At 42.4% G+C, this 144,179-nt stretch overlaps 3 protein-coding genes across 7 annotated transcripts; 1 reads left to right on the top strand and 2 right to left on the bottom strand.

Moving 5' to 3' along the window:
• Positions 1–191: 191 nt before the first annotated feature.
• On the bottom strand, positions 192–47,943 carry PAK2 (p21 (RAC1) activated kinase 2). The gene is made up of 15 exons (XM_075861226.1): positions 47,798–47,943; positions 26,646–26,857; positions 26,062–26,156; positions 21,780–21,930; positions 21,596–21,630; positions 21,403–21,507; positions 20,821–20,947; positions 14,986–15,049; positions 13,984–14,032; positions 13,591–13,703; positions 7,639–7,756; positions 7,144–7,243; positions 5,437–5,633; positions 4,255–4,392; positions 192–4,000 (listed from the first exon to the last, which is right to left on the bottom strand). Exons 2-15 carry the CDS (start codon positions 26,833–26,835, stop codon positions 3,914–3,916), a joined length of 1,569 nt encoding a protein of 522 aa, XP_075717341.1. The 5' UTR covers positions 26,836–26,857; positions 47,798–47,943; the 3' UTR covers positions 192–3,913.
• A 23,218-nt stretch (positions 47,944–71,161) lies between these two features.
• On the bottom strand, positions 71,162–102,217 carry PIGX (phosphatidylinositol glycan anchor biosynthesis class X). Of its 5 annotated transcripts, none has more exons than XM_075861222.1 (7): positions 102,125–102,217; positions 98,378–98,453; positions 97,673–97,736; positions 92,583–92,724; positions 92,120–92,330; positions 90,287–90,387; positions 71,162–71,369 (listed from the first exon to the last, which is right to left on the bottom strand). In XM_075861222.1, exons 2-7 carry the CDS (start codon positions 98,445–98,447, stop codon positions 71,226–71,228), a joined length of 732 nt encoding a protein of 243 aa, XP_075717337.1. In that variant the 5' UTR covers positions 98,448–98,453; positions 102,125–102,217; the 3' UTR covers positions 71,162–71,225. The 5 variants fall into 5 exon arrangements, with proteins under 5 accessions (XP_075717337.1, XP_075717338.1, XP_075717336.1 ...); XM_075861223.1 differs by having other exon boundaries at positions 102,102–102,125; XM_075861221.1 differs by lacking the exon at positions 102,125–102,217 and adding an exon at positions 101,958–102,095.
• A 77-nt stretch (positions 102,218–102,294) lies between these two features.
• CEP19 (centrosomal protein 19) lies at positions 102,295–119,002 on the top strand. Its single transcript, XM_075861225.1, has 3 exons — positions 102,295–102,417; positions 105,381–105,540; positions 116,206–119,002. Exons 2-3 carry the CDS (start codon positions 105,405–105,407, stop codon positions 116,565–116,567), a joined length of 498 nt encoding a protein of 165 aa, XP_075717340.1. The 5' UTR covers positions 102,295–102,417; positions 105,381–105,404; the 3' UTR covers positions 116,568–119,002.
• Positions 119,003–144,179: the final 25,177 nt, after the last annotated feature.

Here is a 144,179-nt window from a genome sequence, read left to right as displayed (position 1 = left end):
TTCTACAGCAGCGCCGTGGAATAGGGGCGCTGTAGAATAAAGCCCATTAATGACCGCCGTGAAAAGGCTAATCGGCGGTCATTAAGGGGTTAAGTACCAAAATCTGAAAATATGACCCTTAGATCAAAAACCAGTTGTGCACCACTGAATATACAATCTACACAAAAATACAACATTAACAAGACATATACTTCTAAAATAAAACAAAATGTTTATTCCAAGCAAAGTTGACGCACACAAATGATTCAGTAGTTATTGCCGTAAAAATTAATTAAATAATAAGATGGGATAAATTAAACAAGACAGGAAAAGGGAGAGCATGGAACCACAAAAATATTTAACATCTGCATGCAAAAGCTACAGGGAGAAGACGTAAGAAAACAGAGGCAAGTATCTTGGATTCATTCTGAATGGAGACCACACTCTTCTATTCATGAGACAATTGACGAGTCCCATGATGAGGGTTCAAGCAATTTCAACCAGAGAGACCTTCCCAATTTGGTTAAAGGGTTGTACAGAAATTATTTTTTTTAAAACTACACCGCTGCTTTCTTCCAGAAACAGCACCACACCTGTCAATGGGTTGTGTCTGGTATTGCAGTTCAACACCATTGAAGTGAATAGGACTAAGCTGCAATACCACACAAAACCTGAAGCACAGGTGTGTCGCTGGTTTTGAAAGAAAGCAACGATGTTTTTCGAATCATGTACATGCCCTTTAAGGAGAAGTTGCAGGAACGTAGTTCAGAGTGCTATGTATGTTTGCAGTCAGATGCTGGTTCCAGAAGATGAGCAGCTTTCAAATAGTTCTTTTTTTGCATCTGTGTCTTCTAGGACAAATCTTATAATGCTTTATAAAATACCTTCTTTTGAAACCCGGTGTTTGTATATTGTGAAAAGAAGATCTCCTTTCAAGTCTGAAATGTTAATAAGGAACCAAAGTATAGTCAATGCAAAGAACTCATTAGAAATGCCCTATGTTTGTGTTAATGTAATCTGCGACAAAAACTCAAAAAAGGACACAACATTTACTTATTTAACCTCTAGACCTAGCTATGTACACGCATTTCAAAGCATTATTTAAAAGGTTGAAAAAAATTATTACAGCCATCTTCACACATCTCCGATACAGTATGATTCGTCAAATGCGGCAACTTCTATACTAGGCAGTAATCACGGACATCAATGCCAAATAGCTCCCAGTCCAGCGCCCTTCAGAGAATTAAGAACAGTCTACATTTCGATCTACAGTTCACTGATCTTTCTAAAGTGTAAACAAAACGTAATAACCGAGCATGATAACTGAATTGTGAGAACCATAGGCAGAATAGAGCTACATTTAACACCTTCGATAGAAAACCCCGGCAAACTTCTGATATTGTTAGGAATTGAAAGCCTTGATACCCACACTAATCAGCACCATTTGTTCTATATGTCCTTTTATGTTAGAAGTGTACCAGTCCGTTACAAAGGGATTAGTTAAATCAATATTGTATAAACTGCTGCCGGTATCGGAACAATATGTGCCCAAGGCAAAAAAAACACTAACGCGACATCAAGTCAAGCTAAACGAGTTAACACTTTTAGCATTAATGCGGTTTTCCCATCTCAAGGTGATGACATATCGCTAGGATATGCCATCACTTTCTGATCAGTGAGAGGGGTCCTCTGGGATACACCAGTCCTGAAAATAAGGGGCTGCAGTGAATGGTGGTGTGCTGCAATTCCCTGCCTTTAGGATGGCCAGGAACACCGTCCTGCGGAGAAAACAGTGAAGAGGCTGCAGCTCCATCATTCTCAGGATCGGTGGAGGTGCCAGAGGTTGGGACTTAGCCATATGCCATCACTTTAGGAGATGGATATAACCCTATAACGGCATGGTCAATACATGTGAATGATAACTATTATCATGCAAGTCAAATAATCATCTTTATTTGGGCACCTTGAAGGCAATCAAAAATCTCACGTCTCTCTGGACTTGTGGACAGCTTCAATAACACCATGAACCAAATGCATCGAGAACATGGAATTGGTCCAACACAAATGAAAACCATGCTTCCACCACCTACAGGTAACCAATACGAATATCACACTGACGGTGCTCAAGAATATGTGAACTAATGAATCTACATGGTTTTCTGGGACGTAGCAGTTTGTTCATATAAACATGGTCAAAACAGTATTAAAATACACATGACATAGAGCAAAGACAAGGAAAAGCTCTACAAAATAAAAAAGCAGTAAAAGAAGAATTGTGGAAAGCATCACCTGCGAAGAGTAAAAGCTTTGACGGTGCAAACTAACGAAAAGACAGTGCTGGAAATCTTTTAGAATAACAGATCATTCCCTTGATAGCAGCATCACAAGACCAAGCAAATAATCTACAACACTGACCTGGAATAATAAAATACCAGCAGCTGATATGTTTAGAGGGCGTCGAACCGCCACAATGAGTGGGAACTCAGAACTGTAGTTACTAGGCTGTTTGCCAAAGTTAAAGGCACATGTTCTCACAACGTTACTGCTTTTCACTGGTCTTTCTCAGAGTCCTGTTGATGTTACCAAGGTCAGCAATACTTCAATGAAGTCTCCAAGACCTAGGTCCAGCTTCCTGCTTGGAAGGTGGAACAGGAAAACAATGAGAGGACTAGGGCATATAATGCTGCCATATAGCAGGATACTAGAATTCCCTTTTGTCCATATGGGTACAAACACAATGACAGGAGTCAGACACGTGGAGCCTTCTATTTGACACAAGCTCCACCTTAAAGAGAGCTCCATTTACAATGCAAAGTTATAGTAGAAATCAGAGACTACTCATAATATACTACAGAGCCAAAGGGGGGCAGGGGGGGGGAGGGGGCATCAACTTTCTGAACTTTTAGTCAGGGACAGTAGTTCCGTTCCAGGAAATACTTAAATGTTGATTACGCTGCCCAACAGAAACAATACTCATCATAGGCACTTAAATCAGTAAATTCTAACAGTATTTTGAAAAAACCCTAAAAAACATTAAAGTATGCAAAAAAAAACAAAAAACAACAGATATACTGCATAGAAAATTGTTGTAACTTTGGCACAACTTCCCTTAATTTGACATTACAAGGCGTCAGAAGGATGCTAAGAGAATGATCAAATGACTTATTTTCCTTGGGTGTAATGTTAAGAGTACTTTCAGATTACAAAGTGTCCATATTAATTACAAAAAGAAAACCAAAGGCCACTGTTGGAAGAATCAACAAGCTCTTGAAATAGCATGGCAAAGGCAAGGACCGTCCTCGCTCCCTCCCTCAGCCCTTTCCCCACTGCAAAAATCAATAATAATGTAAGTTCTAGTTAAGACGTTTTCAATTAACTTCCCCGCCAACGATATGCCTTGTACATTATAAACCTGAACAGCTCTGACTGGGAGCATCAATTATTCACAGGGGTTGCCTGAATGCAAGCAACATAGGCACATTGCCCCCACCCCAAGACAGTGGTGAATCCAGGCAAAGGGTCAGTAAATGGAATATAAAGTAGCCAGCAAGAGATAAAAGCTCTGGTACTGACATGAGAGTTATTCAAGTATCGAGAAAAGGCCAGAAAACAAGAGCAGGCATCTTCAGAGGACGCAGACATATAAAATTATTCCCGTAATGCAGTCGAAATCCCAAACAGATGGGGATTTGAAAAGGCCACAGAGAGTTTTATCCTTCTTTCAGGATGCACAGCATGGGGGTGCCACCTCCTCTCCGTACTTTCACCGCCACGTCAAGCAGAGAACATACATTTCTGGTCTGTGTCTTCCCAGATTGACGTTGGTTTTGTCGATTATTGTCTCAGCTGTCGAATAGAGGAGGAGTGGCACTTATAAAATGTTAGGAGGGTTAACAGGGCATGGGGCATACTGGAGAAGGGTCTTGACTGGATGTTAACGGTTGCCTTTCATGGCTTCTTTTGCAGCCAGGATAAGAGGAGTCAGGCTGGACAGTGGTTTTGCAAGTTTCAAAAATGGGTGCTGCAAGACAGAAAAAAACAAAATATGTATAACCAATCTTAGACAAAAAACAGAAGTGGTATATTACACGAAGATGGAAGCTGGCACTATGTCTCTGCATACCCTTTTTATCAAATGCATCTAATGTTTAATCCAAAATCCACCAGTCGCCTCCATATCAAGATCAGTTTTCTGCATCAAAGGCTTTTTTTTTTTTTTTAAATATCGAATATAAATAAACTTTCAGAACAACATATAACATTTATTTGACTAACCTGTAGGAGATCTCTTGCGGATCCTCTCTTTTCTACATCCATCTCCAAGGAGCGATTCAGGAAATCTCGGAAAATTGGAGAAAGCTTTTCGGGGTTCTGCAGTTCTGGGGTGCCATTAGTAGCAATCAAATACAGAGCCTGGAGAGCGAGAATGGCAAAAGAGAATATATCAACTTTTTCTGTCTGTATTTGAAATTTCAGAAACTGTTCTGTGTATACAGCGCTAGAGATAGAGGTGGATTTTGTTATTTCTTCTACTCCAGTTATCTGGGGTATAGGAAAATGACAATTCCTCAAAAGTCCCAAATTTGTGTGAAAAAAATATTACTATTGGAGGCATTTGCGCCACTCACGGCACTTTACTAAAACATGGATCGGGCTTATGGGATTTTATGGGCTTTATGGCCTTTTGCGGCCAAAGACGCATGGTCAGAGAAGAGCCTAATTTATTAGGAGGCATGTCTCGTAATTTGGCGCATCTTACTCCAGCGCTCTTTAGAAACCGATTAGTAGATTTGTTGTTTTTTTTAACAATTCAAGGAGTTCTTTACAGACAGTCTTTAGGTGAAAACGCCCATTACATTTTATGGGGTTGTCTCAGGATAAGACATTGGTAACATGCTGCTAGGCTCAGGGTGGGGGGGGGGGGGTGACCACTAACTCTCACCGATCACTAGAACAAAGTGGCAGCAGTGCTAGGAAAGGGTCACACCACCCAGATTCCGGTCAGCTACGCTTTCTCTAGGAGGCAGAGTGGTAAGCCTTAGACTCTAATAGGTCGATCATGCAATCTCCAGAGAAAGCAGTCAGGGTAGGAAATGGCACAGCCCTTTACTAGCTCCACTGTCACTTCATTTTAGTAATGGGTGGAGGTCAAATAGTTTGCTCCACCTATGGATCATTGGTCGCATATCCTGGTGACATGCAACCAATCTCTATCCTGAGACAACATAATGTGGTTATAGAAGCAATCTGCCGACGCCTGCCATCAGTGGAAAGAAAGATCAAGCCGCTGGATTTTAAAAAGCCCGATCCTTTCTTCCCCTAGGAAAGATGACATCTGGCAGCAGCTTTATAGGAGAGTAGGGAGATCGCTCAGTTGTCTCATGTGACTGGCCGGCTTTAAAAACATTAGCACAAGTTGATATGCCTTATTATTGCGGTTTGAAGCAAAGCACTTACCCTTAGAGGGTTCTCATTGAGGTAAGGTGGTTCTCCTTCCACCATTTCAATAGCCATAATTCCAAGTGACCATATGTCTACCTTGGGACCATATGCTTTCCTGGTTACCACCTCAGGTGCCATCCAATATGGCGTCCCCACCATGGTGCTACGCTTGCTTTGCTCAGGGGTGATCTGAGCACAGAAACCAAAGTCAGCTGAAGAAGACAAAACATGAAAAGCTTTTAAAGGAACAGTGTCATCACAAATTATTTTTTTATATGTTAAAGATGTTAGTGCTTTATTAAAAACGTTTATATTTTCATTTGTGTGTTTGTGTTTTACTTTTTCTTATTTTTACACTTTTTCTTCCCTATGGGGGCTGCCATTTTTTGTTCCATTTCTGTGTGTGTCGATTAACGACACATACAGACATGGAATACGGCAGCCACAGTCCCATAGGGACTGCGAACGGCTCCCGTCCCATTGACTGCAGTGTACGGCGTCTGTGTGGGAACTGCGCATGCGCCGCTCCCACACAGTCCTATTCGAAATTGGCGCCGTCCGGCGCCATTTTCCTGTGGACCGGAAGTCGCGGCCGGACAGTAATATTACTACTTCCGGTCGCGGCTTCCGGATTTATGCACTTGCACCAGCGACATCAAACGGAGCGGACGGGCCGGAGGGAGCCGCGGCGGCAGGAGCAGGTAAGCGATTTCAATGTATGTTCTTGTTTTGTGTGTTTACTACTGTATGTAAACCTACTACACTGTGGGTTAGCTCAAAAAATGGCGACACACAGTGTAGGAGGTTCAAACCCCTCGTTTATCCCGGCACTAGCCAGGATAAAGGAGGGGGGGATGCCGAGAGCTCACTAGAGCGAGGGCTTTTAACCCAATGTTGCAATTTTGGGAACAGCTCCATCTAGTGACCAAAAATGGGTAGTATTATAAATTAGAAATAATTTATAATATTTCCTGGCTCGTGCAAAAAAAAAAAAAAAAATTTGAACAATGTTTAATCACCCACACACTAAATGTTTAATTTTTAAAAAAAAAACATGTTTTTCTGGCAACACATTCCCTTTAAGTTGTCTGAACACAAAACATTAAAAAGTGTAATCATCAATGGTGAGACGAACACGATCTTTTCCCTTACAATTTGCAGGGCAACAAAATGATCATTTCCAAAACGCAGCAAGAAACCTCATGTGAGATAAACGGACACGAACTCCAGGCCAAGTAAAAATGATGTCAAACGTTTTACTAAGCACACAAATGTCAATCTCTAACTTTCTAAACTGTAGTACAAACGATCAACACGCCCTCAAGAAAATGTAGACCCTGAAGAAACTAAAAAGTGGTCTTCACAAGGATGCTCTAAAAACAGGGACTGGCAGAGACCCCCAGCAGATGCCCTCTATTCAGAATCATTAAATGAGCTAAATGCATCAGTGGAACAAGCCTCCCTTCAGTAGACACATCGGACTCGCTGCTCAAGAGACTCACAGCCTCCTCAGAAGATAGGACATAGGAAACCACTAAGAGAAAAGAATTAGCATCAACACTTCAAGTAACTGGATCTGACGGATTCTCTCCAAGAGCACGGAGACTGTCCTGTAATTAAAGTGTTCACCTTCCAAGAATTATTAAATGAACAACTGATAACATTAATAGGTAACCTAGGAACAAATCAGCAAATACAGAACACAAATAGAAGTACACTCACTGAGTTTGACAGAGCCGTCCATTCCTAGGAGCACGTTATCACTCTTGATGTCTCGGTGAATGACTTGGTTGGCATGTAGGAACTCCAAAGCTTGCAAACACTAAAACCGGAACACAATAAAAATGTATTAATTTCATGGAAGGGATTTTTTTTTTTTTTAAATCTGGCCTACACAAACATGTAGTGTCCAATACAGTGACAATAATAGATTCCTGTATGATATGCCCAGAAATTTATTCCGCCTCAAACTATGTTCCAGAAATAGGAACAAAATAATGTTAAAAATGGTACACTTCTATGTAACCGCCCAATAACTCTGTATATATAATTTTCTCCACGGTCTTGAACAGATTTCTGCAGATACTAGCTAGATTACGGCTGTGCCTCATTCTGTGTCACATTAGACACGGTCAATAATCATTCAAAGTGGGAGGTCTGGTCTTGTCATGAGGTTTGGCACAATGCTATGGTCGTCTTACACCCATCAGTACATACCTCTCTACACACAGCAGCTATCTGCGCTTCGTCCATGCAGGTTTCTGTTACAACATCGGTGAGAGAGCCACCAGCCAGGTACTCCATCACAACAAAGAGCTCCTCTCCAACCAAGAAGCTGAAAGAAACACACTGTATGAGAACATTGCACAGGGTATATACAGTGCCTTGTGAAAGTATTCAACCCTTTGTGGTTTTCTTGTTTTGTTGCATAACATGGAATTAAAATACATTTTAATTTTATGTAATGGACCTGACAAAATAGGCCAAAACTAATGAAATGTTTTTTTTTAAATGACCAAATACTGAAAATTTGTGAGTGTTTATGTATTCACCCCCTTTAATAGGATCCTTCTGTTTGCAAAGTGTCACGTCAGTATAAATACACCTGTTCAGAGTCTGCAACACCACTAAGCAAGCAACACAAAAGACCAAGGAGCTCTCCACACAAGTCAGACACAATGATATGAAGATGTATAGATCAGGGTTGTGTTCTAAAACAAAACACTATCCCAGACTTAGAATGGATTTAATGGTGCTCCATAGGATGTTCAAACAAAACGGGAAGAATATGGCACAACTGCAAACCGGACAAGAGATCGCCCACCAAAACTCACAGAATGGGCGAGGTCAATAATCAGGGATTCATCAAAGACACCAACTAGAACACTGAAGGAGCTCCAAAGAGCCACAGGGGAGATGGAAGTATCTGTCCATAGGACCACTATAGTCCGTACACTCCACAGAGTTCACCAAACAGTATGTGGCAGACTCCCTAAACACATGGAAGGTTCTCTTGTCAGAGACGACTAAAACTTAACATTTTGTCCATCATGCTAAGGGGGTGCTTTTCCTGTTTCGGTCTTCCATAGATTTGAGACTGGGACGGAGGTTCACCTTCCAGCAGGACAACGACCCTAAATACGGCTAAAGTAACACTGGAGAGGTTTAAGAGGAAACCGGTGAATGTCTTGGAATGGCCTAGTAAAGCCCAGATCTCAATCCAATAGAGAATCTGTGTCATGACTTGAAGACTGCTGTATACCAACACAACCCATCTAACTTAACGGTGACTCAGTGGTTAGCACTATTACATTGCAACTGGGGTTTGTATGTTCTCCCAGTGTTTGCGTGGGGTTCCTCCGGGTACTCCAGTTTCCTCCCACACCCCCCAAAAAAAAAACAAAAAAAACACAACTTACCAATAGGGAATTTAGATTGCGAGCCCCAATGGGGACAGTAAAAAGAGGACCACCCTGTACAGCGCTGCGGAATATGTTGGCGCTATATAAGTAACTGAAATTAATAACTTCACCCCTTCCCGCAAATACGCGTTACTGTACGTCCTTTCTAGCGTTGCGTTCCCGCAAATGGGCGTACAGTAACGCCCTGAGGATGAAGCAGGCACAGGAGCTGTGCACGCTTCATCTTTAGCGGGTGTCGGCTATAATGTACAGCAGACATACCACTGCAATGGCGGCGTTCACAGTTCTCAGTTTGCCGCCCATTAACCCCTTAAAATGCCGCTGTCAATAGTGACCGCAGCATTTAAATGATTGACAGAGGGAGGGGGCGCCCTCCGTACCCCATTGGCCCCCCACGAAAAATCGTGGGGTGCAGATGCTTGCTATGGCAACCAGGAAGCCTAGCAACGACTTCCTGGTTGCCAGGTATGGAAGCCTATTAGGTCCTGCCCAAGGCAGGACGCAATAGGCTTAAATGTCAGTTGTAAAATGACAGTTACAATACACAAGTACATACATTAGTAGTGCAGTGTATTGTACTGGGAATCAAAAGATCGGATCTTAAAGTCCCCTAGTAAGAGTAAAAAAAAAAAGTGAAAAAAAAGTTGAGATAAATAAGATTTACGTAATGAAGACAATAATCGCCCTGTTTCCCCGGATCAAGTACCCAAAATGGTACCGATAAAAACTACAGTTTGTCATGCAAAAAACAAGCCCTCACAGCTCCTTCGACAAAAAAATAAATAAAAGGTTATGGCTCAGGATATGGTGAAACTAAAGCATTATTTTATTTAGAAAAAAAAAAGTGTCTTTATTGTGTAAAAGTAGTAAAACATAAAAACGATATAAACTTGGTATTGTCATAATCGTATTGAACATTATAAACTAAACACTAAACAAAAATACTACCAAGCAAAATCTGCGCTCCAAAAGCCAAATGGCGGCCTTTCTGGGCCTGGCAGTGTGCCCAAACATCAGTTTATGACCACACATCGGGTATTATTGTACTCTGGAGAACCCACTTAATATATGGGGTGTCTCCAGTGGTACAATCTGAGCACAACACATTGGGCACTGAACTACCATATCTGTGGGAAATGGCAATTTGTAATCTGCAACATCCACTGAGTGCTAATTTCTGCAAAAGCTTTGGGGTCAAAATGCTCACTACACTTCAAGGTGAATTCCTTGTAGTTTCCTAAATGGGGTCACTACTCGGGGGTTTTCACTGTACTGGTATCTCAGTGCAATGCAACATGGCGCCCAAAAACTATTTTGTAAAATCTCCACTCCAAAAATGAAACTGCGCTTTTTCCCTTTAGACCCTTGCCATGTGTCAGAATAGCAGTTTATAAACACATATGTGATATTTCTTTACTCAGGAGAAATTGTGTAACACATTTTGGGGTGTCTTTTCTCCTGTATTCCTTGTGCAAACGAAAAATTATGAGCTAAATCTATATGTTATTGGAAAAAAAATTTTTTTTCATTTTCACGCCCAATTATAGTACAATCTATAAAACACCTGAGGGATCAAAACGCTCACTACACCTCTAATTTAATTCTTCGAGGGGTTTAGTCTCCAAAATGGGATCAATTTCTACTGTACTGGTACTTCAGGGGCTCTGCAAATGCGACATGGCCCCCAGAAACCAATTCAGCAAAATAGGAGCTGCAAAATTCAAACAGCGCTACTTTCCTTTTAAGCCCTGCCGTGGGTCCAAACAGCAGTTTAGCACCACATACGGGGTATTGCCGTAAATCAGGAGAAATTGCTTTAAAAATGTTGAGGTGCTTTTTCTCCTTTTAAAAAAAAGTAGATTTTCATCCTCACAAACCAATTAAAATAAACGCCGCAAAAAACCTGTGGGGTAAAAATGCTAATGATACCACTAGAAAAATTCTTTGAGGGGTGTAGTTTAAAAAAAAAAAAAAAAAAAAAGGGGGGTTTTCCACTGTTATGGCACCACAAGACCTCTTCTAACCGGACATGGAGCCTAAAATATATTCTCTTATATTTGCTCCGGAGGCCGGTGTTTCAGTCCATTACCACACTAGGGCCGCATGTGGGGTATTTCTAAAAACTGCAGAATCTGGGCAATAAATATTCAGATGCATTTCTTGGGTAAAACCTTCTGTGTTGCAGAATAAAAAAAAAAATGTATTACAAATGAATTTTGGCCCAAAAAAAAAAATTTAACTTGTAAATTTCACTTCTACTTTGTTTTCACCCTTTAGGCGTTTCACAGGAATTTAAGCACTTTGAATGCAGCTTTGAAAACTTTGAGGGGTGGAGTCTTCAAAATGGGGTGATTTATGGCGGTTTCTAATATATGGGCCCCTCAAAGCCACTTCAGAACAGTACTCGTCCCTAAAAATATAGCCTTTTACAATTCTTAAAAATGTGAGAAATTGCTGCTAAAGTTCTAAGCTTTGTAACTTCCTATAAAAAAAAAAAAAGGACGTTCAAAAAAACGATGCAAACGAAGTAGACATATGGGAAATGTTAATTAGTAACTAGTTTGGGTTGTATTACTATCTGTTTCACAAGCAGATACATTTGAAATTAGAAAAAAATATTTTTCTTTAAATTTTCACTACATTTTAGTGTTTTTCACAAAGAAATTAATTTATCAACCAAATTTTTCCACTAACAAAGTACAATGTGTCACGAGAAAAATCTCAGAATCGCTTGGACAGGTAAAAGCATTCCAAAGTGATCACAAAGTGACATGTCAGATTTGAAAAAGTGGGGCTGGTCCTGATGGCCAAAGTGAGCTTGGTCCTGAAGGGGTTAAAAGGAGTTGAAGCAAATCCCAGTGTCTAGAGGAGCTAATCAAATACCCCAGGAGACTTGCATTTGTCATTGCAGCAGCAAAAGATGTAAAAGTATTGACTTTCAGGGGGTGAATACTTATGCACATTAAAGTATTATGTTTTTATTGTTCGTGTCACAATAAAAACTATTTTGCACCTTCAAAGTGGTAGGCGTGTTGTGCAAATCAAATTATACAAGCCCTCAAAAATCCATTTTGTGCCAAGGTTGCAGTTCAACAAAACAGGAAAAGCATCAAGGCACTAAGATTTAATTGGGAACGGACGGGCAAAGTACACATTCACTGCACCAACACAAATGCCTCATGTGTTATGTGGTATAGGCGGAACTGGGAGCTTGTCGACTAGTGATGAGGTATTGCAAAGATACCGTTGAATCACTACAATGTCAATGCCGTAACAATGTACTTATGTCTGTGAGGCTGGGTTCACACAACCTATTTTCAGACGTAAACTAGGCGTATTATGCCTAGTTTTACGCCTGAAAATACGGCTCCAATACGTCGGCAAACATCTGCCCATTCATTTGAATAGGTTAGCCGACGTACTGTGCAGACGACCTGTAATTTACTCGTCATCGTTTGACAGCTGTCAAACGACGACGCGTAAATTGACTGCCTCGGCAAAGAAGTGCAGGACACTTCTTTGCCACGTAATTTGAGCCGTTCTTCATTGAACTCAATGAAGAGCAGCTCAAGATATACGAGCGTCACAGACGCCTCGTATATTACGAGGAGGAGCATTTACGGCTGAAACGAGGCAGCTGTTTTCTTCTGAAAACAGGCTGTCATTTCCGCCGTAAAAGCCAGCTAGCGTGAGAACATACCCTTAAGGCTCATTCACACTGCAGCACCTGGTGCATACATTAAATCTATACATATATGTCCCCACATTCACACGATGGATGCCAATAGTCCTTCTGGCTTCTGTTGGGCTGGTAGATGTTTTTTGTGCTGTATGGAACCCACACACACCACACACACACCACACACACACACACCACACACACCACACACACACCACACACACCACACACACCACACACACACCACACACACACCACACGGTACTGACTTTCACCAATGCTGCAATACCAGTTATGTTAATAATTTTTTTTTTTACATTGTGCTTGGAGGAAAATGGGAGATGTTTTTTTTCGCTTTTGATATTTTCTTATATTAGAAAAAAACAACACTTTATTTTACAGTATTTAATTTTTTTTTACTAGTACCCCTAGGGGATTTGAACCAGCAATTGCAGGATATATGGATCGCTTGCATGAAATATGATATACTGCAATACTAATGTATTGCAGTATATTGTTATACTGACTGTTTCCCATGAAGCCCTGTTGGAAGCAGGGGGGGCTGTCCACGTTTAACCACTTTGATGTCTCAGTCGCTATTGTAAGTACAGCCTACACCTTCGTTCTGTGGAGCTGGCTCAGCCCGTGAGCCCGCTCGGCCCTCTCCCACCCGATGTGCGCCGTATATATGCGGAGGATGTCGGGAAGGGGTTAAATAAAAGGTTCTTAATTTGTTTGGCAGCATATTTAAATGAGATGTCAATTGGACAAACGTTTCTCATTAGCTGCTCACTGGGGTGAAGGTTTGTGTGACCGCACATTACTACATCTCATCGATTCAAAGTAATGGGCATGACCGCACTATTACACCAAAGACCCTCTTTATAGCAGCTCTCCACTGTGGCCAATAGAGGGAGCCCTAAGCAGAAATTGACCACCACTAGGACGTTTAGGAGCCCATATAGGACATTTACACAGGGGAGTAACACACACTATAGTTTGTGTATAACACTCGCAGCTCGGCTTTAGTGTTTAGAGTATGCATGTGGGACAACTAATATTTTGTACCTGTCCAAGAAGTTCACAATATTTGGGTTCTTCAGCTCTTTCATCACAAGAATTTCATTTATAATCAATTCTTTCTTGGGCTGCTTCTGGAGGTTTATTTGTTTAATTGCAACCTATAAAAAAAAAAAAAATAATTAAATAAAAAAAATAATTTCATAAAATTCTAAGCTATCCTAAATACCTTACCCTTCAACTATACATGAATCCTAAACATTGTCAAATTATAGCCATCTATATGTTCAATTATAAAATATCTAAAACAAAAAGAACCGATATAAAAAAACAAAAAAAATATCAACAACCACCAAAACCAGACTATACTGCCCAGAACGGTAGAATTATTAAGAGGTATAAAGATCAGATTGTATTTCTCAGCTGAGGGTTCAGTCTTACCTCTTGGCCAGTGGCTACATCGATAGCAGTAAAGACCGTTCCAGAGGCACTAAAAAGACAAACAAAATAAAGCTAGAATGAGAGATTCCTCTGTACTTGTCCTATGACAATGTAACGATCTGCTGGAAGATAGAAAACCTCTTCTGCTGGGATATGGTCTTTTAAAGGAAACGTATCCCCAAAGTGATCCCAAATACTAAAGATGTATGAACAGAAGAGGGAGACCGAACATTATGCTAAAAATTAATAAAAACCTCAGAAAGCTCAAGGAAATGGGTATTTGAAAAACACACCTGGCAGGTAAAACTGGAATTGTAACAACGGAGTATATAACCGTGTTTGTGACCTGCAAATTTACAGATTATACTTTCTATTTTACATTAGACCTGCTTAAGTGGTAATTCTATACAGAATATATGAAGAAAACGGCTTGTAGTATGTACCATATTTGAAATGCTGTTAACATGCTTTCCACAATATCTTAATTACAAAAGTTGGCTATTGTTAATTGTAGGTGTATAAAATTGTGCGGTGTAGCTTTAAGGCTGAGTTCACACATCGCAGATCAGACTTTCATTGCGGATTTTACCCATTGCAATGGAAAAGGGTGAAAGCTGCGTCGTGTGAACTCAGCCAGAGGGGTCTGTCTGTGGCATACATTGATGGCCTAGGATAGGCTGTGAATGTGACCTCCACCAATCAGCAGCATGAAAGGGTCACACAATTAAAAGGCGCGGAATTGCAGACCAAGTATACTGCATGCAAAGGTGCGCCACTTTGCCTCAATAAATAATTAATGTAGTGCCACCCCTTTGAGAGGTTTTTTTCTTTTGCTCGATATTCGCAGGATAGGACATAAATGTCTGATAGCTGGGAATCCATCCTTTGAGGCCCCCACCTATCAGCAGAACGGATCACCCCATCAGACATTCATGGCCTATCCTGTGAATATATGTCTGAAATAGGAAAATCCTTTTAAGGAAGGAATAGGTGGATACTCACCCTTGGCCAATCTTTTCATATCGGGTGTATTTCTTCTTAGGGTCGCCTATGCTTACAATAGTTCCTTTAAAAATAAAAAAAATAAAAAAGCAAGGTGGTGAGAAACAGATTTAATTATTTTCTGCATATAGTTTATGTTTAGTACCGCCCCAACATAAAATCACTAAATGCAGAAATAGGGTAGAAGTATATACAGCAAAAGTGAGAGCAGGACAAATTCAAAAATTTATATACACACCAACATTATGGATTAACCCCTTAATGACCAGCCTATTTTAGACCTTAATGACCAGGCCATTTTTTATGTTTTTCCATCGTCGCATTCCAAGAGCTATAACCTTTTTATTTTTGCGTCGACATAGCTGTATAAGGTCTTGTTTTTTGCGGGACAAGTTGTATTTTTTAATAGCACCATTTTGAGGTACATATTATTTATTGATTAACTTTTATTAACTTTTATTTGGGGGGGGGGGGGGGGAATAGAAAAAAAACCTGAAATTTCGCCACCCTTTTTCGCGTCTTAAATCTACACCGTTTACAGTGTGATATAAATAACACAATAACTTTATTCAGCGGGTTGTTATGATTGCAACGATACCAAATTTGTATAATTTTTGTATGTTTTACTACTTTTACACAGTAAAAACGCTTTTTTTTCAAAATTATTTGTTTTTGTGTCTCCATATTTGAAGAGCCGTAACGTTTTTATTTTTTCGCCGATGCGGTTGTATGAGGGCTTTTTTTTTGCGGGAAGACTTGTAGTTTTTATTGGTACCATTTTGGAGTAGATGCGACTTTTTGATCACTTTTTAAATCACATTTTTTTAAAGTCAGTATTCACAGAAAACAGCAATTTTTCCATAGTTCTTTATTACATTTTTTACAGCGTGCACCGTGCGGGTTAAATAATGGAATAGATTTATAGTCGGGGTCGTTACGGACGAGGCGATACCAAATATGTGTAACTTTTTTTAGTTTTTTTAATAGTAAAGCATTTTGTAAGGGGAAAAGCTGGGTTTTTCATTTTTTTTTTAATTAACTTCATTAAACTTTTTTTTCACTTTTTTACTAGTCCCACTAGGGGACTACAATATGTGATTCTGCGATCGCATTTATAATACACTGCAATACTTTTGTATTGCAGTGTATTACTGCCTGGCCGTTTAACACGGACAGGCATCTGCTAGGTCATGCATGCGGCATGATCTAGCAGGCATTCACTCCAGGCAGACCTGGGGGCCTTTATTAGACCCCCGGCTGCCATTGGAGACACAGACACTCGGCGATTGTATCGCCGGGTGTCGGTGGGAGAGAGAAGGAGCTCCCTCCCTCTCTCCAAAACCACTCAGATGCGGTGCACGCTATTGTGCACCGCATCTGAGGGGTTAAACGGGTGAGATCGATACTAATATCGATCTCACCTGGCAGAGGAGGGACGCTCCCAGCTGCCTCTGGCAGCTGAGAGCAGGGAGATTTGACAGCTCCCTGCTATGTTTACTTATTCCGATGCCACGACGTAAAAAGTCTATGGCATCGGAATAAGGCCCGTTAGTGACCGACGTAGAAACACGATGGGCCGGTCACAAAGGTATAGGGATACCACCATTATATTGGAGATAATCCTAGACCACCTGCTGAATTGCAATAATCAGAATACTGGCAATGACTGAAGACCAGAGCACCTCTGCCAGAGTTTTAAATAAAAAACAAAATAACCATTGATGTAGCAATTGGGAGGGGATTTAATATTTGCAAAGCAACATATAAGGCCAGGTTCTTATTTTTGAAAACAATATTTAGATTGGATCCAAGAGGGTGGATGGTGCGAAGGTCCTTTTTTTATACTGCTCTTCCCCTTGGACCCAATTGGAGTTTAAATCAGGAAAGAAAAAAAAAAAAAAAAAACTCAAAAAACGTGTTACAACCGAGCGTTTGCTTGCGGCATTTTTGCTGCGGATTTTTCTGCACCGATAAATTTGCACAAAAAAAAAAAAAAAAAAAAAAAGAAACAGTAAAGTGCATAGGAGATTAAAAAACAAAAAAACAACACAACTCCATTCCTATGCTGCAAACACAATTAATAAAAAAAAATAAGAGTCTGCGGACATAAGGGTATGCTGCAGATTTAGTAATACGCAGCATGCGTTTTTTGTTGGGAATTTCTGCTGCAGATTTCAATGCAAATTTTCCACTTTAAACATGGTCTAAGACTGAATCTTTACTGGCTTATATATTATAGTCACTGGATCCTAGGTAAAGATTTGTTCAGGCCTGCCCTAGAAAGTTAATCTAGAACACCGAAAACAATAATAAAAAAAATAATAAATCACGGATCACTAATAGGACTCCACAGGGTAACACAAACTTACCTTTAAAACAAGACACAAAAATGATGCAGTATCTTTTTTTCTGCCCTGTTGAACAGGATCCAGATGCAAAGGCTCAAAAGTAGCTACTTGAAAAGTCCCCAGGGCCAAGTTGATCCCAAGGCTCAGTGGTATGTCTGAAGGGAGGTGCAGCATGAGCCTCACCCTGCATAAGTCTTCATATGAGAACGAAAAGCCAGCGTTTACAGAAAAAAGGGGAGAGCAAAGACCGGACCCTTAAGAGTAGATAATCCAAGCCCCTGCTCAAGACCTGATTGGAGGAAAGACAGGATCTTATGTGTGGAACATACCATGGGAATGAAACTGCGTTCACACCACTGTAAAAAAAAAACAAAAAAAAAAAACACAAATTTCCACATACGGTGGTACACCTTGGTAGAACAAGTTTACTTGGCCTTTACCATTGTTTGGATTAATTGTTTGAGACCCCGGACTCTCACAACCGCGGTTTTAACAGCAACGCCGTTAAACGCATCTGAGATAAAGTCCGTTGGAGCAGAGGACCTCGGGAAAGGCGGTTGGAACGTAGCGGAAGACGTCAAGTTGCGTCCACAAGCAGGTTGCCTAGGTCGGAGTACTAGGCCCTGTGAGGCCAGTCCTGAGCCACCAGGATTGCGGGAATGCCTTCCACTTTGAAGACTCTGGGTAGTAGTGCTAGCCACACAGGGTGGTACACATTGTGGTTGTGACAAGACGCAAAGAGATCCACGTTGGAAAAGTCCCACCTCTGGCACATCTGAAGGAAGATTTCAAGGTGAAGAGACCATTCACCCATATCTAGCCATAACCAACTGAGGATGTCTGCGGCCCAATTGTCCACTCCGGATATGTGGACAGCGCGGCACATGATTCTCCACTCATGAAATGATCCTAGACGGCTCCCACATTGCCGCCCGGCTCCTGGTGTTGCTTTGATGGTTTACATAGGTGATCACCATGGAGTTGATGGCGCGGTCTCCAGGTTGGAGAATTGGAGTCCAATGGGAGAGGGCCAGAAAGATGGTCCTCAGGCCCAGAAGGTAAGTTTGTAAGGCTGTCTACTCCGGTATAGAGGAAGGTTCTGAGGCAGAAGAGAACTATTACCTCCTGTAGCTTCAGAAATGGTTTCATCCAGATATTTCCGAAGAGGCTGCCCCCAACAAAGAGGCAGTTCAATTAGGGCTTTTTTTGAAGCATGGTCTGCCGCCCTAAGATTTTATCCAAATTAAACATCAGATAGCAATTCAATAAGTAGATTATTTGGCAGCAAAACGGACTTGCTAGCCCAGGAAGAGGCAAATGCTGGGAACAAGACAGAACCTGCTGCCACGAATGCAGAATTGGCCCGGGCGTCCAACCTTTTGTCAAAAGAATCACTAAGTGATGCTGCATCTGATAGTGGGTTGTGGGTTAGTGCTTTTAAACAACTGTGAAATAGGCCGATCCACTGAAGGAGAGACAGCACATTTAGAAACTAAAAACCTCCTGGAAAGGAAACCATGTATTTATATGTTTTAAAACTGCCGAACACCTGTCAATGTTCCATTTCTTGCATAGAAGTTCCTCAAACTTGCTATGATTTGAAAAAAAATTGCCTTTTGCGCCGTTGACTGTATATGGACGCTTATTCCGGAGGAGTGGTTGAGTCATCCTTAACATGTAAGGTGTCTCTGAAAGCTCATATCGATGCCTGCAAGGAACCAGATAACGGAGTGCTGTGCCGAGTCTTAATCAGAGTATCCTCCTCCAGAGCAAAAGTAATGAGCCTGTCCGGAAGCAGCCTCTCCAGTGCTAGTCCTAACGAGGGACCTATGGATAGGAACTTGAGGAGGAGCAAGACCTGTTCCTTAAGCTCTGAGTTTTTTATGTGATCTACCACAGGAAGAAGAATGCATGGTATCTAGGGGAGAGGCGCTAAAGACTCAACCATAGCGTGGGAAAGTACGGAAATGTCTGCAAGGGCCTGATGAGGGGGAAGAATCCTGGGAGGTTCTGGTTTGCAGTCACTGTGGGCAACAAGGGTCAGGCTGACCACAGGCTGAAATCTGACAGTCACCACAAGTATAGAACATATCCTGGCACCATTGGGCTGGCTGTCTGCTGAGGTCCTCCCTAAAGACACGTCACAAAGTAGAGAGACAGACAACTATTAGTGTCTGAGAGAAGGGTGACCACTGGTGGAACACTATCTAGAACAAAATAATTAAGTGACCCCCTCCCCCCCCATGCATCTGGGAAAAATTTGCCTACAGGGGTAGCCTACTGGAACGCAGGTGCCATGTACGGTCAGTCAGAAGCTGTAGAGAATGACCAGGAGCTCTTGAGAATGGGCTGAGGCAGCGGAAACAGAGCTTGAGTGAGCAGGAGCAGCCCAGTGGTGAAGATAATGCTGTGGGGAAAAAGAGACCTCACCCTGGAAGGCCATGCTTTGAAGCTGCCACGCAACGCAACAGGGAGACGTCTCAACCACAGCCTTCCAGGGCATATGACCATGGAAGATGTGGCCTAGGTCACTGAAAAGCTGTGGACTAAATCTAAGAACCCCACGGTGTCGATCGAATGGCAGACGATCCAGCGCTCCAGAGATAGCCTGGAAATAGTCTAAAACAGTGCGTTTCCCAATAAAAATGCCCCTTTCATTCCCTTAGACAAAGATCCCTCAGAGCAGGTCTGGGAAAGGAAGAGGGGGTGGTCTGCGAGAAGAATTGTTCACACTCACCCTCCGAAGTCTTCGTGTGTACGCAGGGTCACCTCTTCAGTAAATTTTCATATATAGTGGGGTTACTGGCACTCCACCTGCAGAAAATAGGCTAGGTGATCGGCAGTGAGGGAAGCACAGTGCAGCACAGGGGGTTGGACTAGGCTGGCAGTCCAGGCTGACACCCCACCTGCACGGAAAGAAATAAAAACAAAACAAAAAATAGCAGAGAACCAGGTAGCCTCTGCCTCCTACAGACACTAGGCTAAAAACTGAACAAGCCGATGTCTGTGGGAAGAGTATGGCCTGCCCGGGAGGAGCAATGATGCTTTCCTACCAAATGTCAGCCTCCTAGCGGCAAGGGCCTATATCCATGTGTGCTGTGTCCCTAATGATATTCATGAGAAAAACAGTACCTTTCAACAGGACGTAATACGTGGTGTGAACGGGGCCTAGTCAGTGCAACACCTAGAATTCAGGCCTACATAAAGTAAAATAAATACTGTAGAGATGAAGCCCTAAAGCACATTGCTCGGGAGGGTGGATCCCTTGCTCTAAGCGCCACACGTATCACCAGATCAGCATACTCAGAGTCTTACTCCTTATTAGCGGTTACAATTTTTTGCCCAGGGTATGACGGACCTTTAACTCTCTCAACTTATTAACTGCAGATTTAAACTCAATTTACACAAAGATTAAAATAAGCAGAGAAAGTCACAGGAAATGTCAATAACCGTGATAGAAGTAACAGAAGTAACTAATGTAACTTACGAAGTTTCTCCATTATCTCATCATCACTCATCTTGGTCTTCTTTTTCTGTTTGTCTGTATTCCTTGCTGCGCTATCTGCATCTCCAGTAGGGGGAGGTATTGGGTCAATTACAGATCGGGTGTACATCTAAAAAAAAAAAAAAAGCATAGTCCGTGTCATACATTTCTTGCTTCTACAAACACAGCGTACGTTTAGCATGAAAGAGGCACGGACATCCTGCGGGTCACTGAGTATGGTAGTTGGAACGTTTATTCTTACAGAAGTTGTACACAATGATACCATGCTCTAGTCCCCCGATTCCTGTTTGCTGCACTGTAAAGCAATAGAGGGGCACGCAAGTTCAGCAGCCTCAGCATTTAAGTTTCTGCAGTTGGTAGCTACTCTAGATATGCCTTAATGCAAATGCAATACCCTTTTAACCATTTCATTGTCCAATGCCTAAAGTGCCCCTAAAGTGCCCCTCTGTCTGTTTTTACAGTTTTTCTTTGATCTCAAGTCCTGTAACAATGTGTAATTTCAGAGGACAGGTCCCCTTTAAAAAAACAAACAATCATATTCGACTTGTCCATGAGGCCACTTACCGATTTTGTATGTTCAGGTCGTGGAGCAATAATTGGAGGGGTAGGGTCATCATCATCGTCCTCATCTGTTGCTGCTCTTGTAGGCTCAGATCCTTTTGCATTTGGCTAGAAGAAAAACAAAAAAGGACAGATTTAATTCCGTACAGAGCGATGGACTCCGTTATTTAGGTAGAAGGAAGATAAGGATACTTACTGCAGAGGACACACCAGAAGGAAGGTCATCTTGATCTAAACAGGAGACAAGAAAACGATGTCGTGTAAAGAGCAGTAATGTATGGAAGGCGTAATAATAAATTATATGTCCGGTTTCATTTTGGGAGCTACTCATTGGGTGTGCCGATTTGTTACATTTTGCATATGTTGTACAGAACAGTTACCTGGGGCTGAAAAGCTTAGGTATTTCTGTTTGGCGGTGTCCTTTGAGTCATAGAATTTCAGCACATCCAGCACAGCCTGTGGGTTCTTTTTCTGTTCGAGCTTGGTGATGTTGGAGGTTTGCAGCAACCGTGCCCACTGCTCTGGCATACCCTGCACAAAAAGCAGCATGGCCAATAACATTCTGAACAGCATATTATGATCTTTCATTAGCTTGTGACATTAAGCTTTGCATTGTTCAAAAACAGGACGATCACCAGAAATATCTGCACCAAATAAGAGGAGTACATGACATGCACACAACGTATGTGTTTCAGAGATTTTGGGACATTTTAGAGCCATTACCTCTTTTTCTAGACACTTTTTAAACGGCCAAGGAAGGTGCAAATTTATTAACAAGGAGCATTATTTTTGACAACAAATTATTGGTGTAAAGTCAGCCTGCCACGATGTGGTGTAAAGAAAAGTATCTGCATGAGCCATTCGGATTATTTTGGCACAGTTTCTGCCTGTATCATCTAGTTTTATCCGGTCTACGACGGCTTTAACAATTCTGTCCTATTGTTTGTAACATCGGTATAGCCTCTATAATGAAAAGTACAGCTTTGACTTAAAATTTCAACTTGTACATTTAAGAGTTTGGCCTGCAACGTGACTAGTTAGAAGCCCTCACGAAACGGTATACATCACGTTTTATATGAAGCCGTAACCTGGTTACAAAAGGAGGCCATCAAATAGAGATGTCTGGCTAAATAGACACAATAATGGTTAAGTGCTCTTCCATCATAGACATTGCTACAGCACAATTTCCAGATGTAAGCCCCAACCCATATCTACTAGGTCACAACTCCTTTAAAAGGGTTATTTCATGAAGCATTTTTATACCAAAAGTCCAGAAACTCTGTTAATGGGGTATGACCATCAGCGACATTTATGGCATATCCACAAGATACGCCATAAATGTCTGATAGGTGCGGGTCCCAGTGGGTGGGGACCTGCATCTCTCTCTACTATGGTGCCCCCTGAGGCCCCTCCTATCTTCTCTCGCTGTCACTGGGCTCCGGCTGATAAGTTACAAGGTGGTTGAGTACGGAAACATCAGAGCGGATTCCGTATCTCTCAGAGAAGGGAATGGACGCTACAGAAACCAGATAGCTCCCTGTGCTGCAGTTTCCGTAGCTCCCATTTACTTCTGGTTGTGGGGAGATTGACTGAGAATGCCGCTGCCGATAAACAGCAGTCCCTTCTTACTTCCGCTGCCGAAGGATTCTCCTCAGCTGTACTGCCATGCTACTACAGAGACTGCAGTGAACAGATAATCACTAGCTACAGACCTGGCTGTGTCCACCAGCACTCAACTCATTTGGGTAGATGTTCACATTTGTACACAATTTGAACACCAGGTGGCGCCATACTAAGTAAGTGAAGGTCATAACTTCACTGGATCGCTTTTCTAACAGCATTTAAAGCAAACATTGTTCATTAATGGTCTATAATATTTAATGGTGGTACAACCTATTTAACCCCTTAATGCCAAATAACTAGTTTTCATTTTTCACCGTGGCATTTCTAAGAGTCCTTTTTTATTTTTCCGTTGACATAGCCGTATAAGGGAGTTTTTTGCGGGACGAGTGGTTTATTTTAAATGCACCATTTTTGGGTACATAGAGTATATTGAAAAACGTAATTTTTTTGGGGGAGGGAATTAAAAAAAAACAAAAAACAATAAAAAACAAAAAGAAAACCGCTATTCCAGAATTGTTTATCGAATTTTAAATTTACACGGTTTACTATGCGGCGTAAATAACATGTTACCTTTATTCTATGGGTCGGTACGATTCTGGTGATACTATATATGTATAGGTTTTTTTGTTTTACTACGTTTGCACAAAAAAAAACCTTTTAAAAAAAAAAAAGTTCGTTTTTTGCATCGTCGCATTTTAAGAGCTGTAACTTTATTTTTCCGTCGATGTAGCCATATGTGGGCTTGTTTTTTGCGGGACATGGTGTAGTAGTCATTGATACCAGTTTGGGATACATGGGACTTGATTGATTGACCTTTAGTTTATTTTTTCGGGGAAGGAATGGGGGGGGGGGGGCGATTTTTGATTTTTTTTTTTTTAATGCCATTCACCCGGCAGTTCAATTAATGTGTCGACTTCATTGTTCGTGTTGCTATGATAGCAGCGATACCATATGTGTATTTTTATTTTTTTAGTACATTTACTAAATAAAACCACTTTTTAGGGGGAAAAAAAAGTGTTTTAACTTTTTTTTTTTTAGTCCCACTAAAGGACTTCACTGTGCAATCTTCTGATCGCAGATATAATGCTTTGGAATACTTCGTATACCACGGCCTAATACAGTAGTTACTAAAGGCAGACCCGGGGGTCTTAGTTAGGCCCCCGGGTGCCATGGAAACCCATCGACACGTCGTGGGTGTGCCGATGGGGTGACAGAGGAAGATCCCACCCTCTGTCAAACTTAAATGCTGGGGTCGCTGTTGACAGCGGCATCTAAGGGGTTAAACTTAAGGAATCTGAGACCTCTTCGATTCCGGCAGGAGCCTGGCTGCGTATAACAACCTTGCTCCTGCCGCTGATCCGAGACACTGATAGATCAGTCACGATGCGGAAACTAGCACCCGCTTGTGACGGATATATCCGACGCTAGTCGTTAATCTATAAACCGTGCTCTCCACGTGCCCAAAACTAGCCATGTAAACGATGCCCTGAATTGTTCCAAATTTATTGCTCAGTTACGTCTACACAGTGGCGCCTCCTTACGCATATTCCACTCTACAGTTCACAAATAATCCAGAACGAAGTCAGCTCAGTATTAGCAACACAGACCTGAGAATATTGTCCGCATGACAAGGAATTACCGTGAGTTGTTCAAACCACAGAGCAATAACCATAAAATAATCAGTGTTCAAAGCATAGTGACTGCTAAATCCGTGCTACAGAGACAGACTTTAAAGCCGCACGGATCTTATAATAGACAAAGCCAGATCACTGCGCTACGCAACCCTTTATGCGGAATATTACTGGGGAACACGGGTATGTGCACGCTGGCCTGATTTGTTTATCTCCATTCAACTATCACATGTGATGACATTTACTCAAAGATAAAGTAAAATGAGCAAAATCAAAAAAAGGGAATGGGGCAGGAAAAAAAAGTAACAAACAGCAAAACTGCAGGTTAATACATTGTTTTGCTGCAGTAGTGGGAAGCATTTTCCTTAGCTTTAGGACTTGTTCACACAGTGCACAAAACAAAAGCCAGGAGTAGATCCTAAACAGAGGAAAAGTATAAATAAAAGACTTATCAAGACTGATGCAGAGGAAAGCAGCCATCAGGTCGCGGCTTTCATTTCTCTCCGAGAAATAAAAGATGTAAAAAGATTGCTTACTTTGGGCAACAACTCCACTTTTCCTTGGCACCCATTTTGATAAATCTCCTTAGACTGTTCCTATTAGGGTATGTGCACATGCAAAATCAAAAAAGTCAGAAAATCAGGAGCTGTTTTGAGCTGCTTTTCTATAGTCAATGAGAAACGGCTCCAAAAACGGCTCAAGAAGTGACATGCACTTTTTCGCGGGCGTTTTTCAAAAAGGCCACAAAAATATGCCCCGTTGGAACAGAATGCCGTTTTTCCAATTTAAATCAGTGGGCAGATGTTTGGAGGCGTTCTGCTTCAGATTTTTCAGCCGGCCCAAAAAACGGCCGAAAAAGAAGTGGTGTGCACATACGCTTCGTGTCATGGCTTCTCTTCCTAATGTAGCCATGACCGCAATGACCGATCTTTTTAAAAACTGATCCCAATGGCTTATAAATGGCCAGTATGGTTTGGGCTCTATTTGAAGGCAAGAACAGTTCGGCAGACTATGCTAGTCTTGCCGTTAAAAAGGAATGTAATCCTGACAACACAGAGAACGGCACACCGACGAACAGACCGCTAGAAGTTTTTTTCATTTCTATTTATATTCCAATCCCAGTTTTGGCTGGAAAGTAATAGAACAATTGCGGTGCAGGTTATTTATTTATTTTTTGAAAACTGCACCGTGGTACTGCATAGATCATACCCACGCCGAGTTCTTATGGCACAAAACCACAGACCGCGCACTGCTTTTAAAAACCAAAAAGTATAACACATTCAAATTGGATTTTATAGGAGTTCAGTACTTTAGTAACACGGTACGGAATAAGAACTAACGGAGCAGTCATGTGTTTTTGGTAAGCATGAAATGCTGGTAAGCAAATAGAGGCTGATCTACAACTTACAGTAAACTCTCCGGTCACCGCATCAAAGCCCACATGTATAGTGTGTTCAAAGTCCGAAGGCGGGGAGATCTCAGGACGGTCCTTCTTCTTAGCCACTATTAGAAGACAAGGCGGTACATTACAACAATACTCAGAAGACTAATAAAGCACATATGCATATATATATTTATTTTTTAATTTACTTTATTTATTTATTTTAGATTAGGGGGACATCCAGTGACTATTGCTGCTGCGCCTCCTGCCAGACATGTAGAAGTGACCGCAGGAGAACTGGCCAGGAGAGTGAGTGGTCCGGTTGGCCACCACGTAACCGTGCAATGCCAAAAGTCTTTCTGTCAAGGCTCCTTTGCAAGTGAGGTATCGGCGTTGTAGGATTGCTAAGAGAATCAAACCACCCACTCTGCAATTTTTTTTTTTCATAACGGGAGAAGAACATAACTGTATGACATACAGTTGCATACGAATGGGCTATTTTACCGACATATATACGACAGACGTACACCAAAAGCATGGTGTGAACAGAGCCTGATCTTAATAGCAATTGAAAAGTTAAAGAAATAAAGTTACTTGACATTTCCACTCACCTTTTTCATTGTAAGAGAAGATGGATATGATTTTGTTTCTGGATGATTTTCTCTCTTCAGGGATCAATGGAAGGGGCTTTAGGCTGTGATTGCTCGACAGAGGGTCTTTTGTCCCAGAGCTGAAGACTGCGCTGCTCATCCGTACTGGGGGGGCTGGAGGTTTATCTTCGATCTCTCCATTATCAGACATTGTTGCTGCAGCGAAGTGAGAGCTAGAGAAAAATATATACATGACTCCACATCAGTATCACTGCTGTCTCAAGTAAGGCTGGATTCACACAGCGCAAATTTGTCGTGGAATACGTTCTCACCCTTTTGCATTACAAAAGGTAAAATGTGCAATGAAGATCAGCGACATGTCAAGCCGGCCATGAAGATATGGACAGATGTGTCAAGTAGTGGGTGATGATTCACCAGTCCCAGTCACTAGAAAGTTGTAGAACTTTAATAAAAAGCTATATCAGTTATTCCCTAATATATACTGAACCAACAAAGGCGGCTTATCATTAATCTTTTATTTATACTGGCTAATAACAGTTATGATAGCGTAGGCCCTAGTCACATCACGATAATAACGATCGCCAGAAAAAGCTCCATTGGACTATTAACCCCAGTCAAAAAAATAAAATCGGATACAGAATAGCATAGTAGACTACGTTATTGCATAAAACTAAAAAGACTACGCTATTCCAAAAAAGGTATATCGCATGGTATACGGTTTATACAATGGGAGACTTTCCTGACCTGAAAGTCAAATGGAAGGCCCTAGCGTGATGTGAACAGGGCCTTAGAAACAACAAGAGATAAAGATTGCTAAATCTGTACTATACCATATAAACAACAACTCCCATTTGCGTCTTTGCAGCAGAAAAAAAATTCACATGCAGTATTTGCTAAACGTATGCAACATGCCCATGAGATCATGCCAACACAATTGTACAGGTAAATACCAAGGTATGCTGTCCAAATTTACCGAATTAGGAGACTCTTGGCATACATCTTTCCAACAGAACCTTAGCCATTTACTTCTGGAGAACTTCTCGATGTGTACACCAAACAGAGCCCAGATGTGATGTGAACTGAGTGAAATGTACAATAATAATAATAATAATAAACTACAAAAAAAATAATCCTACTTGTACATATTGGAATAAATTCTCTAACCATGTTCGGTGTGACTGTCAAATGGCCTGTTAGTGGCCGCACGTTAACGCGGGTAAACAGTCACTTTATCTGCAAAATCGTATGGCCATGAATTAATACACCCTTTATGGCCGCACGATTTTGCAAGTTACAAGTTACCCCCTATTCATTCTCTATGGCAGCGCCGGAAATGCTGAACACTGCACTCGGCTATCTCCGGCGCTCCCATAGAGAATGAATGGAGCTGCAGTGCGCATGAGCGTATAACCGGAATACCCCTTAACAAGGTTTTTGACAGCCGCGCCTACATAGTGCCAGCGCGGTTGTTGGCCGTGTTGTGACCGTGTCAGGGCCGCTCCATGTGGCTTTAACCTAAAGCAGCGGTCCCAGAATCGACAATCCCCACCTATCCACAATAGTGGATCATTTCCGCATCGCTGGGGGATCTACTACTTCCAACAGATCACGATAACAGGGTTCCTGAACCCCCAGATGCTCCTCACTGGAGGGGCGGTTGAGCATGCACCTGCTGCTCCATTCAAGGTCTATGGGACTAACGCAACTAGCCAAGCTCTTATGACAAAAATGTGTTTGTCGGCGATACAGCCCCTTGTGTAGTTAACAGACAAGACAGGGGTGGAATTGTTGGCTGAAAAGACAAGCGACCTCAAAAGCCATCGAAGAAAAAGTCTTTCAATTAATGTTACGTATATATATGCTTTCTAGCATTAGTGTCGATCGGAACTCAAATTAATTTGTGTGTAACAGGACCCTGACACCGTGCACATGCAGGGGAAACCCCTATGGCTAAAAATGACCGGAAATATTAAACAAGAACTAATGATACCTATTGTGGTATGCCATGTCTGAGGAGAAAGTACAAAACGTGCCATAATATAATAATGAAGAGACTGAACACAGACAGGCCGAGGTATTGCCTCTCCGAAGCATTTGAATTAGAAAAAAAAAAAAAAAAGCATTAGAATAAGTGAGCAGCAGCCTGTATTCTGACCCAACACACAAGTGGTCATAAAATGCCGGCGTCCGCTCAGAGAAAATAATTTTGCCCTTCGCTTCCTCAATTATTAATTTACCCTTTATGAAAAGGGAGAGACTAATAATACACGATTATATCTGCAGTTACCGAACATATAAAAACATAGGTTAAGACCACAAGGTGCGGAGGCACATGGACAGTATCTTAGTTCCACAAGAGGGACCCGTACAGCGGTCCCTGTGGCACTCCCATACAATAAACGCTTGGAGGGGGGAGTACCGTCTGAGGCAGCATGCCGTCATTTTTTCCTCACTGGTACAAGACAAACATTTCTGAGAGGACCATAGGATAGTATGGGCTGCATATTTAGAATTCGAACATGGATCCCAAATAGACTTGTATGCACTAGCCCTAACCAAATGTAACAGCTACATCTACACTTTAAAGAGGCTCTGTCACCAGATTTTGCAACCCCTATCTGCTATTGCAGCAGATAGGCGCTGCAATGTAGATTACAGTAACGTTTTTATTTTTAAAAAACGAGCATTTTTGGCCAAGTTATGACCATTTTCGTATTTATGCAAATGAGGCTTGCAAAAGTACAACTGGGCGTGTATTATGTGCGTACATCGGGGCGTGTTTACTACTTTTACTAGCTGGGCGTTGTGTATAGAAGTATCATCCACTTCTCTTCACAACGCCCAGCTTCTGGCAGTGCAGACACAGCCGTGTTCTCCAGAGATCACGCTGTGACGTCACTCACAGGTCCTGCATCGTGTCGGCACCGGAGGCTACAGATGATTCTGCAGCAGCATCGGCGTTTGCAGGTAAGTCGATGTAGCTACTTACCTGCAAACGCCGATGCTGCTGCAGAATCAACTGTAGCCTCTGGTGCCGATGTGGCCGACACGATGCAGGACCTGTGAGTGACGTCACAGATCTGCACTGCCAGAAGCTGGGCGTTGTGAAGAGAAGTGGATGTTACTTCTCTTCAGAGCGCCCAGCTAGTGAAAGTATTAAAAACGCCCCGATGTACGCACATAATACACGCCCACTTGGACTTTTACTTTTAAACACACCCACTTGGACTTTTGCAAGCCTCATTTGCATAACTACAAAAATGGTCATAACTTGGCCAAAAATGCTCGTTTTTTAAAAATAAAAACGTTACTGTAATCTACATTGCAGCGCCGATCTGCTGCAATAGCAGATAGGGGTTGCAAAATCTGGTGACAGAGCCTCTTTAATGTTACATGCAAAATGAGTCACTTCCAACAAAACGTTTTCTAATTTTGGCCAATGAATGTACCTTTAGGGCCAGTTCACACTAAGTTTGACACTTTGATGTGGAAACCGCCTCGGAAAATGTGCCAAAAAACGGCTGAAAATGCCTCCCATTGATTTCAAATGGGAGGCGGAGGCATTTTTTCCCGCGGGAAAAACAGGGACATGCCCTATCTTCGGGCGTTTACGCCTCTGACATCAATGGGAGGCAGAGAAAGCGTATTTCGCGGCGTTTTATGCCCGCGGCGAACAATGGGATCAACGGAACTTTGAGGCAGATTTTCCTCCTGCAAAAAAACTGTGTGTGAACTCAGCCTTACTTTAGGGCATGCTTGCCAGCATTTGAGAAGGACATCAGAGAGAATCTGAGAAGTGGGGTACCGGGCCTCATGCCCCACCCATTTATATAGGATACATCTACAACCTACGGCATTTGAACCACAAATCATGCATATGACTTCCTTTCGACACACCCCAAAATGAAAACAGACCCCGTATCAGACACTTTAAACCGATACAGACAATAAATGAAGACCATATACCCTCTAGAATAACATAAAACCTCAAATACACAGAGCCTACATGGCCCCTAAACTAACACAAACCACAGACCAGACCCCCCCCCCCTAAACTACAAAATACAGACCTCTGACTAGAGCCTCTGAAATGACCACTAACTTTTCAACAAACTTTGTATTCGTTTGTGCTATTGACTTTTATGCAAAGGAAAAAAAACAAAAAACACAACAACTTTGTATTATATCTTACTAGAGAAAATGTGTCTCTCCAGTTCTCAGGCTCCCCTCCCCCTAAGGGCCAATTCACACTGAGTATTTGGCACTAATTTTGACAGGAAAATCGCGTCTGAATCCACACCAAAACTTCAAAAACCACCTCCCATTGGTTTCAATGGTTGGTGGTCTTTATCCGCTTACGGGAAAAAAAACAGCTTGTTCTTTCTTGCCACCGCCTCTGACCTCCCATTAAAATTCCATGGGAGGCAGAGAAAGTTTTCCGCAGGGTTTTTTGTCCTCTCAATGACCGCGGACGAAAAACCCAGCAAAATCTGCCTCAAAATTGCTAAAAGGAATTTTGAGGCAGATTTCTGCCTGCAAATTCCTTGCTGCGAACAGAGCTTAACGGTTCGCTCCTACACTGAATTTACTGATAAATCTGTCTCAACATGGTTGACTATTGAAGGGTTCTCCTCTTGTGTGTGCTGTGTATAGAAGACATGATCGCAGTCAGGCACAGCCCACTATTTCATAGACAACTGAGAATTACAGCTAGAGCCCGCAGAGGAAAAAACTGCTAAACAATGCCGAAAACAAGTCATAATGGCCAGAAATAATGGTCTTACACACACGTTTTGGGTTTTTTAAACGCATGTTAAAACGTAAATTATTTTTTTTATGGTACATGCACTTTGACTTTTTTTTAGGATAATTTCGGTTTTGTTTTTTTAATTCGGTTATTTTAGTACCGGTGTTTTCATACGCGTTTTTTATTTTAAAAAAACTCACAAGACATATTGCCACGTGCATATTTTTGGATCACGCAAAAGAGGAAAAAAATAAATAAATGGAGGTCTATGGGAGAAAAAATAACAGATGTGTGAATAGTCCCATTGACTTGTATGGGTCAACGAGCTGTCCGTTGTTAAAATGGACAGCATATGGACAAGAAACACACTTGTGTGAATACAGCCTTATTCTACTGAACTCTGTTATAGGAGTCAATGTAACAATAAAATTCCGTGTAAACATCGCCATATCTATTTAAATTAAACAGAAATGCAAAGCCCAAAATTCACAAAAAAAAACCACAAAAAACACTCCAAATCCAACATAGAAAACAATCCTTTAGCAAACATAGCAAGCAAGGGACCTTCTCTAGGATCCACCGTCTATAACGCAGGATCGGGCGAGCAGCACTTAGATTTGCGGAAACTATAGTCCTGGGACGTTTCCACAACCCCTGAACAGCCAACGGATGATGTTGTGGTAGAAAACATGACTGATTCCATTCTAAAGAAATCTAGAAAACCTTCACGAACGGAATCCATGCAGATCTACAGTCTGTGTTCACGTACAGGGAGCAGATTAGTAAAAGGTCACAGGTCGCAATTTGCGCCGAAAAAAAAAAAAGTTACATCTCACTTATTGACGCAGATAACGCCTAGAAAAAGCGGTCGTATTTTCGCACACAGACTAGCCCAATCGGATGGGGCTAATTCCTGCGTGGATCTGCATCAAAGTGGAAATCCGCATTAAAAAAACAAAACAAAAAACAAAGTAAACTCGCAGCTTTCTGAGGCAGATTTCCTTGAAATCCATGTTGGAATTCTATGTTGAAAATCCCCTCAGGCTCTGATTCACAGGTACAAGTTCTGGACTTGTACAACTCACACACCTGTACATTCCTTCTCTTCCCCAACACCCTGTTATATGGTCACTGAGGAAGTGTGAGCAAATGAAATCAGGAAAGAACTAGTTACAGAAAAGACGGGTGACGACATGACGTGGCATTACCTACTCGTGTTTCCAGAAGTAGTAATAGAGAGCTGTAATCCTAAACAGTCCATATAAAAAAATAATATGGGAATAGAAGTTTCTGTTCAGTTGGGTATCATGGTTTATGTTTTCACAGGGCCCATGAATGATAATGATCTTTTTACCACCTTTGACTTCTATTGAGTCCATCAGAGGTATTTGGGTTCGGTGCTGTGCAGATACAGCAACTCAACTGCATTAACTAGAAAGCGCATAGGCAGTAGAGACCCCATCGGATCGGTGGCGTTTATCGTACTGTAAAAGGACAAGGTTTCCGTGTGGAAGCAGAACTAGGCACCTGCCATATCGGCAATCTGGGAGCCTGCAAATGTCACTTCTCCAGGGTTTCAAGAGAGAATGAATAGAAGGCCTGCAGCAAAGCAGCAGGTAGAAAGAACAGGGCTGACATAGCCAGCAGAATTCTGAATGCAGCTCTGAATGGTGTATAACAAAGGCTCTGTTTACACTTGTTGCTCCTCAACACTCAGTAGCACAGCATTCTATTCAGTGGAAGAAAAAGGATCCTAATATATCATGACAAACCCATCAAACAGATCATATGGAAACATGATGTCTAATAATGAATCAGTCAAGGTTCCTGTAAATATGGAGGCCATAATACCAGTGTGACCAGAGCCCAAGTGGTGCAAACAAGTCGTAACTTTCTTTTAAATTGTGCCCCTTTATCTCACACAGGATTTAGTCAAATTACAGTAAATAAAAAAAAAAAAATTACAAAACAATAAAACCTTCACTTCAAAAGTAAGAACTCAAACAGTATAGCATTTAGAGAACAGCTATTGGTGAATGAGCCATTGTGTTCATGGAATTGCAAATTCTGTTTTCTCTATGACAAACGACACGGCTCATCAGAAAATGAGCACTTAAAGGCTATGTAAACCTTTGTAAGGGTCAGTTCACACAGAGTTTGACATTTTGACGCAGAAAACGCGCCAAGAAACGGCCAAAAATTACTCCCATTGATTTCTATGGGAGTCGAAGGAGTTTTTTTCCCCCGCGAGCGGAAAAACAGTCTTGTGGGGAAAAAAGAAGCGACATGCCCTATCTTCGGGCGTTTACGTCTCTGACCTCCCATTGACATCAATGGGAGGCAGAGAACGCATATTTTGTGGTGTTTTTGCCCATGGCGCTCAATGGCCGCGGGCGTAAAACGCGCAGGCACATAAAAACCTGCCTGCAAAAAACTCAGTGTGAACATACCCTAAGGCAATTTTTATTTTTTAATAAAAAAGTCAGTGTGATTAGTGCAACTTAGGGTTGGGATAAAAACAAAAAATACATAAACCTCGCAAAATGCACCATGTAAACAAGGCATAAGATTACCTAATTTTACTACACCAGTGTGTACAATAGTCCCTAATAATGTGTTCCTTTTTGTAGAGTATAAAATTCATATATATTCATCCGGGTTTACCCAAGGACTTCAACATTTGAATTTATAGAACAATTTTTCAGTGGGATATGCTGCAGATTTCATTTCTCTAAATAGAGTAAAGGACGTTCATGGCAATAAAATGCAAACTTTCCAGATTATACAACTAAAGTAGTCGACTGCTAAAATAACGACATCTTTCTATATACACACTTGCAGCTCCACAAAATCCAGACAGCAGCAGGTTGACCGTCTCTCCATCATGTCATCAGGTTGACTTTGGGAAGGACATTTCCATTGATAATTTTCTTCACTAACCCTGGAGCAAATATGTACATCCTTCCTAGCCTCTCCAGCCGGGAAGCAGATCACATCTGCACAGCAAGAAAGACGACGTGGAAAACCAGAGCTGCCCACAAACTGCTTGTATATAGCAGCTCCGGGTTCAGATGTCTGCGGAGGAAATCCTGCAACAAGGACAAGTTCATTACACAACATCAATTACCTCTATGTTCACAGGGCTTATTTTCAGGAAGACGTCGGAGTGTAAGACAAGAAGTACACTGCGAAACACACCTGAAAACAGATTCTTATTGATTTCAATAGGAAAAACAATAGTTCACGAGGCGTATTCAAACTCCGCAGAATAAAAAAAAAAAACCTTGTCAAATTCCTTTCCATAAAAAAAAGTAGTGACAAGGCACTTCTTGAAATGTTTTGCGAGATACACTTTCCATTGCCACTACAAAAAAAAACAAAAAACCGCTTTGAAGATACAGTACATCTCAAATTACGCTGCGAAAATCAAAACCGCCTGGATTTAAAGAAAACTTTTGGCATGTCATGGTGACATGTCAGAAGTTTTGATCGGTGGGGGTATGACCACTGAGACCCCACAATCAACTAAAACAAAAATCGGTAGAAGCACTCGGGTAAGCACGGTGCCGCTTAGTTTCTGATCGGCTTTCTTGGGAAGCTGAGCGAGTGGTGGACGGGCTCAGACTAACATTTTTCAAAAGTTCAGTTACCCTTTAAACATATGCCGTGTGAACCTACCGCAACTGTGAAGGAGGCACATTCAACGTACTGGAAGGAATGAGGGCAGTTGTAGAACGTCTTGAAAAAAACAGATCTGCACATACATCTCATCAGAACACTAGTCACACCCGATGACAGGACACCCTGGTCGCAGAGACATCACCCAGTTCAGACACCCCCTCCTTTTCCTTGATAAAAGGATCTCACAATCCCAAAAAAAATATCTGTAGTGGATTCTAAACGCCAAACCTTTAGCGGTTTTCATCTATTGCAATGCCTGAAATCTGCAGCTAAATCCGCCCCAAAATCAGTGAGGATTTTGGTGCGGTTTCCCAGCATATTATGCAATGTGTACACCCGGTGTTCAGCCTGATGGAGCAAATTTGCATTGATCAAAACCAATGGATTTCTATTGTTAATAACAATTTTTAGATATATGGCCACACTAGTTTGCCTTCTTCCCCAATACATACTTACACGTATACACATTGGCATGCCAATGGAACTCAACCACCTGCCAGCTACAGCAGGAAAAAGACAGACTGAAATTTATAGGTGCACGATGCTTTGACTTCTTGGCTCTCGGTTTTTGCCCAGCCCGATGCTACTTTATAAAACTTTCCAGATGGAAATACATGAAACTAGTATACAGACTACAGCTTTATACTGCATGTCCCAACAGAACACTACACCTCCAGTTCTGCAAAGGCTTAGTTGGCACATTTTTGCACTGCATATGAACTGGCAGACTGGCACACAGCTCTGTTCCTGTTCTGGCATATGTACAAAAAGGGAGCCTACCTGAAGCATCACTCCTTAAGACAAGTTTCAGATACAGGGCGAGAACTAAGCCACATGGTCCGTTCCGCACAGTAAATCCCAACTTTCAAGTGCAGGTGTGCAGACAGTGTTTTTCATCTGTATCCCGATATAGTCATTTAACATAATGAATATAACGTACGCTCAGCTCAACAGGAAAAAGGATACCGTGTTCCACAGAATAAGAATGTGTATATAAAAGGAAGTTCCGTGCAGGATTTCCTATTGGGAGAACCACTCACGCTCCCAGTAAAACACAGGCATAATTGGACTTACAGATGATGAGACTCCTCCTATGTCGCCCGCAAACACTCACTTCAGGAAGCAGATCTTAGCATTAATGACCAACTACAAGCACATCAAATAAAAGCCAGCTACAGTCACCAAGAGTCCGTATTAAACGTACCCAGTAACAAATACCCTATATAGGAGAAAGTATTGGGACACCTACAGGAACTTGTAGGACACCCCAATCGAAATCTGCATACATTAATATGGAGTTGGTCCTCCCTTTGCAGATTAAACGGCTTCCACTCTTCTGGGAAGGCTTTCTACAAGATTTTGGAGTGTCTGTGGGAATCTTTGCCCATTCATCAAGAAGGGAATTTGTGAGGTCAGACACTGATGTTGGAGAAGGCCCGGCTCGCAATCTCCATTCTAGTTCATCCCAGAGGTGTTCGATGGGGTTGAAGTCAGGACTCCGTGAAGGCCAGTCAAGTTTTTCCACACCAAACTCAGGCAGACAGGTAATGCTTTTCTGGCATTCACCAAATCTGCCAAATAGAAAAGTGTGATTCGGCACTCCACAAAACACGTTCCCACATCTCCAGAGTCCAGTGCCCGCGTGCTCTACACCACTCCATCCAGCGCTTGGCATTGGGCTCGGTGATGTAAGACTTGCATGCAGCTGCTCGGCCATGGAAACTCATGCCATGAAGCGGCCGGCCGTTTTTGTGCAGATGTTAACGCCAGAGGAGGTTTGGAGCTCAGCAGTTGAGTCAGCAGAGCGTTGGCGACTTTTATGCACAATGCGTCTCAGCACTCGGCGACCCCGCTCTAACTTCGTGGCTATGGTTCCTACACGCTTCCACATTGCAATAACACAACTCGTAGTGAAGTAATTTCACTAACTGACTTGTTACTACAGTGGCCTCCTATTACAGGACCACGCTGGAATTCAGTGATCTCTTTAGAACAACCCATTCTATCACAAGCGTTTGTAAAGGCGACTGCATGGCTAGTGCTGGATTTTATACACCCGCGGCAATGGGACTGAATGGAACACCCGAATTCAGTGATAAAGAGCTGTGTCCCAATACTTTTGGCTATAGTGTTTAGGAGATTGCAAATGGTTCCAAATTAATCTAAAAAAACAACCCTTTACTAGAGAGAAAAATAAAAATCCCTAATAAATACATTGAAGACAACACAAGCGTAATTGAATAGATAGAGGATTTGTTCTATACAGTAGTTGGGCGGGGTAGACAAAAATTGGCCGCTGATTTTTGTTTCTCGTTTAGATTTGTGCAGCCTGGCCAGGAAAACGCAAGCTCACGTGTACCATTTTTTCATTTTAAGGTTTACTTTTTCTTCTATTTCTAGAGCAACCAATTGAAGAAAAAAAAACAGTCTTTACCTTCCCTGCATGTTTTCCTGGCATCTCCAATGTTCCGCAGGGAATTTGCAATTTGTTATTTTTGAGAGATAAATACGTTTCCCTAATGTTGCAGGTGTAATATATAATGATAACCCTTCAAAACAGCATTGCATGACCTGAAGCTTCACATAAAGAGAATGCCAATCACTTATAGGGCCCTGGCAATAAGCAGGTAGCACAGACTTCCCTTCTCTACCTGCGACACTGGCAACAAACTCTCCGAACATGGAATACATAGACAAAGTTGGAGGGTCATTTGTATAGATTGACGGATTGCAGCTCACATTCCACGTTACAACAACTTGTATGTCTATCCCCGAGCGACCAGGCTTTAGCTAAATATAAACTAGTCCCCAAAAGGAGGCCATATCAAGTGATCTAAACCCGGCTTAAATGTAATACATAAATCTGTCTCGGCATTTCCCATGGCTGAAGAAAGCTGCATGCAGTGGAGTCACTCCGTATAATCACGGTCTGCATGAACAAACATTGGGATTGTGTAAAGGCCAAATTCCAACCATCCCGCCCCGTTACCAGGTAGTCAGGTTACAACTTGATGAAAGAAAAACGAATGGGCACAGAGACATTCAGCAGGCACATAATGTGCACGATATGGAGGGTTACCTGGAATTGCCATCCTTTAACATCTATTGTATATTGCACCTTCATATGGATTCAGTTATATATTGCACTTGCACGCTCCATAACATCAAAAAATAAACCGGTATCAGAATACAACATGTAAGGGACTAGAAACAGGTTATAAAGATCATTGCTGCTCACACGTCCGCCAGGCACTGGGTGGCTCTGGTATGCAAAGGATGTGAACGGTGCCTGAGAAACTCCTTTCTCGTTCTCCAAATATGTAACTATATACTATACGCACACACATGACATATTGAAGGTCATTTTGGGAATTTATGCACCTTTCCATGTAGAATAGTTACGCAAGACCTAAAAGTCTTGAACCGCCCTCGCCTCTTCTGTGGAAAGGGGGAATGGCCTTGCAGAAGGGGGAGGGACCAATATTATCAATTTACGCCAGACAACTATGATGCTAAAAGCCCGGCTCCATGAGCTGCGTTCAATCTGGGAAATACGGCTGATATACGCTTATGATCTCACGGACCAAACACTGGGTGTCCAGTCCCCAAAAAAAAAAAAAAACCTCACGAGCGCTGCTTCTTTCATCTCCGTCGCTGCTCACACTGCGGATCACTGACACTTGTAGTGGCGGTTTACAGTATTCACTCCAATCCGGTTCCCACGTAGCGTAAATGCTGCGGAATGGAAAACCCGCTACAGAAAATATAAAATCTTCAGCGTTTTCTGGGGCAGCTACGGTTGGTTTTTTCTAGCAAGAAACACTGCATATGTGAAGGGTAGTTGCAGATTTTGTGTGCGTTTTTTCCGCCGCGGTTTTAGTGTTAACATTGGTTATAGCAAAGTATATGTGCACATGCAGATTACCAGCGGTTTCTACGGCGTTTCCACTGTGTAAACGCTGTAAAAACTAACCTAAATCTGCTGTGGAATTTTTGCTCCCCATTGAAGTCAATGGGCCAAACACGCAGCATCTCCGCACGGAACACGCAACATAAATGGACATGCTGCAGAATTGTAAAAAACGCACCGCAGAACACTTGAGATTTTCTAAATATCATTCACTTCGCTGCTTCTGTAAACGCCATGGAATTTCCGCACTGAATTCCGTTGCGGAAATTCAGCAGCGTTTACACTACGTGAGAACCCAGCCTAATACCGTGAACCGCCGCTACAAGTGTAAGAAAATCACACTGAGTAGGTAGAAATGAAGGGGAAGCAGTGCTCGGATGAGTGCTGCAGCCCCTTCAAAGCAGTTGATTGGCGGTAATGCGGGGAGCTGGACCCCCTGACCGATCACATGTTGATGGCCTATACTGAGGGACTGGGATAGGAAAATAACCTTTAAGGGTATGTGCACACGATAACGACCATTACATCTGAAATTACGGAGCGGTTTTCAGGAGAAAACAGCTCCTGCATTTCAGACGTAATTGCATGTACTCGCGTTTTGCGAGGCGTCAATTACGGGCGTAATTTGGAGCTGTTCTTCATTGGATTCAATGATAAACGGCTCAAATTACGTCCCAAGAAGTGTCCTGCACTTCTTTGCCGAGGCAGTCATTTTACGGGTCGTCTTTTGACAGCGACGCGTAAAATTAAAGGTCGTCGGCACAGTACGTCGGCAAACCCATTGAAAGCAATGGGCAGATGTTTGCCGACGTATTGAAGCCGTCTTTTCAGGCGTAATTCGAGGCGTAAAACGCCTCGTTTACGCCTGAAAATAAGTTGTGTGAACCCAGCCTAACTAACAACATTGCTGCACAATTCAGAGTAGAGAGAATAAGCACTCAAACAGAATAGATCATATGGGGGTGGGCAAGTATTTTCTTGGGATTCCTGTCAGTCACTACATTAGCTAAAGTTCAGTTATCTATACACATTAAATAAAAATTGGTCTAAAAGGCGCCAACTCGTGTGAAAATCCATAGTTATTCATCTGCACTAGTATATGTATACCACCATCACCAGAACACGTCTGACGTTTATAGTATACGTATGACCTCTATGCACGATGTTTTCTGCTGGTACTAACGGCCATGTTTATGGGGATAATACGAACGATTTCATAGACTACTTTAGTTTCTTCTTGGCCATCTCACTAGACGGGGATGGGGTCGGGGGACCACCAATCTTGAGATAGCTGCGGATCTTACAGGTGTCCGATCCTTTAAATATGTCAAATATCTGCAATGGAAATACTCCTTTAAAGTTGTCTTTATAAAAACACAAAATCCAGCACGCTAAGGCGGGATTCACACGACAGGGTCCCGCCCGAGCCCGAGTGTCGGCCATTTTGCCCGGCCGGTTTGCATAAAGTTTTGCATCCGTTCCGGGCCGGGCAGATCTGGACAGTGAAATCAGTGGCAACTCCTGAAGGGGAATCCCCATGTGTTCGGGGATTCCGCTTCAGGAGTTTCCCCCGATGTCACTGCCCAGATATGGACAGAGACATCAAGCGCTCTGTCCAGGAGCGGAATCCCCGAACACACGGGGATTCCGCTCCTTCAAGGAGGTAAAGTGGGGCTAGCACATAGCCTGGCGGGGAGATACCTCTGCTCTGCTATAGTGGCGTCGCTACAGTAGTAGCAGCCGCAGCAGCTGCTAGCGGTGCCATGGAAGGTGTCGCCGGGCCAGGGCGCTTTTAAAACAAGCAGGGGAAGGGATCCAGCGCAGTGCTCCCTTCCACCTGCTGTACACCCCGGCCCTGCCACACAGTGTACAGCGTACAGCCATTCGTCCGAATGGCATCAACTCCTCCTCCTCACATGCACTCTGCGCTGTGAAGAGGAGGAGATAGAGCGCAAGCGACGGAAAACCCGGCCATCACTCGGGACACATTCCGGTGATGGCCGTGTATTACCCGGCCCCATAGACTTCTATGGGAGCCGGGCACCCGGCCGAAAATAGAGCATGTCCTATTTTTTTACGGCCGGTATTCCAGGCCGTCAAAAAAAATCGGTCGTGTGAATAGCCCCATTAGGGGTCTATCATTCCTAATGCAGCTGGGAAACCCTGTCGTGTGAATGAGGCCTAAGAGTATGGAAAGATCTACCCAACGTGGCTGAAATCTGATAAGCCCCTGGACAGCCCAGCAGAGTAAACAGGTCAGTGCTTTCAGAATTCTCTGTAAATGGTGCCTATAGTGACAGTGGGTACCACTAGCCAGGTGTAAGCAGCGTATAGAGAATTATCTCTGCCTCCATCCTAATGTTATCACTGCCGGGCATTCAACGCAGAACGACCATTAGCTAAAATAATCCCTGAAGAAGTCTAGCATGATGGAAATGCATAGGGACTTTTTTAGGCTAGTCTTGTTAGGCAGACCAACCCGAGTTAGAGCTAGTGGAGTGTTAGGCTATGTTCACACGGAGTAATTTGCAGGCGGAATTTCTGCCTCAAAATTCCATTTGGAATTTTGAGGCAGATTTTCCTCTGCCCGCACGCCGATTTTCGTGCAGTTTTTTTCTCGCGGCCATTGAGCGCCGCAGGCATAAAACGCTGCAAAATAAGTTCTCTGCCTCCCATTGATGTCAATGGGAGGTCAGAGGCTTAAACGCCCGAAGATAGGGCATGTCCCCTTTTTCCTGCGAGTCGGTTTTTCTGCTCGCAGGAAAAAAACATCTCCGCCTCCCATTGAAATCAATGGGAGGCATTTTCGGCGCATTTTCCGCGTCAAAAAAAACTGAACTGGCCCTTAAGGCCTTATTCACACGAACGTGTTATACGTCCGTGCTACACGCGTGATTTTCAAGCGCGTCGCACGGACCTATGTTAGTGAATGGGACTGTTCAGACAGTCAGTGAATTTCAAGCAACGTATGTGCGCTGCGTAAAACTCACAACATGTCCTATACTTGCACGTGTTTCGCACAGCACACACCCATTGAAGTCAATGGGTACGTGGAAAGCGCGCTTGGCACACGGAAGCGCTTCCGGGTGCCGCGCGTGATTCGCGCTACAGTAGTAAAGTAAATGAATGAAAACAGAAAAGCACCTCGGGCTTTTCTGATTGTAAACATAAAACCAGAGTGTCAATGATGGCGGCTGCGTGAAAATCACGCAGCCACGCACCATATGCTGATACCACACGGACCTTTTGCGCGCGCAAAACGCAGCGTTTTTTGTGCGCGCAAAACTGACACGTTTGTGTGAATAAGGTTTAAGGCCCAGTTTACATCTGCGTTGGAGACTCAGTTAGGGGCCTCCGTCACAGATCCGACCCAAAACACCGGAAACAGTGCAGTACGCTGTGCTATTGCTAGTGGTAAAAATTACATATCATGACGGAAACCCAATAGAACCCAATAAAGTCCATGGGTTCCGCAATGGAACCGGCGCTTGTCAGAGGAGCTGAACAATGAAAATACCGGAACAGAGCAATGGAAACAGAATGCAGATGTGAACAGGCCATAAAACCACTGACCTCCACATAACGAGAGTTAATGAATTGGGCCTAGTCAAATCTGCGTCAATGTTTCCGCTATTCTGCGCAGAGGTGCAGAACAAAAATACTGGAAGCGCCAGGTCCGTTGCATTGACTATAATGGGTTCCATCAAGTTTCGCTCATGGTGTGCGGGGTTTTACCGGAAACACTAGTTAAGCACGCAGCGCTATTGTTTACGGTATTTTGGCCAGGATCTGTGACGGAGGCCTCTAACGGAGCCTTCAATGCAGATGTGAACAGACCCTTATCTGTGTAGCACTGGTTTACTATTAATGCAGACCAATAAAGTGTTTGTTTTTTTAATAATAAAGTTCCCAGATGTTCAGTGAATACAGACAGACCTGAGACATCCAGCAACAGACTGACAACGTGGTATGTGATAAAACTCACTCATGTGTGACTGAAAACACAGCTCAGCGTTCTAAAAATGAATGTGCCTGCGGGCACGGACTTGGTAGAAGCAGGTGGAATTTGCTGCAGAATGTGCGAGACATGCAGAAACAAGCCAAAAGAAATGGAATCAAAGCTTAGAAAGTGCCCAGAAACCAGCCCTGCCAGATCATTGGATATAGAGACGGACAGGGACTCCGGCATACAGATTTAAAAGGTGCATTCCCAGACAATGGTAAAAAAGGGGGTCCTGAACGCATTCCGGTATGTGCAGATCCTTCCATTATTGTACATTGGATCCTCAATGCCTCGTTCACAACGTATTTTCAGAAGTATCACTACAAGAAACTTCCTCCACCACAATATTGGCGATGATCAGTAATGATCGGGCGAAGTGTTTGCCCAAGCTTTATTTTACCTCCCATTAGGGCAGGAGAAACTGTGGTGAAAGTCACGGTCATTCATAAGTAGTCCCCCCCCCCCCCTGCAAGTGCACAAACTGACGTCCCAGGAGTACTTGCCTGAGCACAGACCGGGCTAAGTGATCCTTAATGCCAGTCTGGGCACGTGGTAATGCTAGATAGGGGTAAGGTATATGCATTGCTTGAGGGGATGTGGACACAGCATTTTTTGCCAAGCAGGAAAAATCTGCCTCGAAATTCCTTGAGGATTTTTGAGGCAGATTATGAAACGCAAGCGTATTTTTACACTTTTTTTTTTTTTTTTTTTTTTTTAATACTGCCACATTTTCTTCAATGGAGGTTTAGAGGCACAAACCGATTCAAGACCGAGAATGACGCCTTTTTTTTTTCCGCGGTCAAAAACTGCCATTGGGAAAAAACGCTTCTTCCTCCCACCGAAGTTAGTGGAGTGAGATTTGGGGTGTTTTTTGACAAGGTTTCCATTTCAAAATGTACTGGGCCTAAGGCTAAGGGTATGTTCACACGCACTAATTACGGACGTAATTCGGGCGTTTTTGCCCCGAATTACGTCCGGAAATAGCGCTGACAAACATCTGACCATTGAAAGCAATGGGCAGACGTTTGTCTGTTCACACGAGGCGTAATTTACGCGCCGCTGTCAAATGACGGCGCGTAAATAGACGCCCGCGTCAAAGAAGTGACCTGTCACTTCTTTGGCCGTAATTGGAGCCGTTATTCATTGACTCCAATGAATAGCAGCGCCAATTACGTCCGTAATGGATGCGGCGTTCAAGCGCCTGCACATGCCGTTACGGCTGAAATTACGGGGATGTTTTCAGGCTGAAACATCCCCATAATTTCATCCGTTACGGACGCCCTCGTGTGAACATACCCTTAGGGTATGTGCACACACACTAATTACGTCCGTATTATACGGACGTATTTCGGCCGCAAGTACCGGACCGAACACAGTGCAGGGAGCCGGACTCCTAGCATCATACTTATGTACGATGCTAGGAGTCCCTGCATCGCTGCAGGACAACTGTCACGTACTGAAAACATGATTACAGTACGGGACAGTTGTCCTGCAGCGAAGCAGGGACTCCTAGCGTCGTACATAACTATGATGCTAGGAGCCCGGCTCCCTGCACTGAGTTCGGTCCGGAACTTGCGGCCGAAATACGTCCGTCAATTACGGACGTAATTAGTGTGTGTGCACATACCCTTATTGTTGACAACTCAAAAACGGCATTTATAGCTTATTACATGTGCCGCTCACTGCTTGATCACATGACAGCTATTGTGTCATGGACTACAGTAAAGTCAGACCTTTGAGGATAGACAACAGTGCAAGGAAATGTCGCCGTCTTTACTAGGTTTGTCCCGTGCCCACACCCAGCAGAAAGAAAGGTGATTTTGTCCACCATGACAGACCTCTAGCAGGAGATTGTATGTACTTTGCCTCTTCAGTGTCCACATGTGATCGGGTCCCGGTCAGTTGTGTAGGTTACACACCGATCAATATGTCCTGCGCCCTCCCCAAATCAATTCTGTCTGCAAAGAAAATTGCTCAAAAACAAAAAACCAGGACAAGGACCTACAGAAATAACCGCGTTGGACACGTTCTTGCCCGTTACACTAAATGGACTAGAAGACAATTATTTTTTTTTGCCAAAAACAATGTCTTTTGAATGATGACCACCAGCAACAAAATAATAAGCAGGTCATGGAGAAGCCTGAAGACCCTGACATAAGGGGATGTTCAGAACAATGTTGATGGAGATAAATATTACTAGTAATGGCAGATCTGAAGAGGCAGCATTATATCACAGGGGATGACAGACAGGCCTGCCGGGCTCATCCCGCACCTTCTGATCCCCTTTACTGAACACGTCTAACAGTTTTTCTACGAGTACCAACAAGACCTCTTCAGAAATATTTCTGCTATCTATTGTTCACATAATTCCTAAAACCCTAGATAGATATTCGCTTCCTCCCGGAGAGTAAAAGGACATTTCTGTGTATTCTCATTGGTCCGTTGCATTTGGTCGATTTTCTACAGAGGTGATATCCACCGAAACACTATTAAGTTGGTTATAAAAATGTCATCGGTGCGGGTCTGTCAGCTGGAACCCAAAATCTCAAGAAGAGGTTTCCATTGCCCTTTTCTTAAAAAAAAAATCAATCAATAATTTTTTACAAATTAAAGGAGTTTTCCAGCCACTAAAAATTGATGGCCTATCTAATGGGATAGGCCATCAATGTTTAGTGACTAGACATCCCTTTAAGTCGCCTTGGGAATTATCCGATTCCTACAGGAATAACCAAATGAACAGGGATAGGACACGTTCTATAATTTGCTGTGCTCATGGCGCCATAGAAATGAATAGGTTAATGTGCTACCTGCAAAAAAAACACTAAAGAAAAACATGGTATGGTGCATGATCCGGCTTACCACACATTAGTGGAAATAAACAACCCCTTTAATTACTGTTGTTTTACCTTATTAACATAGAAAGTGTTAAGAATATAAAACAATGTGCATAGTGGACTGCAAGTCTCTCCATTGTGTCAGTAGAATGTAGTCTGCCAGGCGGAGCTTGCCGAGTCTTCACATAACATGAAGCGATGATGTTGAGATTACACCCTCCACCCCATTCACTTTAAAACCCTGTTCACACTGAGGATTTTGGTGCTGATTTTGACGTGGAAACAGTGTCGGAATCCGTACCAAAAAAAACGTCCGAAACCACTTCCCCTTGAAGGAAGCGACATGTTCTTTCTTCCAGCGGTCCCATTTCTGATGTCCCATTGAAATCAATTGGAGGCAGAGAAAGCGTTTTTCACAGTTTTTGCCTGCAGCGCTCAATGGGCACGGGCGAAAAACACCAAGAAAACTGCAGCAGGAAAGTGCAGGCAGGTCAAAATCAACCTCAAAATTCAAGAAGGAATTTTGACGCAATTTTTTCTGCTTGAAAAATACTCTACGTGAAGAGGGCCTAATAGAGCCGAGCTGCAATACCAGACACAACACATGGACAGGTGTGGCACTGTTTTTGGAAGAAAGCAGTCATGTATTTCTAATTCTCAGTGAGGCCCCATGCACACGACCGTGCCCGCAATCCCGGCCCGCGATTACGGGCACGGCCGGCCGCTGACTGACTGCTGCATTTTCGGGCCGTGCTCCCAAAGTATGGGAGCACGGCCCGCAAAATGCGAAAGAACGGACGTGTTCCATAATTCCCGGAACATTTCCACGGCACTGACACCCTTCCGTAGTGCTACGCAAAGGTGTCAGTGTTCAATGAAAGTGAATGGCTCCGTTTTTGCGGACCGCAATTGCGGACCGCAAAAACGGAGGTTTTTTGCTGTCGTGTGCATGGGGCCTAAGGGTATGTTCACACAATCTATTTTCAGCTGTTTTTCGAGTCGTAAACGCCCCGAAAAACGGCTGAAAATGCGGGGGCTGAACGCCTCCAAACATCTGCCCATTGATTTCAATGGGAAAAATGGTGTTTCGTTCCCAACGTGCGTTTTTTACGCGCCGTTTGTAAAAAAGAACCGCATGTCGCATGGATTAGCTGCAAACTGTCAACAACGGAAAACCTGCTGCGTATTACAGTAGCAGCAAAGCGGATGAGGTTTCAACAAATCTCAACCACACGTTACGGAAAAAATATGCAGAAAATTGTTGCGGAAATTGACTCGCCAACCGGATTCTCAATCTGCAGCATGTAAATCTCTCCTGCAAAATCTCTGCACAGACGACCCGGTCGGAAATTTCACAGCGTGAGCCGGTACGTGGCCATCAACGAGAAACAGGGTAAGAACCCTAAATAATTAGCGAATCCTAACAATCTGCCTAGTTATGGGACAAGAAGAGATCACAATGCAGAACCAGCAGCCGAATTTGGCAATCAGAAGTCTGGAAAAGTTGGTTGTCACTTCGCTTTCCAAGAAATAGATATAGAAGTAACCGGACAGAAGACAACACAAGCGCCAATATCTACCGGGGACTAAATCAATAAAAGATACAAAATATCCAGAACCCACATCTCCTCTATACACCACGATGTCTGTGCAGCTCCGTCCACACCTAATAGCGAAGAGATACAATGTCACTATATTCCACAGTAGAACTAGGAGTCACATGACACAAGCCGCCAACATGTCCTCCATGGTGTAATACAACGGACACACTTGCTCATACACCTGTAACATCGGGTCCTGTTCCTACTCCAGTGCACTCACCTGCAGCTCTACACTCATACCCAAGTATTATCCTAATAACCAGCACATGAAGAGTTACCCACAGTGGTCACCCGCGTCCCGTCACATCCACACACCCGCCCCCTGCAGGTCAGAACGGTGCAGTGCTGAGGTACCGAACAGAGAACACGTCATTACCGGGCGTTAGACTGTAGAGCTGCGGCCTGAACTCCCCGCCGGTGCCGGCTCCCTCCTACGTTCTGCTTAGACCCTTTTCGCGAAGTACCGACCCTCCTTCTCCTCACCCTTTCCGGTTCCGGGTTGCCACACCTCCTCCTCTTCCCCTCAGACCGGGACACACTGAACACCAGCCGCCTTCTTCTTCCTCAATGAGCGCGCCCCCTACTGCTCGTCCTGTGTGACTGCGGGCGGGAATAGCAGGGTGGACGCAAGTACAATTGCGTCACTTCTCACCAGTCTGTTATCTCCTGATATCTCATTTCAGGCGGTTCTAGGGGGTCGCATATGTACATGTGGTTCCAAAAAAATATATCCAAGTTTGATTCTGTATGATTGTCGCAAATTGCATGGAATATCGTGATTTACCCCTCCCCCTTCATCCACATTTCCCTGGTTGAACGTGTGTTTGTTTTTCTACTATTCTGTGTAATTATTATTTTATGTGATTGTCAGTGACTATAAAATCGCAATTTACTTATCACTTGCAATCTTGTGTGAGACATTGCATGTGGTAAGTCTTACCACAAACGCTTACCCTCGGGGGCAGGAACACACTGGGCGTAGACACTGCGGGTATTCCACAACTAATTTCATTGGGAAAAATCCACAGCGTAATACACTTGAACAAATCTCATCCACACGCTGCGGAAAAAATGTTCAGAAATTGACCTGCGTTTTGGTCTTTAAAATACGGAGCTTTTCAAGGGAAAACAGCCAATGATTTTTAGCCGTTTTTAAAGCATCAAGCGTTTTTTGATGCATTTTTTTACGGCCTTTTTGGAGCTGTTTTTCTATTGAATCTATTTTCCAATGAAAAACGGCCCAAGAAGTGACATGCACTTCTATTTACGGGCCGTTCTTTTACGCACCGTTTTTAAAAACACGCGTAAAAAAACCCCCGTGGGAACAGACTGCCGTTTTTCCCATTGAAATCAATGGGCAGATGTTTGGAGGCGTTCAGTCATCGTATTTTCAGCAATAAGCCGTGTGAACATACCCTTAGGGCTGATTCAGACGGCCGTGAATTGCGTCCGTGCAGGCCGCGTGGTTTTCACGCGGCACGCATGGACCAATACAAGTCTATGGGGCAGTACAGACAGTCCGTGCTTTTTGCGCAGCGTTTGTCCGCTGCGTAAAATCGCGGCACGTTCAATATCTCGGCGTATTTCGCGCATCACGCACCCATTGAAGTCAATGGGTGCGTGAAAACCACGCAGGTCGCACGGAAGCACTTCCGTGCGAACTGCCTGTTTCGCGCACCAGCTGTCAAAAGGATGAATGTAAACAAAAGCACCACGTGCTTTTCTGTTTACAAACATCCGAATGGCGTGTCATAATGATGGCGGCTGCGCGAAAAGCACGCAGCCGCGCATCATATGATGCTGCTTCACGGAGCAGGTAAGTGGCTTTTGCGCACGTGTTTTGCGTGCGCAAAAACGCCATGTTCGTCTGAATCAGGTCTTAACCCGTTAGTGACCGCCAATACGCCTTTTAACGGCGGTCACTAACGGGCTTTATTCTGATGCATATGCCTTTTTACGGTACTGCATCAGGATAAAGTAAACAGCAGGGAGCGTCAAATCTCCCTGCTCTCGGCTGCTAGAGGCAGCTGAGGGCTGGGGGCGTCCCTGCTCTGCCGGGTGAGATCGATATTAGTATCGATCTCACCCGTTTAACCCTTCAGATGCGGTGCGCAATAGCGTGCACCGCATCTGAGTGGTTTTGGAGAGAGGGAGGAAGCTCCCTCTCTCTCCCACCGACACCCGGCGATACGATCGCCGAGTGTTTGTGTCTCCAATGGCAGTCGGGGGGGGGGGGGGGTTAATAAAGGCCCCCAGGTCTGCCTGGAGCGAATGCCTGCTAGATCATGCCGGAGGCATGACCTAGCAGATGCCTGTCCGTTTTAAACGGACAGGCAGTAATACACTGCAATACAAAAGTATTGCAGTGTATTATAATAGCGATCGGAGAATCGCATATTATAGTCCCCTAATGGGACTAGTAAAAAAAGTTTAATAAAGTTAATTAAGAAAAAAAATGAAAAACCCAGCTTTTCCCCTTACAAACTGCTTTACTATTAAAAAAATAAAGTTAAAAAGTTACAGATATTTGGTACTGTGTAAAAGTAGTAAAACATACAAAAACTATACAAATTTGGTATCGTTGCAATCAGTGGCGGATTATCATATGGGCGATTCGTGCGGCCGCCCGAGGCTCCCAGGGGGCCCATGGCAGCCCGAACCGCACATCATCTTGCTAACTAACGAAGATGAGGAGGGGAGGAGCAGGGAATTGGCCGGGAAAGGGGTAGGACACGCCTCCCTGACAAGTGCGGGCCGCCGCCATTGAGTAACAGAACAGCGACGGACGGCTGTTCTGTTACTCCGAATCTGCAAGACAAGAGCCGGGCGGTCGGTCACCGGCGCTGAGGTCAGTACAGCAGGCTTATCCTCCTGCCCAACTGGTTCCCGACCGCTGGCTGTATTTTTACGGCCAGCGGTCAGGGACGGGTCCTTAAAACCCGAGCCATAGACTTTCTACGGCTCGGGTTTTAACTTGCTGCCCGCGCGATCGGGCAGCTGAATGTCGGGTCTCCGGCTGTCAGAGACTGCGGGGGACCCTGAGGAGAGGATAGAAGCAGCTTTCGCTGCTTCTGTCTTCTCCGATGTCTTCTTACACAGCGTTCAATGAACGCTGTGTATAGGAATAGAGACAGCAGCAGCGGCGCTGTCTCTATTCCTCCCGGTGATCATGTGACTGGTCACATGATCGCCGGGTGCCGTTACTGACAGGCTGCTGCTGGGTCTAACTAGACCTAGCACAGCCCTATTAGTGACAATCGTCACTATGAGAGGGCTGATTTCCCCTGTAACTGGGGCTGCTGTGCAGCTCCAGTTACAGTGGAAAAACATGGTGTAAAAGAAAGAAAAAATATATATAAAGTTCCCCAAAGGTCTTTTTTGACCTTTGAGGAACAGACCACAGTAATAAAAAAATAGGAAAGTAAAGTGCAAAAAAAAATGAAATAATAAATACACATAAAATACCCACCCCAAAAAAAACCGTCGTCCCCCCCCCCCGCCAATCATTGTTGTAACGCTAGCGCTGACCCAATTACCCTAATATAGACATGTAATATATTAAAATTTACGGTAAACAATGACGATCACAAATAAAAGGTCTATTTTAGGATAAAACTATGTTATTACCAAAAAAAATAGCTGAAACGTAAAAAAGCTTATTTTTTTACTATTATTTTCAAACTTTATGAATAAAAATTCTAAAATAGCAAAAAAGGTGTGTATAAAAACGATAAAAAAAAAAGAAACCTGCATTGTCTACGGAAAAAACGTCGCAAAAATCACGTCGTTTTTATTTATTTTTTATAAAAATGTGTGTTTGGTGCAACTTTGTAATTACGTTTTATTAAAAAATATTTTTACTTTTTGAGATACAGCTGCTTTGTATCCTGTATCCGTCAGGTCAGCAGGACTGACGGGATCAGTGACACGGGCCCTGCGCTAAATTATAATCTTAGATGTGATAGATTTTAGGTGGATCCTGCGTGTCACTGATCCTGTCAGTCCTGCTGACCTGACGGATACAGGATACAAAGCAGCTGTATCTCAAAAAGTAAAAATATTTTTTAATAAAACGTAATTACAAAGTTGCACCAAACACACATTTTAATAAAAAATAAATAAAAACGACGTGATTTTTGCGACGTTTTTTCCGTAGACAATGCAGGTTTCGTTTTTTATCGTTTTTATACACACCTTTTTTGCTATTTTACAATTTTTATTCATAAAGTTTGACAATAATAGTAAACAAATAAGCTTTTTTACGTTTCAGCTATTTTTTTGGGTAATAACATAGTTTTACCCTAAAATAGACCTTTTATTTGTAATCGTCATTGTTTACCGTAAATTGTAATATATTACATGTCTATATTAGGGTAATTGGGTAATATATATATATATATATATATATATATATATATATATATATAAAATTATGATATAAAGTTTTTAAATGTGTACATAACCTTGTGGCACTATATACAAGGGGGAGCGCTGTGTGCCACTATATACAAGGGGGAGCGCTGTGTGGCACTATATACAAGGGGGAGCGCTGTGTGGCACTATATACAAGGGGGAGCGCTGTGTGCCACTATATACAAGGGGGAGCGCTGTGTGCCACTATATACAAGGGGGAGCGCTGTGTGCCACTATATACAAGGGGGAGCGCTGTGTGCCACTATATACAAGGGGGAGCGCTGTGTGCCACTATATACAAGGGGGAGCGCTGTGTGGCACTATATACAAGGGGGAGCGCTGTGTGGCACTATATACAAGGGGGAGCGCTGTGTGGCACTATATACAAGGGGGAGCGCTGTGTGGCACTATATACAAGGGGGAGCGCTGTGTGCCACTATATACAAGGGGAGCGCTGTGTGGCACTATATACAAGGGGGAGCGCTGTGTGGCACTATATACAAGGGGGGGCTGTGTAGTGCTATCCACAGTGGTATGTGTGTGGCGCTCTTTATAGGGGGGGCTTTTTGGTGCTATTTACAAGAGGGGGAGGGCTGTGTGGCGCTCTCTACAGGGGGTCTGTATGGCACTATCTATATGGGGCTGTGTGTAACGCTCTCTACGGGGGGGTGTGTGATATATAGAGGGGGCTGTGTATGGCGATATCTATGGGGGTGTGTAATATCTACAGGGGCTGTGTGTGGCACTATGTACAGGGGGCTGTGTGTATGTGCTGTTTTACAGTGTGTGGTATTATTATATTCAGGCACGCAGTGTTTGGTGCTATTATATTTAGGGGCACAGTATGTGGCACCATGATAACTTTATTTTCGTTTATAGGTGTGGAAATGTTGGTAAAGTGAGGAGACGTCTGAGTGGCAAATTCTGCAGAAATGAGTCATGGCCGGGAGAAGTCGTCATGAGCGCTGGACCGGATGGAGAAGAAAAGAGGAAAAAAACTACTAGAATCTGAGACGTCGTCACCTGTGAGTCACTAGATTTATAGAGAATCTGTCACCTCTCCTGACATGTTTATTATAGGAATCCTTGTATTTCACAAAAAGTCTTTCTGCAGTCCAGGACTGATAGACCATTCCCCTTGTCAGGAGGTTGTGTCCCTGCACAGTGTGATACTCTCAGTATGTAGGGACACAGCCCTGTGACAAGGGAAATCGTAACACTGTTAATGCTTGCCCAAAAAAGTAGTGTCAAAAATAGTTACGGGGCGGCGGTGAGGAAGGGGGGCCCAAGTTTGGGTAACAGCCCAGGGCCCATGGTCTACTTAATCCGCCACTGGTTGCAATCGTAACAACCCGCTGAATAAAGTTATTGTGTTATTTATATCACACGGTAAACGCCGTTGATTTAAGACGTGAAAAAGAGTGGCGAAATTTCAGGTGATTTTCTATTCCCCCCCAAAAAAAAGTTACTAAAAGTTAATCAATAAATAATATGTCCCCCAAAATGGTGCTATTAAAAAAAACAACTTGTCCCGCAACAAACAAGACGTTAAACAGCTATGTCGACGCAAAAATAAAAGAGTTATAGCTCTTGGAATGCGACGATGGAAAAACTTAAAAAATGGCTTGGTCATTAAGGTCTAAAATAGGCTGGTCATTAAGGGGTTAATCCGCACCATGTCAATTTATGATGTGGAATCGCTGATGTTCTGTGGTGGATTATTCCCCATTTAATTCAATGTGGAGGGGAAACTCGCAACAAAGAGCTATGTGTTGTGGCGGAAATGCTGCGATTCCACCACAAAAATCAGTATATCCATGGGATATGTCGTGTCTTATATAAGGGTCTCAACTCTGGGACCCACACCTGTCTCCAGAACGTCACTCATTCAACCCCCATCAAGCCTGGTGAACAGCGGGCGCATTCAGGCTGAGAATGGCGTGGTCATTTCCGTGCTAGCCAAAAACACGTGGTTTACCACGGTTACGCTGCCAGCACAGGTGAATTGCTGCACGGCCATTATCTCAGTACAATCGCTGTGCGTACAAGCGGCCTAAAACCACTGACAGGTGAAGTAAATATCATTGACGATCTGGTTACAATGGCGCCTGTCATGGGGTGGGATCTATTAGGCAGCAAGTGAACAGTCCGTTCCTAAAGTCGATGTGTTGGAAGCAGGAACAATGGCGAAGGCTACATGGACACGTTCCGTACTTTGCTGTGGAAAATAGCACCAAAACCGCAGGAAATTTGCTAGTAAAATCCGCACCAGATCACGCGTTTTTCAATGAGTTTTCTGGTGCGGTTTTGATGCGTAAATAGGCGAGTTTTCATGCTGCGGGTCTTGGAGCGATTTCTCTCTGCACTACGCAGATAGAATTTGCAAGCAGAAACACAAGATAAATTGATATGCTGCAGATTTTAAAATCCGCACCGCAACTCAATTTACGTGTGGGAAAAAAACTCAGCGTTTACATGAGATTTCCTGGAATCTCATTGTCTATGCCGGTACTGTATTACGCTGCAGTTTTGCCGCACGTAATATGCATTGTGTGCATTGACCCTAAGGGCTTATTTCGACGAATGTGTAATACGTCCATGCAACGCGCGTGATTTTCACGCGCCTTGCACGGACCTATGTTAGTCTATTGGGCCGTGCAGACATTCTGTGAGTTTCATGCAGCGCATATCCGCTGCGTGAAACTTACGACATGTCCTATATTTGTGCATTTCTTGCGCATCACGCACCCATTGAAGTCAATGGGTGCGTGAAAATCACACGCAGCACACGGAAGCACTTCCGTGTGATGCGCGTGATTCGCGCAACAGCAGTAAAAAGTATGATTGAAAACAGAAAAGCACCACGTGCTTTTCTGTTTACAAACATACAAACAGAGTGTCATAATGATGGCGGCTGCGCAAAAATCACGCAGCCACGCATCATATGGTGATGACACACGGAGCTGTTAAGTACCTTTTGCGCGCGCAAAACATACACGTTCGTGTAAATCTAGCCTAAGTGTAAGGATCTGAGTGACTTTGACAAGGGCCAAATTGTGATGGGGTCAGAGCATCTCCAAAACGTCAGGTCTTGTGCGGTGTGCCCGGTATGCTGCGGTTAGTACCTACCCAAAGTGGTCCAGAAAAGGACAACTGATGCAACAGGTTCATTGATGAACGTGGGGAGTTAAAGAGACTCTGTCACCACATTATAAGTGCCCTGTCTCCTATATAAGGAGATGGGCGCTGTAATGTAGGTGACAGTAATGCTTTTTATTTATAAAAACTATCTTTTTTCACGTTAGGAGCGATTTAAGTTTATGCTAATAAGCTTTCTTAATGCCCAAGTGGGTGTACTTTTACTTTCGACCAAGTGGGCGTTGTACAGAGGAGTGCATGACGCTGACCAATCGGCATCATGCACTCCCCTCCATTCATTTACACTGCACTAGCGATATAGATATATCACTATGTGCAGCCTCATACACAAACCCTAACATTACTACAGTGTCCTGATAATGAATACACGTGACCATCCAGCCTGGACGTCATGTGTACTCAGAATCCTGACACTTCTGACTCTTTTCTGTGAGATTCCAGCAACGGATACGAAATCTCGCGAGATTACGAGATAAACGAGATTTCGTATCCGTTGCTGGAATCTCACAAAAAAGAGTCAGAAGTGTCAGGATTCTGAGTACACATGACGTCCAGGCTGGATTTCATGTGTATTCATTATCAGGACACTGTAGTAATGTTAGGGCTTGTGTATGAGGCTGCACATAGTGATATAACTATATCGCTAGTGCAGTGTAAATGAATGGAGAGGAGTGCATGATGCCGATTGGTCAGCGTCATGCACTCCTGTGTACAACGCCCACTTGGTCGAAAGTAAAAGTACGCCCACTTGGGCATTAAGAAAGCACATTAGCATAAACCAAAATCGCTCCTAACGTAGTGAAAAAAGATCGTTTTTTTAAATATAAAGCATTACTGTCACCTACATTACAGCGCCCATCTCCTTATGTAAGAGACAGGGCACTTGTAATGTGGTGACAGAGCCTCTTTAAGGCTAGCCCGTCTGGATCGATCCCACAGAAGAGCTACGGTACAAATTGCTGAAAAAGTTACTGCTGGCTATGATAGGAAGGTGTCAGAACACACAGGGCATCACAGCCTGTTGGGTTTGGAGCTGCATATTCAGAGTGCCCATGCTGACCCATGTCCATTGTTGAAAGTGCCTACAATGGGCACGTGAGCATCAGAGCTGGTCCATAGAGCAATGTAAGAAGATGGCCTGGTCTGATGAATCATGTTTTCTTTTACATTATGTGGATGGCCGGGTGCGTGTGAGTCGCTTACATGGGAAAGGCATGGCACTAGGATGCACTATGGCAACAAGGCAAACCGGCAAAGGCCGTGTGATGCTCTGGGCAATGTTCTGCTGATAAGTCTTGGGTCCTGACATTCAGGTGGATGTTACTTTGATATGAACCAGCTACACCCCTTCAAGTTAATTGTATACCCTAATGGCAGTGGCCTCTTTCAGCAGGATAAGTCCCCTGCCACACTACAAAAATTGTTCAGGAATGGGTTGAGGAACATGACAAAGCTCAAGGTGTTGACTTAACCTCCAAATTCCCCACATCTCAATACGATCGAGTATCTGTGGGATGAGCTGGAAATGCAAGTCCGATCAATGAAGGTCTAACCTCGCAAGTTCCAAAACATAAAGGATCTGCTGCTAACGTCTTGGTGCCAGATACCACAGGGCACCTTCAGAGGTCTTGTGGAGTGTCTGCACTCATTTCTATGGGAGTTACGGAAACAGCTGGGCCTACTTGCTTAGCCATTTCCATAAGTCCCAAAGAAGAGAACGGAAATATCCACATTAATGGCACCAGATAATGTACTCAAAAATTGTAAACAAAATTCTCTGTGGGGTGGAAAAGAAAAAAAAACAGGAATTCCTCCATTGCTGTTGGTATTTGTTCTTCACAGCACTCCGTTTCTGCATTAAAAACGACATGTGAACTTTATTCTGCGGGTCAATATGATTACAATGATATCACATTTATATTGTTTTTATTATGTTTTGATTTGCATTACAAAATAAAATTGTTAAAACATATTTTGTGTCTAAGTTGTCATATTCTAGAGCCATATTTCCGTTGATGGAGCTGTGTGAGGGAATTTTATTTGCAGGGCGAGCTCTAGTTTTTATTGTCACTGTTTTGGGGTACATGTAGCTTTTTGATCACTTTTTATTCCACTTATTTAACCCCTTAAAGACACAGCCTGTTTTCACCAAATGGACAGGCCATTTTTTCTAAAATCTGATGTGTCACTTTTTGTGATAATAACTTTGGAATGCTTTTGTTTTTTCAAGTGATTCTGAGACTGTTTTCTCGTGACACATTGTACTTTAAGTTAATGGTAAAATTTGGTCGGTACATTCAGTGTTTATTTGTGAAAAATACCAAAAGTTAGAGAAAATTTGCAAAAATTAGCATTTTTCTAAATTTAAATGTATCTACTTGTAAAACAGATGGTAATACCATACAAAATAGTTACTAGTTAAGATTTCCCATATGTCTACTTTATGTTTGCATCGTTTTTTGAACATTCTATTATTTTTCTAGGACGTTACGAGGCTTAGAACTTTAGCAGCAATTTCTCATATTTAAAGAAAATTTCAAAAGGCTATTTTTTCAGGCACCAGTTCAGTTCTGAAGCGGCTTTGAGGGCCTTATATATTAGAAACCCCCTATAAAACACCCTATTTTAAAAACTGCACCCCTCAAAGTATTCGGAACAGCATTTAGAAAGTTTCTTAACCCTTTTGGTGTTTCACAGGAATTAAAGTACGGTGGAGGTGAAATTTACAAATTCATTTATTTTTTGCAGAAAATCTGTTTTAATTCATTTTTTTTCTGTAACACAGAAGGTTTTACCAGAGAAACGCAAATCCATATTTATTGCCCAGATTATGCAGTTTTTAGAAATATCCCACACGTGGCCCTAGTGTGCTATTAGACTGAAGCACCGGCCTCAGAATCAAAGGATCACCTCGTGGATTTTGGGGCCTCCAATTTATTAGAATATATTTTAGGCGCCATGTCCGGTTTGAAGAGGTCTTGTGGTGCCAAAACAGTGGAAACCCCCCAAAAAGACACCATTTGGCAATCTACACCCCTCAAGGAATTTATCAAGGGGTTTAGTGAGCATTTTAACCCTGCAGGTTTTTTTGCTGAGATTAGTGGAATTAGGATGTAAAAATGAAAATCTAATTTTTTTTCCAATAAAATGTAGAAATCTTAAATATTTACAAGGCATAAAGGAGAAAAAGCACCCCAACATTTGAAAAGCAATTTCTCCCGATTACGGCAATACCCCATATGTGGTCATAAACTGAAGTTTGGACACATGGCAGAGCTCAGGAGGGAAGCAGCACCATTTGGCTTTTGAGCTGAGGGACCAAATAAGTGGAAACCACCAAAAAGTGACCCCATTTGGGAAACTACACCCCTGAAGGAATTTATTGAGGGGTATAGTGAGCATTTTGATCCCACAGGTTTTTTTGCTGAATTTAGTGGAATTATGCAGTGAAAATGAAAATCTACGTTTTTTTGTAATGTAGATTTAGCTCAGAATTTTCCATTTTCACAATAGATAAAGGAGAAAAAAGTAACCCAACATTTGTAAAGCAAACTCTTCTGAGCACAGCAATACCCCATATGTGGTGATAAATTGCTGTTTGGACCCACGGCAGGGCTCAGAAAGGCAGGAGCGCCATTTGGCATGCAGACTTTGCTGGCTTGGTTTTTGGGTGCCATGTTGCATTTGCAAAACCCTGAGGTACCAGAGTACAGTAGAAGCTCCCAAGATGTGACCCCATTTTAGAAACTACACCCCTCAAGGCATTTATCATTTGCCTGGACATATGACAGGGCTTAGAAGTGAAGAGCACCCTGCGCATTTGAGGTCTATTTTGGTGATTTTCACATCATTGGCCCACAATTGCAGGGCTCCGAGGTCAAATAGTAAAACAAACCCTGATATGCCAGGTTAGTGCACAATACGTGCCCAGTTTGTGCCACCTTAGACAAATACCTCATAAAATTTTAAGCGTGTTCTCCCGGGTATGGCGATGCCATATATGTAAATGGTGCCCGCTTTTGGAACGCTCTGCACATTTTGCATCGCTATATTCTGAGAGCCAGAACTTTTTTACTTTTCCTCCACCGGAGCTGTGTGAGGGCTTATTTGTTGCGGGACAATCTGTCGTTTTCCTTGGTACCATTTTGGGGTACATGCGATTTTTTTTATCACTCTTTATTTCATATTATTGGCAAGCCGGGTGACCAAAAACCAGCAATTCTGAAAATGTTTTTTTTTTTGTTTTTTTACAGCGTTCACCGTGGGCTATAAATTAAAATTTTACTTTATTCTGTGGGTTGATACGATTATGGTGATACCAAATGTATATATTTAGTTTTGCAGCGTTCGCGCAATGAAATCACTTTTTTTAAATTTAATTTGTTTTTTGTGTCACCATATTCTGAGAGCCATTACGTTTTTATTTTTCAGTCAAAAAAGCTGTGTAAGGGCTTGTTTTTTGCGGGACTGGTTGTAGTTTTTATTGGTACCATTTTGGGGATACATGTGACTTTATGATCACTTTTTATTCCATGTTTTGGAAGCGGTGGTGATAAAAGAAATAGAGATTCTGGCATTGTTTATTTTATTTTTTTGCGGTGTTCACCGTGCGGGAAAAATAACATTACCGTTTTATAGATTGGGACGTTACGGACGCGGCGATACCAAATATGTGCACCTTTTTTAACGTGTTCATTTTTTTCCTATAATAAAAGACCTAGTTATAGGAAAAAATGCGGTGTTTGTTTTTATTAACTTGAAACTTTTATTTTTACACTTTTATTCAACTTTCTTTTTTGTCCCACTAGGGGACTTGAGGGCCTGCACCTCTGATCTTTACTCTAATGCGCACTACCTACGTAGTGCAATGCATTAGAGCTGTCAGTCATTCACTGACAGCAAGCCTATTAGGTCCCGTCTCTGGGCGGGGCCTAATAGGCTATAGTACGTGGCAGACCAGAAAGCTATTGTTAGACCTCCGGTTGCCATAGTAACGATCGGCAGCTTGACGATCACATCGTGTCAATGCCGATCGCTACAAACCACGAAGATGCCGTGATCGCTTTTGATCGCGGCATCTAAGGGGTTAATGGCATGGATTGGAGCTAGCTCCGTTTCCTGCCGTCACAGCACGGTATCACCTGCGGCTGATGTCGCAGGCTCAGCTTCTGAGCCTGCGCCATCTTTCTTTTGCGACCGGGTTAAATAATGGTACATTGTAATAGTTTGAACTTTCACAAACTCAGCGATACCAATTATGTTACCGTATTTTTCGGACTATAAGACGCATCTGACTATAAGATGCACAGAAAATAGGAAAAAAAAAATCATATTTTACTACACTTACAAAGAAAAAAAACTATTGGTTAAAAAAAATTATTTGTTCAGCTTCACCACATTCTGAGAGTCATAACTTATATTTCCCCATTGTTTGAGTGGTGTGAGGGCTTATTTTTTGCGGGACGAGCTGTAGTTTTTATTAGCGCCGTTTTTTGGGTAGATACGATTTTTATATCAGTTTTTATTTAATTCTTTTTAGCGCTTTGGTGACCACAAGACAACGATTCTGGGGTTTTACATTTATATTTTTTACGCCGTTCACTGTGTGGCTAAGTTCACACAAGCATGTTACGTCCGTAATGGACGGAACGTATTTCGGCCTCAAGTCCCGGACCGAACACGTGGAACTACTGTCCCGTACTGAAAACATGATTACAGTACGGGACAGTTGTCCTGCAGCGAGGCAGGGACTCCTAGCGTTGTACATAACTATGATGATAGGAGCCCGGCTCCCTGCAGTGTGTTCGGTCCGGGACTTGCGGCCGAAATACGTTCCGTCCATTACGGACGTAACATGCTCGTGTGAACCCAGCCTTTGAGTCAAATAATGCTATATTGTAATAGTTTCAGACTTTTACGGACGCAGCCATACCAATTTTTTTATTGTGCTTGGGAAAATGGGAAAAGGGTTTGTTTTTTTTAGCTTTTAAACTTTTTTTTTTACACATTTTATTAGTTCCCCTAGGGGACTTGAACCAGGGATCATTAGATCGCTGGTACAATACACTGATGAGTTACGGAAACAGCATAATTCGCTGAGCTACGCTGTTTCCGTAAATCCTATAGTAGTGAATGGCAGTTACAGAAGCAGCGTAGCATGCTACGCTGTTTCCTTAACTATTATTCAGTTCTATGGAAGTTATAGAAACTGCGTAGCTCAGCGAGTTTCCGTAACTCGGGTAAGATAGAACGGGGTTTAGGGGATAGGTCACCGCATCTATCTGACATTTATAACATATCATGTGGATATGTCATAAATGTCCTTCATGGGAAAACCACTATAAATGGCGCGGTCACTATTGACCGCGACATTTAACTAGTTAAACGGCCAGGAACAGCGCCATCGCTGTTCCTGGCCGTTAGAGCAGCGTGTCAGAAGCTGACACCTGCAGTGTATGGAGCGGGTCTCAGCGCTTGAGCCCGCTCCATACATCATCCCCTCTCCGCTCCATGACGTGTCGGCACATCAGGGGTCGGGAAGGGGTTAAGTAAAGAGCGGCCAGGGGGCCCGGCGCTGCCGGGTCCCTTGTCTGCCGACTATAAGATGCAGGGACTTTTTCGTAAGATTTATTCTTGCTAAAAACTGCGTCTTATAGTCCGAAAAATCTGGTAATTTGAAAAAAAAAAATATTTTACCATAAGGAAAAACGGTAGTTTTTTTTTTTTAACCTTTAATACTTTTTTTATTTTCTATAATTACTAAAAACTTTATTTAACTTAATTATAACAAGTAGGGGACTTAAAAACTCAATTGTTTTTACCACGTGGTGAAAGCTGTAAAAACGAAACCCAAAAAACTATTGAGGAATCGCAGATTTTTCCAACTTCAGCCCACAAATAATTTTTTTTCAGTTTCCTAGTACATTATATGGAACTATAAATGGTACCAAAAGAAACTACAATTCCTCCCGCAAAAAATAAGCCCTCACACCACTGTATTGACGGAAAAATAATTTTCTCTTGGAATGCGGGGAGTGAAAAACGAAAATTTAAAATCAAAAAATGGCTTTGTCCCGAAGGGGTTAAAGACTTGAACATTACACTACACATTAATAATTTTTTTTATTTTTAAAACCATACGTTTTGAAGTATCCATTCATTTTATTCAATATATATTTTTAACTTTTTTATTTTTGCACATTTTTAAAACACAATTCTTTTATTCATTTAGACTATTTTTACACATTGCGTAAAAAATTCAGATTTTGCACAACTACATTATTTGTGTAAAATCAACAGTATGATACAGTAAAGAGGATGATATGTGGAAAAAAAATCATCCACACGCTGCATAAATACTGTATTTTTAAAAAACAAAGAAAGGGTAACTAAACAAACTTCTGACATGTCATAGTGACATGTCAGAAGTTTTGATTGGTGGGGGTCTGAGCACTGAAACGCCCACCAATCGCTTAAACAAAGTGGCAAAAGCAATCGTGCGAGCGCTTAGCCGTTTCGTTTCTGTTCAGCTTTTTCCGGTAAGCTGATGTATTGAGCCCGTACTCCGATACATTGATTTTCGTAAAAAACCAATAAGAAATGAAGCGGCTGATCGCTCACACAAGCTCTTCTGCCGCTTTGTTTCAGCGATTGGTTGGGGTCTCGGTGCTCGGACCCCCACAAATCAATACTTCTGACATGTCACTATGACATGTCAGAAGTTTGTTAAATGTTTAGCTTCACTAACATGCGTTGTGGAACTTTATTTCACAATCATGTCAATTGTATTTGTGAAAACACTGCTTAAAGAGGCTCTGTCACCACATTATAAGTGTCCTATCTCCTATATAAGGAGATCGGAGCTATAATGTAGGTGACAGTAATGCTTTTTATTTAGAAAAACGATCTATTTTAAACCACATACACTCCTCTGTACAACGCCCACTTGGTCTAAAGTAAAATCACGCCCACTTGGGTATTAAGAAACTCATTAGCATTAAGCTAAAAATCGCTCATAAAGTGGTTTAAAATAGATTGTTTTTCTAAATAAAAAGCACTGCTGTCACCTACATTACAGCGCCGATCTTCTTATATAGGAGATGGGGCACTTATAATGTGGTGACAGAGCCTCTTTAAGTCAGTTCATACAGAGTTTTTTTACACATTTTTGGATGCGGAAATCGCGTCAGAAAACGCGCCAAAAAACGGCCGAAAATGCCTGGCAATGGGAGGCGGTGGCGTATTTTCCCGCGAGCGGAAAAAACTGGTCGCGGGAAAAAAAGGGACATGCCCTATTTTCGGGCGTTTACGCCTCTGACCTCCCATTGACATCAATGGGAGGCAGAGAAAGCGTATTTCGGGCGAAAAATGCCGCGAAAATCGGCATGCAGGTAGAGCACAATCTGTGTCAAAATTCTAAACAGAATTTTGAGGCAGATTTTCTGCCTGAATAAAAACTCTGTGTGAACCCAGGCCATTAGTTGTGTGTTTTACATATAAAATCCATTGGTGATGAAAAACTCACAACAAAAAACAGATTTGGCCTTGTCTGCGGCCTAATCACTGCAATAACGACATTGAAAAAACATTTCTTAAAAAAAATAACTCAGGCCACCCTCCTGGGCAGCACGGTGGCTCAGTGGTTAGCACTATTGCCTTGCAGCAATGGGGTCCTGGGTTCAAATCCAACCAAGGACATCATCTGCATGGGGTTTGCATGTTCTCCCTGTGTTTGCATGGGCTTCCTCCGGGTACTCTGGTTTCCTCCCAAAAACATATCTATAGGAAATTTAGATTGTGGGCCCCAATGGGGACAGTAAAAAGAGGACCTCTGTACAGCACTGTGTTGGTGCTATATAAGTAACTGAAATAAATAATAAATGGCTTTTCATCCCATGTGACCACTGCTGCTAACAGAAACATCGTCAAAGGAGGCCGGCCTGCTAGATCTGCTTCTTTTTTTAGCAGCAGGCATTCTGTTCAAGAATATCCACGACAGTTTGGTGTGGTTTTTTTTCCACAGTAGAACCTGCGGCATACAGGGCGGATACGTGTGTGTGAACTCAGCCTATTGTGTTCAAAATTTTCTTAAAGCAAAAGTTGTAATATCACAAATGTAATGAGGTATTGGTATGTATTTCTGCACACAATACCTTCTTAAATAAAAAAAAATATTAGATATTTTGGCATAAACACATTAGTTCACAATCCAATGTCAAGGGTCCTCATTGTATTGTGAGCCCCTAACTAAAACCAGGAACAACTAACCATATAAAGAAGAAACAGTCCAGAACCAAACACAGGAATGACAACAGTCCATATCCAACTATCCATCACCGTGTATTGTATCGATCTCCAAAGGAACCGCCTCAGCAGAGGACACAAAGTAGTCCGCATAGAATTCCCAAGTCAACAGTCCAGCTGCTACGGGTCTTCCATGCAGGGTATTGTCCACAGGGATGGTAGAATTTGTAGGAAACTGCCCAAGGTCAATGTCAAGCGCAGACTCATGAATCCTGCAGAAATTGTGGAGAATGGCGCTGGCTTGAATATCCAGCATCCCGTTCTGTGGATCCATTTGAAGTGGGCTCTGAATACCCGCCATTTGCTGCTCAGAATCCCGAAGGCCCACTCCACATACTGTTTTGCCCGGGTGAGCCGGTAATTAAAAATGTGCCTCTCGTCATCCAAACCACGCCAGGGGAATGGTCGCAACACTTGGGGGGAAAGTCCAAAGCCTTCATCTGCCACAATGACGAATGGCGCTGGAGGTCCAGAAGATCCAGGGAGTTGTCTTGGTTCTGGAAGGGCGAGCTGGTTGGACTGAAGCCATTCACCCATTCTGGAAGCCCTGAAGATGCCAGCATCCGAAGAGCTCCCATGCATACATTTTGCATAGTTTGTATTGTCGATACCAACCATTGTTGTAGCAGTAGTCGCTTAACTACCAAACAGATGAGGTGAAACAGTTGAGGCAGGTGTCTCCCTTCCGTTCTGCCACCATCCGTCTCCTCCTCCCAATAGTGGAAAAGGAAAAGGAAATGTGACATTGGCAAATTCAATCCCCACAGTGTATCCATCATGTCACGGACCTGAGACCACAAGGGCTGAATTGCCGAGCACTGCCATAAACCGTGGAACAGATCTGTTTTTTGAATATAACATTTAGGACAGGCCACCAGGCGGTCAGGCATAGCAGTGCTCCCCGGTATAGTAAAACCGAAGATTGCCCTGTGCATTATGCGAAACTGAGTATCCCTCCACACCTCCCTCATCACATGTTTCCGAACTGAACTCCATCCTATCAAAATTTTGTCCCTGAGGTCCCCGTCTCCTAATTGTTCTTCCAATTTTGTAAAAAAATTGTTCCGGCGGAGTAACAATCAAGCTATCCCTAATTTTGCAGTAAATATGTGATACAGACAGCATTCCAGTATGTTGAAGAATTGCTTTATCCATTTCGTTTGCGATCACCTCTGGACCCACCTCCCTTAGCGCATTCCCAAAGAAATGCTGGACCTGAGCATATTGGATACTTTGGAAAGGTCTCAACCCAAATTTGTCTATCAATTCATGACCTGTAAGCCATCTCGGATCTGTATCATGGAGTAGATGTTCCACCCTAAGAATGCCCCTCGCCCTCCATTCTTCAAAAAGACTACTATGTCTTCCTTGAGCGAATTCCGGATGATTCCATAGGGGAAGATATTTGGAAATTCGAAAAGATAAACCATAACTCCGTCTCATCGCCCTCCAAGTCATCAAAGTATCTCTACAGATCACCGATTGCTTTATGTACCCAGGCATGGCTGATAGGGACGAGAGTAGGAGCGTGCAGAGGTCCCATGGGGCACAAAAATGTGATTCAAGCGCGTGATCTGAATGATAACTAGTAGACGCCACCCAGTCTATGACATGTCTTGCTAAACAGGCCAAATTGTACCCTCGTATATTAGGTAGGTTAATACCACCCCTCTCCTTAGTGGCCATGAGCTTGTCTATGCGGATTCGAGGCCTCCTCCCTTTTCATAAGAAGTGACCAAAAGCCGACTGTAGTCTTGAGACATCTATATGCTTCAAAAGAAGTGGCAGGGTTTGTAAAGGGTACAATAGCTTCGAGAAGCTCATCATCTTAAGAAGGTGATTCCTACCCAATAGAGAGAGTGGTAAACCATGCCACCTTTTCAAGTCATGTAAGATTTTCGTAAATAAGGGGAGATAGTTCAAACGATAAAGGGAGTCGGCTGTGCGCCCAATATGTATACCCAGGTATTTGATGGATCGTTTGGCCACTGGAATATTGTGCAACTGAGTGGGTAACCCCCCTCGTGGGTCTGTGGTGCCCAGAAACAAAGCCTCACATTTTGACACATTCAGTTTGAATCCCGAAAACCACCAAAATCCGATATAACATCCAGTACTGTGGGCAGCTCTGTATCCGGGTGAGCCATAAATAAGAGGATATCATCCGCAAAAAGAGCCAGCCTCAGAGTCGACCCCCCAGATCGAAATACCCTGAAAGGTCCGGTCTGTATCCAGGGACCGGGCCAAGGGCTCTAAAGCCAGATCAAATAGTAAAGGGGACAACGGACATCCCTGTCTCGTCCCCTTTAGCAAAGGAAAGGACGGGGAGATAAATCCAGGCGTATGTACACTAGCTTTAGGTTGTGTGTAAAGAACTCTCAGAAATCTTCTAAAAGCCCCCTGAAAACCCATGGCATCCAGCACCTGGCCCAACCACCCCCATCTCAAATTGTCAAATGCTTTTTCTGCATCTAGGGTGATCAGGGCAGGCGGTTCTCCCCCTCGGCCATCTCCAACCTTATCCATTGCCAATAGAACTCTTCGGATGTTTGTCACGGCTGAACGGCCCTTTACGAAACCCACCTGCGATGGGCCTATCAGTGAGGGCAATATCAAAGCCAAACGGTTGGCCATGAGCTTAGCCAATATCTTGAGGTCCTGATCGATCAGTGAAATCGGCCGATAAGAGGAGGGACAATCAAGATCTCGACCCTCTTTAGGTATTAGCTTGATGTAGGCTAAGTTAGTTCGGAAAGCCCGATCCTGTCCTGACAATACGTTGTTAAACAGGTTAGTCAAGATGGGCGCCACTTGCGTCCCCAGAACCTTATAAAATTCACCTGGGTATCCATCAGGCCCAGGAGACTTGCCCGAGGGCAAGGCCATGATTACACTCCGCACCTCCTCCGCGGTTATCGGCGCGTTGAGCGCATGTAATTGTTCCTCAGAGATTTGAGGTAAAGAGAGGTTTTGCAAAAAGGTCTCGCCCTCCGGCAGTTCCCCCGGGTCGTCCCGGTACAGCGAAGCATAATAATTCACCAGTAATGTGTTAATGGACTTTGGGTCTTCTGTAACATTGCCTCCCGGGGATCTCAGGCATTGGATACAGTGGAAAGGTCTCTTTCCCCTAGCCAGGTTTGCTAACAATTTCCCAGGTTTATCTCCAAAACGTCTATAAATTACTTCCTGCTGGGTCCTAATAAAATCCTCCTGACGCTCAGCCCATATATCAAAGTCTCCGCTGGCTGATATCCATAAGGTTTTAGAGAGTGGGGTCTGCTTTACAAAAAAATTGGTATATGCCCGTCGCAACGCCGCACTTGTCTTCTAGTATTGTAACCGTACCACTTTTTTAAGTTTACTAACATGTGCTATAATGCGTCCTCTCAAAACTGCTTTTGCCGTGTTCCAAAATAGCTGAGGATCGGATACATGCTGCTCATTCGTGGCCCCATATTCAAGCCACCAACCTCTCAGAAGCGTCAGAAAACTTTCATCCTTGGCCAAAAAGGATGGAAAGCGCCACAGATAAGCGTCTCCCTTAGGATGAGTATCAAGCAGGTCTATTAAGACAGGTGCGTGATCTGAAATAACTAAGTCTGTAATATAGACCTCTTTGACCTTGGGAATTAATGCACGACTAAGTAATACATAGTCAATACGCGACCAAGAAGAGTGGGGGTGAGAAAAATGAGTATACTCCCGGTCACCAGGATGAACATGTCTCCAACCATCAATCAAAGATGCAACCGACAAAAGACCCGCCAAATAAGAGCCCGCGACAGGGGTCGTCAGATCTGTAGCTAGTCTGGACGATCTATCTTCCTGCTGCGACACTACCCCATTGAAGTCCCCTCCCACCACTATTTCCGGAGATGAATCAAGGAGTAAGGTGGCACGGAACTTATCATAAAAGGGTTTCTGTGAGCTATTCGGAACATACACATTATATAACCTCATCTTACCCTGAGGACTGTGCAGTTGGAGGTTTATCATCCTGCCCTCGTCATCTGTAACTACATTAGTGACCGTATGAGGAAATGCCCTACGAATCAGTACCAAAACCCCTGATTTCCGCTCCACTGCAGGGGACCCATACACCTCCCCAACCCATAATTTGAGCATACGCGGGAAATCTTCTTTATTGAGATGGGTCTCCTGCAGTAGGGCGACATCTACCTGAAGTCTTTTCAAATGGCGCAAGACCATCATACGTTTGGCTGGGGACCTGAGCCCTTTAACATTCCAAGTTACGATTTTCATGTCACAGGTGTACTATAAATATGAGCAACTGGATAGGTCATTAATATGCGGGCGCCAATCCCTATTGAAGGGCCAAGATGGTGACAGCTAAAATATATCTCCCGAGTGAGTAACTGCAGTTTAAAAGTGCAACAGTAGATTCCAATGGGAACTAATGCAGTAAAAGGCACATTAAACAAAGTGCAACAGTAGATTCCAATGGGAACTAGTGCAGTAAAAGGCACATTAAACAAAGTGCCACAGTGCATAGGAACAAGTAACAAGTATATCCAACAATATATGTCTAGGACTCCCATTATTCTGGTACTTAACGTTACACATCTACTCCCCTCCCTGTTGTACAGTTATGAACAAGGGGAAATAACCTCAGAAGATAAACCCCAAGACATGACTTTTTGGGAGACCAGACTCATACCCTTTCCTCCCGCAGCAGTGTAAACCATATTGACAATTAGCTAGGTATACTCAAGTAAGTCCCAATGTTGCGACACGAAACCATCTCGCTCAGGTACAGTCCTCAGTCTGGCAGTCGCGATCCACTTTGACGTCCTCGGTGTGTAGTGCGCTGTGACTTCAGACTACATGGGGACCCCTTTGCTTCGGTCAAAGAAGGAGAGCTTCGCGTCAACTGGGCCGACAAGGGTGGCCTGCGTCTAGGTGAGGAGATGGATGTCCCCACATCCGAGATCACCGATGTAGTAGGTGAAGATTCAGAAGTTAGGAATCGGCCTGCTGCCGCCGGATCTCTGAACGTCTGGAAAGTTCCATCTGGGTGTTTAATGCGAAGAATAGCAGGATACAGGAGTTGAAATCGAATGTTCTTCCGAAACAGCAAGGAACACGTGGCACTGAAAGCTCGTCGTTGTCTTGTCACATCTGCTGAATAATCTCCAAAGAGGAGTATACGTGCACCTTGAAAAGTAAGTGGTTCCTTTCGGGTACGGTAAGCATGAAGGATGTCTTCTTTATCCACAAAATCCAAATATCGCATTATGACTTGTCGGGGCCGCTCAGTATTGCCAGCATTATGGTCAGAGGCAGGCGGTTTGGGTGGGCCCACTCTGTGAGCTCGTTCCACCCGTCTGAGCCCTGATAAGCCCAGGGCCTGTGGTAAATCACACTCACACAGCTTTCTAAGAGCCTAAACTTGTATGGACTCCGGCAAACCGACCAGTCTCAAGTTGTTCCGGCGGGACCGATTTTCAAGGTCTGCAATGCGGTCGTAAAGCTGTTTAACGGTCTGATGCAGATCACTTGTCTGGGACACCACCGCAATCAACCCGTCCTCAGCATTAGAAATCCTCTGTTCAGCTTCGTTTATGCAGCCCTCATGCTGGGTAATGCTCTCTTGTAAGCGCTTTAAGGTGGATTGCACCGTCGATACCAGAGTGCTGGAAAAATCCGGAGCTATAAGGTCGGCCACTGCTTTAGCCAATAATTTGTAATCCAAAGTTTCTAGCAAGGTAGGAAGTTGCGTGGGAGGAGGCTGAGGCGGCAAGTCAGCGCTGTCCCGTCTCTCCGCTAACGGCGCCATCTTGGGCGGCTGTTCCTCTATAGCGTCGTCCCCCATGTCTTCCAAATCCGGTTTTCTGCTGCTCCTCAGCAAGTAACGCTCCATATAGGTAACGCCAGTCGTTTAGATGTTAGGTCTTCTCCACCCCAGTGTATCTTGAGGAGAGATTTGTAAGAGCAGACAGCTTTGTTAGGTCTGGAGGAGCGGGAGCGATGTTACACGCGTCTTCACATACCAGAGCCGGAAGTGGAGGAGTTTTTATTTCAATAAAAAATTATTTTGTAAGGGTGTATTTACACAGTGCGGTTTAGACACGTTTTTGCGGCGTGACCAAATCCCTCATCGAAAAAGTTGTGGTAAAAAAGCATGCATTTTTCTATGTGCTTTTTGGCCACGTGGGAAAAAACGCACCATGTGTATTCACCCTTAGGGCCCTGTTCACACAGTTTTTTGCAGGCAGAAAAAAAATCTGCCTCAGAATTTCTTCAGGAATTTTGAGGTAAATTTTGAACTACCAGACCCCTCTAGTCTTTATTTCAGGTACACTAACAGCTCGGCGTTACATTGATTTAGTTGTGGAACCAGCGGTATGGGCATTTCTCCGAAGTGTCCCAGAAGCCATTTTTCAACAGGACAATGCCAGGCCGCATGTTGTTCGTGCAACTGTGAGCAGCCTGCGTGGCCTAAATGTGCTACCATGGCCTGCAGCGTCTCCAGACTTGTTTCCCATCGAGCACATCTGGGACGTCATTGGTCGGCAACCAATCTTGATGATTTTCGTGCCCAAGTGCATTCAGCGAGGCATAACATTCCTCAGACAACCATTAATAACCTCATTGATAGCATGTCAAGGCGTGGAAGTGCGTGTATTTCTGCGTGTGGCGCTCATACTCGATACTGAATAAATCAAGATGTTTGGAATATTTTGTTTCCATTTTTTATCACTTGCATATCATTAACATGTCTATCGATCCTGTGATAGCCACAATTCCAAAACTTTTCCTTCTTGGTGTTGCAATTTCAATGTTGAGTAGTGCATATTTTTTTTATTTAAGATATAAAGTATAGTTCAAAACCACCAATTACCTCTTTATGTTACAAAATCGGAGTTTAATCTAGCTGTGAATACAGTACATTTTGGAGAAGTTAAATGCTATCTGGAAACGTTTCTGTGCTTGAACACTGATGTAAGTATCAATCCAGTGCAGAATAGTGTGACTGCTACAGTAACCACACACACTGCTGGTCCATGCTGCATTATGCCCACTGGAACCTGGAGCGCAAGTTTCTCTGCAACCTGTATAGGCGAAACAAATGTCATCAGTCATAGGATCCCAAATTATCAAAAATGCAATTTAAGAAGAGATCTAGATACAAGTCTGAGTATCTCTATTCTGACTAAACCCAATTTTCAATTAAATCCAGTTAAATGGGTTATCTCGGATTCAAAAAAGGGTCTGCTTTTTTTCTTTTCTTCAGGAAACAGTACCACGTGTGTCCATTGGCTGTGTCTGTTATTCAAGTGAATGGGGCTAACCTGCAATACCAGATACAGCCCATGGACAAGAGTGGCGCTGTTTCTGGGGAACAAAAGCAGACCCTTTTTTCTATTGCTGGACCACTTCTTTCATTGATTGAGTAACTAACGGGGCAATAACTTTTTCACGGAGAGCCAGTTGGTATTGGATATCTTTTTTCCTTCAAAATAATAATTTTAAAACTATAATGTGTTTATTTTAGATGTCTGTGTCATATATTAAAGAGAATTGTCACCAAAACATAAAATTGTCCATATATAAGTAAATCAGAAGTTAGAACAGCAGTTTGGCAATAAAAGGGGGTGCCCTGTGATTAACTATTACATTACTCTGTTAGGGGTATTCCCAAAATCTTATTCAAGCCTCATGATCCCAATCACTAAAATAAAGAATATTATCAAATACAATCAACTACCTAAAATTAAATGTTCTCCATCAGTTCACCCCCCCCCCCTAAGTACCCTATGCCATCAGTTTGTTTCTACCTGTTGATATAAGTTACGTCCTCCAGTAGTTCTGTCATGCTTAGGACGAGCATACAGTCTATAGCTGCTTGTCTTCTATAGTTCACATCTTCTTCACTTTGTGCAATGAGACGGCAAAGAGAGGGCGCATGCGCGGTCTTACCCTCTTCATTTGCATAGGACGAGCATGCGCAGTCTATAGCTTCTTGTCTTCTATAGTTCACATCTTCTTCACTTTGTGCAATGAGATGGCAAAGAGACGGCGCATGCGCGGTCTCACCCTCTTCATTTGCATAGGACGAGCATGCGCAGTCTATAGCTTCTTGTCTTCTATAGTTCACATCTTCTTCACTTTGTACAATGAGATGGCAAAGAGACGGCGCATGCGCGGTCCCACCCTCTTTATTTGCATAGGACGAGTATGTGCAGTCTATATCTGCTTGTCTGCTATAGTCCATCTATTTCCTTGCTCTGTGCAGTGAGATGGCGCATGCGCAATCTCGCCGTCTTTACTTGCACAGGACGAGCATGCGCATTGTGCACAGGGTGCCTAGAGGAGACGCAAGGTGCTTGTGAGAAATGTAGTTTCCCACAAGAAAAACACTGTTTACATATGCAGCTCTGCAGGACCACCCCCTTTCCTCCGTGCATACAGACACGTAGGTACCGGAGGTAGAAGTAATAGAACAGCATAGAGTAAGCTTGTTATAGCACATTCATGTATGTTTTTTTAAGTTAGTAGGCTACAGGGCTTTTTGAAAAAACTGGTGATCTTTTGATTCCCTCTCAGAATGTCCACCTAACTGGGGGAATTTATTAGGACTGGCGTTTCAGACACCAGACTTAAAGAGGCTCTGTCACCACATTATAAGTGCCCTATCTCTTACATAATATCATCGGCGCTGTAATGTAGATGACAGCAGTGTTTTTTATTTAGAAAAACGATCATTTTTCACCAAGTTATGGCCTATTTTAGATTTATGCTAATGACTGTCTTAATAGACAACTGGGTCGTGTTTTTACTATTGACCAAGTGGGCGTTGTACAGAGGAGTGTATGACGCCGGCCAATCAGTGACCAATCAGCGTCATACACTTCTCCCCATTCATGTAATCAGCACATAGTGATCCTGCGTTGTGTACTATGTGCAGTCACTTACACACACATTAACATTACTGAAGTGTCTTGACAATAAATAGACATCGCGTCCAACCAGGACAGGATGTCTATTCACAATCCCGACACTTCGGTAACGTTTGTGTGTGACTTACAGCACAGCAAGCTTAATCTCGTGAGATCTCGCTGTAAATGACAGCACAACGTGATCTCGATGTGCTGTGTGAGTAAGTCACACACAAACGTTACCGAAGTGTCGGGATTGTGAATAGACATCCCGTCTTGGCTGGAGGTGATGTCTATTTACTGTCAAGGAACTTCAGTTACGTTAATGTGTGTGTATGTGGCTGCACATAGTGAACAATGCAGGATCACTATGTGCAGAATAAATCAATGGAGAGAAGTGTATGACGCTGATTGGTCACCATCATACGTTTCTCTTTACAATGCCCACTTGGTCAAAAGTAAAACACGCCCAGTTGTCTATTAAGAAAGTCATTAGCATAAAGATAAAATAGGTCATAACTTGGTGAAAATAGATCGTTTTTCTAAATAAAAAACACTGCTGTTATCTACATTACAGTGCCGATCACATTATGTAGGAGATAGGGCACTTATAATGTGGTGACAGAGCCTCTTTAAAGAGAACCTTTCAACTAAGAATAATTTTAAAGAACTAGGCTACAAGCTGAAGGGAAGGACCTCCAAGGTTGTATTCTCAGGAATACTGCCTGTGCCATGCGCATCACAGGAAAGACAGCGGGAGCTTAGGGAGTTAAATGCATGGCTGAAGTCTTGGTGTAGAGGAGAAGGATTTGGGTTCCTAGAGCACTGGGCTGACTTTTCATTGGGGTACAAACTGTATTCTGCAGATGATTTGCACCTAAATGGAAGGGGGTCCGCTGTGCTGGGGGAGAGAATTCTAGCTGGGGTGGCGGAGTATTTAAACTAGGGCTGAGGAGGGAGGTCAATGTAGAAAAAAAAGGGGTAGCCAGGTTAGAGAGGGGTCAGACTATATTGGTGGGGGGAGAAACAGAATGTGGGGAGAGGACTGGACAACAGGATAAGGAGATCCTTTCGTTACAAAACATCAGTGTAAATAAAAAGGACCGATTAATGTCAAATCACATTTCTGATAATAAAAGTGAAAAACTGACAGGCAAGTTAAAGTGTATGTTCACAAATGCCAGAAGTCTAGCAAGTAAAATGGGGGAGCTGGAGGCCTTGATACTGGAAGAAAATATAGATATAGTTGGTGTTGCTGAAACATGGCTGGACTCTTCACATGACTGGGCTGTAAATCTACAGGGTTTTACACTTTTTCGTAAAGACAGGACAAATAGGAAAGGTGGTGGTGTATGTCTGTATGTGAGAAGTGATATGAAGGCGAGTGTGAAAGAGACAATAGTGGGTGAAGACTGTGAGGAGGTTGAAACCTTGTGGGTGGAACTAGAAAGGGAGGTAAACACTGAAAAAATTACTTTTGGTGTAATCTATAGACCCCCCAATATAACTGAGGAGATGGAAGTTCAGCTATATAAACAGATGGAGCGGGCTGCACAGGCGGGTACTGTAGTGATAATGGGAGATTTTAATTTCCGGGACATTAATTGGTGTCATGGTTCGGCTTCAACTGCAAAGGGGAGACATTTCCTCAACCTGTTGCAGGAAAATTTTATGGGCCAGTTTGTGGAAGACCCGACTAGAGGTGAAGCTCTGTTGGATCTGGTCATTTCTAATAATGCAGATCTTGTTGGGAATGTCAATGTTCGTGAAAACCTCGGTAACAGTGATCACAATATAGTTACATTTTACCTATACTGTAAAAAACAAACGCAGGCTGGGAGGGCAAAAACATTTAATTTTAAGAAAGCCAATTTCCCCAGGATGAGGGCTGCAATTCAGGATATGGACTGGGAAGAACTAATGTCAAATAATGGAACAAATGATAAATGGGAGATTTTCAAATCTACTTTGAGTTATTATAGTGCAAAATTTATTCCTACAGGTAATAAGTATAAACGACTCAAATTAAACCCCACATGGCTTACACCTTCTGTGAAAGGGGCAATACATGACAAAAAAAGGGCATTTAAAAAATACAAATCTGAGGGTACAGCTGTAGCCTTTGTAAAATATAAAGAGCTTAATAAAATCTGTAAAAATGTAATAAAATTAGCAAAAATACAAAATGAAAGGCAGGTGGCCAAGGATAGTAAAACAAATCCTAAAAAATTCTTCAAGCATATAAATGCAAAAAAGCCAAGGTCTGAACATGTAGGACCCCTAGATAATGGTAATGGGGAGTTGATCACAGGGGATCAAGAGAAGGCAGAGTTACTAAATGGGTTCTTTAGCTCTGTATATACAACTGAAGAAAGAGCAGCTGATGTAGCCGGTGCCAGTGCTGTTAATATATCGGCTGATATACTGAATTGGATGAATGTAGAGATGGTCCAAGCTAAATAAAATAAAATAAATGTGCACAAGGCTCCGGGACCAGATGGGTTACACCCTAGAATTCTTAAAGAGCTTAGTTCAGTTATTTCTGTCCCCCTTTTCATAATATTCAGAGAATCTCTAGTGACTGGTATAGTGCCAAGGGACTGGCGCAGGGCAAATGTGGTGCCTATTTTCAAAAAGGGCTCTAGGTCTTCCCCGGGTAATTATAGACCAGTAAGCTTAACATCCATCGTGGGGAAAATGTTTGAGGGGCTATTGAGGGACTATATACAGGATTATGTGACAATAAATAGCATTATAAGTGACAGCCAGCATGGTTTTACTAAGGACAGAAGTTGTCAAACTAACCTAATCTGTTTTTATGAAGAGGTAAGCAGAAGTCTAGACAGAGGGGCCGCTGTGGATTTAGTGTTTTTGGACTTTGCAAAGGCATTTGACACTGTCCCCCATAGACGCCTAATGGGTAAATTACGGACTATAGGTTTAGAAAATATAGTTTGTAATTGGATTGAGAATTGGCTCAAGGACCGTATCCAGAGAGTTGTGGTCAATGATTCCTTCTCTGAATGGTCACCGGTTATAAGTGGTGTACCCCAGGGTTCAGTGCTGGGACCACTATTATTCAACTTATTTATTAATGATATAGAGGATGGGATTAATAGCACTATTTCTATTTTTGCAGATGACACCAAGCTATGTAATATAGTTCAGACTATGGAAGATGTTTGTGAATTGCAGGCAGATTTAAACAAACTAAGTGTTTGGGCGTCCACTTGGCAAATGAAGTTTAATGTAGATAAATGTAAAGTTATGCATCTGGGTACCAACAACCTGCATGCATCATATGTCCTAGGGGGAGCTACACTGGCGGATTCACTTGTTGAGAAGGATCTGGGTGTTCTTGTAAATCATAAACTCAATAACAGCATGCAGTGTCAATCAGCTGCTTCAAAGGCCAGCAAGATATTGTCGTGTATTAAAAGAGGCATGGACTCGCGGGACAGAGATGTAATATTGCCACTTTACAAAGCATTAGTGAGGCCCCATCTAGAATATGCAGTTCAGTTCTGGGCTCCAGTTCATAGAAAGGATGCCCTGGAGTTGGAAAAAATACAAAGAAGAGCAACGAAGCTAATAAGGGGCATGGAGAATTTAAGTTATGAGGAAAGATTGAAAGAATTAAACCTATTTAGCCTTGAAAAAAGACGACTAAGGGGGGACATGATTAACTTATATAAATATATTAATGGCACATACAAAAAATATGGTGATATCCTGTTCCTTGTAAAACCCCCTCAAAAAACAAGGGGGCACTCCCTCCGTCTGGAGAAAAAAAGGTTCAAGCTGCAGAGGCGACAAGGCTTCTTTACAGTAAGAACGGTGAATTTATGGAATAGCCTACCGCAGGAGCTGGTCACAGCAGGGACAGTAGATGGCTTTAAAAAAGGGTTAGATAATTTCCTAGAACAAAAAAATATTAGCTCCTATGTGTAGAAATTTTTCCTTCCCTTTTCCCTTCCCTTGGTTGGACTTGATGGACATGTGTCTTTTTTCAGCCGTACTAACTATGTAACTATGTAACTGCCCATACGTGTGCAGCTGAGTGCAGCATGTAATAGGCAGGGTTTCACAAACACTGTCTCACTTTAACCCCTTAACGACCGCCCACCGTCTTTTGACGTCGGGCGGTGCAGGTACTCAGTCTACAGCGACGTCTTTTGGCGTCGCTGTAGTAGAGTGGGTTTAACGGCAGCCTGGTCAAGTCTGCACTAAAAACCGGCTGTATGTAACAGGTCCGGTTCTTAGTGCAGCCATCAGGACCTGCCGATTTCGTCGTAACAGCATGTGGCCGCTGTGACAGCCAATCACAGCGGTCACATGCTGTTACTGTGTACAGAGCCGCCGAGAGTGTCTAAATGACAGCTCCTGCTCTAAGAACGAGCTGTTGCTAGCAGCTCTGTTTTTAGAGCAGTGATCAGGAGCCAATAGTATTGGTTCCTGATCTTTTTTGTGTTCACTATGATATCTAATCATAGTGATCACTACTGTAAAATAAAAGTAAAACATGTATCTGTTTCTCCTCACTCTGTTCTAGCTATGGAGAGAAACAGATACAAGTGTGTCAGTGTCCCCTACACAAAATCACTTGTTCCTCACATAGTTTAAAAAAAATAATTCATTTTTTCAGTATTTTATAGTATATAGTATATACATATATATATAAATATATTTACTGTATATACTAAGAATCGTACTATAAACGACTTTCTTTTTAGGGTACGCTGTTAGACGGCGTGTACGCTGTTAGACGGCGTAGGGTTCTGTTCTGGGCTTAGGTTTACAGTTCGTGTTAGGCGTAGGGTTTAGGTTTAGGTTTGAAAAAAATAAAAAAAAAAGTTTAATTCCTTTAGTGTGATTAGTTGATAAAAAAATTGAAACCGCTAGTTACGTTTATTATTTGCGGTTTAGACTGTATTATCATTATGGCTGCCAAAAGATACAGCGTTGAGGAAGCCTATCAGATGCTATGCTCCGATACGGATTCTGCATCTGAAGTTGAGCTTTTTCTTGAAAGCGACAGCGAAAGTGTCGCTTCAAGGGATTCTACGGATATGAGACCCAGCACCAGTGATATGGGAGACGGCGCAGTTGCCACAACGTCCGTTAAAAGTGCAGCCCCTGATATTGCGCAACCCCACCCAACCAATTTAGTGTGGGAACCCACAAGTCTATTTTCTCCCACCATAAATGACTTTATTGCTACTCCTGGCATAAGTCCCAATGTCAGTAATTTTTCACCACTAAATTATTTTAATATTTTTATTACGGAGCAAGTTTTGGAACATTTTGTGCAGGAAACAAATTTGTATGTCAGGCAGTACATTGCCAATAAGCCTTCGTCACCTTATGCCAGGTTGTGGAATCCCACAAATGCAACGGAAATAAAAAAAATTCTGGGCCTCACCCTTAACCCCTTAAGGACGCAGCCTAGTTTGGGCCTTAAGGCTCAGAGCCCATTTTTTAAATCTGACATATTTCACTTTATGTGGTAATAACGTCGGAATGCTTAAACCTATCCAAGCGATTCCGAGATTGTTTTCTCGTGACACTTTGGGCTTCATGTTCGTGGTAAAATTTGGTCGATATATTCAGTCTTTATTTGAGAAAAATTGCAAAATTTAGAGAAAATTTAGAAAAAATAGCATTTTTCAGAATTTAAATGCATCTGCTTGAAAAACAGACGGTTATACCACCCACAATGGTCACTAGTTCACATTTCCCATATGTCTACTTTAGATTGGCATCGTTTTTTGAACATTATTTTATTTTTCTTGGACGTTACAAGGCTTAGAACATAAACAGCAATTTCTCATATTTTTAAGAAAATTTCAAAAGCCTTTTTTTTAAGGTACCTGTTCAGTTCTGAAGTGGCTTTGAGGGGCCTATGTATTAGAAACCCCCATAAAGCACCCCATTTTAAAAACTAGACCCCTCAAAGTATTCAAAACAGCATTTAGAAAGTTTTTTAACCCTTCAGGCATTTCACAGGAATTAAAGCAAAGTGGAGGTGAAATTTGCAAATTTCGTTTTTATTTCTGAATTTCAATTTTATTCTATTTTTTTTCTGTAACAAAGAAGGTTTTACCAGAGAAACACTACTAAATATGTATTGTCCAGATTCTTCAGTTTTTAGAAATGTCCCACATGTGGCTCTAGTGCGCTCGTGGACTAAAAGACAAGCCCTAGAAGCAAAGAAGCACCTAGTGCATTTTGGTGGTGCTTTTTTATTAGCATATATTTTAGGCAGCATGCCAGGTTTGGAGAGGTGTTGAGGTGCCAAAACAGTAGGAATCCCCCAAAACTGACCCCATTTTGGAAACTGCACCCCTCAAGGAATTAATTTATGGTTATTGTTACCATTTTGACCCCGTAGTTTTTTCACAGCGCGTATTTGAATTGGGCTGTGAAATTAAAAGAATGACAATTTTTCCAATAAGATGTCATTTTTGATCAGAATTTCTTATTTTCACAGGGAACAAAATGCCCCATTTTGTTGCCCAATTTGTCCTGAGTGCGGCAATACCCCATTTGTGGTGATAAACTGCTGTTTGGGCCCATGGGAGGCCTCAGAAGGAAAGGAGCGCTATGTGTTTGTTGGAGTCCAGATTTTGCTGGATTGGTTTTCGGGTGCCATGTCGCATTTGCAGAGCCTCAGAGGTATCAAAGCAATGGAAACCCACCAAAAGTGACCCCATTTTGAAAACAAAACCCCTCAAGGAATTTATTTATGGGTGTTGTGACCATTTAGACCCCACAGTTTTTTCACAGAACTTAATTGAATTGGGCTGTGAATGTAAAAAAAAAAACTTTTTTCCAATAAGATGTAGTTTTGGCTCAAAATGTCTTATTTTCACAACTAATAAAATACCCCATTTTGTTGCCAAATTTGTCCTGAGTGCGGCAATACCCTATTTGTGGCCATAAACTGCCGTTTGGGCCCATGGGAGGTATTAGAAGGAAAGGAGCGCTATGTGTTCTTTGGAGCCCAGATTTTGCTGGATTGGTTTTCGGGTGCCATGTCGCATTTGCAGAGCCCCAAAGGTATCAAAGCAATGGAAACCCACCAGAAGTGACCCCATTTTGGAAACTACAGCCCTCAAGGAATTCATTTATGGGTGTTGTGACCATTTAGACTCCACAGTTTTTTCACAGAATTTATTTGAATTGGGCTGTGAATTCAAAAAAATGTAATTTTTTCCAATAAGATGTAGTTTTGGCTCAAAATTTCTTATTTTCACAAGGAATAAAATACCGCATTTTGTTGCCCAATTTGTCCTGAGTGTGGCAATACCCTATTTGTGGTGATAAACTGCCGTTTGGGCCCATGGGAGGGCTCAGAAGGAAAGGACCACCATGTGGCCTACTGGGAATTTTCTGGTGCTAAGTCGTGTGTGCAGAAGCCCCTGAGGTATCAGTACAGTTGAAACCCCCGAGAAGTGACCCCGTTTTAAAAACGACACCCCTTAAGGAATTCATCTAGAGGTGTAGTGAGCATTTTGACCCCACAGGTATTGTGTAAAAGATAATGTGCAGCAGTTGGTGCAGAGTGAAATTTGCAATTTTCTATACATATATGCCAATTCAGTGTCCGATATATTGTGCCCAGCATGCGCCACCGGAGATATACACCTCATAAACTGTAATGTTGGCTCTCCCGGGTACGGCAATACCCTACATGTGGCTGTTATCAGCTGCCTGGGCACGCAGCAGGGCTCAGAGGGGAAAGATGAGGAGGGGTAAGCTGTGCGAAGTAGATCAGAGCGAGTAAAACTGGGGTAAATTAAAAATAAAGGCATGGATGATAAATTTGAAAACACTCTTTCATACAGAGCTCTGGTTTTTCGGGACACGCGTCACATTGATATATTGTGTCATCCCTTATCCCCCTCTTATAGCAGACTCTGCACCTCTTTTGACTTTTTCCCTTCTTGCCAGTTTGGGGAACTTCCCCTAAAAAGTGTTGCCCTGGTACGATGCCTGTGGCCCCGCTTCCAGAAGTACTGTAAGGCTTCAGGACTTGATCTGACAAGTCCACCCCTCCCATGTACCTATTGTAGTCCAGGATGCAGTCTAGTTTGGGGGTCCCTGTACTGGGTATTGGTGTGGCATCTCCCTGGTCTTGTACTTGACCCACAATATGTTGCTGCTAGATTGTGCCCTGCTCTCACCCCTTCTGAGTGTTTGCCCAAGCAGAGTCGTAGGGAGGCCTCTCAGGTTTCTTCTAGCAGTGCCGCATGCCGCAGGACTTCTGGAAGCGAGGCAGTTGAAGAGTGGGACGCTGGTATAAAAATTATCCAGGTAGAGGTGGTAACCCTGGTCCAGCAGTGGGTGCACCAAATCCCACACAATTTTTGTATTAACTCCCAGTAAGGGGGGGCATTCTGGGGGCTGAGAACTGGTGTCCTTCCCTTCATATATCCTAAATTTGTAGGTATACCCTGATGCACTCTCGCAGCTTATACATCTTCACGCCATACCTTGCCCTCTTACCCGGCAGGTACTCGCGGAATTGAAGCCTCCCTTTCAAATGTACCAGGGATTCATCTATAGAAATACACTTCTCGGGGGTGAATGCTTGGGAAAACCGGGCACTGAAATGGTCTAATAGGGGTCTCCGTTTATACAAACGGTCAAAACTGGGGTCATCTCGGGGTGGGCACGGCTCATTATCAGTATAATGTAAGAAGCGAAGTATTGCCTCATTTTTATTTTATTTTTTAGTTTCCAGCTCAGTTCTGAAGTTGCTTTGAGGGGCCCATATATTAGACACCCTTATCAAACACCCCATTTCAGAAACTAGACCCCTCAAAGTATTCACAACAGCATTTAAAAAGTTTATTAACCCTTTAGGCGTTTCACAGGAATTTAGAGCAAAGTAGAGGTGACATTTAATTAATTTAATTTATTAGGCACCATGTCCGGTTTGAAGAGGTCTTGTGGTGCTAAAACAGTGGAAACCCCCCAAAAGTGACCCCTTTTTGGAAACTAGAGACCTTGAGGAATCCATTGTAGTTTTCTTGGGGTGCATGCGACTTTTTGATCAGTTTTTATTCTAATTTTAGGTGGCGTGGTGACTAAAAAAACAGCAATTTTACTATTGTTTTTTATTCAATTTTTTTTACAGCTTTCACCGTGCGCTATAAATGACATATTCACTTTATTCTGCGGGGCGATACGATTATGGCGATACCAGATGTTTATAGTTTTATTTTATGTCTTATGGCGTTTGCACAATAAAATACATTTTGTAAAATATAATTAATTTTTTGTGTTACCTTATTCTAAGAGCCATAACTGTTTTATTTTTCCATCAGGAAAGTCGTGCGAGGACTTATTTGTTGCGTAACGAACTGTATTTTCCATCAGTACCATTTTTAGGTACATGCGACTTTTTGATCTCTTTTTATTCCATTTTTTGGGAGGTGAAGTGACCAAACAATTGTGATTGTGGTACGGTTTATTATTATTTTCTCTTACGGCGTTCACCGCGCGGGATAAATAACGAAATCATTTTGTAGTTCAGGCCGTTACGGACGCGGCGATACCAATTATGTATAGTTTACTTGTTTATTTATATATTTTTATTAATAATAAAGAACTGATAAGGGAAAAAGGGGGACTTTTACTTTTATTACTTTTAAATCTTTTATTTTCTTATTTTTACACAACTTTTTTTTACTTTTTTACACTTTTTTTACTTTGTCCCACTAGGGGACATGAGGGCAGGAGGCTCTGATCGCTATTCTAATACACTGCACTACATGCGTAGTGCAGTGTATTAGAGCTGTCAGCTGTTCGCTGACAGCAAGCATAGTGGGTCCTGATTTTGTCGGGACCCACTAGGCTTCCGTCGATGGCGTAGCCAGAGTCCATTGTTAGGATTCTGGTTGCCATAGTAGCCATCACGGCCCGCTATCGTGTAGCAGGCCGGCGATGGCAGCTTAACCCCTAAGAAGCCGCGATCGCTATTGAACGCGGCTTCTAAGGGGTTAATCGGCGGGGACCACCGCGATCGGTCCCTGCACACTAAGCTGTGATAGCCTGCTGTCGGAAACAGCAGGTATCACAGCTCAGACACGCGCCGGGATTAAATGGCGCCGTGTTTACTCAGGTCAGTAATAGTACTGACCTGAGCGCGAACGTTCTACTTAGCAGGACGTACTATTACTGACCTGAGCGCGAAGGGGTTAACATGGGAATTATAAAAAAACCCTCTATTAGGTCATATTGGGCATCAAGCCCTATACATGCCACCCCCATTTTTTCTGGCATTATGTCACGCAGCAGGTATGAAATACTTATGCGATTTCTCGACTTTATTGACAACCTACAGACACCCCCTTCCAGCTACAGAAGCCGTGACCGGCTGTATAAATTAAGGCCTTTGCTAAATTTTCTTAATTCCTCCTTTTTAGGAGCATATACCCCTGAACAAAATTTAGCAGTGGATGAATCGCTAATGAATTTCAAAGGGCGTCTCTCATTCCGCCAATTCATACCCTCAAAAAGTGCAAAATACGGAGTAAAGATCTACAAATTATGTGAAAGCACTACTGGCTACACATGTGCATTTAAGATCTACGAGGGTAAAGACAGTGAATTCAATCCACCAGGGTGCCCTCCAAATATTGGTACCACTGGTAAGATTGTGTGGGATTTAATTGGCCCTTTCCTACACAAGGGGTATCATGTATACACGGACAGTTTTTATACCAGTGTGCCATTGTTTAGCGCCCTTCATTGTGCCAACACCGGAATCTGTGGCACAATACGCAGAATCGCAATGGTTTCCCACGTCAACTTGTGGATAAAAAACTACCAAAGGGGGAGTCATGCACTTTTCAAATTGAGAAGATGCTGGCTTTAAAATTTCGTGACCGCAAGGATGTCTATATGATCAGCATTATCCATACAAATGCAACAGCAACTGTTAGAGAACGTGGGGCCTCTGCAGATAGACAAAAGCCTGTGTGTGTCATCAACTATAATAAATTCATGGGTGGGGTAGATTTGTGCGACCAGATGTTACAACCTTATCTGGTTAAAAGGAAAACCAGAACGTGGTATAAGAAAGTGGCAATATACCTCATCCAGGTTGCAATGCACAATGCATTTGTCCTGTACAAAAAATCAGCGGGCAGGGCGACATTCTTTGAATTTCAGGAGAAAGTGATTGAAGATCTCCTATTTCAATCTGCAGACCAGAGAGTAGTCCATGAGTCAGAGGATGTGTTGAAAAACAGTTTTTACACCCCATCCCTTCAACACCTAACCAAAAATACCCCAAAAAACGGTGTCGGGTCTGCAGCAAACGAGGACAGCGAAGTGAGTCACAATATTATTGTTCCGCTTGTCCTTCCAACCCTGGTCTATGCATAAGTCCCTGTTTTGAAATCTATCATACCGTCGCACATTACTAATTTTCTTTTGTGAGCTATAAAAGTAAAAATGCAGGATTTATTTAGGATTTTATTTTTCTGTACACCTCCTTTTTTTTTTTTTTAGGGAAGCAGCTTCGCTTTATATTTAGGAGATGCCAAAATTTAGGGTTCTTTTAGAGATTTCTTTCTTTTAATCACTTTTTTTGGGAGGGAGGGAAATATACTTTTCTAGACTGAGTCATTTTGGGATATAACCCAGTTATAGAAAGTGGAATAAGGCCTTGAAATTCATTCAAGATAAAATTGTGCCCTGAAAGCTTTTTATTTCCTTTTCCGTTATGACTATGTCCTGCCATAAATAGCTGTTACTGACTGGGGATACGGCATAATTTTTTCTTTTTATTCTGAGGATTTCTAATAAGCGAACTGTTCCTTATCAATACACTATGGGCTTTATTACAGTTTTGTTCGGGTTTTTGGTGGACCTCTTACACCCGACAATACTTCTAGAAATAGCGACATTAATTTGGGGAGTAGTGGTCCTTTACTGTATCTATACATACGGTGTGGGACACTGCCCCTTTATATATTCTACAGGTGATTGGTTGTTTTGTGCACATGGCGGTTCCTACCTTGCCGGGCAGGGGCTTGTTATGGTGTACCGCGTCACTTAGCACATTCGTCCCTTATATAGGGATTGATGGAGCTAAAGAGACGTTGTATGACCAGTCACTTTGAATAATAAAGTCATTACAGCCCTACAAATTTTCTTTCATCCTGTGAACATGCTCTAGTTTTCCACATAGCTGGATACATTCTTCCTCCTTTTTTTGGGGATATATTGCCTTTTTCCGCCAACAGTTTAATACATTTTCCCCACTCTATCTTACTATATATCAGAGCGGGTTGATATACATAATGTCTATGGACTGACATGATTTCAGGACAGCTGCTTTCTTAGCACGACATAGTCATAGGGTGTAGAAACTGTTAGGGACATATATTTCTCAATCTAGAAAAGTAGAATCCTCCCATTTTCAAAGCAAAATGTGTGTCCTGAAAGCCTCCGGGTGCTCCCTTCCTTTTGGGTCCTGCCGTGTGTCCAGGAAACACATTAGGGCCACAATGGGGATATTTTTGAACACAGGAGAAACAGGGTGATACATTTTCTGGTGCATTTCCTTATTCTCATGTCCTCTGTACAAGAAATCTGACCTTAAAATGACACATTTGTGAAAAAAAGTGAAATAACATTTTCTTTCCACCTGCTTTGCATTACTTCCTGCGAAAACTGTGGGGTCAAAATACTTAGTACACACCTAGATGAATACCTTAGTTTTCAAAATGGGGTCATTTATTGGGAGTTTCTATCTTTTTGCCAGCTCAGTGCCTCTATAAATGTGTAATGGGACCTGAAACATTTTCAAGCAAAACGTGTGTCCTGAAAGTCTTCGGGTGCTCCCTCCCTTTCGGGCCCTGCCGTGTGTCCAGGCAACGCATTAGGGCCACAATGGGGGCATTTTTGAAAACAGGAGAAACAGGGTGATAGATTTTGGGGTGTGTTTCTTCATTCTCATGGTCACTTTACAAAGAAATCGGTCTTCAAAGTGATACTTTTATATAAAAAGTGTTTTTGTTTTTTTATTTCACCTGCTATGCATTAAATTTAGCAAAAAACTGTGGGGTCAAAATACTCAGTACACCCCTAGATAAATACCTTAAAGAGGCTCTGTCACCAGATTTTGCAGCCCCTATCTGCTATTGCAGCAGATAGGCGCTGCAATGTAGATTACAGTAACGTTTTTATTTTTAAAAAACGAGCATTTTTGGCCAAGTTATGACCATTTTCGTATTTATGCAAATGAGGATTGCAAAAGTACAACTGGGCGTGTTGAAAAGTAAAAGTACAACTGGGCGTGTATTATGTGCGTACATCGGGGCGTGTTTACTACTTTTACTAGCTGGGCGTTGTGTATAGAAGTGTCATCCACCTCTCTTCACAACGCCCAGCTTCTGGCAGTGCAGACACAGCCGTGTTCTCCAGAGATCACGCTGTGACGTCACTCACAGGTCCTGCATCGTGTCGGCACCAGAGGCTACAGATGATTCTGCAGCAGCATCGGCGTTTGCAGGTAAGTCGATGTAGCTACTTACCTGCAAATGCTGATGCTGCTGCAGAATTAACTGTAGCCTCTGGTGCCGACACGATGCAGGACCTGTGAGTGACGTCACAGATCTGCACTGCCAGAAGCTGGGCGTTCTGAAGAGAAGTGGATGATACTTCTCATCAGAACGCCCAGCTAGTAAAAGTAGTAAACACGCCCCGATGTACGCACATAATACACGCCCAGTTGTACTTTTACTTTTCAACACGCCCAGTTGTACTTTTGCAAGCCTCATTTGCATAAATACGAAAATGGTCATAACTTGGCCAAAAATGCTCGTTTTTTAAAAATAAAAACGTTACTGTAATCTACATTGCAGCGCCTATCTGCTGCAATAGCAGATAGGGGCTGCAAAATCTGGTGACAGAGCCTCTTTAAGGGGTCTAGTTTTCTAAATGGGGTCGTTTATGGGGAGTTTCTTTTGTTCTGGTAGTTCAAAACCTCTCCAAATGTACAGTGGGGCCTAAAACATTTTCAAGCAAAATATGAGACCTGAAAGCCTCCGGTTGCTCCCTTCCTTTCGGGCCCTGCCATGTGTCCAGGCAACGCATTAGGGTCACAATGGGGGCATTTTTGAAAACAGGAGAAACAGGGTGATAGATTTTGGGGTGTGTTTCTTCATTCTCATGGTCACTTTACAAAGAAATCGATCTTCAAAGTGATACTTTTATATAAAAAGTGTTTTGTTTTTTTTATTTCACCTGCTATGCATTAAATTTAGCAAAAAACTGTGGGGTCAAAATACTTACAACACCCCTTAATAAATACCCTAAGGGGTGTAGTTTTCAAAATGGTGTCACTTGTGGGGGTTTCCACCATTCTGACACCTATGAGCCTCTGAAAACCTGGCTTGGTGCAGGAAAACAAAATGTACTTCAAAATGTATAAAATTCTTACTAAACTTGTAAGTCTTCTAAATTGCTCAAAAAATTTTTTTATTTTTTTTTCAAAAGTGCTGCCAAAATAGAGTAAAGCAATGGAAATATATATTTAATAAAAAAAATTGTACAGTATGTGTGTACATATGTCACATATTGCAGTTAAAAATAGGGAAAAATGATAATTTTTACAAAATTTCTTCCATTTTTCTATTTTTTAATTTATTTCCGCAAATCGTATGAGTCTACTTTTACCACTAAAATAAAGTACAACATGTGACGAAAAAACAATGTCAGAATTACTTGGATATTCAAAACTTTCGCAGAGTTATTCTCTGATAAAGTCAGACATACCAGATTTAACAAATCTGGCTTGGTCATTAAGGTCTTTTCAGGCCAGGTCATCAAGGGGTTAAATAATTTTTCTAACTTCCTCCGTTATTTATTATCTATTCGGCGCCGATATGTAAATAAGCCCCTGAACTGTCAATGGGGTATTTCTATCTAACTAAATGGCAAGAGGGCGTGATTGATGTCTTTGCTCTGACACTGTCCAATCAGCTATGGACAGTGTCAGGGCGGCTTGCGCTGTGTTCCCTCCTATGAGAACACACACAGACTGATGTTTCTGCAGAGAGCGCTCTCTGTCTGTGTGTGTTCTCGTGGGAGGGAACACAGCGCATGCCGCCCTGACACTGTCCATAGCTGATTGGACAGTGTCAGAGCGAAGATATCACACCCCTTTGCTATTTAGTTAGATAGAAACGCCCCATTGACAGTTCAGGGGCTTACTTACATATCGGGCGCCGAATATAACGGCACCAATATGTAAATAACGGAGGAAGTTAGAAAAATTATTTCAAGTGAGACAGGGTTTGTGAAACCCTGCCTATTACATGCTGCACTCAGCTGCACGTGTATGGGCAGGTGAAAGGTTCTCTTTAATCTACAGCACGCTTGGAGTAAGATGCGCCTAATTTATTAAGAAGTGTGTGCTTTTTTTTTATAAATTAGGCACATTTCTGGCCACCCATGTGCCAGAAAGTCAAATATGCGCCTCTTAGCTGGCATACATTTACTCTATCATTTTCGCCAGTTTCTGGCATAAATTATAGCAAATTTGTAGGGGCGTGGATGGCTCCACCACTTTCTTCTCACCCTGTTCAGCTATTATTGTCAAGTAGAACCGTCTAGGAGTAACAACAGCTCAGCCACTCAACAGGGCTGAGAGCTGAGGCACGTAGCGAATAAAAATCACCTATCCTCTCTTACATGACACAATACAACGTTCCAAACTGTCCCTTGAAGTAATATTGGCACAAGAACTGTGCGTCAGGCACTTCATGAAATGGGTTTTTATGGTCAAGCATCTGAACACAAGCCTAAGATCACCATGCACACTGCTAAGCACCGGCTAGAGTGGTGTAAAGCCTGTCGCCACTGGACTCTGGAGAAGTGGAAACCTGTTCTCTGGAGTGATGAATCAATGTCTGGCAGTCTGATGGATGAATCAGATGCCTGGAAAACGCTACCTACCGTAATGCATAGTGCCTACTGTAAAATTTGGTAACTATGGGGTAGCTTTTTAGAGATTGGGCTACGCTCCTTATTTCTTATTGAAGGGAAATCTTGATGCTCCAGCATTCCAAGACGCAGAGCTTTCACCTCAACCCCATGAAATGCCTTACCTCACAAATGCTCTTGACTGAATGGGCACTAATTCCCACAGACACACTCCAAAATCTTGCAAGCATCTTCGCAGATCAAAAACTTTATTTATTCATGCCAAACCTGTGCATACAGAAAGGCAACGTTTTGGCCCCATACAACTGGGCCTTCCTCAAGCCTGTATTTGCCGATAGCCTATTTGGCATCGCTATGCACGGAAAAATGAGAGGATTCATTTTTGGGATAAATATTATTGATTAAACCTCCTACCCTATAAGGGCTCGTCCACACGTAACGGAATTGCCGCATTTTTTTCGGCAGGTAAAAACGCAGAAGTATACAGTAGCAGCATAGTGGATAAGATTTAACAAATCTCATCCACAAGCTGCGTAAGATTTCCGAGCCGAAATTGACCTGTGGTGCGTATTTTTCGGACTGCAGCATGTCAATTCCTGCTACGGAAAGTGTGCAGAATTACTGCGTTTTTCAGAGATGTCTCCATCTCCTAACATTGGGAAACCAAAGCAATTTCATTTTTAAAAACCGCAGGAAATTGTGCATTTTTACCGCAGCAGAAAGCCTTTGACTTTCAACGGAATTGCTGCAGAAAGTTTCTGCAGGAATTCTGTTGTGTGTGGACAAGCCCTAACAGAACCTTAGAAAATAATTATCCTTTTTCCCGTTTCTGAAAATTTTTCCCTGCTAAAAAGAACATTTGTGGTAGATTTAGAAAATAAAATCACTTTTATAAAGCAGCATTCCAAAATGTAATATTCTGATCTCGTAGTCAAAGCCCAAACACTCCTCTTCATGTATGCACATTCATCACAGACAGACCTAGACTTTACTTACTGCTGCTAACACTACAAATTAAGAATTTCTTATTTTCTAGGGATTTATTCGTGTCAATTGTTATTTCAGAAATATTATAGATCACTCAAAACAAGAGGATATTAGGACACCCAAAGATTAGCACACACCTCAGTGTAAGGTATAGCCATCCACTGGCATTTTATTTCATCAGTAGGTCCACAAGGAGCTTCAATTGAAGGATAATCCAAGCAGCTTCTCAAAGGAAAGTCTATGCATGAGATTAAAAAATGTGCAAAATAAATAAATGAGACATTAGATGGAAAAACAAAATCATTAAAGGGGTTGTCCATTACTGGACAACTGATGACCTATCCACTGGATAGGTCATCAGTATATCATAGGTGTGGATCCGACACCCGGTCCCTGAACCGATCAGCCGCTCCGGTGTCCTGCGTGCACCGGATGTTATGGCACATTATGCAATGTATGGAGCCGGAATTAGCTCTGTACATTGCATAGTTGCCGTACTGCAGAACTGCTATTCACTTAAATAGGAGCAGAGCTGCAGTACTGCAGCTCGGCCGCTATTCCGTGGCCGAAGCCAACTGCTTATGGCATATACGTCTGGTGCAAGGAGGCAGCCGCAACGGCTTAAAGGTGCACAGTCCGGGTGTCACACAGATGATATACTGATGACCTATCCGGTGGATAGGTCATCAGTTGTCCGGTAGTGGACAACCACTTTAAGAACAACAAAGTCATGAGTTATGTGTATGGAGCTTGTGTTGTTACCTGACCCGGTTCACGGACTCACAAAAACAATTATGTGCTGGAGGTAAATATCTATGTTATTCCCATTGTACAGAAAACAACTAGGAACTGCAAAAATAGGTAAGATCTCTTAGGCTATGTTCACACGGAGTATTTTGGGGGAGGAATATCTGCCTCAAAATTCCGTTTGGAACTTTGAGGCAGATATTCCTCTCCCTGCGCGCCGATTTTCGCGGCAATTATCGCGCCGTTTTTCGCCCGCGGCCATTGAGCGCCGCGGGCATAAAACAGCGAGAAATACGCTTTCTCATTGACTTCAATGGGAGGTCAGAGGCGGAAGCGCCCGGAGATAGGGCATGTCGCTTTTTTGTCCCACGAGGCAGTTTTACTGCTCGCGGGAAAAAGACGCCGACGCCTCCCATTGAAATCAATGGGAGGCGTTCTCGGGCCGTTTTTGCCGAGTTTTGCGACGCGGTTTCCGCGTCAAAAAACTCGGCAAAATACCCCGTGTGAACATAGCCTTAGTGTTCCCTTTGAAAAAAATAAATAAAAGCAAATACTTAATGTTAGGCTGGTTCCACGTGACAATAACGCTGGCATATTTTTGCGCCCATAATATGGACGCAAATCCTGGCCTGACCGGGGGTCTAAAGGTCCTAACTAACAGTATCAAAGAACTGTATTATGCTCGTGTTAAACCGGATTTTAAAAAAGCTAAAGAAAAAAAAATCCTAGCAACACTTAGCATTGTGATCCTGTTCAGACCCATATTACAATACAAAGGGTTAAAAAAAAAAAAAAAAAAAAAAGCCACTGGCTCGGCGGAAGTTGACCGTAGCCAAAATATCCCCCGTTGCTTTTTCTGCAATGGAGAACAAGTACAACTAGCCCCACCCCAGGTTCAGTAAGTGAATGGCCCATTTCTCTGCCCGATTTCTACAAGAAAGTTGTCTTTTCTTTTTTTTTAATTCTTTCTATTCTCTTTTTATTCTCAAAGGAGCATTTCTTTGTTTCTAGTTGTAAGTTCTGTTATTTTATTGAAAACTCACTGAATCTTTTACATGTGGTTTCTACCTTGACTATTTTATCCTCTTGAAATTACAGTATAGGAAAAACGACAGGGATAGAGAACATGGGGTAAAACACTGCATGTAGCCAGGCCATTGAATGTGAGCCTACGTGTTATAAAGCGGTTTTGTCAGTCTAAGAGTCTACAGTAATGTATATACCTTTGCTGCAGTGAAGGAGAAGTTGAGGCTTGTGTAGAACAATGGACACTTCACTGCCTTGTGCCGTTGGGCGGTGGTATCTAGCATGGATTGGCACTGAGGAGATGAAGCAATGATCACATGACTGGTCTGGCCTTGTATACACCAGCGCATTCGATGCTATGGACTGATACTCTGGGGCTTCTAAATCCACTGAAGTCAGCAAAACGACCTTAATAAAGAGACAGAAATTCACAATATTTATTTTTTATGATTTTATTCCCCATCAGTACTGACCTATATAAGCCAGCGTTTCTGATGTTAAAGTGGGCTGCCTCAGGAAGGACATGGGTATATGCCACCAATGCCCAACTGTTTGGGGTCCGACGGTTGTGCCCCCGCCAATCGCTAGAACAAAGTGGCAGCGGTGCTAGATGTCAGCTACAGATGTCATTGACAACAAGGCTGTGTGATAGGATCTTACCTCTGTTAGATTGTGCTGTCTTAGAGAAGAAAGTTGATAGGGATCCAGAAATAGCCCAGATGGGATAGTCTCCAGGAGCAATAAGCTGCAGCTGTCTACCTGCTCTGCAGAGCTGTGTATCTTCACCCTGGTTACCAACTCCCTAAAATAAAAAATCATCTCTATGTTAATTATATTTCAAGCAGAGCTGTAAATTGAATTCCTGGGCCCCGATGCAAAATCTGCAACAAGGGCCCGAACTTTACATGTACTTTATAGTGCTGGTATCCGGGGCAATGGACTATGGTTATATGACACAGGCCTCCTTAAAGAAACAACTTTTCAACTGGGAATATGAAGAACACGGGTAGATTGTAGATGGGAATGAGAGCAGAGATGTATGATGGGGCTGCATGGTGGAGAGCTTTCTCGACTGGGAGAAAAGTTTTACATTTAATTCTGCACTAAACATGTAACCAGTGTATTAAATGACAGAGAGCAGAATCCTTAGTATAACCACTAGACAGAGAGATCACCTGGCTGCTACGTTCATGGGGGATTGAAGAAGAGTCAGTCTGTTACAGTAGTCTCGGAGAGAAATGATTAGGCCCTGGATTAGTGTTTTAGCAGTGTCAGTGGTGAGGTAGGGATGGGTATGAGGGGTGTTTTTTATGTGAAGGTGACAGGATTTGGCAATGGATTGAAGGTGAGAAAGAAAGGACAGATCAGAGTCAAGTATAACTCCGAAACATAGTGAGGATGGCGGTGTTACATAGATGAAGAAGGTGATGGAGGAAGCAGTAGAAGCTCCGTTTGTGAAATATAGAGTTGACATAACTGCAGAGTCAGATGGCTGAAACTTACTAGTGTTTTTTAGGATAGAATGAGAAGTGTTCTGGGAAGACGTACTGTATATAGTTGGGTGTCATCAGCATAAAGATGGTTCTGGACATATGTTCTCCTAGCTGCTAAAATAACCATAGCTCACTCTTGGAAAAAACATACAGTCGCTGAAGTCAAGTCAAGAATGGATCATATGTTTATTAATGAAAAGCTTTTTCATTTTACTTTGGGAAACTTTGGCGCCGCTGGATCAGATATGCCTATCTGAACCACCTTGATTACTGAATTGTAACCATCTCCTTGATCTCTGACCGCACCTACACCTGCCCTTCCCTTTCTCCCCCTCTTTAAAAAAAAATCTTCTTTTCATTGGTTATATGTTACATAGTTACATAGTTAGTACGGCTGAAAAAAGACACATGTCCATCAAGTTCAACCAAGGGAAGGGAAAAGGGAAGGAAAAATTTCTACACATAGGAGCTAATATTTTTTAGTTCCTGGAAATTATCTAAGCCTTTTTTAAAGCCATCTACTCTCCCTGCTGTGACAGCTCCTGCGGTGACTATTCCATAGATTCACAGTTCTCACAGTAAAGAAGGCTTGTCGCCTCTGCAGGTTGAACCTTTTTTTCTCCAGACGGAGGGAGTGCCCCCTTGTTTTTTTAGGGGGTTTTACATGGATTTTACCATATTTTTTGTATGTGCCATTCATATATTTATATAAGTTAATCATGTCCCCCCTTAGTCGTCTTTTTTCAAGGATAAATAGGTTTAATTCTTTTAATCTTTCCTCATAACTTAGATTCTCCATGCCCCTTATTAGCTTCGTTGCTCTTCTTTGTATTTTTTCCAACTCCAGGGCATCCTTTCTATGAACTGGAGCCCAGAACTGAACTGCATATTCTAGACGAGGCCTCACTAACGCTTTGTAAAGTGGTAATATTACATCCCTGTCCCGTGAGTCCATGCCTCTTTTAATACACGACAATATCCTGCTGGCCTTTGAAGCAGCTGATTGACATTGCATGCTGTTATTTAGTTTATGATTTACAAGAACACCCAGATCCTTCTCAACAAGTGAATCCCCCAGTGTAGCTCCCCCTAGGACATATGATGCTGCAGGTTGTTGGTACCCAGATGCATAACTTTACATGTATCTACATTTAAACTTAATTTGCCAACTGGATGCCCAATCACTTAGTGTGTTAAAATCAGCTTGTAATTTACAAACATCTTCCATAGACTGAACTATATTACATAGCTTGGTGTCATCTGCAAAAATAGAAATAGTGCTATTAATCCCATCCTCTATATCATTAATAAATAAGTTGAATAATAGTGGTCCCAGCACTGAACCCTGGGGTACACCACTTATTACCGGTGACCATTCAGAGAAGGAATAATTTACCACAGCTCTCTGGATACGGTCCTTGAGCCAATTCTCCATCCAATTACAAACTATACTTTCTAAACCTATAGTCCTTAATTTACCCATTAGACGTCTATGGGGGACAGTGTCAAATGCCTTTACAAAGTCCAAAAACACTATATCCACAGCGGCCCCTCTGTCTAGGCTTCTGCTCACCTCTTCATAACAACAGATCATGTTGGTTTGACAACTTCTGTCCTTAGTAAAACCGTGCTGGCTGTCACTTGTAATAATATTTTTTTGTCACATAATCATGTGCATAGTCCCTCAATCGCTTCCTTTGATAAACTATGTTTCGACTGAGACTGTGATACTGGTTTGCGGCTCTTTGTTGTATCATACAATGCTCTCCTTGTTACTATGTATTTACCCAATGCATACACTGTTTGCATTGTTCTTATTTATTTTCTTGTTGTAAAAACTCCAATAAAACTTATTGAAGAGAAAGATGGCTCTGGAAACCAAACCTGATAATAGCCTACCCAACTGAAATTATGTAGAGAGGAAACAGGAGGGGGTCAATACTGAGTCCTGGGGAACCCTGACAGAAAGAGGAAGTAGAGGCAGCAAAAGACACACTGAAACTGCGCTCAGAGATATAGCAGGAAAACCAGGATAGGACAATGGATGATCTACTATGTCAAATGTGGAAGATAGATCTAGAAGGATTAATAGGGAGTAATGACCATTGGATTTGGCTGACAAGAGATCATTAGATACTTTGGTTGACGCAATTTCACTGGAATGTAAAGTTCGGACGCCAGATTGTGAGGGGTCCATCAGAGAATTAAGCTGGCCATACACATAAGATTATGAATAGCCAGAAGTCGGCCAATCAAACGTTTGTCAGATCCTTCATACGAACGATCCCACCAGCAACATGCCGGACTAAACTGGCAGATTAAGAACTTAATTTGAAAAAAAAATACAATGAGCTTGCATAAAGTGGATAATCTGTGACGCAATAGGGCGACCATGACATACACATCAAGATTCAGCCGACGGGAGCCTGGCATTGGCCATCGCGTAAATTTTAAAAAAAATGGACGGCCGAAATGGTAAGAATAGCAAATTTTGGCTATCTTTTATCTTATGTGTATGGCCAGTTTTAGTAGAGAGGTTATTGACCAGACGAGTATACACCAGACGTGCTAGAAGTTGAGAAGCAAAGGGGAGGTGTTAAACATGGCGACAGTTAGCAGGGGTGGAGGGGTAAAGAGTGGGCTTCTTGAAAATTGTGGTCAACCACCATACTGTAAGTGAACATTACCAACATACTGAGACTTAATACAGTGCTGATTTAGTGTGTCATGAGAAAACAATCTCAGAATCGCTTGGGTAGGTTTAAGCATTCCGGCGTTATTACCACATAAAGTGAAATATGTCAGATTTGAAAAATGGGCTCTGAGCCTTAAGGCTAAAACAAGGCTGCGTCCTTAAGGGGTTAAATTTAGACCCCAATATTAAATTAGACTCTAGACCATACCTAAATTCAGACAAGACCCCCTAAATTAATTCAGACCCCTTACCAGATCCCAAAATTAATTCAGTCCCCAGAGCAGACCCTTAATTTTATTCAGACCCCATACTTGACCACTAAATTAATTAATACCCCATAGGAAAGCCCCTGAATTAATTCAGATGTCATACCAGGCCCCTAAATTAATTGCGACCTAAGATGCCAAAATGATAACAGTCCCCAGACAAGACTTCATAAATTAATTCAGACACCAGACCAAACCCCCTAAATTAATTCAGACCCAAGGCCAAACTACAAAATATAATCAGACCCCAGACTAAATTAAATCATACCCTAGACCAGCCCCCAACATTAATTCAGATCCCCAGACGAGACTCCTAAATTAAATCAGTCCCCGACCAGATCCTTAAATGAAATCATACCCTAAACCAGACCTCAAAATACGGCCCTGGGTACAATAGACAAAATCAGCACTTTGCAACTTTTGTGTACAATCTCTTCATCCCCTTGTGAACGTCTAACGAGCAAGTTCCTCTCTCCTTCCATTTCATTGTCAGTAAATCTTACATTGGTTCCCTTTTTGACATTTTGTCTTTTGTCTCCCCAGATTGTAAACTGCTGCAGAAAATATTGAATTTAAACAAAGGTTTGGGAAAACAAAAAAAAGTTTCCCCATACTAAAACAGGAAAAAAAAAATTGTAAATAACATTGTAAAGGATCTGCCAGGCACAGCTTCTGTGTCAACGCCCATAGGTAATCAGTCTGCACCTGCTCCTAAGTCTGAGAGAGTGACACGATCTTCCACCACTCAGGATGGCAAGCTTAGGAGTGGGAGAGCCTATCACGGCCTGGCCAGACGGAGCTAGCTCCCGCCCTCTGTCTATTTATACCTGCCTTTCCTGTTCCTCCTTGCTTGTGATTCTTCTCGTTTGGTTTCCTTGCCCTGCTGCAGCTTCTTGAACTATTTGACCCTGCTTCATATTGACCCTGGCTTACTGACTACTCTCCTGCTCTGCGTTTGGTACCTCGTACACTCCTGGTTTGACTCGGCTTGTTCACTACTCTCCTGCTCAGCGTTTGGTACCTCGTACACTCCTGGTTTGACTCGGCTCGTTCACCACTCTTGTTGCTCACGGTGTTGCCGTGGGCAACTTCCCCATTTCCCCGGCTTCTTTGCTCCCTTGTCGGTTTGTCTGTCGTGCACTTATTGAGCGTAGGGACCGTCGCCCAGTTGTACCCCGTCGCCTAGGGCGGGTCGTTGCAAGTAGGCAGGGATTGAGTGGCGGGTAGATTAGGGCTCACTTGTCTGTTTCCCTACCCCCATCATTACAAACATTGAATAAAATTCACAAAATGTACCTGTGAAATCCATTTTTCAAGATATCCCTCCTAACAGTTAGTATGGGACAGAAAGTTTCTGCAGCTGAAAAGAAACATTTTAGAACATTAGCTGAAACATACTAGAAGTTTTGTACCAATAAAAATAATAAGAATCTAGACGCTCACTATAATTTAGAGTAGAAACAACAATCGGAATAAGATTCAACCAACACTTGATCCCGTGAAGACGGAGTTTCTCATTGTGGTGCTGTTTGATCTCCATAGCCTGTGACTCAGGATACAGCAAAAGGTTTACATAACAAGAGCACTTCACAGGGGGCAAAGTGGCTGCAAAGCCCCAGAGCTGGAGCGAACATTTTGTCCTTTATTCTTTATATACTGTGGTTGGGTAGGAGTAGAGGGGGAGCGGAGGAGAGACATTTATTTAATTTAAAATGACTACTAAAGAGAATATTTATCAGAACTGCCCCATCACAAAGCTGCGCCGATTCTGAAAGTAGAAATTCCACTTTAGACGTTCATAAAGAGGTGAACTGTTCTAGGGCTATGTTTACACCACGGTTTTGCATCCTATTGAAAGGACCTTTTTTCTTTTTAATTCAAGCAAAAAAGTACTCTTAAAACAGCGTGCAACATTCTTCAACAGCTCAGAAAAAACAGCTGCCATTCAATGTCACACAAGCTCTATGGGAGTTGACCAATGTCTTTTACTGCCCACCTCACCTGTACTGAGCACTGAACAGAAGAAGAGAATCAGTATTAAGATTGTCTGAGTATCTGTTGATTTCCACATTTCAATCTGCAAAAAAAAACAAAAAACTTGTTCAATGAGAACTATATACATAAAGCACATTATATGTCACACTACAAGTAGCTTTGGCTGATATGGGGTGACACCAGACAGACCTCTTTATATCAGGATGTTTATAAATGCCCTAAAAGCACCACTGAATCTCCTCAAAATCGCTCCAATCAAGCGATTTGCGAGCATTTTTCTTTTCCCTCCATAAGTTCACACATAGCGGAAATATTGCACATTTTCCGCATTGGATTTCATTGCAGAAAAACCGCAGTGTGATGCAGTAGCAGTGGAGTAGATGAGATTTAAACAAATCTCATCCACACGCTGCGTAAAAAATCAGCCGAAAAACTGTTCATAAATTGACCTGCGGTGCGGTTTTTTAATCCGCAGCATGTAAATGTATGCTTCAGAATCGCTGCTCTTCTGTTGTGGGTTTTCCCTATTGAATTCAATGGGAGGTTAAACCTGCAACAAATAGCAAATGGGATTATTGCGGCGGAAAAGCTGTGATTTTCACCGCAATAATCCCAATTTAAAAAAAAAAAAAAATAATATTTTTTTTTATTTAAAATGAATATAAAGGTTTATATTTACCACCCGGGCGTTGTCATAGCGACACTTTCTTCTTTCACAGACTGCAGCGGTTATATGGTCTGTAGCATCATCCCAGGAGGCTAGACTGCGCTGACAACAGAGAGAAGCATCGCCATGAACCACTGATTTCTGAAGCAGACATTCCGCCTGAAAAACTGCACCAGAAGTTGGTGCGTTTTTTCCAGGTCGGATACGCTGTGGACTTGACATGGCGTATCCACCCTGTGTGAACATGGCCTAGTATGAAAATCGCTTGGAGGTGTTGCAAATCCGTTGTTAAGATTTGGATTACTCTGTTGAAATAAAGATTTACTACAATAAGCCTAAGGCTGGAGCTCCACGGTAACTATTTGTAGCTCGTTCTTCCATTGAGTGATAGTCCACAGTACACAACAGTGTATTAACTTGTGACTCCTTTGGACTACAGCTGGGTAGTTTAGATTGAAAAGTATGGAGCCCTACTGTAAAGTTAGTATTACACAGCCCGACGTGGGCCGTGTAAACGAGCGCCAATCAACGAGAGATCTCGTTGATCGGTGCTCGTTTGCTCATTTGACTAGGAGCTAGTATGAGGACGAGAGCTCGTTACTCTGATCGCTCGTCCCAGTACATTATTATCATGTCGCCAGCACGTCTCCCTGTTTACCCAGGGAGATGTGCTGCCGAGAACAATAAAAGTTTCTGCATTTGAAATTATGCAAACAGCTGATGATCGAGCGTTTGCTCGTTCATCGGCTGATCGTTGCCCTGTTTACACAGGACAATTATCGGGAACGAGCGCTCTGGGAAGTATTAAAAATTAAATAGTCATTTGACATGTTTTCCTATGTTGGCCGCCAGAGGGAGCACTTCCCAGAATTACAACAAGGTGAAATAGGCAAAGCAACCTGACTCACAGCTGCTGTAAATGTGGGAGGGAGACTCACCCCCCCTCCCATTTTTTGGCTACAGGCCTGGAAGAGGTGTCTTTAAATTGCTAAGCATTGTCCAGGTCCATTTTGGGAGTGATTTTACAAATGGCAGCTGGCAGCAGCTACAGAACACACCAAAAGGCTAAAGCTGGATTCACACGAGCGTGGGCGTTTTGCGCGAGCAAAAGGCACTTAACAGCTCCGTGTGTCATCCCCGTATGATGCGCGGCTGTGTGATTTTCGTGCAGCCGCCATCATTATGACACTGTTTGTATGTTTGTAAACAGAAAAGCACGTGGTGCTTTTGTTTTCATTCATACTTTTGACTGCTGTTGCGCGAATCACACGCGTCACACGGAAGTGCTTCCGTGTGCCGCGTGTGATTTTCACGCACCCATTGACTTCAATGGGTGTGTGATGCGCGAGAAACGCAGAAATATAGGACATGTCGTGAGTTTTACGGAGCGGACACACGCTGCGTAAAAATCACGGACTGTCTGCACAACCCCATAGACTAATATAGGTCTGTGTGAGGCGTGTGAAAATCACGTGCGTTGCACGGACGTATATCACGCTCGTGTAAATAAGCCCTAAGAATAATGAAAGTCAAGAGGGAAGACCCTGTCGTGAATGATTTTTCAGTTGACAGGTTCACGCATATTTGATGCGTTTTTTGGTGCATTTTACGCGCTGAAAAACGGTATAAAAAAAAACGCCTGATTAAGCTTTCTATTTACATAATAATAGATCATTTCAGATTTGAAAAATGGGCTCGGAGCCTTAAGGCCAAACTAGGCTGCGTCATTAAGGGGTTAACTGAACACCTCTTCTTGGAATAAAAACACTGCAGTGATCAGGTGACTGCCTCGGGTCTAACTGCTGCGTGTGGCCACTCTGTTACAAAAAATAAATGGGCAACCAGTGGGTGAGCCACTCTTTGCAGCACGTCTTCACTCTGGCTCTCTGACATCCATATGCCCTAATATTTTCCGCAATGTGTCTTTAATAAAAAATCCATATGGGTCAATGCACACGATGCGTATTCCGTGCGGTTTTGCCGAGTGTATTTGCGTGGGGCAAATCTGCAGCGCAATACAGTACCAGCATAGGCAATGAGATTCCAGGGAATTTCATGTACACGCTGCAGTATTTTCCTGCACGCAAATTGACCTGCGATGCGGATTTTCAAAACCGCAGCATGTCAATTTATCTTGCAATTCCGCTTGCGAATTCTATCTGCCTAGTTCTGGAGAAATACGCTGCAAAACCAGCAGAATGAAAACGCAGCGATTTCCGCAGCAAAATGTCAAAACAGCATTTAAAAACATCCCCTTTTTCTTGCGGTTTCCTGCAGTTTTGCTGCGTATTTTCCGCAGCAAAATATGCAACGTGTGCATGTAGCCTAAGAACATGCAGATTTTACAGCACAATTTGCCCTTCCAAATCAGGCCACATGCACTTTTCTCTCAAGGCGCTGAATGATTACCCGATAATTGACTTCTGCCACGGATACAGCAGGTTCTATTATAAAGATACTTAAAGGGGTATTCCTATCTTATGAAGTAATTTCTGTCTCAGGATCGGTGAGGGTCCGAGAGGTCAGACTCTGCTTCCCACCGATCATAAAGTGAAGGCATATCCTAGCAATATACTATACCATCACTTTATAAAATGGGCAATACCCCTTTATTATTTTATGGAAGTGTAACTTGGGCACCGTATGGCACGATTATTCGGACAGTAAGTCAGTTGATTTGTGGAGTCTCTGGCCTGTAACTTGAGCAGCACATGGTGATATCATGTGAGAACTGTATGACGGTAATATTTGATAACACAGGTAAAGTCTAAAACAGCAAAAATGCTCTACAATAAAAAACCAATGTTTTGCAGGTGGATGAGAGGCTTAAAGTCCTAATGATGGCGGCCATTTTGTTTCAGAATGTCGGAGGACACGGCAACATAATTGTATCACATTCATACAGTTTTATAAATGAACCTCGACTTATAGACTTGAGGAGAATAAATTACAACTTCTCCCTTTCTGGCTCAGTGTATGTCTGTAATAACCCGTAGCTGCCCGCTTAGGTGACGCTGCTGCTACCACTAGTAGTATCAGGTCTCCATATCCCATAGTTCTCACTAGACGGTGATTATATCGCCTACCAACGTCTTCCTCTCATCCTGCAGTTACTTCCGCGTTCCACGGGGGTCCTCTAAAGGACCCTGTATTGACGCACGTCAAAGTGCCTGCTCGAAATAAACATGGAATATTTCCCAATATTTAATTGTAAAGTAGTCCAGATGTAACGTTATTTCTTTTTCGCCAATAGGGGATCGTCATAGTTCTTATTTGCCATCGTTAGGCTTCCGTCAAGTACAGCAGGCAGCAAGGGCAGCCTCAAGTAGGGGGCTTTTTGGTTGGTTGCCGAGGTAACACCTTTCCTCTGTTACTCCAGGTGAGTGATCCAATGTTTCACGTTACATATATAAGTATAAATGGCTTCTGCTTATGTAGTGGGCTCGATAAATGATGGTTTTATGATTATTATAATAACAGTATTGTAGCAGTTTATTTGATAGAATGGTGTGAGACATTACTAACACAGTGCAGAACAATGACCTGCCTGCTATCTGTGGCTTGGTACTACAGCTCCCAGCATAGACCTGCAGGGAGTTATAGTTACAAAACAGAACCATAGGTAGCAAACTTGTTTTATAGAGGCGTTCACACCTATGACTTCTGCGGTGAGGTTTTCCGCTCATCCTGCTAATTATTCAATGTATTCCATTAGGTGAACTCACTGTATTCCCCCATAGAAGAATTGTTTTTAGTACTGACTGTAATATGGTGCGCAAATCAATACCCGTATTTTAGTGTAGGAGATTGCGTAGGGGTTTATCCTATTGTTTACGTTAAAAGAATATAAATAATGTATACCTTTTTTTATATATAATGGAAGTATACAATTTATAAAAGCGACGGTGAGGGATGCAGCCAGGTCTGGTTGCCTAGGAGCTCTGTAGGAGAGGGTTCCAGCGCCACATTGTTGCCAAGGCAACAGGACCACCAACTCTCCCTGGTACGTCTCCCGTAGTCACTTTTAAAAATCCTGACTGAAGACGCGGACGCATTTGTAGCTGGAGGTACACTTTAACATTTTGATTGATCGTTGAAAGGTCGAACTTGATGGACAGTGTCATTTTTAAACCTAAGTAACTACGTTACCGACGGAATTAGGCCTGATTTACACGAGCATGTGCGTTTTGTGCGCGCAAAAGGCACTTACAAGCTCCGTGTGTCATCAGCGTATGATGCGCGGCTGCGTGATTTTCGCGCAGCCGCCATCATTATGACACTCCGTTTGGATGTTTGTAAACAGAAAAGCACTTGGTGTTTTTCGGTTTACATTCAGAGTTTGCCAGCTGTTGCGCGAATCACGCAGTTCGCACGGAAGTTCTTCTGTGCGGCATGCGTGGTTTTCACGCACCCATTGACTTCAATGGGTGCGTGATGCGCGAACAGCGCACAAAGATAGGACATGTCGTGAGTTTTACGCAACGTACTCGCGCTGCGCAAAATTCACACACTGTCTGCACTGCCCCCATAGACTAATATAGGTGCGTACGACACGCGTGAAAAGCACGCGCGTATATTACGCTCGTGTAAATGATGCCTAAGGCTGCTCTCACCAGAAAAGCTTTCAGCGAATATGTCAAAGGCATCCATAGTCCTTTTGGCCTGCGTCAGGCTGGTGTATGTCGATATAACTTTTTTATGATGTACGGAATAGCGCAGTCTGCTTTACTATTCTATACAGAGGTATCTAATTAAAATTGTATACCGCACAGTATAGGTTTTTTTAACATTGGAGCCTATAGCTGACATGTCACTGTATGCCTTTACAGTAGTATCCATTGTAGGTATTCATTGGTAAATCCTCTGGCAGACACTACATACACAGTAAGAAAGCAGCTTTAAAGAGGCTCTGTCACCAGATTATAAGGCTGGGTTCACACGACCTATTTTCAGGCGTAAACGAGGCGTATTATGCCTCGTTTTACGCCTGAAAATACGGCTCCAATATGTCGGCAAACATCTGCCCATTCATTTGAATGGGTTTGCTGACGTACTGTGCCGACGACCTGTCATTTACGCGTCGTCGTTTGACAGCTGTCAAACGACGACGCGTAAAATGACTGCCTCGTCAAAGAAGTGCAGGACACTTCTTTGCAACGTAATTTGAGCCGTTCTTCATTGAATTCAATGAAGAACAGCTCAAATGATCGGCCGTCAAAGATGCCCCGCATAATACGAGGAGGAGCAATTACGACTGAAAAGTCGCAGCTGTTTTCTCCTGAAAACAGTCTGTAATTTCAGACGTAAAAGCCAGTTAGCGTGTGCACATACCCTAAGCGCCCTGTCTCCTACATAATCTGATCGGCGCTGTAATGTAGATAACAGCAGTGGTTTTTATTTTGAAAAACGATCATTTTTGAGCAAGTTATGAGCTAGTTTAGATTTATGCTAATTAGTTTCTCAATGGACAACTGGGTGTGTTTTTACTTTTTACCAAGTGGGTGTTGTACAGAGGAGTGTCTGACGCTGACCAATCAGTGACCAATCGGTGACCAATCAGCATCATACACTTCTCATTGTTCCAGCCCAGCATGATCCACAGCACAGTGTGATTGTGCAGTGAAAGAAGTAAACACGCCCAGTTTGAAATAAGAGAAAACACGCCCAGTTGTCTATTAGAAAGGCTCATTTGCATAGATAGAAAATTGCTCAGAATTTAGCCAAAAATGATCGTTTTTAAAAAAAACAAAAAACGTTACTGTTATCTACATTGCAGCGCCGATCACATGCAATAGGAGATAGGGATTTAATAATCTGGTGACAGAGCCTCTTTAAAGGTAACTAAACGTTCCCAAAAATTTTGATCGGTGGGGTTCTGAGCACTGAGACCCCCACCGATCGCTAAAACGAAGTTGCAGAAGCGCTCAGGTGAGCATTGAGCTGCTTCGTTTCTGATCGGCTTTTCTTGAAAAAGCAGAGCAGTTGGTGTACGGGCTCATAGACGTTCTATTGAGCCCGTACACCTATTACTCAGCTTTTTGAGAAAAGCCGATCAGAAACGAAGCCACTGTGAGAAGTTTTTTCAAAGTTTTGTTACTCTTTAAGTAGAAGCAGCAGCAATAGTAGTTGAACTGTGCTACTCCTTAACAGGATATTGGTATTGCAGTTCAACTCCATTGAAGTGAATGGGTCTGAGCTGCAATACCACTCACAACCTGTGGTCAGGTGTGGTTCTATTTTTGCAAGAAAGCAGTCATGTTTTTCTAAAGTTGTGCAATCTTTTTAAGAATTGATATTAGATTATGATAACATTTTATTGTCTGTTTGTTCATTAACTTAAAGGCGGTAATGTGGGTCTTATTCTGAATGGATGACATGAGTTACAAGGCTAAAAAATGTGGTGTTCGGTTTGAGCCGCCAGCCATTATCTTAGTATATGAGAAAACAGAAGGCAAATCAAGACAACGGATAATGCCCATCAGACACTTTTCCAAATTCTCAGGTAACGTACATAGAAAATATTATTTGTGCTTGAACTTAACCTAAAATAGTGTAGGACAGTACTAGAAATATAATGTCATTCTGTGCAATGGCGCTCCCTATATGTGCAGTAAAGTGGTTTCCTCAATTAGGACTCGTGTGCGATGGATCCTTGGTACAGCGCTCAAAGAATTCTATGGGCACACACTTCCGCAAGAAAAAAAATCATGGCATGCTCATCCACATGGAGGCACCACGCGGTCCGTAATGCGGGCCTGTAAGAGTGAGGGTATATTATCAAGGTTGAGAACATTCTCACCCAAACTTTATCAAACTACAAGCTATTCCCATAAATTGGAGATTCTCACTTTATTTAGAATATACTCACTGTATACCGTTTGACCACCACTTATATACTTAGCCTATATTAAAAATTTTTTTTACATCAAAGGAATTTTATTGAAGATTTTAAAATTCAAAACAGTAGAACATCTACATAAATCCCCCCCCCCCCCCCCCCCGCTCATGAGAAACTGCATATCAGCTCAGAATGTCCATCTTTTACTGGACCAGCTCAAAGAGAGTCCTCCATAAAACTTTTTGAGGACAGAATTCCGATAACATGAGTCACCTCATTCCCACAGATCGTACAATGCATATATATAGGAGGCATACATATATCAGTCCGAAAGTTATAGCATGGATCCAGGACGAAGCCTAGATGTACAGGTTCAGAGTTACACAAAAAGAAAGAAGAATCAGCGACTAGCAGCTCCCGCAACCCCACCAATGGGCATGACCAGCATCGGGAAAAGTCTATCTACCAGGAGAACGTATGGAGCCAGGCCCGGAGTGTCTAGCCAAGGAGACCACAGGTCTTCAAATTTTTTTGGACTACCCCTTTTCCCATATACATATTTCTCCATCCTTAGCACTGTGTTGACCCTTATTTTATATTCAAGCCTATATTAAATTTAGTAGCCTTTAACCCCTTAACGACATCCAACGTACTAGTACGTTGTTGTCGTTAAGGACATAACACAACGTACTGTTACGTTGTGTTGCTGATGCGGGGTGTCAGGTGTATATTACAGCTGACACCCTGGGGCAAGGCCAGGACCGGAGCTAGTCTCCGATCCGGCCGATTAACCCCTTAGATGCGGCCTTCAAAAGCGTGCGCTGCAGCAATGGTGTTTCCTAGCAGATCGGAACCCCGCAATGCCAATCGTGGGATTCAGATGGCTGTTCTGGCAGACTGGAGACCTAATAATAGCCTGCTGTCTGCAAAGTACGGAAGCCTGTTAGGTCCCGCCCGGAGGCAGGGCCTAAAAGGATTCCGGCCGCAAAGGAAATGTGGCGCAGGCTCAGGAGTTGATCCTGCGACATCAGCCGGTGGTGTCAGCTGTATGGTACAGCAGACACCGTGCTGTAATGGCAGGGAATGGAAGCGATCGCGGCATCTTAGTGGTTTGTAGCGATTGGAATCGACATGATATGATCCTGAGGATGCCAATCATTACTGTGGCAACAAGAGGCCTAACAATGGCCTCCTGGTCTGCCATATACGATAGCCTATTATGCCTTGTCCAGAGACGGGACCTAATAGACTTGCTATCCGTGAATGACTGACCGCTCTAATGCATTGCACTACGTGGGTAGTGAAATGCATTAGAGTAAGTGCGGATTTACAAGAGCGTGTGCATTTTGCGCGCGCAAAAAACGCTGCGTTTTGTGCTCGCAAAAGGTACTTGACAGCTCCGTGTGTCATGATCATATGGTGCGCGGCTGCGTGCTTTTCGCGCAGCCGCCATCATTATGACACTCTGTATGTTTGTAAACAGAAAAGCACGTGGTACTTTTCTGTTTACATTCATAGTCTTACTGCTGTTGCGCGAATCACGCGCGTCCCACGGAAGTGCTTCCGTGTAGTGCGCGTGATTTTCACGCACCCATTGACTTCAATGGGTGCGTGATGCGCGAAAAACGCTGAAATAGAGGACCTGTCGTGAGTTTTACGCAGCGGACTCACACTGCGCAAAAATCACTGACAGTCTGCACTGCCCCATAGACTAGCATTGGTCCGTGCGACACGCGTGAAAAGCACGCGCGTTGCACGGACGTATTACACGTTCGTGTAAATCCGCCCTAAAGATCAGAGGTACAGGCCCCCAAGTCCCCTAGTGGGACAAAAAAAAAAAGTTGAATAAAAGTTTCAAGTTAATAAAAACAAACAATGTATTTTTTCCCATAATAAGACTTTTATTATAAGAAAAAAAATGTAATTGTTAAAAAAAGCACACTTATTTGGTATTGCCGCATCCGTAACGACCCAAACTATAAAAGTCTATAATATTATTTTTCCCGCACGGTGAAAACAGCAAAAAAAATAAAATAAAAATCAATGCCAGAATCAGATTTTTTTTTTATCACCACCCCTCCCAAAACATGGAATAAAAAGTGATCAAAAAGTCGCATGTACCTCAAAATAGTACCAATAAAAACTACAACCCGTCCCGCAAAAAACAAACCCTAACACAGTTTTTTTTGACTGAAAAATAAAAAAAGTTATGGATCTCAGAATATGGTGATAAAAAAAGGGATTTTATTGTGCAAACACTGCAAAACATAAAAAACTATACACATTTGGTATGGCCATAATCGTATTGACTCGCAGAATAAAGTAAAATTGTTATTGTTATTTATAGGCGACGGTGAACACAACTTTGTCAGAATTCCTGGTTTTTGGTCACCTTGCTTGCCCAAAAAATTGAATAAAAACTGATCAAACAATTGTGTGCACCCCAAAATGGTACCAATGAAAGCTACAGATTGCCCCACAACAAATAAGCCCTCACACAGCTCCGGTGGAGGAAAAATAAAGAAGTTCTGGCTCTCAGAATATGGCGATGCAAAATGTGCAGAGCGTTCCAAAAGCGGATAAGATTGGACACCATTCACCAGTGCGACATCGGCCACATATCTGCAGATTATTATTTATTTACCGCATTATTATACCCTCTTATTATGCCCTGATGTACTCCGCACAGATTACATGTGCCCCGCATTATAAACTGAAATATCAGCAAAACCCCAAACAGAACAGCTACCAAGCAAAATCTGCGCTCCAAATGGCGCTCCCTCCCTTCTGAACCCTACTGTGTGCCTAAACACCATTTTACGTACACATATATGGCATCGCCATACCTAGGAGAACCCGCTTAACATTTAATGAGGTATTTGTCTTCGGTGGCACAAACTGGGCACAACATATTGTGCACTAAAATGGCATATCAGTGGAAAATTGCAATTTTCACTTTGCACCATCCCCTGCGCGTTCATTTCTAATAAATAAAACGCTTGTAGGATCAAAATGCTCACTACACCCCTTAAAATGCCTTGGGTGTAGATTCCAAAATAGGGGTCACAACTTGGGGGTTTGTTTTATATTTGACCTCAGAACCGCTACAATTGTGGGGCAATGCTGTGAAAATCACCAAAATAGACCTCAAATGCGCAGGGTGCTCTTGACTTCTGAGCCCGGTCATATGTCCAGGCAAATGATAAATGTCTTGCGGGGTGAAGTTTCCAAAATGGAGTCACTTCTTGGGGGCTTCGACTGTAATCTGGTACTTCAGGGGTTTTGCAAATGCAACATGGTGCCCAAAAACAAAGCCAGCAAAATCTGCATGTCAAATAGCGCCACTACCTTTCTGAGCCCTGCCGTGTGTCCAAACAGCAGTTTATGACCTGATATGGGGTATTGCCGTAAGCAGAAGAAAATTATTTTCAAATGTTGGGGTGCTTTTTCTCCTTTATTCCTTGTAAAAATTGAAAATGTCCATGTTTGGCAGAAAAAATTCAATTTTCAATTTCACAGCACTTTCACAACACTAAATTCAGGAAAAAGCCTGTAGGGTCAAAATGCTCACTATACACCTTGATAAATTCCCTTAGGGGTGTGGTTTCCAAAATGGGGTCACTTTTTGGGGGTTTCCACTGATTTGGTCCGGCAGGGGTTTTGCAAACGCGACATGGCACCCAAAAAACATTCTAGCAAAATCTGCTTGCCAAGTAGCGCTCCTGCCTTTCTGAGCCCTGCCATATATCCAAACAGCCGTTTATCACCACATATGGGGTATTGCTGGTACTCGGGAGAGATTGCTTTACAAATGTTGGGGTGCTTTTTCTCCTTTAACCCTTGTAGAAATGAAAAATGTCAACATTTTAGTGGAAAAAATTATGATATTAATTTTCACGGCCTAATTCCACAAAAAAAACTGGGGTCTAAATTCTCACTATACCCTTCTATAAATTCCTTGAGGGCTTTAGTTTCCCAAATGAGGTCACTTTTGGGGGGTTTCAACTGTTTTGGTCCCTCAGGGGCTGTGCAAATGCGACATGGCAACCGAAAACCATTCCAGCAAAACTTGAGCTTCGAAAGCCAAATGGCGCTCCTTCACTTTTGAGCCCTGCAGTGTCCAAACAGCAGTTTATTACCACATATGGGGTATTGCTGTAATCGGGAGATATTGCTTTTCAAATGTTGGGGTGCTTTTTCTCCCTTTTTCCTTGTAAAAATTGGAAATTTACACGTTTTATCAGAAAACAAAATGTAATTTTCAATTTCACAGCATAATTCCACTAAATTCAGCAAAAAAACAAAACTGTGGGGTCAAAATGCTAATTGCTAGTTGCTTTTCAAATGTTGGGGTGGTTTTTCTCCTTTATGCCTTGCAAATATTGAAGATTTCTACATTTTATTGAAAAGAAAATTCGATTTATTTCATTTTTACATCCTAATTCCACTAAATTCAGCAAAAAAACCTGTGGGGTTAAAAGGCTCACTAAACCCCTTGATAAATTCCTTGAGGGTGTAGTTTGCCAAATGGTGTCTTTTTTTGGGGGGGGGGGGGTTCAACTGTGTTGGCCCCACAAGACCGCTCCAAACCTGACATGGTGCCTAAAATATATTATAATACAAAGGAGGCCCAAAATCCTCTAGGTCCTTTTGCTTCTGAGGCCTGTGTTTCAGTCAATTAGCACACTAGGGCCACATGTGGGATATTTCTAAAAACTGCAGAATCTGGGCAATACACATGGAGTTGCGTTTCTCTGGTAAAACCTTCTGTGTTACAGAAAAAAAACATGAATTAAAACAAATTTTCTGCAAAAAAAAAATTATTTGTAAATTACACCTCCAGATTGCTTTAATTCCTGTGAAACACCAAAAGGGTTAAGAAACTTCCTAAATGCTGTTACGAATACTTTGAGGGGTGCAGTTTTAAAATGGGGTGTTTATAGGGGGTTCTATATAATATATAAGGCCCTCAAAGCCAATTCAGAACTGAACTGGTCCCTGAAAAAATAGCCTTTTGAAAATTTTCTTGAAAATGTGAGAAATTGCTTCTAAATTAATAAGCCTTGTAATGTCCAAGAAAAATAAAAGAATGTTCAAAAACCAATGCCAACATAAAGTAGACATATGGGAAATGTTAACTAGTAACTATTTTGTGTGGTATTACTATCTGTTTTACAAGTAGATATGTTTAAATTTCGAAAAATGCTAATTTTTGCAAAATTTCTCAAAATTTTGGTATTTTTCACAAATAAACACTGAATGTATCAACCAAATTTTACCACTAACTTAAAGTACAATGTGTCACGAGAAAACAGTCTCAGAATCGCTTGAATAAATAATAGAATTCCAGAGTTATTATCACATAAAGTGACACGTCAGATTTGAAAAAAATGGCCTGGTCCATTAGGCGAAAACAGGCTGTGTCCTTAAGGGGTTAAATGTTATTTATAAAAAAATTATTGGAATAGGACAGTAGTGTTACCTATCAAACATTTGCTTTCATTACATTCGCTCTCCTCCAAAAGGAAAAAAACGTCCGAAAATAGGCCGTTTGAACATACCCTTAGCTGTTAGAATATCTATGCACAACTGTTATACCTAGTGTCGGCCTGAAGGGGGCAGTGCATGACTGATGCTCTTTTTGATCTTTTTGAATCCCTGAGTTACACCACGCTCCCTCAGGCCATGTACTAGACATAATACAGTGAATCAGTTTTAAAAAAGTTCTAATTATGGCTTAGCCACAGCCACATTCCCTGGGATCCCCACATATCAGGAGAATGGGGGTCCCCTGACCTCCTGTCCGGCACCCCAGAGAGGATGAGAGGAATTAGACAGATGACATGCATCTCTCTCCATTGTAGATTCTGGAAGTTCCAGTAAACTACAATGGCACGGTATCCTCCTCCCAATAGGTGGGAGTCCCAGAAGTTGAACCTTCACCTATCAGACATATACTGTCCATATGTCATAGATGTCTTAAGGGAATTTACCCTTAAACCTCTTAACAACAAGTGATGGATATATCCGCAGGTGGTTGATCCCGCCAGGCAACTGAAATATCCATCACTGATATCTCGTGGATACTGGCCAGTGTCCCTACTGTCCAGAACTATCCCGGTAGTTTAAACCCTTCGGCTATCGATTGCAGCATCTAAGGTGTTTGACTGAGAGATGGAGCTCTCTTTTTTTCGTCCCGTGACACGATCGATTGGTGCCGAAGGGTTACAAAGGCAGCTGGGTGGCTAACAAAGCCCCCCACCCCTATTTGCCATAGGCCTAATAGATTGCCTGTCAGTGATACACAGTGAGGACTTAAAAAAAAAGTCAAATTAAGATGAAGAAACCCTTTTTTCATTCAAATTATGACATTAAATATTTTAAAGTTTAAAAATACTAAACAATAAAAAATAGACTTAAGTTATTGCTTCAGTCTTAACAACCCGTAGAATACAGATAACATAATATTTATACCGCATAATGCATGGCGTGGGAAAAAAAAACTCTGGAAAAACAACAGCAAATTCGGGATCGTTTTTCATTCTCCCCCCAAAATTTTTTTGATAAAAGCTAATCAATAAATTCTATGTACCCCAAAATGATGGAAATAAAAATGTCAACGGGGCTTGTAATACAGTGACACAAAAATAATTTCTTTGACATAAAATGTTTTTATTGTGCAAAAGTCCTAAATTAAAAGAGAAAACCCTGATATATTTGGTATCACCACAATCATAATGACCCGTAGAATAAAGTATCGCAAAAGAAAAACTGATGGAATTATTTTTTCATTCCCTCCACAAAAAAGTAAATAAAAGTTAATTAACAAACTATATGTACCCCAAAATGGTGGCAACAAAAACGACAACTTATCCTGCAAGAAAAAAAAAAGCTCTCACGCAGATACATAAACAGGAAAATAAAAAGTTATAGTTCTTGGAGTGCAGCAATAAAAATTAAATTGAACAAAAATAACTCAGTCCTGATAGGCCAAAATAGGCAGGTCCCTAAATTTAAGTTTTATTGTGGGCCTCGGGAGTAGTGTAATCTGGCAATGTTGCCCTCAGTCCAGAAAACGTTGTGCACCCATGCTCTAGTGCCACTCTGTAAGTGAATTTATCTACCTGTGGGTGGCACTAGAGACAGTTTTTGTTTCCTTTTGGACTACCTAAATATGGCGCTGGGGACAGTTTTTTTATTTTGATCTACCTATAGGCAGTGGCACATTAAGTAGACCATAGGCCCCGGGCTGTTACCCAAACTTGGGCCCCGCTTCTCCACCGCCGCCTTGCCGAGACGTAACTATTGCTAACACTACCTTTTTGCGCAAGCATTAACAAATGGGTGTTACGATTCCCCTTTCACAGATCTGTGTCCCTACATACTGACAGTATCACACTGTGCAGGGACATCCTCCTGACAAGGGGATTGGTAACACCAATTTTTCTATCAGTCCTGGACTGCACAAAGACGTTCTGTGGAATACAAGGATTTCCTATAATAAACATGTCAGGAGAGGGGACGGATTCTCTACAAATCCAGTGACTCACAGGTGACATGCTAGTAGTTTTTTTTCCTCTTTTCTTCTCCATCCGGTCCAGAGCTCATGACGACTTCTCCCGGCCATGACCCATTTCTGCAGCCCCTAAATATAATATCACCATGAACTGCGCTCCTGAATATAATTGTGTCACACACTGTAAAGTAAAGCACCCCATGCACAAAGGCCCTTGTAGATAGCTCCAACCCCCCATGTAGATAGCGCCACACACACACCCCCCTGTAGATAGCGCCACACACACACTCACACACTTGTAGATAGCGCCACACACACAACCCCCTGTAGATAGCGCCACACACACACACACACACACACCCCTGTAGATGGCGCCACACACAGCCCCCCTATAGATAGCATCACATAGCCCCCTATAGATAGAGCTACACAGCACTCCCCCCTTGTATATAGTGTCACACAGCGCTCCCTTATATATAGTGCCACACAGCGCTCCCCCCTTGTATATAGTGCTACACTGCAGCCCTGGGATGACATTTTATCCCATATGACTGCTGCAGTCTGTGATTGGCCTGTGATTGGCTGCATCGGTCACATGGGGTGAAACATCATCCCAGGAAGCCGGCCCGGACGAAGAAACAGAATTCTGGGCAAGTATAAGATTTTTATTTTTTCTAAATTGCGTTTTTACATAACATCTGTTATTTGTTTGCGGGTTTTACCTCCCCATTGAATTAAATGGGGAAAAACCGAAACAAATAAGCAGCGTTTACGCAAATACAATTGACATGCTGCGGAATAAAAAAAAAACATTGCAGGTCAATTTCTGAGATTTTTTTCTCACTTATCATTTACGCAGCGTGTGATGAGAATTGTTCACATCTAATCTACTCTGCTGCTACTATATTAAGGCTTGTCCACACTTAACGGAATTGCTGCGTATTTTCCGCCCGGAAAATACGCAGAATACAGTAGCAGCAAAGTGAGTGAGATTTAACAAATCTTATCCAGACGCTGCATAAAACTTCCAACCAGAAATGTTGTCCTTTAGTGCGTGTTTCTCGTGCCGCGGCATGTCAATTCCTGCTGCGGATAGTGGACTGAATTGCTGCGTTTTTCAGAGGAGACGTCATCATCCCGCAACACTGTGAAAAACGCAGCAAAATACGCACCTATTTCTGCAGCGGAATTGCTGTACAAATATATATATATACACACACGTACTAATATATATATATATATATATATATATATATACAAACACTATATATATATATATATATATATATATATACATACACTATGTATACACACATACATACACTATATATATATATATATATATATATATATATATACATACACATACATACATACACACACACATATATATATATATACATACATACATACATACATATATACATACACATATATATATACATACGCACACTATATATACACACAAACACTATATATCTACATACACGCTATATATGCATACTATATATATATATATATATATATATATATATACATACACTATATATACGTACATACACACATTGTAAAGGATCTGCCAGACACAGCTTCTGTGTCAACGCTCATAGGTAATCAGTCTGCACCTGCTTCTATGTCTGTGAGACTGACTCCCATCTTCCACCACTCAGGATGGCAGGCTTAGGAGTGGGAGAGCCTATCACAGCCTGGCCAGACGGAGCTAGCTCCCGCCCTCTGTCTATTTATACCTGCCTTTCCTGTTCCTCCTTTGCTTGTGATTCTTCTCTGATGGTTTCCTGGCCCTGCTGCAGCTTCTTGAACTACTGACCCTCTGCTTGTTATTGACCTTGGCTTTACTGACCACTCTTCTGCTCTGCGTTTTGTACCTCGCTCATCTCCTGGTGTGACTCGGCTCGTTCACCTCGCTTGTTGCTCACGGTGTTCCCGTGGGCAACTTCCCCATTTCCCCGGCTTCTTTGCTCCCTTGTCTGTTTGTCTGTCGTGCACCTATTGAGTGTAGGGACCGTCGCCCAGTTGTACCCTGTCGCCTAGGGCGGGTCGTTGCAAGTAGGCAGGGACTGAGTGGCGGGTAGATTAGGGCTCACCTGTCTGTCTCCCTACCCCATCATTACACACACACTATATATACATACATACACACACACACACTATATATACATACATACATACACATATACACATCACAGACACACATGAATATGCACATTATACACATATAAAGTGCACGCTGTAAGCACACATGCACTTACCTTTTATGTAGGAAATTTGTGAAGGCCGTTCAGCACCTTGATGACCCGATAGAGTGCCGCAGACAGTCTCCCCTCCCCCTCCCTCACGTCCCGACTGGTAACAGCAGCAGCAGGAGGAGGAGTGTGTAGAGCCGAGTAGGGGGGCTGGAGGGGGAGCTTCTAAAACAGCACAGGGAGATGTAAGATCGCAGCACAGACCACGGCTGCGAATAACTGGGAGTTGACAGAAGCTCACCCTGCCTCATGGCAGGTGCGGCCCTGGCACCGGGGCCCCCTCCGGTGCTAGCGACGCCACTGGGCATGAGGGGACCAGCGCGGTTCGGGTGGCCACCCAAACGGCCCTAATAATGATCCGCCACTGCCTATAGATAGCAGTGAAGTGACCGTTCCCCTTGGAGCAGATCTATTTGCAGTATTAATATGTTCTACATACACAGATGAAGGAGAAAGTGATTGAAAATATGCATATCACACGGCTTTATCCTGGTAATTTTTGGAATATTCTGAGTTGCTGAATGTGTTCTTGATTTGCTGTATCTGTAGATTGCGGCCGAGCAGCTGAGCAACTTAAGAACAATCCTCGTCACCGGCAGTACTTGGAAGGGGTGGCCCTGAAGCAGTTGGAAAGATTATATAAGTTACTTAAGGCACATCTAAAAGGTGAGAGTCTAGAAGTTAGCCTCGATAGTATCCGGAAGGAGGAAACTCTTGATCCAGATGAAGACCTGAACAAATTGGATGACAAGGAACTTGCCAAAAGGAAGAGCATCATGGATGAACTTTTTGAAAAAAACAGAAAGAAAAAAGATGACCCAGACTTTGAATACAATGTGGAGGTGGAGTTTCCTCAGGAGGGGGTTGTAGAAAGCTGTGGTTGGGATGAGGAATCTGAGGGTTGTTTCTGACCACAGTTAATAACACTATGGACTGATATGTGAAAAGACACCTAAATTTTTTGCATTTAGAACGATTTTAATTCTTAAAAGGTATGTCCACCTTTTGATCCCCATACATTGCATCACTCACTTCTCTTGTACTGATCCTGAGTCACAACCTGTATTAATACAGAGCTGTTTTCACAATTCTCTAGTCTTCAGAGTTGAAATCTTTCAGCATTCCTTGCGGCTTTGGTGTCTGCACATAGCTTCGGGTCCTAAGCTCGTTGATCGGCGCTCGTTTTCTCCTTTCACATGGAGCTATTATCAATAATGTATGGGAACAAGCGCTCCGTACTTTGATCGCACTACCCCATGCATTTCCATCATGTTGGCAGCGCATCTCCCTGCTTACACAGAGAGATGTGCTGCTGGCAACGATATTTTAGGCTGCGTAATCGATACAATCAGCCAATGATGGAGCGTTTGCTCGTTCATTAGCTGATTGTCCTGTTTACAGGGCAACTATCGGGAACAAGCGTTTTGTGAACGCTCGTTTGCCCGATAGTTGGCGACTGTAAAAGGCCCCTCACTCTGGTGATTTACATTCTGGGAAGTGTAGTCTACACCATTGCTCAGTAATCTGATCAAAAACTAAATATTTGCAATATATTCAATAGCAACTGACAGAATTGGGAACAAAACTCTGGGTCTCAAAGAGAACCTCTCTTCTCTCCTGACATGTCAATTTGAGAAAATGCTTGTATTCCCCATGAAATAACAATTCAGGAACATATTCTTAGAATTTTGCATTGTGCCATTCCCCTGTTATGCCTCCTAGAAATGCATGAATATATTGACAACTGGGTGTTACCGTTCCCTTTGTCAAAGAGGCGTGTCCCTACACAGTCTTACTCTATCAACACTGATTGGACAGGTAAATTCTATATAGGGATACACACCCAACTGGTAACACCCAGCTGTCAATTTATTCATAAATGTATAGGAGGAATAACAGAGGAACAGCACAAAGACGTTTTAAGAAGATAAACTCCAGAATTGGTATAATAGGTATAATCTACTAAAACAGACATATCAGGTCCTCAATATTAATACAGGCTGGAACTCAGGACCACTAAGTCATGCAATGTATGTACCGTGGCACTCGACATTTTACGTAGAATGTACTGTATCTTTATATAAACTGTAAAATTGTGTTAAGGATGGATATATCCTTACACAGGATTTTTAAAAAAATCTATTTATCGATATGAGACTGCGAAGCAACTTGACTATAATGTCATAGACGTGATTACCAGAATTAACGGATAGATTGTCTACCTCATGGCAGTTACTGCACTATAAAAGCCATATGTCAAGCAAACCTTGGGCAGTCCACATGGGCTTCCTTTACTTTGGTTTAGCTGTAGTTTTTGCTGCGCTCATTTTCTGTCATTTTTACAAAAACACTGCAGCAGAAAAAGCTGTCAAAACCGCAGAAAACAGTTACGCATTTTAAGTCTTAGGCCTGGCTTACACGAGCGTGTGCGTTTTGCGCACGCAAAAAACGTGGCATTTTGCGTGCGCAAAAGGCACTTAACAGCTGCGTGTGTCATCAGCGTATGATACGCGGCTGCGAGATTTTCGCGCAGCCGCCATCATTATGACACTCCGTTTGGATGTTTGTAAACAGAAAAGCACGTGGTGCTTTTCTGTTTACATTCAGAGTTTGACAGCTGTTGCGCGAATCACGCTGTTTGCACGGAAGTGCTTCCATGTGATCTGCGTGATTTTCACGCACCCATTGACTTCAATGGGTGCGTGATGCGCGAACAGCGCACAAATATAGGACATGTCGTGAGTTTTTTTCAGCGGACTCACGCTGAGCAAAACTCACGGACTGTCTGCATGCCCCCATAGACTTACATAAGTCTGTACGACACGCGTGAAAAGCTCGCGCGTTGCACGGACGTATATCACGCTCGTGTAAACGAGGCCTTAAAGAGTGTCTGTCACCAAAATGTTGACTTTCTTTGGACCAGTCATTATAGAATCATGTGATACATTCATTATGTTCTATGTGACTGTTATATTCTTCCAGTAACGTTCACTGATTATCCTGAATTTTACCTATGTACCTCTGGATGCTGAGGAATATTCATGAGTGGTTCTGCCCTTGTTCCGCCCTATTGGAATACAGGATTAAGCAGCTAATTGGTTGATCGTGTGACACTCTGGTGAATCTGATTGGTCCTCACTGCAGCTCTAGCCTTTAGACTTTTTCAGACAAAAGCTGACCCTTAGACTCATTCAGGGAAAGTTACTGAAAAATGGCACATAGAGACACTAAAAAAAGTGAACAGTATAAATTACCCGAATGTCCAAAAGGGAATAAATCATAAACTAATACTGACTAAACCTCAAACATTGGTGACAGATACACGTTAAAGAGGCTCTGTCACCAGATTCTCAAATCCCTATCTCCTATTGCATGTGATCGGCGCTGCAATGTAGATAACAGTAAAGTTTTGTTTTTTTTAAAAAAACTTTCATTTTTGGCCAAGTTATGAGCTATTTTATATATATATATGCAAATGAGCTTTGAAATGGACAACTGGGCATTTTTTTTTCGTTATGTCCAACTGGGCGTGTATTGTGTTTTTAACTGGGCGTGTTTACGTGTATGACGCTGACCAATCAGTGACCAGTCAGCATCATACACTCATCTCCATTGATTTACACAGCAGCGATGTGCAGCCACATAAACAGAGATTAACGTTAATCAAGTGTCCTGATAATGAATACACATGACCATCCAGCCTGGACGTCATGTGTATTCAGAATCCTGACACTTCTGACTCTTTTCTGTGAGATTTTTAGCAAGGGAAACGAAATCTCGCGAGATTACGGAGGTAAACGAGATTTCGTTTCACTTGCTGGAAATCTCACAGAAAAGATTCAGAAGTGTCAGGATTCTGAATACACATGACGTCCAGGCTGGATTTCATGTGTATTCATTATCAGGACACTTGATTAACATTAATCTCTGTTTATGTGGCTGCACATCGCTGCTGTGTAAATGAATGGAGATGAGTGTATGATGCTGACTGGTCACTGATTGGTCAGCGTCATACACGTAAACACGCCCAGTTAAAAACACAATACACGCCCAGTTGGACATAACGAAAAAAAAAACGCCCAATTGTCCATTTCAAACCTGATTTGCATATATATAAAATTGCTCATAACTTGGCCAAAAATGAACGTTTTAAAAAAACAAAAACGTTACTGTAATCTACATTGCAGCGCCGATCACATGCAATAGGAGATAGGGATTTGAGAATCTGGTGACAGAGCCTCTTTAAACTCTTTTCTTTATTAAGGTGATGGAACCTTATCATAGCCAATCCCCTCATTATCATCGTTGAGTAATAGTATGGTCTTTCTGAGCACTGGCTGCTCATCATGATCATGAGAATGGGGGTGCCAAGCCCCATGTTCCTCCTCAATGCCCGACCACAGCAAGGAGGACATTAAATGGAGCCGGGATCTAGCTGTGTATAGGTGGTATTTGTCGATTCTGATACAACCACTTTAATTATTGTATAATGAAATGTTCTGCCATTTTCTAATATGCTTTGTGTTTTAACTCAACCTTTTCAAGATCTCTGTTTGGTCTCAGTGAATGGAAGCATTGTTGAAAAGGAAAATCCACTAAAATACAGCAGAGGTCTTGAAATCCATGAGAAATTGATACAGAAAGTATATTAGAACATTGTATAACTTTTCATAATACAAAGAATAGCATTTATTTGATGAAACCAGAAGCCCCTTTACGTTTCAAAATAATTTCTTCTTTATTTCCTGAGGCATAACTTTGATATCAGAGAAAGCCCCCCCTGTACAATAACATATATATTTAACTTATTTCATTCTTATAGATCATGTCTGTAGTGTAATAGTGGATATCACAGAAATCTTTGTACAGCCTAAACATGATTGTATTTATTCGGCTACGTCCAGATGTAGTGGAAAAAATCTGCATATTTTGCTGCAAGTTGATGGCCGATTGTAGATTTCACCCTATACATTGAAAGGAGGAAATCCATGGCGAAAATCTTCTGCTTTTCCACAACATAATGAGAATGCTGCGGATTAGAAAATCTGCAGCATGCTTATATTTGCATGTATAATTTTTTGCAGCATATCATCCATGGCGTTAGTGTTTTTTTTTTGTATTTTTATACATCACAACAAATAAAGTGCTAATATTTTTATATCGATGTTTTTTGTCTTTTGTGTAGAAAGATATCATTGTAGTAATGGTACCAATTTGGCATTACTTTCAAATTCCCTGATGATCATTTTCTTTTTTTTCTTTTTTTTTTACCGGACCCAGAAACGCAGCATCCTGTGTTCATCTTACCAGTTCTTATTTTTTTATTTTTTCAAGATCAATGAATACCATATTGGACAACTAATTCAAACAAGCATATGTTATTAAATATTTTATGTTTTATAGGGTTGCTCTATTTTTCACAATATATTGGAGATTGGGTTAAAGAGGCTCTGTCACCAGATTTTGCAACCCCTATCTGCTATTGCAGCAGATCGGTGCTGCAATGTAGATTACAGTAACGTTTTTATTTTTAAAAAACGAGCATTTTTGGCCAAGTTATGACCATTTTTGTATTTATGTAAATGAGGCTTGCAAAAGTCCAAGTGGGCGTGTATTATGTGCGTACATCGGGGCGTTTTTACTACTTTTACTAGCTGGGCGTTCTGATGAGAAGTATCATCCACTTCTCTTCAGAACGCCCAGCTTCTGGCAGTGCAGACACAGCCGTGTTCTCGAGAGATCACGCTGTGACGTCACTCACTTCCTGCCCCAGGTCCTGCATCGTGTCGGCCACATCGGCACCAGAGGCTACAGTTGATTCTGCAGCAGCATCAGCGTTTCAGGTAAGTAGCTACATCGACTTACCTGCAAACGCCGATGCTGCTGCAGAATCAACTGTAGCCTCTGGTGCCGATGTGTCCTCGCTCGTCTGACACGATGCAGGACCTGTGAGTGACGTCACAGCGTGATCTCTGGAGAACACGCTCTGTGTCAGCACTGCCAGAAGCTGGGCGTTCTGAAGAGAAGTGGATGATACTTCTCGTCAGAACGCCCAGCTAGTAAAAGTAGTAAAAACGCCCCGATGTACGCACATAATACACGCCCACTTGGACTTTTACTTTAAACACGCCCACTTGGACTTTTGCAAGCCTCATTTGCATAAATACAAAAATGGTCATAACTTGGCCAAAAATGCTCGTTTTTAAAAAATAAAAACGTTACTGTAATCTACATTGCAGCGCCGATCTGCTGCAATAGCAGATAGGGGTTGCAAAATCTGGTGACAGAGCCTCTTTAAAAGGCCTCCTTCATACCGTGTTGTTTCTGGAGTTTTTTTCTGATGTTTTTGAAGTCCTATATGGGAAAAAGACTACAACTAGAGCATGCTGCATTTTAAAAAAAACTGACCCCAAAAAAGCCACAAATATGACCCGAGCCAAAACACTTTGTATGCAGCCTGTTCAATATATTACTACAGACTTTAAAGTAACATGTGGCCGCAAAGTTTTTGAACTAAAATAATTCTGTGAAAAACACCAATAAAAATGCTACAAAGAACACAGCAAAACGCTGTGTATCCAATCATTACCCACATAAGAGTAGATACATACATGCCGTTTTTAATCCAAAGCGAAGAGTGTATTCAAAAGGAAGAGAAATTATAGAGAAAAAAATTATCTTTTGTATAAACTGCTGGCTCAAAAAAAAAAACTGTGTGTGTGAATCCTGCCTAAGGGGGAGTTCACACTGAGTTTTTTTGACACGGAAACCGTGTCAGAACCGTGGGAGGCAGAGAAAGTGTATTTCACTTTGCTTTTTGCCCATCGGCGCTCAATGGCCGTGGGCTAAAAACGCATTGAAAAACTGTTTGCAGGCAGAAAATTCTGCCTCAAAATTCCGTCTGGAATTTTGAGGCAGATTTTGATCAGCCTGCATGCAGTTTGCCGCGTTTTTCGCCCGCAGCCAAAAAACGTATGAAAAATATGCTTTCTCTGCCTCCCATTGATGTCATTGGGAGGTCAGAGACGTAAACGCCCAAAGATAGGTCATGTCGCTTCTTTTTCACGCGAGACGTATTTTCCGCTCGCGGGAAAAAAAACGCCTCCGCCTCCCATTGAAATCAATGGGAGGCATTTTTGGCCATTTTTTGGCGCGTTTTCCGACACGGTTTTCGCGTCAAAAAACTTTGTGTGAACTGACCCTTACTGGAGAACATTGATGCTGAAAAAAAAAAAATCAGGAACAAGGAATGAGGTAATTTTGTGGTTTTTGCTTCTTCTTTTATGAAAACAGTATTGTAAAATATTTAATGCCAGCTAATCATAAAATATTAATATTTCACAACAATAGATCAAAGGTCCCCGGCCTGTTTTAGTTTGTGAGCCACATGATAAGATAAGAAAATGTCTTTGAAAAAAGTTAAATACTGGAACCTCTGGCGCAGATTTAAACCCTGCTTAACAGAGTGAAAAATAATGCACAACTGTGCCATGTGAACAAAGCCGATTTATGACTTTAATGCGGATCGGTCAGATGTCTATGGTGCCCTGTATGAGGCAGGGCCAGCGTTAGGGGGGGAGAAACTGGGCAATTGGCCAGGTCCCCTATCCCCAAAGGTGCCCCATGCCTTCAGCGCCACGACTGCTGTTTCGCTGCCTGCCTGTCCGTTCTTGGAAGTAAGTGGGCGGGCAGCTACATCAGATTGCGAGAGAGAAGCAGCGTCGGACTGGCACTCAGAAGGTTCCTCCCATGGGCCCAGGCGCCGACCTGCATCTCTCTTAAACTGCATGGCAGAGAGCCATTGACTCACTGCCTCGTTGCTTACTCTTGTAGGCCACAGGCTGTTTAAGGCCCGAGGCCTACCAGAGGTTGGGAGGACGTCGGCGTTCCGGCTCTGGTGATGCAATGACGTCACCGTGCCGATGACACGATAGCATCACGATGCCGCTGATGCGATGATGTCATGACGCTGGGACTAACTGCTACATTGAGGGCACAAGGGGGCCAAACTACTGTATGGAGGGCACAAAGGGGCCAAACTATTATATGGAGGGCACAAATGGGGCCTAACTACTGTATGGAGGGCGCAAGGAGTATATGATGACACAAAGGGGGCCTAACTACTATATTGGAGCACAAAGGGGGCATAACTGCTATATAGGGACACAAAGGGGTCCTAAATACTTTATAGGGGTACCGAGGGGACCTAGCCACTATATAGGGGCACCAAAGGGGACCTAACTACTATATGGGAGCCCAAATGGGGCGCTAAATACTATAGTAGTGGGCGTCGTGGAGAGACCAATCAGCGTCATACACTTCTCTCCATTCATTTACTCTGCACATAGTGATCTTACTAGATCACTATGTGCAGCCACATACACACACATTAACGTTACTGAAGTGTCTTGGCAGTGAATAGACATCACCTCCAGCCAGGACATGATGTCTATTCTCAATCCCGACACTTCGGTAACGTTTGTGTGTGACTTTCAGCACAGCAAGTGTAATCTCACTGTAAACTGTCATTTACAGCGTAATCTTGCGAGATTACGCTTGCTGTGCTGTAAATCCCACACAAACGTTACCGAAGTGTCGGGATTGTGAATAGACATCCTGTCCTGGCTGGAGGTGATGTCTATTAACTCTCAAGACGCTTCAGTAACGTTAGTGTGTGTGTATGTGGCTTTACATAGTGATCTAGCTAGATCACTATGTGCTGTGTAAATGAATGGAGAGAAGTGTATGACGCTGATTGGTCAGCGTCATACACTCCTCTGTACAACGCCCACTCGGCCAAAAAGTAAAACACGCTCAGTTGTCTATTAAGAAACTCATTAGCATAAAGCTAAAATCGTTCATTACTCCATCAAAAATGATAGTTTTTCTAAATAAAAAAACACTGCTCTACATTACAGCACCGATCACATTATGTAGAAGATAGGGCACTTATAATGTGGTGACAGAGCCACTTTAATGTTAAAGGCTATGTAAATCTTTGAATAGCATTTTTTTTTTAATACAGAGGTCAATCAGTGTGATTGGTGCAATAAATATTTTTTTAACCATCAATATTTTTATTGAAGAATTTTGTCAAGGTAACATACATAATACAATAGCCATATACACATGGTTGTACAAAGAAGCATTGGATCACCTAATGTACATAATATCCTGTATGGAAAAACCCAGAACAACTCCGAGCACTGCCACACATGCATTAAGCACAAACCATGCATAAAAAGTAAAACATGTTGCATATAGTAAATATACACAAAAGTGCCCTAACAGGGCATAATAACTAAAAGACAGAAAACAGAAAATAACAGAAAAATAGAGAAATTCTGGCTTTTGATACATCAGTTTCAAACATGCATCACGGGAGTATACAATTCTGAGGAAGGAGAGACCAGCTCTTCCAATTCTCCACATATTGTGGATATCTATGATCTTTATATGCCATCATTTTTTCATAGGCACACGTAACATTGAGCATGTTATAAATTTCACCAATAGAGGGAAGGGTTACACTTTTCCAATATCTGGTTGTCGCCAATTTAGTAGCCAAAAGAATATGTGCTGCGATCACCCAACTGTCTAATCGTATCTCATTTATACCTATAAAGAGAAGTGCAAGGGATGGTGATAAAGGGATGACTATATTACAAAGCTGGGAACGAAGTTGGAATATCAAAGACCACAGAGAAGTAAGACAAGGGCAGGACCATAATATATGGATGAGAGTGCCTCTGTGCCCACCATTTCTATAGCAAACACTGGAAGATCCGGGGTACATATGACTCAATCTATCGGGTGTATAATACCATCTTACAGCAGTTTTGACAGCAGACTCATAATGAGATACACATTTGAAGGTAGAAGCAATGAATTTCAAGGAGTAAATCCATTGAGAAACAGCAAAGGTTTGACTTAGATCTCTCTCCCAGGCAAGGAAGGGGGAGGTTTTAATAAACAAGGATTTAGAGCCCAATAAAGAATAAATAGGCTTAAAGGGAAGGTGTCACGGAAATTTTTTTTTTAGATGTTTTTGCTTTTAGTATGTTATTAAAATAAATTGTATTTATTTGTGTTTTTGTGTTGTTCTTTCTTCTAACTTTTACTTCTCTATGGGGGCTGCCATTTTTTTTTTCATCTCTGTATGTGTCGATTAACGACACATACAGAGATGGCATATGGCACATACATCCCCATAGTGAATGCGAACGGGAGCCGTTGCATTCACTATAGCGTACGCCGTCTGTGTGGGAACGGCGCATGCGCCGCTCCCACACAGTCCAAAAGGAAGGTATTTGGCCTAGCGACATCCGGCGCCATTTTCATGTGGACTGGAAGCTGCGGCCGGACAGTAAGATGACTACTTCCGGTCGCAGCTTCCGTCCATAAGGACTAGGAGCGGAGGGAGCAACGGCTGCGGCAGGAGCAGGTAAGTTATGTTTGTGTATGTTCGTGTTTTACTGTGTGATTACCACTGTATTCAAGCCTACTACACTGTGCATTCGCTCAAAAAATGGCGTCACATAGTGTAGAAGGTTTGAACATTCAACCCCCTCCTTTCTCCTGGCGCTAGCCAGGATAAAGGAGGGGGATTGTTTGAGCACACTAGAGCGAGTGTGTCTTCTCCAATTTTGCAGCATAAAGCAATGAGGTTGCTTTACCACATGCCAATGCTGCAATTTTTGGAATTGCTCCCTCTAGTGACCAGCACATGGAAATGTTATAAATTAGAATCTAATTTATAATATTTCCTGACTTGTGAAAAAATTTAAAAAATTAGAACAATGTGTAATCATGTATATACTAACTGTTTAACTAAAAAAAAATAAAAAAAAAATTTCTAGCGACACATTGCCTTTAAGGCGGATGGGGGCAACTAATGGAGCTGATCACATTTGAAAACACCTCAGCATTGGCTGAAAATAGGCTCAGATCTGAATTAGATAATAGATGTCGAATTCTCACGTACTTATAGAAATCTCTATGTGAAATCCCATATTTGTGGGTCAGATGAGAATATGGGACCAACTACTTACCATCCAATAAGTCAGTTAGGTATACTATGCCTCTCTTCCTCCAAGACTCCAAATCCATATCCAGAAGAGCAATGTGAAATATCTCAATAGGCGTCACATTCTGTAAGGAAATTTGAGTAGATATGCTACGAGAGCTAATTTTTTTCTAATAGAACAAAGAAGTAGACAAAAATAGGGGAGACGGGCGGGTAGAGCTATTGTGGTCAAAGCAGCTATTATCAAAGCTCTCAGATTATGACCCGGTGCTAAAAAGGTCTCTATATGTATCCAGTGTTGAGATACATCCTCAATCCACCAGTTCCTTAATGAGTTGCGCAAAAATAGTCCGGAATGTTAGGCAGACCCAGACCGCCGTATTTTTTATCTCTGTTAAGGCCTCATTCACACAGCAGGGTTTCCCGTCCGGGTGCCGGCCGTTCATAAATCGGCCGGCACCCGGCTGCATTAGGAATGATAGACCCCTAATGGGGCTATTCACACGACCGATTTTTTGACGGCCGGAAAATCCGGCCGTCAAAAAATAGGACATGCTCTATCTTTGCCCGGGCACCCGGCCGCCCGGCTCCCATAGAAGTCTATGGGGCCGGGTATTACACGGCCATCACCGGAATGTGTTCCGAGTGATGGCCGGGTTTCCCGTGGCTTGCGCTCTATCTCCTCCTCACAGCGCAGAGTGCATGTGAGGAGGAGGAGTTGATGCCATTCTGACGAATGGCATCGCTGCACACTGTGTTGCAGGGCCGGGGTGTACAGCAGGTGGAGGGAGCGCTGCGCTGGCTCCCTTCCCCTGCTTGTTAAAAGCACCCTGGCTCGGCGACACCTTAGATGGCGCCGCTAGTAGCAGCAGCTGCTGCGGCTGCTACTACTGCAGCGCCGCCACTATAGCAGAGCGGGGAGGTATCTCCCCGCTCTGCTATGTGCTAGCCGCACTTTAGCTCCTTGAAGGAGCGGAATCCCCGTGTGTTCGGGGATTCCGCTCCTGGACAGAGCGCTTGATGTCTCTGTCCATATCTGGGCAGTGACATCAGGGGAAACTCCTGAAGCGGAATCCCCGAACACATGGGGATTCCCCTTCAGGAGCTGCCGCTGATGTCACTGTCCGGATCTGCCCGGCCCGGCACGGATGCATAACTTTATGCAAACCGGCCGGGCAGAATGGCCGATTTTACCGGCCGGCACTCGGGCTCGGACCCGACCCGGTCGTGTGAATCCCGCCTAAGGATTGAGGATGCCATTCTAGGTCTGCCAGGCTTCCAAATAAAGGCATTTAAAAGTTTCTGTATTCTAGTGAAGAAGGAAACCGGCAGTTGGATAGGGACTGTTCTGAAGATATATAAAATTTTGGGCAAAATTAACATTTTGAATGCTGCTATACGACCCACTCATGAGATTTCAGATTTATTATACAACATCATATCCTGTTCTATAGTTCTCAACAAGGGAATGTAATTACATTTATATAAAGCTTGTATAGAGGTGGTGACTTCTATGCCAAGATATTTCACATGCTGTGTGTCACGAAGGGTCTGTGGACCCACTGGGCCGTACCGCCTTGGCTGTAAGGCAGCTGGCTAACTGGGTGCAGGGCAATGTCAATAGTTTGTATAGGATACCTGTGGCAGCTCAGACAGTAGCAGGGCAGGCTCGCCTGGGACTAGGCAGCAGGCAGACGTCCGGCGAGGTGGAGCAGGTCAGACGTGGATGCAGCACAGCACGACTTTGGCACAGCTCAGTGCTAGACCAGGGATGTATGGTTTGCTAGGAACAGGAACTGGAAACAGGTATAGGTACAGTGACAGGGACTGGAACAGGAAACACACTAGGAGGCCATCACATAGACAAACTAGGGAACACAACAACGCTCAAGCATAGGACTAGGGGGCTGGACCCCTCTTATGGTCCAGGGTACTCACGGGTCAAAGTTCAACAAGAATGTCGGGTGCGTGCTGCCCCTTTAAGAACGGGATCCGGCTGAGGTGAGTTGACGCGAGTGCTGGCGTCTCCTGAGGAGGAGGCTGGGGCCAGCGCTTGCCGACTCGTGGCTGCGGCTGTCAGGGGGAAGTTGGAGCTGACAGCCCGCAGCAACGGACATTACACTGTGACTGCCAATCCATCGGGAATTTAGACTTTAGTGAAGCCAGTGCTTCCGAATGGATGTTAAAGGGTAAAATTTTAGATTTATTCTCATTCATTTTGTATAGGGAGAGAGATCCAAACTCCTTAATTATATCCATTGCTGTCTCCAAGGATCTTTCCGGTTGCTCCAATGTCAACAAAATATCATCTGCAAATAGCGAAATACAATGCTGTCTACCACCTATCCGGACCCCTCTAATATCTGCATGTGATCTAAGCGCTTGAGCGAATGGTTCTATAGACAGTATAAATATCAAAGGGGAAAGGGGGCAACCCTGTCTGGTTCCATTCATAATATCAAAGCTATCAGATAGTGCTCCATTCACAAAAACCTTCGCAGAAGGTGTAGAATATAGTGCCCTAATTGCTCTCAATATCCCATCCCGTATTCCCATTTTTTCCAAAACCGAGAAGACAAACGACCATCACACCAAGTCGAATGCCTTCTCCGCATCAAGAGTCACCATTACCGAAGCCCTACCCGAACTCTGTACAAAATGCATAATATTGAGAACCCTCCTGGTATTTTCTGTGATTTGTCGGCCCTTTACAAAACCCACTTGATCTCCTCCTATCAATGAGGGTAATAAAGGTGCAAGGCGATTAGCCAAAATTTTTGCATACATTTTTAGATCCGTATTTAATAACGAGATCGGTCTAAAATTCTGTGGGGCATCAGTAGATTTCCCAGGCTTTGGGAGTGCAACAATCATTGCCGAAAGCATTTCCTTTGGAAATGATCCCTCATGAAAAGCGTGTGCAAGAGTAGAGTGCAAATGTGGGAGCAAAACATCCAGAAAGGTTCTATAATATATATTTGTGAGCCCATCTGGACCAGGAGCTTTCTGCAAAGGTAGGGCTTTAAAAACATCCTCTATTTCTGACAGTTGAATAGGGGAACTCAGAGTCTCCAGATGGTGCTGGGAAAGGGTGGGAATATTCAATCTATTTAGAAAATGGTCAACGGAAGGCGCAGGGTCCAGTAAGGAACCATTCGGTCTATCTAAATTATAAAGGTCTGAATAAAATTCCATAAATTCTTTAGCTATGTCCCGGGGGTTCATATAATTTTGAATGGGAAGATCGGCAAGAAAGATACGGAATCCTGGTTTTGTACTCCTTCGATTTTAAACGGCGAGCCAATAACCTGCCTGCTTTATTATTTTGCGAATAATATTGGGCCTTAAGCCTGGTTAAGGATTTTTCATAGGCATATAACAAACAATCTTTCAACTGAATACAAACTCTGAGGAGGTCTTGCACTTTTTTCTCCCTTTCAACCTTAGCCCTATGACCTAATTTAATGAAGACCCCCCTAATGAAGGCTTTGTGAGCATTCTAGAGTGTAAAGGGGCTCGTAATGGAATCCATATTCAAATGAAAATATTATTTTAAAGCTGAGTCCAATTCTCTCTATAAGAAGTATAGGCCAACAAAAAGGGGTTATAAGTGCAGTGAGATGGTGGCATCATCCGACCACTTAATGAGATCAATGGAAGTGTGTTTAGTATTATGCAACAAGGATCTGTTTACCAAAAACATGTCTATCCATGAGTAAGTAGCATGCGCGGACGAGAAAAAGGTATAGTCTCGTTCTACATCATGGTGGATGCGCCAGATATCATATAACTCAATAGTGTGCAAAAAATGACCCAAAGTTTGGGAGGATGGTCTATTTACCGCTGTAGAGTCAGGTGTACTATCATGAATAGCATTAAAGTCCCCGCATACTACTAGGTGACCCTGTTGGACTTGCTTACATTTCTGAATAAATTTACCCAAAAAGCGAATCTGGTGTTGGTTAGGAGCATACACTACACCTATGGTATACAAAATATTGTTTAGCCGACAAACATGTATAATAAATCGACCATGCGGGTCAATAATAGTCGATATAGAAGTATGAGCAACTGAATTTTTAATCGCCAACATCACTCCTCGTTGTTTTTTAAGTTGATGCGATTGTAAAATACACGGGAACTGAATATGCATGTGTCTATGAGCGTCTTTAGCTAGAACATGTGTCTCTTGTGCACAAAAAATATCCCCTCTAGACTGGAGTGCATCATAGACACTTGACATTCAAAGAAACAAATTTAAGAACCATGGTAATAGTTAAATCATGATATCATGAAAATGCTTAGGTTTCTGTATAAAGCCATTTGAAAGGATCGGAAATCCAACAGCATGCCTGCGAAAAAGAAATACTCTAAATAAGAAACCGTTAGAGTAAATGTACACGATGCCCTATAATCACAAAAGCTCTCTGAAGCATACATCCTGAAAATTCTCAGTACATAAACAAAAAATACAAGCAGAAAAAAATAGAACACATACAGCTGAAAGAGCTGTAGCACGGTAAAGAGTGTTACCACTCACGGTATCACACCGAGTGAATCAAAGAACTCCTAAGGCACCATCAAAAGGTATGTTAAATATCAATGCTCGGTTCGCCTTCCAGGTGACAGTGCGCCAATCTTGATCCACATGAGACGGAGTCCGATCAGTGTCCTCAATCCTCTCAGGCAAGGGTAGAGTCCACATTCGTAGCAATTTGGTGCCATCCTCTAAAGACTAAATGGAGTGCATAGTCCCGTTACGTAATATCAGGATCTTCACTGGGAACCCCCAGCGGTATGCAACTTTCTGATCTCGTAGTATGGTCGTGATAGGAGCAAGATGTAGTCTCAAACGCAGGGTAGTCGCAGAGAGATCTGTAAAAAGCTTCAACTGTTTGTATGGAGAAGGAAATTCTTGCTTTTGTCTTGCAATGTCCATGAGATATTCCTCAGGCTGGATTCACACGAGCATGTTCAGTCCGTAAAGGACGGAACGTATTTCGGTCTCAAGTCCCGGACCGAACACACTGCAGGGAGCCGGGCTCCTAGCATCATAGTTATGTACGACGCTAGGAGTCTCTACGTGGTATTGACAGAATACATTGTGGCATCAGGGGGAGCAATGTGAAGAGAGTTTTGGCACAAAGAGAATGTAAATGGATCGTGATGATAGGATCCATGACACCCCACGGTCTCAATGAAAAGTTAAGCTTTGTTCCATTTTTATAATCTCTATCATCTATGTGTGTTTTTAATTAATTATGTTCTGTATTGTATGTTTTATTAGGCCTGTGTACAATACGTATATTCGCCCTATGCCTGAATGTTGTAATGAGAAAAATCTTTGCTGTTCGCTGTATTGAATATTGTCAGAAAATATAGACCTGAATTTTTATGCAGAATGGTGCTGAATGAAAATGTGGACCCGCTGTTCAACTCTTGCCATATTAAGCCAAGCTGATATTTCTTTAACCCCTTCCCGCACCTTGACGTTAATGCACGTCGAGGTGAGCAGTAACTTCGCGCACCTCAATGTGCAGTTACGTCTGTGCTTTGACAGTTAACCGCCGCGCCGCGCTGCACTGCAGCGGCGGTTAACTGTGCAGGGTGTCTGCCCTGCATTGCCTGTTGCCGATCAGCGGCCCATCACCGCTGATTTCGGCAGTTAACCCCTTCGATGCGGCGGTCGATTCCGATCGCCACATATAAGGATTTTAGCGGAGATCGTCAGCTCCCACGTGAAATCACGGGGGCTGGCGATGGTACCCATGGCAACCGGACGCCAGACAATGGCTTCCGGGCTGCCATGTACAGAAGCCTATGAGGACCACCCGGAGTAAAGAAAGTAAAAAAAAGAATAAAAATATTAAAATAAAAGTGTAAAAATAAGAATTATAAGTGACATAAAGAAGAACTGCTTTTTTTCCTATAATAAGTCTTTTATTATAGGAAAAAAAATAAACACGTAAAAAAAAAGTACACATATTTGGTATCACCGCGTTCGTAACAACCCCAACTATAAAACTATAATATTAGTTTTCCCGCACGGTGAACACCGCAAATAAAATAAACGAAAAACTATGCCAGAATCACTATTTTTTGGTCACCACCCCTCCCAAAATATACAATAAAAAGTGATCAAAAAGTCGCATGTACGCCAAAATAGTACCGATACAAACTACAACCCGTCCCGCAAAAAACAAGCCCTTACACAGCTTTTTTGACTGAAAAATAAAAAAGTTATGGCTCTCAGAATATGGTGACACAAAAAATAGTTTATTTTATAAATAAGTTATTTTATTGCGCAAACGCTGCAAATGTAAAAATAACGATATACATATGGTATTGCCGAAATCGTATCGACCTGCAGAATAAAATATAATGGTCATTTATAGCCCAGGGTGAAAGCCGTAAAAAATATATAAAAAAAATTGTCAGAGTTGATGGTTTTTGGTCACCTTGCTTGACGAAAAATGGAATAAAAAGTGATTAAAAAAAATCGCATGTACCCCAAAATGCTACCAATGAAAACTACAGATTGTCCCGCAAAGAATAAGCCCTCACAGGGCTCCGGTGGTGAGAAAATAAAAAAAGTTCTGGCTCCCAGAATATGGCGATGCAAAATGTTCAGTGTTCCAAAAGCGGATAAGATCGGGCGCCATTTATCAGTGCGACACCGGCCACATATCTGTGGATTATTATTTATTTACCCCATTATTATACCCTCTTATTATGCCCCTGATGTACTCTGTTCAGGCTACATGTGCCCCCACATTATAATCTGAAATACCAGCAAAACGCCAGAGCTACTACCAAGCAAAATCTGCGCTCCAAAAGCCAAATGGCGCTCCCTCCCTTCTGAGCTCTACAGCGTGCCCAAACAGCCGTTTACGTCCACCGATATGGCATCGCCATACCCAGGAGAACCCTGTTAATATTTTATTTGTGGTATTTGTGGCACAAACTGGGCACAACATATAGTGCGCTAAAATGGCACATCAGTCGAAAATTATAATTTTCACTTTTCACCATCCGCTGCGCATGAAACCTTTCGCGTACCATGACTTAATAGCATGTCGTGGTGTGGGGGGTGATGTATGGAGTGTCTCACTCACTGAGCCCGTGCCATACGTTGCGGGTGTCAGCTGTGTATTACAGCTGATAACCGGGACTAACGGACAGAAACAGCGATCGCGCTGTTACAGGAGCCTGTAAAAATGACAATATACTGCAATACATTAGTATTGCAGTGTATTCTACCAGTGATCTAACGATCGCTGGTTCAAGTCTCCTATGGGGATTAATACAATTTGTGGTCGTTTTTTCTCCTGAGGAGGAGGCTGGGGCCAGCGCTTGCCGACTCGTGGCTGCGGCTGTCAGGGGGAAGTTGGAGCTGACAGCCCGCAGCAACGGACATTACACTGTGACTGCCAATCCATCGGGAATTTAGACTTTAGTGAAGCCAGTGCTTCCGAATGGATGTTAAAGGGTAAAATTTTACATTTATTCTCATTAATTTTGTATAGGGAGAGAGATCCAAACTCCTTAATTATATCCATTGCTGTCTCCAAGGATCTTTCCGGTTGCTCCAATGTCAACAAAATATCATCTGCAAATAGCGAAATACAATGCTGTCTACCACCTATCCGGACCCCTCTAATATCTGCATGTGATCTAAGCGCTTGAGCGAATGGTTCTATAGACAGTATAAATATCAAAGGGGAAAGGGGGCAACCCTGTCTGGTTCCATTCATAATATCAAAGCTATCAGATAGTGCTCCATTCACAAAAACCTTCGCAGAAGGTGTAGAATATAGTGCCCTAATTGCTCTCAATATCCCATCCCGTATTCCCATTTTTTCCAAAACCGAGAAGACAAACGACCATCGCACCAAGTCGAATGCCTTCTCCGCATCAAGAGTCACCATTACCGAAGCCCTACCCGAACTCTGTACAAAATGCATAATATTGAGAACCCTCCTGGTATTTTCTTTGATTTGTCGGCCCTTTACAAAACCCACTTGATCTCCTCCTATCAATGAGGGTAATAAAGGTGCAAGGCGATTAGCCTAAATTTTTGCATACATTTTTAGATCCGTATTTAATAACGAGATCGGTCTAAAATTCTGTGGGGCATCAGTAGATTTCCCAGGCTTTGGGAGTGCAACAATCATTGCCGAAAGCATTTCCTTTGGAAATGATCCCTCATGAAAAGCGTGTGCAAGAGTAGAGTGCAAATGTGGGAGCAAAACATCCAGAAAGGTTCTATAATATATATTTGTGAGCCCATCTGGACCAGGAGCTTTCTGCAAAGGTAGGGCTTTAAAAACATCCTCTATTTCTGACAGTTGAATAGGGGAACTCAGAGTCTCCAGATGGTGCTGGGAAAGGGTGGGAATATTCAATCTATTTAGAAAATGGTCAACGGAAGGCGCAGGGTCCAGTAAGGAAATATTCGGTCTATCTAAATTATAAAGGTCTGAATAAAATTCCATAAATTCTTTAGCTATGTCCCGGGGGTTCATATAATTTTGAATGGGAAGATCGGCAAGAAAGATACGGAATCCTGGTTTTGTACTCCTTCGATTTTAAACGGCGAGCCAATAACCTGCCTGCTTTATTATTTTGCGAATAATATTGGGCCTTAAGCCTGGTTAAGGATTCTTCATAGGCATATAACAAACAATCTTTCAACTGAATACAAACGTCTCTGAGGAGGTCTTGCACTTTTTTCTCCCTTTCAACCTTAGCCCTATGACCTAATTTAATGAAGACCCCCCTAATGAAGGCTTTGTGAGCATTCTAGAGTGTAAAGGGGCTCGTAATGGAATCCATATTCAAATGAAAATATTATTTTAAAGCTGAGTCCAATTCTCTCTATAAGAAGTATAGGCCAACAAAAAGGGGTTATAAGTGCAGTGAGATGGTGGCATCATCCGACCACTTAATGAGATCAATGGAAGTGTGTTTAGTATTATGCAATAAGGATCTGTTTACCAAAAACATGTCTATCCATGAGTAAGTAGCATGCGCGGACGAGAAAAAGGTATAGTCTCGTTCTACATCATGGTGGATGCGCCAGATATCATATAACTCAATAGTGTGCAAAAAATGACCCAAAGTTTGGGAGGATGGTCTATTTACCGCTGTAGAGTCAGGTGTACTATCATGAATAGCATTAAAGTCCCCGCATACTACTAGGTGACCCTGTTGGACTTGCTTAAATTTCTGAATAAATTTACCCAAAAAGCGAATCTGGTGTTGGTTAGGAGCATAATAGTCGATATAGAAGTATGAGCAACTGAATTTTTAATCGCCAACATCACTCCTCGTTGTTTTTTAAGTTGATGCGATTGTAAAATACACGGGAACTGAATATGCATGTGTCTATGAGCGTCTTTAGCTAGAACATGTGTCTCTTGTGCACAAAAAATATCCCCTCTAGACTGGAGTGCATCATAGACACTTGACATTCAAAGAAACAAATTTAAGAACCATGGTAATAGTTAAATCATGATATCATGAAAATGCTTAGGTTTCTGTATAAAGCCATTTGAAAGGATCGGAAATCCAACAGCATGCCTGCGAAAAAGAAATACTCTAAATAAGAAACCGTTAGAGTAAATGTACACGATGCCCTATAATCACAAAAGCTCTCTGAAGCATACATCCTGAAAATTCTCAGTACATAAACAAAAAATACAAGCAGAAAAAAATAGAACACATACAGCTGAAAGAGCTGTAGCACGGTAAAGAGTGTTACCACTCACGGTATCACACCGAGTGAATCAAAGAACTCCTAAGGCACCATCAAAAGGTATGTTAAATATCAATGCTCGGTTCGCCTTCCAGGTGACAGTGCGCCAATCTTGATCCACATGAGACGGAGTCCGATCAGTGTCCTCAATCCTCTCAGGCAAGGGTAGAGTCCACATTCGTAGCAATTTGGTGCCATCCTCTAAAGACTAAATGGAGTGCATAGTCCCGTTACGTAATATCAGGATCTTCACTGAGAACCCCCAGCGGTATGCAACTTTCTGATCTCGTAGTATGGTCGTGATAGGAGCAAGATGTAGTCTCGAACGCAGGGTAGCCGCAGAGAGATCTGTAAAAAGCTTCAACTGTTGGTATGGAGAAGGAAATTCTTGCTTTTGTCTTGCAATGTCCATGAGATATTCCTCAGGCTGGATTCACACGAGCATGTTCAGTCCGTAAAGGACGGAATGTATTTCGGTCTCAAGTCCCGGACCGAACACACTGCAGGGAGCCGGGCTCCTAGCATCATAGTTATGTACGACGCTAGGAGTCCCTACGTGGTATTGACAGAATACATTGTGGCATCAGGGGGAGCAATGTGAAGAGAGTTTTGGCACAAAGAGAATGTAAATGGATCGTGATGATAGGATCCATGACACCCCACGGTCTCAATGAAAAGTTAAGCTTTGTTCCATTTTTATAATCTCTATCATCTATGTGTGTTTTTAATTAATTATGTTCTGTATTGTATGTTTTTATTAGGCCTGTGTACAATACGTATATTCGCCCTATGCCTGAATGTTGTAATGAGAAAAATCTTTGCTGTTCGCTGTATTGAATATTGTCAGAAAATATAGACCTGAATTTTTGTGCAGAATGGTGCTGAATGAAAATGTGGACCCGCTGTTCAACTCTTGCCATATTAAGCCAAGCTGATATTTATTTAACCCCTTCCCGCACCTTGACGTTAATGCACGTCGAGGTGAGCAGTAACTTCGCGCACCTCAATGTGCAGTTACGTCTGTGCTTTGACAGTTAACCGCCGCGCGGCGCTGCACTGCAGCGGCGGTTAACTGTGCAGGGTGTCTGCCCTGCATTGCCTGTTGCCGATCAGCGGCCCATCACCGCTGATTTCGGCAGTTAACCCCTTCGATGCGGCGGTCGATTCCGATCGCCACATATAAGGATTTTAGCGGAGATCGTCAGCTCCCACGTGAAATCACGGGGGCTGGCGATGGTACCCATGGCAACCGGACGCCAGACAATGGCTGCCATGTACAGAAGCCTATGAGGACCACCCGGAGTAAAGAAAGTAAAAAAAAGAATACAAATATTAAAATAAAAGTGTAAAAATAAGAATTATAAGTGACATAAACAAGAACTGCTTTTTTTCCTATAATAAGTCTTTTATTATAGGAAAAAAAATAAACACGTAAAAAAAAAGTACACATATTTGGTATCACCGCGTTCGTAACAACCCCAAGTATAAAACTATAATATTAGTTTTCCCGCACGGTAAACACCGCAAATAAAATAAACGAAAAACGATGCCAGAATCACTATTTTTTGGTCACCACCCCTCCCAAAATATACAATAAAAAGTGAGCAAAAAGTCGCATGTACGCCAAAATAGTACCAATACAAACTACAACCCGTCCCGCAAAAAACAAGCCCTTACACAGCTTTTTTGACTGAAAAATAAAAAAGTTATGGCTCTCAGAATATGGTGACACAAAAAATAGTTTATTTTATAAATAAGTCATTTTATTGCGCAAACGCTGCAAATGTAAAAATAACGATATACATATGGTATCGCCGAAATTGTATCGACCCGCAGAATAAAATATAATGGTCATTTATAGCCCAGGGTGAAAGCCGTAAAAAATATATAAAAAAAATTGTCAGAGTTGATGGTTTTTGGTCACCTTGCTTGACGAAAAATGGAATAAAAAGTGATTAAAAAAAAATCGCATGTACCCCAAAATGCTACCAATGAAAACTACAGGTTGTCCCGCAAAGAATAAGCCCTCACAGGGCTCCGGTGGTGAGAAAATAAAAAAAGTTCTGGCTCCCAGAATATAGTGATGCAAAATGTTCAGTGTTCCAAAAGCGGATAAGATCGGGCGCCATTTATCAGTGCGACACCGGCCACATATCTGTGGATTATTATTTATTTACCCCATTATTATACCCTCTTATTATGCCCCTGATGTACTCTGTTCAGGCTACATGTGCCCCCACATTATAATCTGAAATACCAGCAAAACGCCAGAGCTACTACCAAGCAAAATCTGTGCTCCAAAAGCCAAATGGCGCTCCCTCCCTTCTGAGCCCTACAGCGTGCCCAAACAGCCGTTTACGTCCACCGATATGGCATCGCCATACCCAGGAGAACCCTGTTAATATTTTATTTGTGGTATTTGTGGCACAAACTGGGCACAACATATAGTGCGCTAAAATGGCACATCAGTCGAAAATTATAATTTTCACTTTTCACCATCCGCTGCGCATGAAACCTTTCGCGTACCATGACTTAATAGCATGTCGTGGTGTGGGGGGTGATATATGGAGCGTCTCACGCGCTGAGCCCGTGCCATACGTTGCGGGTGTCAGCTGTGTATTACAGCTGATAACCGGGACTAACGGACAGAAACAGCGATCGCGCTGTTACAGGAGCCTGTAAAAATGACAATATACTGCAATACATTAGTATTGCAGTGTATTCTACCAGTGATCTAACGATCGCTGGTTCAAGTCTCCTATGGGGATTAATACAATTTGTAAAAACAAAAGTAAATAGTTATTATTAGTGGAAAAAATTAAATAAATATTTAAAGTCCAAAAAAACAACCTTTTCAAATTTTTTCTCTAAAGTAATGTAAAAAAAAAAAAAAAAAATACACAAAATTGGTATCGCTGCGTCCATAAAAGTCCAAACTATTACAATATACCATTATTTAACTCGCACGGTGAACGCCGTGAAAAAGAAAGAATTTAAAACGGCAAATCCGCTGTTTTTTGGTCACCTGGGCTCTACCAAAAAATGTAATAAAAAGTGCTAAAAAAGTTGTATTTACCCAAAAATGGTACCAATAAAAACTACAGCTTGTCCCGCAAAAAATAAGCCCTCACACCGCTCTATTGACAGTAAAATAAAAAAGTTATGGCTCTCGGAAAGCGGGGAGGAAAAAATTAAAAAGAAAAAGCAAAACATGGATCAGTCCGGAAAGGGTTAATTACTTTCTAATGAAAAAGCATTTATGACCACATGTGGGGTATAGCCGTACTCGGGAGAAATTGCTTTACAAATGTTGGGGTGCTTTTTCTCCTTTATCCTTCGTGAAATTGCAAAAATTCTACATTTTAGTGGAAATAATGTGGATATTAATTTTCATGGCCTAATTCTAATAAATTCTGCAAAAGACGTGTGGGGTCTAAATGCTCACTATACCCCTAGATAGATTCCTTAAGTGGTGTAGTTTCCCAAATGGGGTTACTTTTGGGGGGCGTCCACTGTTTTGGTCCCTCGGGGGCTTTGCAAATTCGACATGACACCCAAAAATTATTCCAGCTAAATTTGAGCTCCAAAAGCCAAACAGCGCTCCTGGCCTTCTAAGCCCCGCTAAGCCCGCGCTGCCGTGGGTCCAAACAGCACTTTATTACCACATATGGCGTATTTACGTAATCGGGAGAAATTGTTTTACAAATGTTGGGGTGCTTTTTCTCCTTTATTCCTTGTAAAAATTAAAAAGGTCTACATTTTTTCAGCAAAAAAGTAGATTTTTACCTTTACAGACTAATTCCAATGAATTCAGCAAAACAACTGTTTGGTCAAAATGCTAACTTTACCCCTAAAAAAATTCCTTGAGGGGTGTAGTTTCCAAAATGGGGTCACTTTTGGAGGGCTTCTACTATTTTGGTTCCTCCAGTGCAATGTAAACGCGACCCGGCACTGAAAACTATTCCAGCAAAATCAGAAATACAAAATCCAAATGGCGCTCCTTGCCTTCTGAGCCCTGCTGTGGGTCCAAACAGCAGTTTATTACCACATATGGGGTATTGCTATAATCAGAAGAAATTGCTTTACATATGTTGGGGTGTTTTTTTTATACTTTATTCCTTGTAAAAATTTAAAATTTCTATGTTTTTTCAGAAAAAAAGTAGATTTTCATCTTCACATACTAATTCAAATAAATTTAGCAAAAAAAACTGTGGGTTTAAAATGCTAACTATACCCATAGATAAATTCCTTGAGTGGTGTAGTTTCCACTTTTGGGGGGTCTTTACTGTTTTGGTACCACAAGACCTCTTCAAACCTAACATGGTGCCTAAAATATATTCTAAAAAAAGGAGGCCCCAAAATCCTCTAGGTGCTCCTTTGATTCTGAGGCCTGTGTCCATTACCGCACTAGGGCCACATGTGGGATATTTCTAAAAACTGCAGAATCTGGGCAATAAATATTGAGTTGCATTTCTTGGGTAAAACCTTCTGTAGTACAGAAAAAAATTATTACAAATTAATTTAAAAAAAAATAAATGAAATTTGTAAATTTCACCTCTACTTTGCTTTAATCCCTGTGAAACGCCTAAAGGGTTAAAACACTTTCTAAATGCTGTTTTGAATACTTTGAGGGGTGCAGTTTTCAAAATGGGGTGATTTATGGAGACTTTCTAATATATAAGGCCCTCAAAGCCACTTCACAACTGAACTGGTCCCTGAAAAAATAGGCCTTTGAAATTTTCGTGAAAATATGAGAAATTGCTGCTAAAGTTCTAAGCCTTGTAACGTCCTAGAAAAATAAAAGAATGTTCAAAAAACGATGCAAACATAAAGTAGACATGTGGGGAATGATAACTAGTGACTATTTTGTGTGGTATTACTATCTGATTTACAAGTAGATACATTTAAATTTAGAAAAATGCTAATTTTTGCTAATTTTCTCTAAATCTTGGTGTTTTTTACAAATAAATATTGAATTTATCCACCACATTTTTTCACTAACATAAAGTACAATATGTCACGAGAAAACAATCTCAGAATCACTTGGATAGGTAAAAGCATTCCGAAGTTATTACCAAATAAAGTGACACGTCAGATTTGAAAAATCAGCTTCGTCCTGAAGGCCAAAACAGGCTCAGTCCTGGAGGGGTTAATCTGTTTTGTTGCTAACAATGGTGTATCCCCTTTTTTTTGGCATATAGATGTCTGTTAATCTTAATATATCCTCCTGTAATAGGGGCATTATGTAATAATCCTAATGTTTGGGAATCTTTACGCATTCCTATCACTGCTTTACATGTTTTCACAATTTTATGATTATATTTATTATTTAATTTTTTGCATTATTGGGTTAATTTTTACCCTCTTGTCATATTTGTTTTTGTAATTGTCACATATGTTTACATTAGCTGCGGTTATTGTCATACATTTTTTTCACTGCTTTCTTTTTCGTTTTGTTGTGTCACACCTTTTTCTTTGCATTAACACACTTCAGTTTTTAACGTAATTTTCTTTTTACTATTACTTTCCCTTTTTTCAATGGGATTAGTCTCACCTCATCACATTTTATTTCCACTACATAAACTTTTTTATGTTTATGTTTAAATTCACAATTAGTATGTATTACGAGATAGGATTAACAGCTATTTCTTATTTGTATGGCCAGGTCCCCACTCACTTCATAAAACCATCTTAGATTGATAGGCATCCTCCGAACTGTGGATCTTTAACGGGTTCTCTCCTTTTTTTAGACATTGAACAATCGTGCAGCATACACACTCTTTCCACTTACAATTTTGGAGTCTCTCCGTGTGATGAAGTGCGCATGCCCGCGTCAGCTGCTGGCAGCGATGCTGTTGCCCTCTCCGTCTCCAATGGCGTACTGCGCATGTCCGGAACTCCCGTTACGCGCCGGGAATCCGGATGTGCGCTTCAAAGCCTGCAACCGGAAGTGGGGCAGGCCTCGTTTCCGGCCGCGTCACAGGGGATGCGCCACCAGTCGTCACACTGCGCTACTCTGAATGTAACACACTGTATGGGCATGACCACACGTGGCGGATTTCCTCCGCAACTGTCCGCATCAATGCCGCACCTAATCCGGGTTGCGGATTACGGCTGCGGATCTGCACAAAATGTGCAGAAAATTGATGCGGACTAGCTGCTGCGGACTGCGGGAAAAGTGCTTCCCTTCTCTCTATTATCAGTGCAGGATAGAGAGAAGGGACAGCACTTTCCCTAGTGAAAGTAAACGACTTTCATACTTACCGGCCGTTGTCTTGGTGACGCGTCCCTCTTTCGGCATCCAGCCCGACCTCCCTGGATGACGCGCCAGTCCATGTGACCGCTGCAGCCTGTGCTTGGCCTGTGATTGGCTGCAGCCGTCACTTAGACTGAAACGTCATCCTGGGAGGCCGGACTGGAGACAGAAGCAGGGAGTTCTCGGTAAGTATGAACTTATATTTTTTTACAGGTTGCTCTATATTGTGATCGGTAGTCACTGTCCCGGGTGCAGAAACAGTTACTGCCGATCATTTAACTCTTTCAGCACCCTGGACAGTGACTATTTACAGACGTCTCCTAGCAACGCTCCCGTCATTACGGGAGCCCCATTGACTTCCTCAGTCTGGCTGTAGACCTAGAAATACATAGGTCCAGCCAGAATGAAGAAATGTCATGGCAAAAAAGCAAGACGCATCCACAGCACACATAACATGTGCATGACAGCTGCGGACTTCATTGCGGAACTTAGAATCTCCATTGAAGTCAATGGAGAAATTCCGCCATGAGTCCGCCACTGCTCCGCAACAGACAGAGCATGCTGCGGACACCAAATTCCGCTCCGCAGCCTATGCTCCGCAGCGGAATGTTACGCATCGTCTAAACGAACACTTCTAAATAGAAGTGGAAGTCAATGCAGAAACGGCTCCGCTGCGGATTAACGCTGCGGATTGTCCGCAGCGGAATTTAAGTGAAATTCCGCCACGTGTGAACCCAGCCTTTAAGGGTAGATATTTGCAGGACATATACACACATTCCCCCTGAGGAAGCACCTTTAGCGAAACGCGCGTTGGGGTTCATGTGTAGGAGCGAGCACTGACTACTACCTTTCCTTGCTGTTATGGGTAAGTTATTGCTGTTTGATTCAAACAGCACTTTGATGCACTAGCACTTTATTCCATCACTAGTCTCCCCTTTTTCTGTTCTACTACTGACTGAACATACATATATATGGTTCACTAACTATGAAATAGAGTAGCCTATCCCTTTTGGGTTTATATATGACTTATAGCCCATATACCTATATACAATATTTTGCAAGTGTCAGTAATTGCTCCTATGTTCATACTAGGGTCTTGTCCTTTTGTTCAATTTAAAAAACTTTGTTTGTTATATGTGTTAAATAAATTCTACTTTTTATATATAATCTGGCTATAAGCTCGTCTTTCTTTTCTGTGTTTGAGATATATATATATATATATATATATATATATATATATATATATATATATATATGCCATTCATATAGCCTTTAACGTATAAGTTTTAGAACACTAGAATCAGATTGTCTTGCACTTCTTTATGCTGCTTTCAGGGCAGAATAAATATCTGACAGATCCGCTTTAACAGCGGTATTGCAAAAAGTTTATCAAAAATAAGCTGTTTACATGTGTCATTACTTCTTGTGTCTCATGACCAGCAGAGGTCGTAATGTACTTCATGCATTGTAAAGAACAAAAATCA

This window comes from Rhinoderma darwinii, chromosome 4 (genome assembly GCF_050947455.1).
Source record: "Rhinoderma darwinii isolate aRhiDar2 chromosome 4, aRhiDar2.hap1, whole genome shotgun sequence".
Taxonomy (NCBI): Eukaryota; Metazoa; Chordata; class Amphibia; order Anura; family Rhinodermatidae; genus Rhinoderma; species Rhinoderma darwinii.
This window is presented reverse-complemented; position numbering and strand designations above follow the sequence as displayed.

What these genes read in the sequence shown, in the direction of transcription:
- PAK2 (XM_075861226.1), bottom strand. Translation starts at nt 26,835, where the DNA reads ATGTCTGATAATGGAGAGATCGAAGATAAACCTCCAGCCCCCCCAGTA. An exon ending in CGGTGACCGGAGAGTTTACT is followed by an intron (nt 21,931 to 26,061) that starts GTAAGTTGTAGA and finishes CTTTTTGTGCAG; the next exon opens with GGTATGCCAGAGCAGTGGGC. An exon ending in TAGCTGCTGTGTGTAGAGAG is followed by an intron (nt 7,244 to 7,638) that starts GTATGTACTGAT and finishes TTCCGGTTTTAG; the next exon opens with TGTTTGCAAGCTTTGGAGTT.
- CEP19 (XM_075861225.1), top strand. Translation starts at nt 105,405, where the DNA reads ATGGATGACATGAGTTACAAGGCTAAAAAATGTGGTGTTCGGTTTGAG. An exon ending in ACACTTTTCCAAATTCTCAG is followed by an intron (nt 105,541 to 116,205) that starts GTAACGTACATA and finishes CTGTATCTGTAG; the next exon opens with ATTGCGGCCGAGCAGCTGAG.
- PIGX (XM_075861219.1), bottom strand. Translation starts at nt 99,284, where the DNA reads ATGTTCACACAGGGTGGATACGCCATGTCAAGTCCACAGCGTATCCGA. An exon ending in TTGAAAAATGGATTTCACAG is followed by an intron (nt 92,725 to 97,672) that starts GTACATTTTGTG and finishes TTTTTATTTTAG; the next exon opens with GGAGTTGGTAACCAGGGTGA. An exon ending in GACAGCACAATCTAACAGAG is followed by an intron (nt 92,331 to 92,582) that starts GTAAGATCCTAT and finishes CTCTTTATTAAG; the next exon opens with GTCGTTTTGCTGACTTCAGT.